This window comes from Lissotriton helveticus, chromosome 10 (genome assembly GCF_964261635.1).
Source record: "Lissotriton helveticus chromosome 10, aLisHel1.1, whole genome shotgun sequence".
In the NCBI taxonomy this organism is placed as follows: domain Eukaryota; kingdom Metazoa; phylum Chordata; class Amphibia; order Caudata; family Salamandridae; genus Lissotriton; species Lissotriton helveticus.
Window position 1 is genome coordinate 588,586,947 of NC_136071.1, and position 144,179 is coordinate 588,731,125.

A 144,179-nucleotide genomic window follows, 5' to 3' on the forward strand; every position below is an offset into this window, starting at 1 on the left:
TGCAGTCTACTGTAATTACAAACATTCTTTTGTGCGAGAACTTTCAGTTGGAATGCAGCAAACCAAGAGTCCAGTGAAATAATATCGTGAAGTTCAGTTCCTTCATCTAACTATTGACTGGCAGACCATCGTAGTAGTGTCTAGGGTTATAATGTATGCGCATATAGTTTATATCCTTATTCATGATTGGTGGTTTGTGAATTGAATTTCTGCAGACCTACATCTTCTTCTGGATTTGTGTTTCAACTAATTCCATAAATAGCATATTACCTACTATACTGAGAGAGGCAAAATCCACACCCATTGCAGGTATTCATAGAGTGATTAAAACTTAGTGAAGAAACGCCAGTTCTTGTGAGAATGTATTAATGTTGTGCTACTTCTTACAGGTCTCCAAAGCAGCAACCAATCGTGAAGGTACCTGGGTGTGGCAGTCTCTCTTGTTTGTTATCCACTTCCCCTTTTCCTTTCATTCCTGAGCTCAGAGTCCTCTGGGAGCAGGGGTGACGGGGAGTTGGGAAATTATCTTCTGAAGACCCTCTCCAGATCGTCCCCACAGAATACTAGAGTTCAGGTACGGTCCTCTTGACAACAATTTAAAAAGGAACGAAGAGTCCAAGTACATCAACGACTACAACCCAGTGATTTTGTCCATGTGGAATGCTAACATGGATATACAGTTTGTGGCTGATAACTGTATGGCTGTGGCTCGGTATGTGACATCTTACATCACCAAAAAAGAAAAGACAGAATTGAAGGATATGTGGGAGGACATTTCCCATGAAAAGAGCCTCAGTAAGAAGTTGTACAGTTTCAGTCTGAAGATGTTGTCGCATCGAGAAATCGGAGCTTACGAATGTTCTGACCGGTTGTCTTCAGCAAGTCTCTATGCCAAATCCAGGAGTATCATTTGGGCGAGTCTTGGTCTTGCTGCAACGCGTAATCGAGTTCTGAAACCTGTACGAGAAATTGAGTATTTGGCGGAAAAGGAGCCAAACAGTACAGATATTTTGAAGACCAACATGTTGGATACATATTATCCAAATAGAAGCAGTCACCTCGACAATGTTTGTCTGTATGAGGTTCTACAAAATTACATATTCAAGAGGAACATCAAAGAAGATATTGATAAAGGAGTGTATGCTGTAATTGGAAGTGAGGGATGTCTGGTCAAGCAAAGAAAATGCCACTTGGTAAACCATCGAAAATTGAGTGGCGAATCTCCTGAAAGAAAAGGGTTTTTCTATTTAGCACTTTTGCAACTTTTCAAGCCTTGGCGTGCAGAAGAGGAACTGCTTGGAGATTTCCTCTGTTACGAAGACTCTTTCAATGCCGCCAAAGAGACCATAGAATGTCCTGTTTTTCCCAAATATCTAGAAATGTTGAATGCGGAAATCGAGCAGGAAGCAACGATTGCAGCCGAGATTGCTAGAGACAGTTCTCAGGACAGTCAGAGTTCTGTTTCATTGAGTCAGGATCCACTAGGAGGACCAGTTATCGAAAATGAAGCTGCCACTGCCATGATTGAAGTGGAAAGAGCCATGGCACATGCTCAGGAGGATGCGGTTAACTTAGAAGACTTGGAAAGACAACTCAACGTTGAGCAGAGGAAAATATATGCCAAAGTTACCAACCAAATAGATCATGGATTAAGTCATGAGAAGAAAGAGTGCTCATGTACGTCGTTGAAGCCTGTCCGACTGTACGTGAGTGGAGAAGCGGGAACTGGAAAAAGTTTCCTCATTAAAGCAATTTCATGTTATTTGCAGAAAAGGACTGAGTCATCGCTGTCTTGTGTTGTCACCGCTCCAACTGGACTGGCAGCACATAACATTAAAGGTATTACTTTGCATCGTCTACTGATGCTGCCAGTGGAGCATGATAACAAATTACAATACCACAAGCTATCTGGAGATGCTTGTTGTGAAGTTTCAAGAGTCTTGAGGAAAATGAAACTTCTTATCATTGACGAAGTAAGCATGGTTTCCAATGTCATGCTTGCCTTTGTGCATTTGAGAATGCAAGAAGTTCTCAAAACAGAGTATGATGTGTTATTCGGTGGCAAACACATCATTGTTTTCGGTGATCTTCTGCAGCTGACACCAGTGAAAGGACAACCTGTGTTCAAAATGCTCACGCATGAAGATACCAGGAAGTGCCTAGGGAGTATTGGCAACGTCAATATATGGTTAAACTTCAATTATGCTGAACTGCGTGAAAATATGCGTCAAGCTAAGGATGAAGATTATAAGAATATTCTACAAGATGTTAGAATCGGAAAAGTGACCGAGCATGGGAAAGAAGCTTTACATGCACGATTACTGTCAAATTTGTATCCAGAAGAAGACGTTGTGCCTGAGAATATTTTTCAGAAAATTACTGAGAAGAAATCTGGAATATGTTTGATGCCAACTCTTGCAGAATGTGCCATCTTCAACAACAAAATGTTGCATTTAGAAAACCAAGAGATTGTGAAACTGGAAGCTATTGACAGAGTAGAGCATATGGGAGCAACAATTATTTTGTCTGAGAATTTGAAATCAAAATTGGATTCATTAGAGAAGACTATATCTAAAACTGCTGGTTTTGAAAAGACTCTGAATGTGTGCTTAAATTGACGTATAATTTTAAGAAGGAATTTACATGTTGAAAGAGGTCTGGTAAATGGATCAATGGGTAATGTTGTTGATTTTGAGAAATACAGAAATAGAGATGGAATTGAATTTTTAAAAATAAAATTTGATGGCATTGAGGAAGTACAGCTAATTGGTCGTTGCTCTGCTAGGTTTTTGCTTGTAAAAGACTTATATGTTCGCCGTAAGCAGTTTCCTGTTTGCTTGGCATATGCGGTGACAATCCATAAATCGCAAGGTTTAAGTGTAGACAGTGCATTGGTGAATATTGGCAGTTCTGTGTTCAAGGAGGGTATGGCATATGTGGCATTGTCACGAGTCAGAACTTTATCGGGATTGTACTTGATTGAGTGTGATGTCACAAACATTTGTGCGGATCTAGATTGTGTTAAGGAATACAATAGGTTAAGAAGAGAGTATGCGCCACATTTGCCTCAATATCCTTTGTTTGAGAAACGTGTGGTAGGCCGGAAACGAAGAAATGTGACCAATAGTAGAGAGGTTGTAGCAAAAAGACGAAAAGTCGATGAACCAGAAATTATAAGCAGAAAGAAAAAGGATTTTGTTGAAGATGTTGTTGGTTTTCAATTTGAAAACAGTTCTGGTGTCAACTGCTATGCTAATGTAGTGGTTAATGTTTTGTTTTCTCTAGAAAATTTAAAAGAAGAGATTGTGGTCAATTCGGATCAAAGATTTTGCAGTTTGTTGAATTCTGTGTTAGAGAAATGTAGCACTGATAGAACAAAAATAGAAAGTGTGTCTGAAATTCGAAATCTGTTAGACAAATGTTCAGGTCAAACGCAATTCTCTCAAAATATTCAGCAAGATTGTCAGGAGTTTTTAATGTATATGCTTGATGTATTGCAAGATGAAGGTGTAGATGTAGATAACCTGTTTGGCCTTTCTTATCAATGGCAACATGACTGCGAGAACTGTAGGGTATCAAGTACTACTAGTGTAGACTCAGAAAAATGTATATATTTAACTTTGCCAGACACTAAATCAGTGTCCTTTAATAAGCTAGTAAAAGCAGCTGATCACAACATGGAGTGTAGCCAATGTAAGTCTGAAATGTTGTCCACATTATTTATACGAACATATGGCCAGTATGTCATTTTAATGTTCCAACGATGTAGGCCTGATGGAACAAAATTGACAACTTTAATTAAAAATGTTGTGGCTTCGCAGTTGTCAATATCAGGAAGGACTTTTGTAACTGCAGCAATTATATATCATGACGGTCCTTCAACAACATCAGGACATTACACAGCTTATTTGAAGTCTAGAAACGGCTGGTCATTCTGCAATGATTCTGTTTTAACTTTTTAAAAAAAATTGCCTTTTGACCGTAAAAATTCTTACCTGGTGTTTTTACAACCAAAATATTAGGGAAAGAATCTCGGGATTTGCTCTGAGGAATTTCAAGAGGTTCTAATGGCTCCTACACTATTTGGCCTTGAGGATAAGTGTAGTACAGAGTCAAAAGTTATTTTTCAGTTTTAACTATTTCCTGAAAAAAAGAAGGTTTTTTTACAGAAAGTGGTGGGCACAGATTAGTTAAAGGAGAACAGAGTATTTCCCAAAGCAAACGGTGTTCTTACCATAATACTTGACGTCATGGAAAAATAACTGCACTTTGAATGAGTTCAGAAAAACTGTTTCTTTTAATAAGCTAATTCAAGCAGCCAATCAAAACATGGAGTAGAGGTAATGTAAGTCTGCAATGCTGTCGATATATTTTGAACAAACTTTTGGTTATAATGTCATTTAAAAATTCCAACTATATAAACCTGATGAAAATAAGTTTTCAACTTTAATTACAAATGTTATGGCTACACAGTCGTTGATTTTAGGAAGAACATTTCTAACTGCAGCTATTATATGACATGATGGTCCTTTGACAACATTCACTTATTACACATCTTATTAAAAATATTCTTACTTTCTGTTTTCAGAAGAAAGAATATAGGGTAGGTAACTGGCCTATAATGATTCTAGAGGTTGATATAATTTTATGTACTGTTTTAAATTGCTTTGTGATTAAAAGTGATGTAGAGAATTAAATAATTGTAGTAGTCATAGAGGTAGTATAAGTCTGCTTCATAGTAAGCAGTATCAGTGTCATAGGAAATGTGGAACATGAGTGAGCAAGAAGGGTGAGATATTACTAGTACAGGATTGTGAAAGTGATCTTGAACGTTTTCTTTGTGAAAGTTGCGGAAAAAGAAAATGACGGGATTTGCTTAGAAGCATTCCAAGAGTTATAAATGGCTCTTACACGATTTGGCCTTGTGGAAAAGTGTGGTAGAGAGCGAGAAGTCTTTTATTGTATGTAACATATTTGTCAAAACGATGGAGCTTTTCTTTCAGAAAGTGGCGGGCTGAAAATAATAACAGCACAACAGAGTGTAAGCTGTTAATAGGATATCCTTCGACGTCATGGAAAGTAAGTTAATTTTAAGGAGTTCTGATTTTTGATTGGTTATGTTATATGGGTTTTTTAAACACAATCATTTTGATTGTTTTTTTTTCCCCGCTGTTACATGATGAATACCTTCAAGTCACTGTTTTTAGTGAAATTTGATAAATTCTGAGAACAGCAAAAATAAACCATTTAACATGTATAATTAATTCTGTACTTTTTGTATTTATGATATACATTTAGAACTGCGTAGGAGGCATGGAGAAGCTGAGGCTTCTGTAAGTGTCAAAGTTGTTGCATACAGTGCTCACATTCTGCGTAGTCTTTCATATGATAGACTACATCTGCACAATGAGATACCTAAGCAAAGGAAACACAGGTGATGTGATTGTGGAATTAGCAAAAAGAATTGCACGTTTTTCAATTACATCACCTGTGTTTTCTAACATTACGAATCACATTGTGCAGATGAGGTTTAGGCCTGTCCAGGGACACAGAAGAGGGGTGGCCTTTGTTCAAGAGTGAAGTGGACATGACTCACTTCATTGGTAGGCCTGCACATGTATTATCTCCTCTGTAGTCTTCAACAAGCCTAAATTTAATCTGCAACCCTGAGTAGGCCTCACCTCAAACAAATCTCTGGATAGGCCTCAGCTTATCGTCATCCTGAATCAATCATTTAAAATATATGGGGCAGATTTATGATGGCCGTGTGCCTCTTTTGCGCCGCTGTTGCGTCACTTTTGTGATGCAGCAGTGATGCAAAAGATGCACCATGTTGCAAGATAGGCCTCACTTCATCTCCAACAAGATACCGTCAGTTTAAACTGTAAACATTTAGGACTGTGTAGGGGGCATGGAGAAGCTGAATCTTCTGTAAATGTCAAAATTTTTGTATACAGTGCTCAGCTTCTGTGTACTCTTTGATATGCTAGACTCCATCTGCACTATGAGATACCTAAGCAAAGGAAACACAGGTGAAGTGATTGTGAAATGAGGAAAAGAAATTACACATTTTTCAATTACATCACCTGTGTTTCCTAACTTTACGAATCACATTGTGCAGATGAGGTTTAGGCCTGTCCACGGACACAGAAGAGGTCTGGCCTTTGTTCAAGAGTGAAGTGGACATGACTCACTTCATTGGTAGGCCTGCACATGTATTATCTCCTCTGTACTCTTCAACAAGCCTAAATTTCATCTGCAACCCTGAGTAGGCCTCACCTCAAACAAACCTCTGGATAGGCCACACCTTATCGTCATCCTGAATCAATCATTTAAAATGTTAGGGACAGATTTATGATAGCCGTGTGCCTCTTTTGCGCCTCTGTGCATCACTTTTGTGACGCAGTGGTGGTGCAAAAGATTTGCTATGTTGCGACATATTTACAACTTGATGCATCTAGGCAGATGTGTCATGCTGTAAAGTCCTGTGCCACATGAAACCAATGCAGCAGTGATGCAAAAGATGCACCATGTTGCAAGACAGGCCTCACTTCATCTCCAACAAGATACCGTCAGTTTAAAATGTAAACATTTAGGACTGTGTAGGGGGCATGGAGAAGCTGAATCTTCTGTAAATGTCAAAATTGTTGTATACAGTGCTCAACTTCTGTGTACTCTTTGATATGCTAGACTCCATCTGCACTATGAGATACCTAAGCAAAGGAAACACAGGTGATGTGATTGTGAAATGAGGGAAAGAAATTCCACATTTTTCAATTACATCACCTGTGTTTCCTAACTTTACGAATGACATTGTGGAGATGAGGTTTAGGCCTGTCCACAGACACAAAAGAGGTCTGGCCTTTGTTCAAAAGTGAAGTGGACATGACTCACTTCATTGGTAGGCCTGCACATGTATTATCTCCTCTGTACTCTTCAACAAGCCTAAATTTAATCTGCAACCCTGAGTAGGCCTCACCTCAAACAAACCTCTGGATAGGCCACACCTTATCGTAATCCTGAATCAATCATTTAAAATGTTAGGGACAGATTTATGATAGCCGTGTGCCTCTTTTGCGCCAATGTGCATCACTTTTGTGACGCAGCGGCGGTGCAAAAGATTTGCTATGTTGCGACATATTTACAACTTGATGCATCTAGGCAGATGTGTCATCCTGTAAAGTCCTGTGCCACATGAAACCTGCGTCAGATTTCATGTGAGCGTTTTGTTGTAGGGTGGCCAGTCATTTGCATGAATCCCTGTAAAACTAACACAGTAAAATTAAGAAGATTTCACTGAGTCACATTTATGGCATTGCTGAATCAAATCCTTACGCCTGTTTGAAACAGCATCGCTGGACATGGTTAAATAATATCTGCAAAATGTTACTCTTGTTAAACAATTTTACAATTATAGTCTCTGAGATTTGTCTCTTACTCTGCAACATCTCATTGTTGTTCTCTTTCTTTAAAGATAACGACAACATCAAGCATGAGTGATAATGAGCAATCTGTTGATCTCGATATTATCATTGAAATTGTGATTGAAACATCAGTGGAAGTAGATCCCTTGGATGATTTAAATCCTGAGGATGATGAAGAACATGATGAGGATGCCGATTTGTCAGAATTGTATGACATAGGGTGGGAAGCTGACCTGCTTGAGCCTATGGAACTATAAACATTTATTTTTAAAAGTTACTGGAAATGAAAAGTAAACATGTAAACCGTTTCATTTAAAATTAAACACAACTTCAAAAACAGCTTGTGTGTAGTGTCTTTAATAAAATAGTCAAATATGCTCATGAAATTAGTTCAGATTCACATATAAAACAGCACAGGTCAAATGTAGAAGCATTCCATTTCTTTGCTACTATTTGTGACTACTAAATTTGCCAAGGCACTAAAAATTATTGTATGTAAAAATGACAAGTAGTGTGTTAAATTTTTGACGACTGTTATTGATTTACTGTTTGCTAATAGTGGTTAATAAAATTTTTAATTATATTTGACCACAGATTCAACTGCAGATCATTTCGAAAGTACATAATGCCATCTAAACAACGAAACCGAAAGGCTACAAAACGTCAAAGACAGCAGCTTACTACATGCTTGCAGCAGTCCTCTACAATAAAAACTCGTCAAGTCACCAAGAAAGCTCCGGGTAAGACAACGAAATCATTCATAAGAAACATTTGTAGAAAAAAAAGTAGTACTACAGAAAATGTTTTAGTCCAGAAAAAGAGAACCAATTTAAACGGAAAGGAAAGGCCAATCAAAAATGTTACTGCTAGAGCAGGAGATAACTCTGTGCATGGTAGTAGAAGGAAAAATCAGTTTAGGGACATTCGTAGACGAATGTTCCGCAACAGGATAATTGGCAATTTGTTAAAAAATATTAAGAAAGGTCAACAGAAAGTGGTTTTTTATAAGAGAAAAAAAATTTAGAAAATTATTGATCAGGCATTTGAAATTAAGCGAAAGTTATTTATTTTGATAATCAATAGAATTAGGAAACTAAACAAGGTAATTTATGATTTAAAAACAAATAGTAGATGGAAGAGAACGGTTAATCGTAGTAATTTTTGTGAAGTTTTTTCAGGAGAATGGATGCATAGTTCAAGTTGTGAGGCATTTTTTAATGAGGAGAGTTATTTCCAGGATAATGAATTGGTGCATGCAGTTGACACCAGTGGTCGAGCTTATGAGGTGAAAGATGGTTGTCCAGTTGAAAAAGAAAAACTTGTGGCAACAGAGGCAGAAGAGGTGTTAGGTAATGAGGTTTTAGGAAGACGTCCTAAGGGACCAGTGTATATCTGGAAGTGTAGTAGTATTTGCAGTGTGGGACAGGATTCCATCAATTTGCTTTGTGATTTTGTACGGACATTTAATAAGAAAACTTTAAAACAGAAAATGAAGTTGTTGCAAGAATTATATCCTTGCAGAGTGAGAGAAGTGACAGGTTTGCATGGTCATTCACTGGCTTGTCTTTCCAGGAGAGTATGCCAGAGTGTTTTTCATCATTTCAGGATGCTAGCAGTGCATCATAATAAAGTGAGGAAATTAGTTAGAATGTTGTATTATGCTAAGAGTCCAGCAATTATGCTTAAACAATTATGCACTGCTCTTTTGCATGGTTCTGAAGTAGATGTGAAGAATATTTGTGAAGAAATTGAGTTTTGTTACTTTGCAAGTAAAGAGGAGAATGTTGAAATTGACCCAGAAGAAGAAGGTAATGTGGAAGATAGTGTACAGGTTTCCAGTACAGATAATTTTCAGAAAGAAATTGCCACGTTTCAGGTGAAATAAAGTGAGAGGCCTAATTTTACTTGTGTGTGTTGTCGACGCACTTATTATAAGAATCAGACTAAGTTAGTGGATTTATATGCGAAAAGTGAAAGTGAAAATATTAGTGAATGGAAGGATTTTGCAACATACTTGATGGTAGAAAATTGTTTTGATTTGGGATTGGATCAACGTGTGTGTACTTATTGTTGTAACAAATTAAATCAAAACCGGATGCCTGCTAGAGCGGTTCATAATAATCTGGAATTGGTTGAGATTCCTTCTGAATTGAAGGATTTAAATACTTATGAATCTATTTTGATTCAAAGTATCCATCCCTTTCAGGCTATTGTACGAATGGAGCCAAAGACAGGGAAATTGCCTCCATCAGATTTACAGAGAGGATTAAAGGGAAGAGTTGTTTATTTGCCTCTAGATTTGAAGAAAAACATTAATACAATTGGAGTAGAGAAAGTGGAAGAGGAACCACTGGTTATCTTAGTTAATGGGGTTCCGACAAAGAGTAAGAAAATCTGGCAAGATTTAGTGGATGTTAGGAAAGTCAAAAAGGCAACATTGTATTTGAAGAAAAACTACTACAAGAATGTATATGTTGCAGAAGAGCAAGTAAGTGAAGAAGAGGATAGCGATTTGTGTGCTGGTCAAATTGAGAAAGTAGAAGCCTCTAAAAATGAAGAAATATATGAACATTATAGTGTTCATCCTTTGCATTCCAAGGAAGTCATGGGGAATGCTATTGAGTTGTTTCAAATGAAACAAGCCAAAGGAAGTCCCATTAGTGTTTGGGAGGAAATTTTGGAAGCTCGGTGTTTCCCACAGCTATTTCCAACAGGTCAAGGAGGAAGATATGATGAGCGACCTGATCAAATTCCTGCTTCTGAATACCAGACTTTACGATTGTATGCAGAAGATCCTAGGTTTCGTCAATGCATTCCCTATTTGTTTCATCTACTGTTTGAAAGCGATCTGTCTGGACTGTCATATGCAGTGAACCACATCTTGAAAAGTGGTGTACACATGCAAAATATCTCGGCAAGTGACTTTATGGATAAAGTCAATGTGCAAGACAGTATTTTGGATTCTCACTTGATTAATCTCATGGCGTGTCAGCGTGGTACTAATGAGTACTGGTACCGTCGTCATGGTGATTTAAAATATATGCTGAGGAACTTAGGAACTCCCACATGGTTCCTCACTCTCAGCTGTGCCGAGTATGGCTGGGAAGACTTACTTGAATTTCTAGGAGAAGCAAATGGAAACATTGAAAATATCGAATTCAAGACACCCGGAGAACTGTGCTCCTTGGATCCAGTGAATGTATGCAGGTACTTCAATCATAGATTTGAAGCTATGATGTCTTTCATCATGAACAAGAAAAATCCACCTCTTGGAGAGGTGTTGGATTTCTTCTGGAGAAAGGAGTACCAAGCAAGAGGTGCTCCTCATATACATATGCTGCTGTGAATCAAAGATGCACCCAATTTTGGAACAGATCCGGATGACTTAGTGATGAGTTTCATAGAACAGTATTCTACATGTGCTGTTCCAAAGGCAAAGGAAGACAAAAGCCTAAGAGAACAAGTTTTACGCTTCCAAAGCCATCGTTGTGGAAAGTACTGTCGTCGTAAATTCAGAAACAAGGACAAGTTCTACACAAAATGTCGTTTCGCCTTTCCACGACCGGTGATTTCTAAAGGAAGAGTGAACAGTTTGATGTCTTCGCTGCGACATAATGTGATGAAGAAATCACCCAAAAATACGTACAATTGTCAAGTCCACCCTGGTGCCATCACCTTTTGCCTCTCTACCAGGTATCAGACTGAAGAAGTTTCCCTGGTTCCATCGTTCTCATCTTTTGAGAAAGAAGTTGTTGGCATAAACCATGTAGGGACAAAGACCTTCTGTCATTGTGCCACGCTCTAGTCTTTTGAATTTGCAGCGGCCATTTCGTGCGCGCGCTTCCTAACGCTGCGCACTTCAACTGCCTATTTCGAGGATAACGGTTGTTTCCTGAGAGTCTCCGCTGAGGCGTCTCAATTCCTGTCAGCCGTCATCATTTTGGTTCTTGTTTTCGAATGAAGAAGAGTGCAGAACCTGTCTCATCGTACTGGTAGCTGTGAGAGGTATTTCGGCGTTGTTGTGAATCTCCTCCGGCTTAAGTTATCTCTCCGGAGTCGAGGTAAGACGTTCCAGAGCTCGAATTCACATTCGAGCATTTCAGCAGCAGCAGCAGAGGTTTCCTGTTTGTATCCTTTATTTTTGCGCTAGAACTGAATTTGCTGCGCTAAGGATATCATATCGAAAAAAGACATTTCTGGTTGGGAACATGTTGCAGAAGTCCACTATGGTTCCCAAGTCAGTACAGCATCTGTAGGTTCTACTCTCTGCGGTGTTTGAAAGGCTTGTCTGCTAATTTGAAGTTATTCCAGCGGGACTGCAAGGGTCCTTTTTGAGTTAAAGACATTGTTCCATTAAATTTTGAACTCTATGCACACGAGTCAATTCAAGGAAAAATTTGAGAGAAGGCGAGCAGTGCAGTCTACTGTAATTACAAACATTCTTTTGTGCGAGAACTTTCAGTTGGAATGCAGCAAACCAAGAGTCCAGTGAAATAATATCGTGAAGTTCAGTTCCTTCATCTAACTATTGACTGGCAGACCATCGTAGTAGTGTCTAGGGTTATAATGTATGCGCATATAGTTTATATCCTTATTCATGATTGGTGGTTTGTGAATTGAATTTCTGCAGACCTACATCTTCTTCTGGATTTGTGTTTCAACTAATTCCATAAATAGCATATTACCTACTATACTGAGAGAGGCAAAATCCACACCCATTGCAGGTATTCATAGAGTGATTAAAGCTTAGTGAAGAAACGCCAGTTCTTGTGAGAATGTATTAATGCTGTGCTACTTCTTACAGGTCTCCAAAGCAGCAACCAATCGTGAAGGCACCTGGGTGTGGCAGTCTCTCTTGTTTGTTATCCACTTCCCCTTTCCCTTTCATTCCTGAGCTCAGAGTCCTCTGGGAGCAGGGGTGACGGGGAGTTGGGAAATTATCTTCTGAAGACCCTCTCCAGATCGTCCCCACAGAATACTAGAGTTTAGGTACGGTCCTCTTGACAGATTGAAGTGCCAACTAAGTGCCTTCTGTCTGGGCGAGATGGCTGAGGGTTGGGATGTCAAGGCCTTGACCTCCATTCTTGAAGGCATGCAAAAACAGCTGAGTGAGACTCAGGAAGAGATTAAGAAATCCAATCGGGAGACTAGTTATCTACGTCAGAGATTAGATGAGTTAGCCATTAGTCCTAATCCAAGTTTTGAAAGATCCAAGTTTCAGGGTTTTGCACCATCCTCGTCCTCATCAGAGTTAACAACTCAAGTGGTGCATGCTATGTCGCCCACTATTCCTTTGGCCCCACCTGAAAGATTTCAGGGAGATCCACATAAGGCTCAAATTTTCCTGACACAATGCTCTTTGCACTTTTTGTGCAAACCAATTTTGTTTAAGGAGGATCAGTCCAAAGTGGCATTTGTTCTGTCTTACCTGAGTGGGGATGCTGCGGCGTGGTCTTTACCCTTGGTATCAGTTGATGATCCGGTGCTCTACAAATTTGAAGACTTTAAAGCAGAATTTTTACGAATATTTGACAGAAGAACAATTTCGCAAACCACAGACAATGAGTTGTTGGATTTAAAGCAGGGAAATAGAGAGCTGGTGGCATACATTGCTCAGTTTAACAAACTCATTGTGGAAACCAATTGGCCCACGGCAAAGAGAGCAGAGATTTTCTATAGGGGATTGAAGGACGAGCTTAAGGATGGGCTGGCTCAAATTCCTAAGAGACCTACTGATGTTTCTGAATTAATTGACTTAGTGTTGCACATTGATCAACGGCAGTCTGAAAGGCGGAGTGAACGTCGTAAGGATTATCGGGTGATACCACCCAGATTGGATCGTGCTCGGCCAGAAGCGAGTAAGAGTAATGAGGGAAGTTTTGTCGAGGAAGCCATGCAAATAGGGTCAGTACGGGGCCCACTTAGCAAGGAGGAGAGAGAAAAAAGGCGTGCTGGCAAGCTTTGTATGTATTGTGGTCAATCGGGCCATTTTGTTCGAGAATGTCCAAAGAAGCCAAAGCAGTCTGCGTGGGTAAAAGATCGGGTCCACCAGTAGATGGAGTTGCACTGGTGGGAGCAGCACAAGAGTCAGCTCCAAAGTCACAGTCTTTAGCAAATACTTTGCAATCTTCAGCTCCTCATCTCATTTTGTCCAGTAAAATTCAGTTTGGTGAGGCGACTCATGAAAACATTTCCATTATGATTGATTCCGGAGCCACAGGCAATTTTTGTGACATCCAATTTGCTAAGTCATTGGGAATTCATTTTGTAAGGAAGCCTAGACCGGAGCCAGTTCGGGCAGTGAATGGTACAAATCTGTCTTCTGGACCAATCGTGGCTGACACGGAAGTAATTACAGTATACGGCCCAGGAGATCATCAGAGTTTTGTTCGATTCAATTTAATAGATGCTCCCCAGTTGCAGTTAATTTTAGGATTGCCTTGGCTGACGGAGCATAATCCGAAGATTGACTGGGCCAAGCGTACCTTGAACATGACGTCCAAGTTTTGTCAAGATCATTGTTTTCATCCTCTTGCGGAAAATCCTCATCAGACCATGTCGTCTAGTTTAGCGGATCAAGTTCAAATTATCTGCCCACTGGAAGTTCCTGAGATCCCTGAAGAATATCACGACTTGGCAGAGGTATTTAACGAACAGGAGGCTCGAAAATTGCCTCCTCATCGAGCTTACGACTGTCGCATTGAATTGGAACCTGGAGCCTCACTTCCATGCAGTCGCATTTATGCATTATCTGAGCCGGAGAATCTGCACTTAAAAGAGTAGATTGAACAAAACTTAGCCAATGGTTTTATACGCCCATCGAAGTCTCCAGTTTCATCTCCTCTCTTTTTTATCCCTAAGAAGGATGGTACTTTAAGAACTTGTATTGATTATAGAGCGCTTAATCTGGTCACCAAGAAGAATCGCTATCCTTTGCCACTCATCTCAGAACTTTTGGACCAGGTTAAGGAGGCTCATATCTATACAAAATTAGACCTCAGAGGAGCTTATCATTTGGTTCGTATGGCTGAGGGAGAAGAATGGAAGACAGCTTTTCGCACCAGACTGGGATTATTTGAATATCAGGTGATGCCCTTTGGGCTCTGTAATGCCCCTGCTGTGTTCCAGCACTTTGTGAATGATATTCTTCGTGAGTTTTTGGATCGATTTGCAGTCGTGTATATCGACGATATTTTGATTTTTTCCAACAGTCGGGAAGACCTTTTGTCCCATGTGCGAATCATTCTAGAAAGACTTCTTGAACATCAGCTATATGTGAAACTGGAAAAATGCGTATTTCATTCCTCCAAAGTAGAGTTTTTGGGTTTCATTCTATCTCCAGATGGGGTGTCAATGGATGACACCAAACTTCAAGCAATTAAGAATTGGCCAGCCCCCCGATCAGTAAAAGAGATACAAAGTTTTTTGGAATTTGCCAATTTCTACCGACGGTTCATTCATAATTTTTCAAGCAAAGTGAGTCCCATAACCAGGTTGCTGCGGAAGAATGAAAAATTTGTTTGGGAACCAGTTACGGAGGAAGCTTTTCAATCATTGAAAGAGGCGTTCACCACTGCACCTGTCCTGCAGCATCCAGATTTGCATGAACCCTTTTATGTGGAGGCTGACGCTTCGAATTTAGCTATTGGAGGAATTTTGTCTCAGAGACAAAAGGACACTGGCCAGTTGCATCCGGTAGCCTATCATTCTCGAAAGTTAACTCCAGCAGAGATAAATTATTCAATTGCCGATAAAGAATTATTGGCAGTAAAGGATACCTTTCAGGTCTGGCGACATTATTTATTAGGTGCCAGGCATACAATTACGGTCTTCACAGATCATCGAAATCTGCAATTTCTGAAGTCTGCTCGAACATTATCTCCTCGTCAACTAAGGTGGTCCCTCTTCTTTGCAGACTATGACTTTGTTCTCACTTATAAGCCAGGCGCAGCAAATGCAAAGGCGGATGCCTTATCTCGGTTGGAGTTAGGTAGTGAAGCTGAGCACCAGGTGGAGCGCTATGTCATCCCAGAAGAGAAGATTGTAGCTATTTCTGTGGAGGATGATTTGGGCAACAGAATTTGTACTGAGTTTGCTCAACAGAAATTTGAAAATTGGGAAAAAGAAGGTCCTGATCGGGTGATAAAGGAAGGAAAACCTTATCAATCTGGAAAAATATTTGTTCCCAGTGAAGAGCTCCGAGGCCAAGTTATACAGCAGTTTCATGATCATTTGTTGGCTGGTCACAAGGGAGTTGCAAAGACCTTGGAGTTGGTAAAGAGAGAATTTATTTGGCCAGGCATGGAAGCTCAGGTTAAGCAGTACATAGCCACTTGTGAGCAATGTGTCAAAGGAAAAACCATTAGACAGCTCCCACAGGGGTTACTTCAGCCGTTGCCAGTTGCCCCGTCTCCCTGGCATACCATTTCAATGGATTTCATTGTCGACTTACCCTCCAGTCAGGGGAGCACCGTGATTTGGGTGGTGGTGGATCAGTTTACAAAGATGAGCCACTTTATTCCTTTAAAGTCCCTTCCTACTGCCCCTCAACTGGCCAATTTGTTTGTTCAGCATGTGGTTAAGCTTCATGGTATTCCCAAGATGTGATCTCTGATCGCGGTCCACAATTTGTGTCTCGCTTCTGGAGATCCTTTTTGAAGGGGATGGGAGTAGATTCTCGTCTGTCCACCAGTTTTCATCCGGAAACGGATGGACAGACTGAGCGAGTGAATCAGGACCTGGAGCAGTATCTCCGTCTGTATCTTATGGATCAGGAGGGCGAGTGGCCATCCTTACTTAGTACAGCGGAGTTTGCTTACAATAATTCCATTCATTCAGCCACTGGTTTCTCCCCCTTCTTTTTAAATTCTGGAAGGCACCCGAATATGATGGTGGGTAAGATTGAGGTAGAGGTTCCAGCTGCTCAAGAGGTTCTTTTCAGTTTACAACAATCCTATCAGTTGGCTTTTTCCAACCTTTCTAAGGCCAAGGCATGTTATAAGAGGTCAGCTGATCGAAAGAGAAAAGAAAGTCCTCAGTTTAAATCTGGAGAGTTGGTTTGGATTTCCACTAAACACATGAGATTGCATGGGAATAGAAAGTTCCAACCCAGGTTTGTGGGCCCTTTCCCCGTAGAAAAGATGGTGAATCCCGTTAGTGTGAGAGTCACTCTTCCAAGTTCCATGAAGATCCATCCTACTTTTCATGTTTCCTTGGTGAGAAAGAGTCCGCCTCAGCTAAGGCAGGAAGCCCCTCCCGCCCCTGTTATAGTTCAGTCCTCGGAAGAGTTTGAGGTCAAAAGAATTTTAGATTCCAAGTTTAAAAGAGGAAGTTTGTTCTATTTGGTGGACTGGAAGGGGTACGGTCCTGAGGAGAGATCTTGGGAGCCTAGTTGTAATGTTCATGCCCCCAGGCTAGTGGCAGCTTTTCACAAATCTTTCCCGCAGAAACCTGGAGAGGGGGCTTTGGTGGGGGTACTGTCAAGTCCACCCTGGTGCCATCACCTTTTGCCTCTCTACCAGGTATCAGACTGAAGAAGTTTCCCTGGTTCCATCGTTCTCATCTTTTGAGAAAGAAGTTGTTGGCATAAACCATGTAGGGACAAAGACCTTCTGTTATTGTGCCACGCTAGTAGGGAGGTTGGCGTTCTAGTCTTTTGAATTTGCAGCGGCCATTTCGTGCGCGCGCTTCCTGAGCACTGCGCACTTCAACTGCCTATTTCGAGGATAACGGTTGTTTCCTGAGAGTCTCCGCTGAGGCGTCTCAATTCCTGTCAGCCGTCATCATTTTGGTTCTTGTTTTCGAATGAAGAAGAGTGCAGAACCTGTCTCATCGTACTGGTAGCTGTGAGAGGTATTTCGGCGTTGTTGTGAATCTCCTCCGGCTTAAGTTATCTCTCCGGAGTCGAGGTAAGACGTTCCAGAGCTCGAATTCACATTCGAGCATTTCAGCAGCAGCAGCAGAAGTTTCCTGTTTGTATCCTTTATTTTTGCGCTAGAACTGAATTTGCTGCGCTAAGGATATCATATCGAAAAAATACATTTCTGGTTGGGAACATGTTGCAGAAGTCCACTATGGTTCCCAAGTCAGTACAGCATCTGTCGGTTCTACTCTCTGCGGTGTTTGAAAGGCTTGTCTGCTAATTTGAAGTTATTCCAGCGGGACTGCAAGGGTCCTTTTTGAGTTAAAGACATTGTTCCATTAAATTTTGAACTCTATGCACACAAGTCAATTCAAGGAACAATTTGAGAGAAGGCGAGCAGTGCAGTCTACTGTAATTACAAACATTCTTTTGTGCGAGAACTTTCAGTTGGAATGCAGCAAACCAAGAGTCCAGTGAAATAATATCGTGAAGTTCAGTTCCTTCATCTAACTATTGACTGGCAGACCATCGTAGTAGTGTCTAGGGTTATAATGTATGCGCATATAGTTTATATCCTTATTCATGATTGGTGGTTTGTGAATTGAATTTCTGCAGACCTACATCTTCTTCTGGATTTGTGTTTCAACTAATTCCATAAATAGCATATTACCTACTATACTGAGAGAGGCAAAATCCACACCCATTGCAGGTATTCATAGAGTGATTAAAACTTAGTGAAGAAACGCCAGTTCTTGTGAGAATGTATTAATGTTGTGCTACTTCTTACAGGTCTCCAAAGCAGCAACCAATCGTGAAGGTACCTGGGTGTGGCAGTCTCTCTTGTTTGTTATCCACTTCCCCTTTTCCTTTCATTCCTGAGCTCAGAGTCCTCTGGGAGCAGGGGTGACGGGGAGTTGGGAAATTATCTTCTGAAGACCCTCTCCAGATCGTCCCCACAGAATACTAGAGTTCAGGTACGGTCCTCTTGACAACAATTTAAAAAGGAACGAAGAGTCCAAGTACATCAACGACTACAACCCAGTGATTTTGTCCATGTGGAATGCTAACATGGATATACAGTTTGTGGCTGATAACTGTATGGCTGTGGCTCGGTATGTGACATCTTACATCACCAAAAAAGAAAAGACAGAATTGAAGGATATGTGGGAGGACATTTCCCATGAAAAGAGCCTCAGTAAGAAGTTGTACAGTTTCAGTCTGAAGATGTTGTCGCATCGAGAAATCGGAGCTTACGAATGTTCTGACCGGTTGTCTTCAGCAAGTCTCTATGCCAAATCCAGGAGTATCATTTGGGCGAGTCTTGGTCTTGCTGCAACGCGTAATCGAGTTCTGAAACCTGTACGAGAAATTGAGTATTTGGCGGAAAAGGAGCCAAACAGTACAGATATTTTGAAGACCAACATGTTGGATACATATTATCCAAATAGAAGCAGTCACCTCGACAATGTTTGTCTGTATGAGGTTCTACAAAATTACATATTCAAGAGGAACATCAAAGAAGATATTGATAAAGGAGTGTATGCTGTAATTGGAAGTGAGGGATGTCTGGTCAAGCAAAGAAAATGCCACTTGGTAAACCATCGAAAATTGAGTGGCGAATCTCCTGAAAGAAAAGGGTTTTTCTATTTAGCACTTTTGCAACTTTTCAAGCCTTGGCGTGCAGAAGAGGAACTGCTTGGAGATTTCCTCTGTTACGAAGACTCTTTCAATGCCGCCAAAGAGACCATAGAATGTCCTGTTTTTCCCAAATATCTAGAAATGTTGAATGCGGAAATCGAGCAGGAAGCAACGATTGCAGCCGAGATTGCTAGAGACAGTTCTCAGGACAGTCAGAGTTCTGTTTCATTGAGTCAGGATCCACTAGGAGGACCAGTTATCGAAAATGAAGCTGCCACTGCCATGATTGAAGTGGAAAGAGCCATGGCACATGCTCAGGAGGATGCGGTTAACTTAGAAGACTTGGAAAGACAACTCAACGTTGAGCAGAGGAAAATATATGCCAAAGTTACCAACCAAATAGATCATGGATTAAGTCATGAGAAGAAAGAGTGCTCATGTACGTCGTTAAAGCCTGTCCGACTGTACGTGAGTGGAGAAGCGGGAACTGGAAAAAGTTTCCTCATTAAAGCAATTTCATGTTATTTGCAGAAAAGGACTGAGTCATCGCTGTCTTGTGTTGTCACCGCTCCAACTGGACTGGCAGCACATAACATTAAAGGTATTACTTTGCATCGTCTACTGATGCTGCCAGTGGAGCATGATAACAAATTACAATACCACAAGTTATCTGGAGATGCTTGTTGTGAAGTTTCAAGAGTCTTGAGGAAAATGAAACTTCTTATCATTGACGAAGTAAGCATGGTTTCCAATGTCATGCTTGCCTTTGTGCATTTGAGAATGCAAGAAGTTCTCAAAACAGAGTATGATGTGTTATTTGGTGGCAAACACATCATTGTTTTCGGTGATCTTCTGCAGCTGACACCAGTGAAAGGACAACCTGTGTTCAAAATGCTCACGCATGAAGATACCAGGAAGTGCCTAGGGAGTATTGGCAACGTCAATATATGGTTAAACTTCAATTATGCTGAACTGCGTGAAAATATGCGTCAAGCTAAGGATGAAGATTATAAGAATATTCTACAAGATGTTAGAATCGGAAAAGTGACCGAGCATGGGAAAGAAGCTTTACATGCACGATTACTGTCAAATTTGTATCCAGAAGAAGACGTTGTGCCTGAGAATATTTTTCAGAAAATTACTGAGAAGAAATCTGGAATATGTTTGATGCCAACTCTTGCAGAATGTGCCATCTTCAACAACAAAATGTTGCATTTAGAAAACCAAGAGATTGTGAAACTGGAAGCTATTGACAGAGTAGAGCATATGGGAGCAACAATTATTTTGTCTGAGAATTTGAAATCAAAATTGGATTCATTAGAGAAGACTATATCTAAAACTGCTGGTTTTGAAAAGACTCTGAATGTGTGCTTAAATTGACGTATAATTTTAAGAAGGAATTTACATGTTGAAAGAGGTCTGGTAAATGGATCAATGGGTAATGTTGTTGATTTTGAGAAATACAGAAATAGAGATGGAATTGAATTTTTAAAAATAAAATTTGATGGCATTGAGGAAGTACAGCTAATTGGTCGTTGCTCTGCTAGGTTTTTGCTTGTAAAAGACTTATATGTTCGCCGTAAGCAGTTTCCTGTTTGCTTGGCATATGCGGTGACAATCCATAAATCGCAAGGTTTAAGTGTAGACAGTGCATTGGTGAATATTGGCAGTTCTGTGTTCAAGGAGGGTATGGCATATGTGGCATTGTCACGAGTCAGAACTTTATCGGGATTGTACTTGATTGAGTGTGATGTCACAAACATTTGTGCGGATCTAGATTGTGTTAAGGAATACAATAGGTTAAGAAGAGAGTATGCGCCACATTTGCCTCAATATCCTTTGTTTGAGAAACGTGTGGTAGGCCGGAAACGAAGAAATGTGACCAATAGTAGAGAGGTTGTAGCAAAAAGACGAAAAGTCGATGAACCAGAAATTATAAGCAGAAAGAAAAAGGATTTTGTTGAAGATGTTGTTGGTTTTCAATTTGAAAACAGTTCTGGTGTCAACTGCTATGCTAATGTAGTGGTTAATGTTTTGTTTTCTCTAGAAAATTTAAAAGAAGAGATTGTGGTCAATTCGGATCAAAGATTTTGCAGTTTGTTGAATTCTGTGTTAGAGAAATGTAGCACTGATAGAACAAAAATAGAAAGTGTGTCTGAAATTCGAAATCTGTTAGACAAATGTTCAGGTCAAACGCAATTCTCTCAAAATATTCAGCAAGATTGTCAGGAGTTTTTAATGTATATGCTTGATGTATTGCAAGATGAAGGTGTAGATGTAGATAACCTGTTTGGCCTTTCTTATCAATGGCAACATGACTGCGAGAACTGTAGGGTATCAAGTACTACTAGTGTAGACTCAGAAAAATTTATATATTTAACTTTGCCAGACACTAAATCAGTGTCCTTTAATAAGCTAGTAAAAGCAGCTGATCACAACATGGAGTGTAGCCAATGTAAGTCTGAAATGTTGTCCACATTATTTATACGAACATATGGCCAGTATGTCATTTTAATGTTCCAACGATGTAGGCCTGATGGAACAAAATTGACAACTTTAATTAAAAATGTTGTGGCTTCGCAGTTGTCAATATCAGGAAGGACTTTTGTAACTGCAGCAATTATATATCATGACGGTCCTTCAACAACATCAGGACATTACACAGCTTATTTGAAGTCTAGAAACGGCTGGTCATTCTGCAATGATTCTGTTTTAACTTTTTAAAAAAAATTGCCTTTTGACCGTAAAAATTCTTACCTGGTGTTTTTACAACCAAAATATTAGGGAAAGAATCTCGGGATTTGCTCTGAGGAATTTCAAGAGGTTCTAATGGCTCCTACACTATTTGGCCTTGAGGATAAGTGTAGTACAGAGTCAAAAGTTATTTTTCAGTTTTAACTATTTCCTGAAAAAAAGAAGGTTTTTTTACAGAAAGTGGTGGGCACAGATTAGTTAAAGGAGAACAGAGTATTTCCCAAAGCAAACGGTGTTCTTACCATAATACTTGACGTCATGGAAAAATAACTGCACTTTGAATGAGTTCAGAAAAACTGTTTCTTTTAATAAGCTAATTCAAGCAGCCAATCAAAACATGGAGTAGAGGTAATGTAAGTCTGCAATGCTGTCGATATATTTTGAACAAACTTTTGGTTATAATGTCATTTAAAAATTCCAACTATATAAACCTGATGAAAATAAGTTTTCAACTTTAATTACAAATGTTATGGCTACACAGTCGTTGATTTTAGGAAGAACATTTCTAACTGCAGCTATTATATGACATGATGGTCCTTTGACAACATTCACTTATTACACATCTTATTAAAAATATTCTTACTTTCTGTTTTCAGAAGAAAGAATATAGGGTAGGTAACTGGCCTATAATGATTCTAGAGGTTGATATAATTTTATGTACTGTTTTAAATTGCTTTGTGATTAAAAGTGATGTAGAGAATTAAATAATTGTAGTAGTCATAGAGGTAGTATAAGTCTGCTTCATAGTAAGCAGTATCAGTGGCATAGGAAATGTGGAACATGAGTGAGCAAGAAGGGTGAGATATTACTAGTACAGGATTGTGAAAGTGATCTTGAACGTTTTCTTTGTGAAAGTTGCGGAAAAAGAAAATGACGGGATTTGCTTAGAAGCATTCCAAGAGTTATAAATGGCTCTTACACGATTTGGCCTTGTGGAAAAGTGTGGTAGAGAGCGAGAAGTCTTTTATTGTATGTAACATATTTGTCAAAACGATGGAGCTTTTCTTTCAGAAAGTGGCGGGCTGAAAATAATAACAGCACAACAGAGTGTAAGCTGTTAATAGGATATCCTTCGACGTCATGGAAAGTAAGTTAATTTTAAGGAGTTCTGATTTTTGATTGGTTATGTTATATGGGTTTTTTAAACACAATCATTTTGATTGTTTTTTTTTCCCCGCTGTTACATGATGAATACCTTCAAGTCACTGTTTTTAGTGAAATTTGATAAATTCTGAGAACAGCAAAAATAAACCATTTAACATGTATAATTAATTCTGTACTTTTTGTATTTATGATATACATTTAGAACTGCGTAGGAGGCATGGAGAAGCTGAGGCTTCTGTAAGTGTCAAAGTTGTTGCATACAGTGCTCACATTCTGCGTAGTCTTTCATATGATAGACTACATCTGCACAATGAGATACCTAAGCAAAGGAAACACAGGTGATGTGATTGTGGAATTAGCAAAAAGAATTGCACGTTTTTCAATTACATTACCTGTGTTTCCTAACATTACGAATCACATTGTGCAGATGAGGTTTAGGCCTGTCCAGGGACACAGAAGAGGTCTGGCCTTTGTTCAAGAGTGAAGTGGACATGACTCACTTCATTTGTAGGCATGCACATGTATTATCTCCTCTGTACTCTTCAATAAGCCTAAATTTCATCTGCAACCCTGAGTAGGCCTCACCTCAAACAAATCTCTGGATAGGCCTCAGCTTATCGTCATCCTGAATCAATCATTTAAAATGTTAGGGGCAGATTTATGATGGCCGTGCGCCTCTTTTGCGCCGCTGTTGCGTCACTTTTGTGATGCAGCAGTGATGCAAAAGATGCACCATGTTGCAAGATAGGCCTCACTTCATCTCCAACAAGATACCGTCAGTTTAAACTGTAAACATTTAGGACTGTGTAGGGGCATGCAGGAGCTGAGGCTTCAGTAAGTGTCAAAGTTGTTGCATGCAGTGCTGCACTTCTGCGTACTCTTTTTATATGCTGGACTACATCTGCACAATGAGATACCTAAGCAAAGGAAACACAAGTGATGTGATTGTGAAATGAGCAAAAGAAATTGCACGTTTTTCAATTACATCACCTGTGTTTCCTAACATTACGAATCACATTGTGCAGATCAGGTTTAGGCTTGTCCAGGGAGACAGAGGAGGTCTGGCCTTTGTTAACGAGTGCAGTGGACATGACTCACTTCATTGATAGGCATGGACATGTATTATCTCCTCTGTACTCTTCAACAAGTCTAAATTTCATCTGTAACCCTGAGTAGGCCTCACCTCAAACAAACCCCTGGATAGGCCACACCTTATCGGCATCCTGAATCAATCATTTAAAATGTTAGGGGCAGATTTATGATGGCCATGCGCCTCATTTGTGCCGCTGTTGCATCACTTATGTGATGCAGCAGTGATGCAAAAGATGCACCATGTTGCAAGATAGGCCTCACTTCATCTGCAACAAGATACTGTTAGTTTAAAATGTATATATTTAGGACTGTGTAGGGGGCATGGAGAAGCAGAGGCTTCTGTAAGTGTCAAAGTTGTTGAAAAACTGTTTGTCCTTCAATCTTTTCACTTGTCTTTTCTAATTTTTAAATACATGTTTTAATATTTTTCAAATTTTTGTTCTTTCTTTTACAGATTGAAAGTATAAAAATAACAAGTGACTAAGTTAACGACAATTATAAGGTAAATGTTTAGTACTCTTTTCATTACATTTCTATCACATTTAACTTCTATTAGTCCCACTGCTTCATTTCTTTAACTCTCAGTTTCCTGCCTTTGCTACTTCTCTCATTCCTTTCTCTATTACTTACTTACTCTACTCCTTCCACTCCTTTTCTCAGTCTCTCTGTTCTCATAGTTCCTCACTCCTGTTCACTCACTCCGTCTCTATTACTCTCACTGTCTCTGACTGATCACTCTTTCACTAATAGTTCATTATGCTTTCTCCCTGTAGTTCAAGCACACTAAGGGGCATATTATCAACACAGGCAATAAAATGATTGCTGCTTTCATTGGCAGAAAACTGCCGCAAAAGCGGCTTTAGCGGCAGTTTTCTGCCGCAAAAGCGCCTTTAGCGGCAGATTTCTGCCGATAAAAGCAGTCATTATCATCAGAAAACTGCCGCAAAAGCAGCTTTAGCGGCAGTTTTCTGCCGCAAAAGCGGCTTTAGCCGCAGATTTCTGCCCATAAAAGCAGCGATAATTTTATCACCTATGTTGATAATATGCCCCTATGTTATTTACATTTCTTTGCTGTTTCAATCATTCCTTTTCTGTTACTTCTTCTTTTCTGCTTTCTGTTTTTTCTCTCTGTTATTCCACATGTTTTAATCTTATTTTGAACATTCACTCACATTCTCTAAGAAACTCTTGTTTATTATTCTTCTACTCTCCTTTTTTTCTTTCACTTCCTTATCTATTTTGTTTTTCACTATTATACCCTCTTCCATCTTTTCTTCGGTAAATAGATCTATTAAACAGTATCTCTGTGTTACTCCCTATAGCTGTCTTTCTTTTAACATTACTCTCTGTTTCCTTCCCTTATACTTACTCTTCTTTTTTTTTTTATTTTTTTTTTTATTTCGCTTCCGGTTCGCGTATTGGCGAGCGAACCGGGAAGCGAACCAAAAGAAATAGAGGTTGCCAGAGTGCTAAACATTTCAGCAATTTTTTTATAAAGGGGAGGTAGTTCTGAAAAGAACTTTTTTAAAATTATTTTTGTTGTTTTATATTTTTTTATTACTTTTCTGAACATTTTTTTACTTTTTTTGTATTTTTTGAACGGTTTTATATTGTTTTGTTTTTTTGGGGGGGAAACGAAAACGATTCATTGTAAAGGGCTCAACAGGAGCAACAAAAAAAAAGAATTTATTCTCTGGGGCATTTCGGACAATCATGATTATCAATTGCTAAGTTGATTAAATTGATGCTACTTTCTCTGTAGCAAATCAACTGACCGCAACGCACGCACACATGTTTGATTGTCCCGAACCTCATCTGTATATTTGGGACCATTTCCCTCGCCTCTGGTCCCGTCACTTCCTCCACATTTGATCTTCGGGCCACAGGACGGGGGTTGTCCTGCATGTCACGTAGCTGCGCAGCACTGTAGTTGATAGGGTGCCACCTCTCCATATGGCGATGCATCGTATAATTGCCATAACTGTATTTTTTATTTGTCCCTCTGGACAGATCTTTCTTGCATATAAGGCAAGTTACATACCGGGCATTCACTTTTTTTTGGCCCCGGGGATATTTAAAAAATTGCCAAATGAAACTCTCTTTGACACGGGACGTCCTAGGCACTTCTTCCAAAAACTGCCTCTCCACTTGCTCCTCTTCCTCTTCTTCCTCTTCTTCCGCCTCTTGATTGAGGATTACCTGAGGAGGCGGTCCTCTCTTCCTAGGAGGTGGTGGTGGTGGTGGTGGGGGTGCACTAGCTGAAGCTACAACACTTGCCATTGCTAAGTGATGAAAAAAGGTCTTCCTCTCACAAAGATGAAAGTCAGAGTGAGGAAACAAGGAGGGGTTTTCATCATTTGGGAAAAAAAATAGTTCTGAACCAATGAAAAGTGTTATTTTTAGGTCACATGACCTAGCCTTATATCATTAGGAAACCAAAAGTGAAATGAACCAATGAAAAGTGTTATTAACAAGTCACATGACCTGTTATGCTTACGTTACGCGCTCCGCGCCGCGTCCCCGATCGCTTCCGGGAAGCTGCGCTTCGCGCCTCGCTTCGCGTACCGGAGCACTTCCGGGTGCGCTAACGCGACGCGTCATATGACGCATTACGCGACAACGCGATACGTCGCGGTTACGCGACGCGTCACCATGTTGTTTCCTAAAGCGGCAGTTGCGCAAACGGAACGTTTACCGGTTCGCGGACCGGGTCGCAGCAAGAAATTGAGCTAACGGGAAGCTACTCGGTTCGCGGACCGGGAGCGAAACAAAAAAAAATATTAAAAAAAATGCATTAAAAAATTATATTAAAAACATATAAAATATATTTTTCGATTCAAAGAAGAACACATTTTACAGCTTTTGATATTTGCTATTAAAAAACCATTGAAATTCACTGAAAAAACCATAGGTTATAGACCATATATAGTGAGGAATTAGCATTTACAAAACCTTGAAAATTCACTGAAAAAACCATAGGTTATAGACCATATATAGTTAGGAATTAGCATTTAAAAAACCTTCTTTTACTCACACAAAACCATTGAAATTCCATATATAGTTAGTTGCACTAACTATATATCGCGCACCCGCAATCCACTGCTGATGATGTCACATATTACATCATTCATGACATGGTCAGTGACATCACTGATGACATCACTGATGACATCTCAAATGACATCACTGATGACATCACTGATGACATCTCAAATGACATCACTGATGACATCACTGATGACATCTCATTTAACATCAATGACCACATCACTGATGATATCATTCATGTGACAATACAATGCATCTCCTCACATTTTAATATAACCTCTGTTACACCCAGTGTTAAATACAAAGTATAATTTTTGAAACCATTGACACACCAATACTAGTTACTACATACGCACTCACTGATTCCTACGTCTACACACACATTCACTCATTCACCCATACAATCATTCATACATACAATCACTCATCTTTACAACACTATCATATGCACTCATACACCTATACAGACACTCACACTCTGCCACTCATCCATGGAGTTACTCACACACCTAGTCAGTCCTGTAAAGAATCAATCACACTTCCATTTTCTAATCTATACAGTTAAACATAGAGCACCTTACATTTTCAAACATATACTAACACACACTTACTCTCTTATACAATCATTGATACAAGTACACATTGATCTGCACAGAGTCACATACCTCCCAGCCAGCCACACACACACTCCCATACAAATACTTGGACAATCAATCAATAACCTATATAGTTACTCATATAGCTACTGATCAACACATGCAGCAGTTTACAGAACAACATACATAATGATGCACAAATTAAGACAGTTTAGTCACTAACCCATGCACTCAGTGAGACACATTTAATCACTCACTCATACATTCAGTCATGCACCTACTAAATCCTTCGTCCAGACACTTATACTTCCACTCATTCTTCAATATGTAAGACATATTTTAACTTTACAGAAACATACAGTCACTGGATGTTGTCATCAGTGATGTCATCAGTGATGTCATTTGAGATGTCATCAGTGATGTCATCAGTGATGTCACTGACCATGTCATGAATGATGTAATATGTGACATCATCAGCAGTGGATTGCGGGTGCGCGATATATAGTTAGTGCAACTAACTATATATGGAATTTCAATGGTTTTGTGTGAGTAAAATAAGGTTTTTTAAATGCTAATTCCTAACTATATATGGTCTATAACCTATGGTTTTTTCAGTGAATATATATATATATATATATTTATATATATATATATATATATATATATATGGATATTTCCGTGCAGGAAAGGCCATTTTTAGAGTGGGTATGGCTTTGTTTGATGAATCCTTGCAAACTTTTCAAAACTAGTATGACGCTCATTCAAGCTGCAGTTTTTAAAAGAGAAAAAGGAGAATCTCAAAACACATTTTCCCCATAAGAACTGTAGAGATGGCTACAGCCCGAATTGCAGAATGGAATAACACCAAATTTGGTAGGAAGGTAGATGGTGGTTGAGGAAAGTGCCTTTTTGTGATTTGGCATACATTGGTTTGTAGTTGTGGAGTAATTAAAAGAGATTTTAATTTGTGTATAGAGGGATACAGATACTCTGAGGATCTGAGAGTCCCTATGTCCAAATACATCTTATTGGCTGCCAACAATTCAAACCAGAAAGTGTTTGCTGCCATCTTGAGACTTGGCTTGAGCCAAGTACCACAAAAAAACATTTTTAAAAAGTGATGATGCTTCCCTAATATTTACCCTTGGGTTAGCCAGGGCCCTGGGGCTTTTGCTTGCAGACCCCATGCCTCTGGGACCACCACCTCCACATGGCTAATTTATTTGTTAGGGGGGCCCTCACAGATGGCCCAGGGACCACCACCTCCTGGAGGCCAAATGCATTTTTAAAATGGGAGGAGGGCTACATGGCCCCCTTCCCGGGGCCGTACTCAGTCCCAGGGACCACAATCTCCCTGTGGCAGGCCCTAGTGAGGAGAGACATTACAGTTAGACTTAGATTTAACTCATACAAAATTCAGCAGGTAAAGCTGCATGAGCTAACTATGACGTAGGCTCATGCAATGTTCTGTTTATGACTTTGCAAAGTACATCACTCATGACCTGGTCAGTGACATCACTGATGTTATCACTGATGGCATCATCCAATAAGTGTGAGTGCTTTCTAAAGGTTTATAAGTGTTTCATAACATATATACCAAGGTTCTACAAAAGCGAAAATTGTATACTTTTGGATCTGTGTCTAGCATATATTAGTTTAGTGGCTGTGTGACTGTGTGCATTTGTGTGTGAGTGGATGTCAGAGTGCCTGTATGGGTTAGTGAGGTGCTGTAGTTGGTATACACTTAGGTATGTGTGTAGCTGGGTGATTGAATGGCTGTGTGAATGACTATACTGGTTAGTGAGTGGCTGTGTCAGGGGCTGAATGGGTGTATGAGTGGCTATATGGGTAGGTGAAGGGTATGTAAGTGACTATATGGGTGAGTGAGTGGGTTTCTGAATGGCTGTATAAGTGAGTGGCTCACTGCATAAATGGCTGTATATGAAAGAGAGTGAGTGTTTGAGTGGCTGTTGGATTAAGTGAATTGGTGTGTGAGTGACTACTGTAGAGTAAGTGACTTTGCGAATGGATGTATGGTTGAGTGTGCAGATGTGTGAGTACTTGTATGGATGAGTGAATGGGTATGTAAGTAGATGTATTGGTATGTGAGTGCTTGTATTGGTAGCAGAGTGACTCTGTTGAAAGTCTATATGGGTGAGTGAGTGGGTGTATGAGTAGCTGTTTAGGTAAATAAGAGGGTGTGTGAGCAGCTGTATTAATAAGAGTGTGGCTGTATAAGCATGTCATGGTTGAATGAGTAGCTGCATGTGTGAGTGCCTGTATGAGTGTGTGAATGGGTGAGTAAGTGGCTCTGGGGATGATGTCATCAGTGATGTCATGAGTGATATCACTGAGCATGTCATGAGTGATGTAATATGTGAGGTCATATGCAGTGTACTGCAGTGTTGTAAGTTATAATTAGCTCAGGTAACTATAACTGCTGAATTTCTCTGGTTTGGGTTTTCTACGAGTGAAATGTGACCCTAAATATAACATCTGCGTAACCTTTTTTCTGTGAATTTCTTAGGTTTTTAAAATTCTATTTCCAAACTATAATGTCCCTGCAATCTTTAGTTTTTTCAGTGAATTACTAAGGTGTTTTAATTTCTTTTTCCTGACTGTAATGTCCCTGTAACCTTTGTTTTTTTTCAGTGAGTTTCTAAGGTTTTAACATTTTATTTTCCTAACTATAACACCCCTGCATCCTTTGTTGTTTTCAGTGAATTTCAATGTGTGTTTCTATTCCAATTTCCTAACTGAAACCTGTTGTGATTTAATTTCTGTGAAATGTGCATCATTCCAGAATGCATCTTGCCCTGCTTAAGTCTCCAAGAAGAGTCTACCGTTTTGTGCAACACGTCTCCCCAACTGGAGTACTTTCTTCTGGCTAATAAGTAAGTTGTTGAGTAACTGTATAGTGCACCTCCCACACTACAACTGCATAAATGATGCCGATAAAATGTCTCCAGTCACTTTGTGTGTCTGTATGTTTGCCAATGTGATTGTTCCTTGAGCATCTGCACTAGATATCTTTACAATTGTGTAATTGCAGAGAAAACACACTGATTAGTACTTTGAAGAAGCAAGTGCTTCTTTGTTTGGTGGAGATGCAATCGTATTCCTAGTCATCAAGTCCCTTTCTCCAAAATCGGTGGGAAATGCACACGGGGCCTTTTGGTAAGTAGTGCATCATCCTGGGCAAAGGGCAGGAAGACTTGCATAATGATAATGTACATGAGGTTGGGCCAATAGAGCGGGCTTATGGGCAAGTTTACAAACTTCAGCTTTATCCCAGAAGAGGCCCGCATTCCATACAACACCTCTACCCAATTGGAGTATTATCTGTTGACTAATTAGTAAGTGCTACCTCATTGTGTAAATGTATAGTGCATCTCCTACACTACAACTATGTAAAGTACGCCAACAAAACGTCTCCAGTAACCTTGTGTGTCTGTAACTTTGCCAATGTGATTGTTACTCGAGCATCTTTACCAGATAACTTTAAAAAGTGGAACTGCAGAGAAAACATACTTGGATGATTTGTACTTTGCAGACGTAAGTGCTTCTTTGTTTGGAAGAGATGTGATAATGTTCCTAGGCATGAGGAACACGTTTCCAAAATAGGGGGCAAATGAGCTGGGGGGTTCTTTGAGTAAGCTGTGCATCAATCTGGGTAAGGGGTGGAAAGACGTTGCATACCGCTAATGTGTATGGTATGGGGCTTGTAGGCAAGTTTACATACTTCTAGTTTCTAAAAGTTTAGAACACAATTTCTGGTCTCAGCTGCAGATGTCCATAAAGAACCCCCTCATAACAGACACTATAAGAGTTTTTGTGCTTAAGAAACGCAAGGATGCAAAGACCTCCATCTCGGATAAGTTTTCATGGTGGGAATGCAAAGAAAACATACTTAGATGATTTGCACTTTGCAGAAGAAAGTGCTTCTTTGTTTTTATATAGGGAGTGTGTCAATGGTGTATTTCAGCCCCGGAGGCCTCATCCCCTGGGGACTGGCCATATTCCAGAAGGACCAATTAAGGCCCTGGGGACCCAATACCCTGGGGCCTAGCTATTTAGAAAAAGGGGAGGGAGGCCACGTTGGTCCCCTCCACTGGTCAAAATCAGCCCTGGGGACCCCATCCCCTGGGACCTGGCCATTTTTCCTGGTTGCCCTGGGGGCACCCAGTCTGAACTGGGACCAAAGGGAGAGCCTGAAGACCCCTGCAGTCCTTGCTGACTCCCCATCTCCTGTGGTAGCTAGCAGTGCTTTCAAATGCAGGGAGATGGTAAAAATGCAGCTTTCTGTGTCTGAAAACAATTTATCTGTTTCCCTGCTCACTTGGCAGCAGCCAGAGAAACAGACAAATGCTCCGCTTTCAGCAAACATCTCTCATCGAATACTAGTGCATTTGTTACAAGAGATAGGTGTCAGCGGAATGGAATTAAAATGGTTTGAAAGCTTCCTTGCTGACAGAAAACAGCGAGTCCAACTAGATTTGTTCACTTCTCAGACTACGGCTTAAGACAAAGGGGTTCCAAAGGGTTCCATTTTAAGCCCCACTTTATTAAACATCTATGTATCTTTTCTGGCCACCATTATTAGATCTTGTGGATTTGAGACCATCTCTTAAGCGGACGATACACAATTAATAGTTAGTATTGACACAGATCCTGTGACAACCAGAGAAAAATTCAAAAATTGCATGTTAAAGATGGCGGCTTGGATGACTGCGAATCTTTTACAGCTGAACACTAGTAAAACCGAGATTCTGTTGTTCTGAAAGGCGGAGGAGCTTTGGACTATGGATTGGTGGCCTTCCAAGCTGGGTGAACTCCCTGTCCCCCAAAAATGGGCGAAAACCTAGGTGGTCTTGTGGATAACAAACTCTCCATGGAAGAACATGTGAAAAGCCTCTCAGGCACCTGTTTCGGTCTGATGTGAATGCTCAGAAATATTTTTCCTTGGAATCCTCTTTCATCAAGAAAATCTTTCATACAGGTACTGGTAGTAAGTAGACTAGACTTCTGTAACTCCCTACTGGTAGGGATTATGGTAGATTTGATCTCTAGGCTGAAGGTTGTGCAGAACACAGCCGCACGTCTGGCCCTTAATCAGCCCTCTTGAACACCTACTGAACCTCTCCTGCGACTACTACACTGGCTGCCCATTAGCAAACGAGCAGTGTTTAGGCTTCTGTGTCTGGTATTTAAAACACTACAGGGGAATGGTCTGGCTTACGTCAGAAAGAAGCTAAAACCATATATTCCTTCCTGGGTATTGCGGTCGAGCAATCAGCAGCTTGCGCGCCCTATGAGGAATAAAATCAGAATGGGTGGCCGCTCATTATCGTATCTTGCTCCCTTCCACTGGAACAAACTGCCAGACGACATTTGCGCTTGGCCCAACATCGGGCAGTTTAAAAAACTTAAAACCTGGTTGTTCAGTCACTAATCAGTTGTCTCCTCTCTGCTCTGTCTGATATTGTGGCGCCAAGAGAACCCCTTGGGTATGATTCATTTTGCACCTAATAAATACTACTAATAATAATAATTTTCACTGCTCTCGCTTGCTGAAAGCAGAGTGTTTGCTGTGGCTTGGCGGAAGAAGTTAAAACACCCGCCAAGCCACAGCAAGCAACAATGACCCAGGACATAGCTAAAGACGGCGCTGGGGAGTGGATGAACCATTGAAGCAAGTTTGTGTAATTTCTAAGTATGGGCGAAATTTGCGAATTCGCGGTCCGCAAATTCGTGCGAAATTGCAAAAAAAGTCAGCGAGTTCACGAATTTTCCCGCGAACTCGCGGATTTTTTTGCCATTTGCAAAAATATGTGACCACGTGTGCCTGTAACTTTGCCAGCGCGCCAAAAGGCGCCGCGGTCCCTTGAGTGAGCTGGCCATTATAGTGGGGACGGGCGGGAAGACGTTTCATACCGCTAGTGTGTGGTGGATGAGGCCAAACAGGCGGGGCCTCTATGCGAGTTCACATGCATCTTGTTTATAAAGGGTCAGAGACCGAGCAGAGCAGCAGATGAGGAGAAAGCAGCCTCCTGGTCACAGGAGTTACATGGGGATGGCGCTCGGGAAACTCATAGATGCAAAAACACGTTTGGCACAGGACGCCAGAATCCTTCAGATGTCCAAGATAGCTCTGCTGCGTGTGTTGGTACAAAGCCATTCTGATCCTGCTCAGTGGGTTCAGGCGCATGCAGCTACTGCTGCTGGTGGACAATGTCCCATCTCATACTAAACTGCCCCGTACAGGCATATGCTGGCGCTGGGCAGTAGGGTGCAGTGGCATGCGGGTGCTCCACGCCTGGTACATGCGCATACCAGTGCCAGGGGGGACACGTGTTTATTGGTGCTGTGTAGCAAGTTATGACTTTACATTTTGACTGCACCAGACGGTGGTACCACCTACACGGATCAGGAGCATCCCGGCACCAGACTTCATGGTGCAGGAGCATAATGGTGCTGTGCGGTACGTGTATATATGTACTGGGGGCAGGGGGACACTAACCACAATGTGTGCTCATACCCAGAGGGCTCCCAGGCCATTGAGCACGTCACACTGAGAGGGCTCCGGGGCACTTCAGCAGCACGGGGGCTCACACCCACTGGGCCCTGGGGCAGTTCAGTAGCGTTGGGGCTCACAACCCCTGGGCAGCTCAGCAGCGCAGGGGGTCCCACCCACAGGGCTCCCGGGCAATTTAGCAGCGCCACCCTCTGGTTCATAACTGCCACCCTCTGGTTCATCACTGCCACCCTCTGGTTCACCACTGCCACCCTCTGGTTCATCACTGTCACCCTCTGGTTCATCACTGCAACCCTCTGGTTCATCACAGCACCCTCTGGTTCACCACTGCCACTCTCTGGTTCACCACTGTCTCCCTCTTGTTCACCACTGCCACCCTCTGGTTCATCACTGCCACCCTCTGGTTCACCACTGCCACCCTCTGGTTCATCACTGTCACCCTCTGGTTCACCACTACCACCCTCTGGTTCATCACTGCCACCCTCTGGTTCACCACTGCCACCCTCTGGTTCATCACTGTCACCCTCTGGTTCATCACTGCCACCCTCTGGTTCATCACTGCCACCCTCTGGTTCATCACTGCCACCCTCTGGTTCACCACTGCCACCCTCTGGTTCACCACTGCCACCCTCTGGTTGATCACAGCACCCTCTGGTTCACCACTGTAGATTATGGGGAGAAAGCACACCTGCCCAGCCTCAACTGGGGGCTGGTTAATGTGTTACTGAATTTGAGCCTTAAGTCTGGCACCTGCTTCCTTATCTGTAAGTGCTTCCTGTTGTGGTTTAATTTTTGTGACAGCCTGGAGCATTGTGCCAGACTTGTAACTATTCTCTGACCCTGCTTCGAGGGTCAGAGCAGGGTCAGAGAATAGTTGCAAGCAGGCAACAATTCTGGAGGCGCTGCTCAGGAAGCACTTACAGGGTTACAGCAGGTGCCCAAGTCGAAGTTAATTTCTTTGTAACCATTTTGTAAATGGTTACCAAGAAATTAGCTTCAACTTGGGTACCTGCTATAACCCTGTAAGTGCTTCATGTACTTAAGTTTTTGAAAATCCGTCCCAAACGCGATTTCGCGGATTTTTCTGCAATTTCGCGAGATTCACGGACCGCGAAATTGCAGAAAACCCGCAAATTCCGCAAACGGAACGGATTTTACGCCCATGCTTAGTAATATCTGTAATGCAGAGTACACATTAGGGGCGTTATCAGGAATGTACACACAGCAACTGCTGCTGATGACGCGTCAGACTCAACCCCTACCAGGAAGAATGACTTTTAAAACCATCCAATTTTCAAGAGCGAAACGGCCTCTTTGCCCGAAGCTCGACTGTAATATTAGTCAGTATACCTGCTGTAGTATTAGTAAGTACCTCAACTACTCTAGACAGGCGACAAATATTGCGACTATTGAACATGGGACTACAGAACGGCAGAGTGGCCTTCATTATGTCAGTAAATTGCTGTAGGGAGGTATCAGTCTGATCAATATTATCTGGATTGACAACTCTCTTAACTTGATGCAGATGGAGATCCCTGCGCTGTAGCCTATGATCCTTGTGATAATTGGACGGTGCAATGTAAACGGGAGGTAAGAGGAAGGAAACATAACACCGGCCAGACCATCCCCGGGGAAACCATGTATAAGCCTGTTCCCCACAGATGTATTATACATTCAGAGGTGTAAGCAAAGGTGGGCTACTAGTAGTGTTCAATCGGTATGTATTGTTACAACTGCTCTGTCCTACTGGAATGTTCCCTGAACCCTCCACACAGAAACTCGCTGTCGTATTGATCACAGAGACGGGCATGGCTTTGTCTTCAGTGATATTGCATTCCTGGAAAAATTTTAAGTATTCAGTGGAATTGAATCCTTGGAAATCTAGCATTTCATTTTGTAACCAAGTGACATTTTCATTAGCCTCAAACAAATTCATGCAAGCATCTGGTTGTAGGGTACCCTCCGTGCCATCTACCCCAGGAGTATATCCTTGGTGTACCACTATATACTCAAACACTGCTTCGTAATCAGCCTGTACCATTTTCTTAGCGTCAGCATGATAGTGTATGTATACCCATGATAGCAACTGAAATCAGGCTTCACAGCAACCCAAATATGACAGGGGCAATGGCACCAGCAAATCGTTCTTGTGCATAACCGAGGGAAATAGCCCACACACCCAACAATTTATGGCATTGATGGTACTGTGTAGCTGATGAAGCATCTGAAGGAAAGCATTGTCGACATAGGTCTGCCTGTGTCTCTCTTTATGCAGGGCCAGTGTAACAAATAGGTGCTCAGATGGAGCCGGGGTAGTCCCTATCAAGGTGTGCACAGGATGTTGGTCTTCTAAATTCCAGATCACCCCAAATAAAGTTATTGTTACTATGAGATGGAACACTACCACCACTACCCTAAACCCAGTAGACCAACTAGACCACCCAGTACCATTCTGCTGTAATGGAGGGGCCACTAAGGGCTGCTCTTCCCTCATGACTGCAAGACCAAATGGGTCCTTTGAAAGAACCTTATGAATTGGAGCCACAAAAATACAACCGACCAGAGGGACACAAATTACCCAGCGTTTTAGAGCCTCGCTGGTAGGCTCCTTTTTGTTCATCAACTACGGTGCTATGAAGCACTCGCACGGAGGAGCTGTGCAAATGCAGCCCTTGCTGAAAAACAAATCCTCTTCTTTCAGGATAGGGCACCCTCCCTCCTGGGCAAGTACCCTCAACAATACTGTCCAGTGTCCAGGGCAGTGCACCAGTGTAGCTCACTCTACTCTAATTCAGGCACCTTAGGCACGACAATGTGAGAGATAACAAGGATCCCCTGATACCTTTAAGTTTCCTGGGTCAGGGCAGAATATCAAGAGTGAGTAAATTACCCAGGCAAATTGAACAAAACCAACTAACACATAAGAAAAAGTAATCAACTACAGTTTGTACATATTTAGAATACAAATTTAATACTTATTCCAGTTGCATACTAATTGATAAAATTGACATAATTATACACATAATATATAAAAAATATTTTGCATTATAACATATGCATGATTACAAAATATAAAACAATATACAAGCATAATAAAACTCCTGGATGGTTTTACTGTATCCTGTCTACGCGTTTCAACACTTTAACGTGCCTTCTTCAGGACTGTACCATCAATCTATATTTAGACTCGAATCAGGATAAGCTTCTACAGCCTAAGCAAGACAGTGCTTAATGCTGCATGGAGTTGGGTATCAAAGATGATAATATTCGTGTTGAGATAAAAAATCTTCAATATTTGTTGTCCATAGGTGCCATATTTAGGTTAGTCAGACCGCATTGGTGATACATCATCTGTGATTATATTATTTACACATCACGATGGTTTGAGCTGCTAGCGTTTGGTACTCGTTATTCACGTTAGCTTGTTTCGCGTTTCATTAAGATGTCAGCGCAGCTTTTAGAATGTTGTTAAGCAGACGAAGAAAAACTCTGCACGTTCGATATTTCTCTGCTAACTCGTTTCACGCTCTCGTCGGCACTTATATGAGCACAACTTATTCTTGTGTTATCGAGTGGACCCTCTGGGCGGCGTCTCGACGGTTCTAACGGTGTGGCATAAGAAGCCATACCGTTAGTTTTTCTTCGTCTGCTTAACAACATTCTAAAAGCTGCGCTGACATCTTAATGAAACGCGAAACAAGCTAACGTGAATAACGAGTACCAAACGCTAGCAGCTCAAACCATCGTGATGTGTAAATAATATAATCACAGATGATGTCCAATAGTCATGCGGTCCAATAGTCATGTAATTACCGTCTGCGGAACAAAAAATTATTGCATGCAACCTTTTTAACAAATCCAATCCCAACAAATTCTCCCCACAATTTTACATTTATAAAAATGGTGAATCAACATTAAAGGGACCAATAGTAAAGGCAAGAGGTTTGGAAATGGGGCTAACAACTGGCATGTCTGAGAAACCCACCAAAATATTATTTTGGCCAGACAGGGCTGCCCTCGGGACCAGTGAATGGGAAACAGAGCTATTCATACCCCCTTTATCAACTAGAAATTTCTTGGTCATACCTTGTAAATCCACGCTAATCTACAGGAAACGGAATTGGTCCCTTGCCCTGTCCCTGGCTTTCCTAGCTGTGAGACAACCCCATCACCTCATCCTTGTCATAGTCATCGTGATAGTACTGTCGGCCTCTGGGTCGTCAAAATAGTTCCCGCGCTGTTGATTATGTGATATATTCTCTGACTGCATCTCCCCCGGCCTCGTACTCCTCGTCTACGTCCCCTAAAACCTCGACCTTTCGGGGCTTCACCTTTCTGCAACAACTCTGGACACTCGTTCCGCCAATGTCCCTCATGCTTACAGTAAGCACATTGGTTACGCCCAATTGACGCACTCGAAGCACCACCCCTCTTAGACTGGGTTAGCCGTTGGGTGGAACCCGAACCTCTTCCTCTTCCATTCCTTCTCACAACTTGCTACATCAACACCCTTGTCTTCAAATCCTTTGACTTTTTCTCTACCTTTCCCTTGTCCTCATTCTCTCTGTGTTCATAGTATTGTGCCATACTTAATATTACTGACGGGGAGGAGGTCGTCCAAGTACTTTCCAAAGCTTGCAACCTAGTTGAAATACAGTTAGCAAATTAGTGACAAACCTGTAAACAAATAAACAAACTCCACCCTCCTGTGACAAGTCCTGACCACTAAAGTCTAAAAAGACCCCTTCAAATCTGGTAAATAAATCCAACACGTCTTCATCCGTTTTCTGACGACACGCAGTCAACTTATCCCAATCCACTCGCCTTGGCGGGATAGCTAGGAGCTCTGCTTTCAGCTTGTCGTCAGGCTTACGCTCCTTATCCCATGCCTTGATCTCATCCCATGTGCCACCCAACTCCAGTGCATGATCCTGCGCATGAACCTGCCTCTATATATCTACTGGTTCCAGCAGACCATTAAGTAAGTCTATATCAGCTAATGTCATCACTGTGGAGGAGGCAGCCTCCGTCAATTCTTTATAATGTGCAGTTAGGTTTTTCTGAGGGTCCGGAAACTGGCTCTTTAGGGATAGGACCTCACTCCTCTTCCAAGGAGTGTAGATCCACTGTTCCTGAAAACGAGCGTCAACGTGTGGTCTGATTACAGTGTCCGTGGAGTCGACACAGTTCTGGTATTTCACGATGGTAAATGGGATGGACCTCCATCAAGGGATGTTGTGTCCCTATTGTCGGAACCTTCTGGAGCAATGTAGAAAGAGTGTGATAGGGGTGAAAGGGGGCATAGCAGTCAAAATGAAACCAGTGGACTGGACAGGAGAGCTAACAGCACCCACCCCTGCGATTTGCGGAAGTGGAGGAGAAGCAAGTGGGGCCGGGGCTGAGGCAGTAGCACTAGAAACAGAAACACTAGAGAGGGCAGCACTAGGGGCTGAAGATTGGGATGTCGGGACTGTCGGGTATATACGATCAGAGGCATAAGGTGGAGGAGGGAGAGAATCCAATAGGTCTTCAACAAAATCATCACCTTCCTCTCTAGTACCATAACATTTATCGGTCTATAACCGAAACTTTCTTTTTGTGCATTCTATGCCTTTCTCTATCTTTTCTCTTTCATATGCTACTGCTTTCTGCGTTATAGTTTACATCTGTCTCTTCCAGGCCTCTTTCTCTGCTCTCATACGCTATTGCTTTGCTTCATTTTGCCATACTCTTAAAGAATCAAACATCAACTGCCTGCTCTTTTTAGCAAACAATTTTTCCTGCAAGAAATTCAATATTTGTTCATGAAATGAGCCAGTAAGTGGCCATTGCAACTCAGGATTGTCCCTCGTATATTTATTCGACAATGTGCTAAACATAATAGGACCAATACCATGCTTGACATCTACATCCAAATTTGGGGAACCCTTCACAGGGGCAAGCTGACTCTCTTCCAGCCAAGCATCAATGGCACAACATTAACATCCAAAAAAAAACTAACTTCCTAAGACAGGACTTCTTAATATAAGGCACATGTGTTGTCCCCAACGGACAAGTAGAACACCAAGAACAGTAATAAAAGAAAAGATAAATTATAAAATTGTTCAAAGCAAAATGGTTCGGACACCACTCCCTACAGTCAGGAAATTATACCAAGTACAAGAAGACATGCTCTAGCCCCAGAACTTTTCAAGCGTCGGCCAAATTACCAGTTGGCATGGCAGATTGTTCACAAGCAGCCCCAGACCTATTTAAGCGTGGGCCAAGTTTCCAGTTGGTCTGGTAGACTGTTCACAAACAATCTGTGTCTTTTGAAGGGTCCACACACCCACCAAGTTCAAACCAAGACGGCCCAGAGACCAAAAACCAAGACACAGCCTGTCGGCTAGTGCCGTTCAAGCAAGGCAGTCCGAAAACGGCACCAAGACAGTCCGGAGACTGCACTAAGACACATCCCGTAGGCCCGTGCCATTCAAGAATAGTCGAATTTTCAAATCACTCACTTGGTGCACACAAGTCGAGTCAACTTATTCTCCACTGCAGACTCTTCGGACCAAATGGTCAACTCAAAGGTTTTGCCTTCTCATGATGACCCCAGCCTATGACCACTAGAAGAGGAGAGCCCCGATCAGCCGGGATGGAGCAGCTTCAAGAACCAAGCATGATTGTGTGGTACCTCGATCCGGCCGACTGACCAAACGCACCCAATTATGGGTGAGTCGGATCACCTTGTGGGGTCCCTATTCAGCCACCAACTGAAGGAAGTGGCCCTTAGGGCCACCCGGGTTACGTACAACCACCTGCTTTGCCTTCCCAAGAATAAAGAGTTGGTCAGACAGTAGAGAATACAAACACTGTTTATAAGAAATACTCTGCAGAGGAGTCCAATCTGACCTGCACCCTAGGATATCTGCTGAGGGACTGACTCCCCAACAGTCTGCAACACGTAATGATTCTTCCCAAGACTCTCCAACCATGCCCATAATGGAAAGTTACCGGCCTGGGCCGAATGATAAACAAAGTAGACACAGAAGGATGAGTTACCACTTCCAAGATCGGTACATGCAATCTACAATTCAAGGCTACAGTGATGAGTCTCAGAATCTCCTAATGTGGGAGCAGAACTACACACTCGATAGGTATGCGAAGACAGAATGGGCTATTTATTAGATAGGGGTCTATTACGATGTCCGCCCGACACCGCAATGGCAAAGGGTACAGCCCGTCATAGGTGCGGCAGTCCCACCATTCAAATTAGGATGCGCCCGCCACACTGGCGGGGGCATCCCGCACTTTTTACCTTGCGGCGGGCGGTGCAGTAAGCAGCTCCCACAGCAATGTAAAAAATGCATGCTGTGCATTTGCATGCACAAAATGACAGGCACCGCGCGGTGCCTGCCCTCTTGTGCATGCCAATGCAGGGTATGGTACCCCCTTGTGTAAAACACCCTGGGGGCCGACAACGAGCCCCCAAGTGCAGAAACCACATGCCTTTCCATGATGGCAACGCAGCCATGGAAAGGCTGCTCTCCGCCATGATTATAATATGGATGGCGGTATCTGCACGTTTTCCTCCCAGTCGACGAGTCGACCCGCGGAAAAGTGGCGGATGGTCTTTCGGTCCGCCGCGGACCACCCAGCCATACTAATATGGCGGAGGTCAATCAGGCATTGATAGCAGGCAGATTTCCCTCGCCGGGCCATCCGTGGCTACCTACGGCCCTGTGGGGGCGATCTGCCCACCATCATAATAGACCCCATAGTCGGGAATCAGCTTAGAAGTAGAGAGGAAATAATAATGAAGTATAGTTCTCTGCTGGGGCAAGCAATACTGAATAATGAGGCCTAGTATGGGCACAGCCTAAGCAGCCTAATAGGGCTTACGAAATACAAAATGGAGTCACACTTGCTAACTGAAGCCTGCACATTTCCCGGATAACTGGGTTGCATAACGTTAATACAAATGGCGTTTAGCCATACACTGCTAACTAACCCTGGGCGCAGTATTTCGCTACGCCCACAGAGTGGGCGTAGTGTTGCCTACTTCGCCATTTGCAAAGTAGGCGTAGCAGGCAAAACTACACCCACTCCGTGGGCGTAGCGAAGTTGCCCGCCACCCGCCTCCCTCCCGCCCTCCCTAAATACTTAAATAACGTTTTTAAAAAGAATAAAAACCACTTACCTTGTCGGCTGCGTCCCCGGGGCTCCCTCTCGTAATCGCGCCGCCGTCTTGGACACTAATGCGCATGCGCGGCCGCCCGCGGATGCGCATTTCTCATGAGAAATGTGCATGCGCTGGCAGCCACGCATGCGCATTGGTATCCAAGATGGCGGCGCGATTACGATAGGGAGCCCGGGAGACGCAGCGGACAGGGTAAGTGGTTTTTATTCTTTTTGAAAACGTTATTTAAGTATTTAGGGAGGGCGGGAGTGAGGCGGGTAGTATTTAGGGAGGGCGGGAGGGAGGCGGGTGGCGCGTAGTGGGGCTACGCGAAGTGCGTAGGTGGACGCAGTTTCTTGCCCACTTCGCGTAGCTTCGCGTAGCCCCACTACGCCTACTACGCCCAGTGCTAACTTAATATAGCATGAAACAGTGCATTGTAGGAATGGGATTTTCAAACCTAACAGACCCTCCTTTTAGCATGGGTGGCTAAATGCTTTATTGAGGCTATCCAGTTGGGTCTTTACAATTCTAAGTGGGGAGAAAGAAAATGCTTAGTCACTCAAGTTACAAGGGAAACTAAAGCAACACATGAGCATCAAAATCACTTAGTATTCAAAGATGCCCTCATCAATGAGCATCATGTCCTGGGTATTTATTTATTTATGGAACTTGTAAAGCGCGCAAATGCCCAGAGCCGTCTCGGCGCTGCGGACGTGATAGTGGAAGGAAAGGAGTTATTGATTAAATAGCCATGCTTTTATTTTTCTTCTGAACACCAACACTGTTAGGCAAGATCTAATCTCCAGAGGAAGGGAATTCCATAGTTTTGCTGTTGAGACAACAAAACGTCGGTCGCCCCATGAGGCGGTTTTGGTCCTTGGGACTGATAGCAGGTAGGCGTTGGAAGAGCGAAGTGGCCTGGTGGGGGTATGGATGACTAGAGAGCTAAGGAGAAAGCGTGGTGCTAGTTTTCGAGAAGCTTTGTAGGCAATGCACAGTGCCTTAAACTTTATTCATTTCCTCACCGCAAGCCAGTGGTAGTTTTTAATTACATGCGCAATGGGTTTGAATTTCATAGTACCTGACAACATTCTGGCTGTGGCATACTGTACTGATTGCAGTTTTTGAATGGCTTTTTGTTGAGTGTTGACAAGGAGTGCATTGCAGTAGTCCAAGGTGGACATCACAAAGGCAGTAACCAACGTCCTTCCTGAATTGAGCTCGAGGTACGGAAGGATCTTTTTAATGGTTTTAAGTTTATAGAAGGAGGCAGAGACAATTGCATTCGCATGGGATGCAAAAGTCAGTTTATCGTCAAAGATGACTCCCAGATTTCTGACTTTGGGAACAGGATTAGGAGGAGGACCGAGATCTGAGGGCCACCAGGAACTTGACCGGATAGGAGAGAGCTTCACCAAAGATCATTACCTCTGTCTTGTCGGAGTTAATTTTAAGGCAGTTGCTGGCCATCCAGTTGCTGATGGCCAGCATGCCTTGCTGGAAGTTGGCTGCTATCCTTTATCCTGCATCATCATAGTACAGACCTTGTTATTGCATCCTGACAAGGTAGGGGTAGGGTTGAGCTTGCTCACGCAATAGTTGCAACATGCTGGAAGGCAATTAATATATAGGCAACATGTAATGATGACACCTGCAATAGCAATTAGGACAAGTAGTATCTTCCAACCCCATTATGTCAGCAGACCCCAGAGCCACCCTGCGAGGCACCATGAATCATTATCTTGATGGATATCTGAAACAAGTCTGTTAATTTCTGTATTGCGGAGTACATATTAGGGGCATTATCAGGAATGTACACACAGCAGCTGCTGCCGATGACGCGGCAGGCTTCACTTTCTATCAGCAAGAATGATGTCGAAAACCATCCAATTTTGAAGAGCAACGAGCCTCGTAGCCTGAAGCTCGACTGTAATATTAGTCACTATACCTGCAGTAGTATTAATAACTCCCTCAAATGCTCTAGCAAGGCAACGAATATTGTGACTATTGAACATGGTTCCCCAGAATGGCAGAATGCCCTTCATTATGTCAGTAAATTGCAGGCGGGATGTATCTGTCTGATCCACATCATTTAAATTGACAACTCTCTTAACTCGATGCACATGGAGATCCCTCTGCTGTAGCCTATGATCCTTGTGATAATTCGACACTGCAATGTAAACGGAAGGTAAGAGGAAGGAAACATAACACCGGCCAGACCATCCCCGGGAAAGCCATGTATAAGCCTGTTCCCCACAGATGAAGTTTACATTGGGAGGTGTAAGCAAAGGTGGGCTACGAGTAGTGTTCAACCTGTATGTATAGTTACAACTGCTCTGTCCTACTGGAATGTTCCCTGAACCTTCCACACAGCAACTTGATGTTGCATTGATCACAGAGGCGGGCATGGCTTTGTCTTCAGTGATATTGCAATCCTGGAAACATTTAAAGTATTCAGTGACATTGAATACTTGGAAATCTAGCATTTTATTTTGTAACTAAGTAACATTTTCATTAGCCTCAAAAACGTTCATTCGAGCATCTGGGTGTAGGGTAGTCTCCTTGCCATTTGTCCCAGGTGTATATCCTTGGTATACCACTATATACTCCAACACTGCCTCGCATTCAGCCTGTACCATTTTCATAGCGTCAGCATGATAGTGCATGTATACCATAGAAAGCAACTGAAAACAGGATTCACTGCTACCCAAATATGAGAGGAAATGACACCAGCAAATAGTTCTTGTGCATAACTGAGGAAAGTAGCTCAGACACCCAACAGTTTGTGGCATTGGTGGTACTATGTACCTGATGAAGCATCTGCAGGAAAGCATTGTCGACATAGGTCTGCCTATGTCTCTCTTTATGCGGGCCAGTGTAACAAATAGGTGCTCAGGTGGAGCTGGGGTAGTCTCTATCAAGGTGTGCACAGGATGTTTTCTTCTAAATACCAGACCACCCCAAATAGTGTTATCATTACTATGAGAAGGAACACCACCACCACTACCCTACTCCCAGTAGACCAACTAGACCCCACAGGACCATTCTCCTGTAATGCCATGGCCACTAAGAGCTGCTCCTCCCTCATGACTGTATGATCAAATGGGTACATAGAAAGAACCTTAGGAATCAGAGCCACAAAAATACAACTGACCAGAGAGGCACAAATCACCCAGCGTCCGTTTAGAACCTCGCTGGTAGGCTCTTATTGTTCATCAATAACGGTGCTATGAAGCACTCCCACGGAGGAGCTGCGCAATCGCAGTCCTTGCTGGAAAACAAATCCTCTTCTTTCAGGATAGGGCACCCTCCCTCCTGGACAAGTACCCTCAATGATCCTGTCCAGTGTCCAGGGCAGTGCACCAGTGTTGATCACTCTAATCTAATACAGGAACCTCAGGCACAGCACCTATGCCCTAAGCTCAAGTCCTTCCCTAACTCTTTGACTGTTCTACTAATGCACTTCTTTCGGGACGCAGGTTATACCTGGTTGCGCCAGGCCCTGTCTCGTCAACAAAAAGGTGTTGAAACTCGGAGTCAGATGGGCATTGAGACTCAGATTATGGTGCATTCGAAACAAGGTTATCCGGGGCGGCATTTATCTCTGGTGGGACAGCCTCCGAAACGGTTGCGTCACTTTCTTCGTCCATCTGCGCCCACCTCAAGCGGGCATCAGAGAAGGGACCTAAGCGGGGCACCCGCTCTCCTTACTGGTCAGCAATGCTGTTGAGAACCCACCTATCATACGGAAGTGGGAGAGGTACCTTTTTGACGTGAGTCCCATGGCCCCAATGCTTTGGGCCCTCAAGCTTCACAGAGATGTGGGTGATGAGCAGGACAAGCAGAGGCCCTTTCCACCTCGGCTCCAGGCAGTATTTCCATTGAAAGTTCTTCACAAGGATGACATCCCCAGGCTGTAGCTGATGCCCGGGCCCCTCTGGTACTCGTTGCAGCGTAGCGTGTATCAGTTGGTGGATAGAATGAATATATTTAGACAATCCATACATATAATCTATCAGCAAGGGATATTCTATCTCGGAAAAGTGCTTGGCTCTTGGGATGCCCCAGACATTGGAAGGGTACCCAAAGACCACCTCATACGTGGACAACCCTGTCCTAGAATGCGCTGTCGCCCTGTTAGATAATAAAGCCAAAGGTAACTCATCTGACGATTGCAATCCTGTGCTTTCATGAATCTTTGCTAGTTTCAGTTAGAGAGTACCATTGTGCTTCTCAACCAGGCCTGCTGACTGGGATTGGTTTGCTGCATGAAACTGATATGCATGCCCTTGTCCACCAATTCAATGACTTTTGAGTTGAAGTGACTTCTGTTGTCACTCCAGATCACACATTGCAATCCATAGTGCGGGAAGAAATCCTTTAAGAGTGCCTTTGGCGTCGCTATATCTGTATTCTCCTTATTGGCATAAGCCTTAATCTATTTACTGAAAGCTCAAACCACTACTAACACATACTTCAAATTGTTAACTCGTTTAATTTCGATTAAATCCATCTGGAGAACCTCGAAAGGGAAGGAAGGCATTGCAAAGTTATCTGCGGGTGTAGGAGTGCCTTTCCCAGGGTTATGTTTCATACAGACAATGCAGTGCTTCACCAGGTGTGTGGCTACCTTAGAGACATTATCGTTCTGCCATACTGGGTCCAGTAGCTTACATATTCCTTTGGCACTAATATCTGCGGGACCATGGGCCATGGTCACAACAGGGAGCATATACTCATTGGGCACCAACCTCCTCTGTTTCCGAGACAGGTCAGTCAAGCACCTATCCTCATCCAAACACCCAATACTCTCTTCCCATGTTGCCAATTCACCTACAGTTGCCTCACTCTGGATTTCCCTGACATTTTCTAATGTGTCCTCGAACATTCCATTATCTGGAACCCACCTAGCAGGACCTGCCACGAACATCTTTTTCATCTTCAATCTAGCTGACTCCTTATCTGTCTGATATGCTTTTGTATTTCCCCTTCCAACATCGTCTTTGATGGCTTTGTGAACGCTATAGTTTATTATCACCAACTTATCAGGAAGTGTCAATGTTGACAACAGTCTATGTATCAGTGGACCATTTTGTATTCGCAACCCATGCGAGGTCAAGAACCCTCTCTCCACCCAGAGGCACCTGAAATTACGGGCCACCCCCAAGGCATAATGGCTGTCGGTTTAGAAATTGACAGTCAGCCCCTCACTCAACTTACAAGCGCTAAGGAGGGCAACCAGCTCTGCAACTTGGGCCGATTGGTATGAGATACAGGATGTCTCAACTACAGTCAGTAACAGTGTGATTACATAAGCTGCAGTGTTAGTGCCATCTGGTAGTTTGAAACAAGAGCCATCAACACATAGTTCCACTTGGGTGTCAGGTAAGGGAACATCTGTCAGGTCTACCCATCCTTTTGTTTCTTCTTCAGTCCGAAATAAACCATCATGGACATCATTGTCCTTTTCTTCTGAAGGGAGGGGTCGTAACGTGGCTGGGTTCAGAGTAGCAAATCGTTTGATGGTGATGTTTAGATCAAACATGTTAAACTCAAATCCGGTCAGACGCGCACTAGTCAGGTACTGAGTCTTTATCTTATTTAATAGCGTATCAATAGCATGCGGTACCATCACTGTGAGATCAGTATCAAAGACGAGTCCTGCCGATTGTCTGATAGAAACTGACACCGCTGGAGCAGCTCTCAGGCAGCTCGGGAGAGCTCTGGCAACGTTATCGAGATTAGCAGAGAAATAAGCTTACCACCGAAACCCTGTGTTAGGACAGACAGTGCTCAACCATCCGCATTGTGTACATAGAGCACAAAAGGCTTCTGGTAATCAGGAGCACCAAGCACAGGAGCAGAGCAAAGCGCAACCTTTAATTGCTCAAAAGCTTGGTGGCATGCATATGTCCAAGGCAAGGGTTCATGCACATCTTTGGTGGTCAGGTAGAGGAGAGGTTTTGTTAGTAAGGAGTAATTAGGGATCCAGTGTCGAATATATGATGTTATACCAATAAACACATGTACCTCACGTTGGATCTTAGGAACAGGCATGTTAGTAATAGCAGCTATGCATTCAGGTACAACTCTCCTTCGACAGTAGGTGACCTAAATAGGTGACCTCCTGTCGACAATATTGAAATTTTGAAAGGGATACCTTGTGTCCTTGACATGCCAAATGCAACAGCAATTTAACTGTGGCCTCTTTACAACCCTCTTCTTTGTCCGAGGCCACAGTAGGTTGCCAACGTACTGCAACAGCACATTACCAGGGGGAAATTCCAAAGAATCCAATTGAGTTTTTACATCTTTGCTATAGATACTAAGACTTTCTTAATAGCTTTGTGGAGCACCGCAGAATCTAATGCTCCGTCCGGCTATTGCAAATCCAAACAGATATCTACTATCTGTATGGATTGCCATGCTGAAAAAAGCATTCTTCAAATCAATCACAGAAAAGAATTTTGCTGACGAGGGAATCATTGTCAAGATTGTGGTAGTGTCTGGAAGCACAGAGTCCTTGGGAACCACTATTTTGTTTACCTCTCTAAGGTCGATTACAAAGCGGTCTTAGCCTGTTCATCCTAGCACAATATTCTTGTCAGTGGACCCAAAGTTCCTAACATCTTGCATGGCATGTTACGCAGGTTTTGTCCACACCCTTCTGAGATCCTTATCCTCATGAAACCAACTTCATCAACAATAATTGATGTAGGGCACCCTGCCCTCATCTTAGTCCTAGTGGCTCTATCAATAGGATTTCTGATCCCTAATTTTATATGTCTTCCACCAATGGTGGATGAAACCACTCATAGAAATTCAGTTGCTACAACAAACCTGAACTAAACATAAGATTGCCTTCCCCATCCAAAACCACTGTCTGTGGCTTTTGAATTGATTTGACATTTTTTGAAGTAGTAGAGGCATCCCCATTGGCATAAAATCAATCAATATCATACATCACTAGAATATATATCATTCAAATCATCGAATGTTCTTTCATTTGGACCACCAAATGCACCCGTAATTGGATCCCTTCATAGGAACTTTGGAGCCTTTTAAGATTGCGGGCAGATCGCCACTGCCCGTGTCAGCAGTGGCCATACGCCCGCCAAATGTCCCTGGTACACCCCCCACCATATTCATATGGCGGGGGCACCACGGCGGATGGAAAGACTGTCTGCCGCTTTGCCACCAGTCGACTTGCCAACCGGGCAGAAAAGGGATCTTGCAGACACCACCATTCATATTATGATGCATGAGGTGATTGTCCTTTCCATGGCGGCAATGCCGCCATGGAAAGTCATGCAGTCCTTCATATTGCTGGCCAGTTACGGGCCCTCAGGGTGTTTTAGGGGTGTACCTATGGTACCCCCCTCATTGTAATGCACTACATGGCAGGCACCACGTGGTGCCTGCCATGTTGTACATGTCAATGCTGTGCACAATCCTTTTACATTGCAAGCAGGGCTGCAGCCAGCAGATCCACCCGCAATGTAAAAGGGCCAGGACGCGCCTGCCAGTGTGGCGGGTGCATCCTAATCTGCATGGCGGGACTGCCCCAACATCGGCGGTCGGTCTGGTGCTCCGTTGCGGTGGCGGGTGAACCAAGTCCGCCCGCCATCGTAATAGGCCCCTTTGTAATTTTTGCATTGCAGAACAGAATTGAACAGCGACATTCCACACAATGCATTTATTTAAATTTTGCATCTTTTAGTTCCTTAGCGGGTTGTGGGTTTATAAGGGAGTAGGGTATGAAGTTATTTATTTATAATAATTGACTGATTATTTTGTATTTGATTATATTTATTTAATTGATATTTAATAATGTTAATTGTGCTTTTAAGTTTTTTGTGGTACATTTTATGTGTGGGTTGTGGGGCTTTTAGGGGTAAAACGTGGGAAGTAATTTATTTGTAATTAACGAATAATTAGTTGTTAATTAATATTAATTTAGGTTGCAATTTATATAATTATGTGTTTGAGTTACTAAAATAATAATGTTATTAAAAGTTGGTATACATTTTGTTTGTCACTTATTTTTAATTAAATTGTAATATATGTGCTGTTTAATTGTCATTTTAAATTAGATTGATTACCTTGTTTAATATTTTATGTTTTTGGTATATTCAAATATATTTACATATATTCTTCATAATATTATGCTATTTAAGATTTATTAAATTATATTATTTAATAAAATATTAGCTTTTATTTTTTATATATGTATACATATATATGTGTGTTTTTTAAAATAAGTTTATTTGTTGTATTTGTTCAAATATACATTTAATTATGTTTTTTTATAAACTGAAGTTAATACTCACTTTATGTTTATTTTAATATTTTAAACTATATACATTTTAAATTCGATATTTAACACAACTATATTATTGTAAACTATATATTTTGTTCAATATTTTTGTACTTACCTGTTCAAGTTTAGGGAGTTGATATTTTTGCATTCTATATTTTTGCCTCAATATTTTTTACATCTATATTTTTTGGGTGTATATTCTGTCATTGAACCTTTGGATAGTATGTATATACCCAAAAGAAGGACATCTCTGCAGAATCTGTACATATGTATTTGTTGCACATTGGAACCCAGTAGTAATTATATCAGACTTTATAGCAGACACATGCTCACTGAGAGTCCAGGTCTCGAATACTTAATTCTCAGTGTGAAGGTCTGCAAAGACAAATACTACAACTTTACCTGACTTAAGAGGAAGCTGGAGCCTGAATTACCAGAAACCTTCAAATGGGGGGGGGGGGGGCGCTCATAACAGAATCCCTCAACGAAACAATGTTTCAGCTTATAAATCATTTGCTGTCGAACGCGTGTCCATTTTTCAAGTTCCAGTTACCATATTTTATTATTGGGGGCCATTGTGGCTTTCCATTACATTGTGATGATACATTTTGGTAGTAGTAGAGCAAGGTATGGAAAGCAGGAGGTGGCCCTCCTAGTGGCAGACTAGGGGGGGCAGTTGCAGTAGGCAGCTCGGGCCATCGTAAGCCAAGACATATATTAGGTGCTCCCGGAATAGTAACTCTATTAATTTCTTACCCATTCCCAGCTCGTTTAAGCTCTCATAATTCCACTGAAGAATATGTTGAACATTCAGAAGCGGTAAAAGAATAAAGAATAATGGTATGCATTGTCATTGTATGTCATTATAGAACTCTCAAGCTAACTGACCTCTGCTTGCATTCATATCAATTAGCCATATATAGAATTGGGTGGAAAAGAGAAATTCTCATTTGGAAGATTTTCTGCCAATAGGATATTCTACAGCAAAATCACTTCCACCATCAATCTCCTGTAGCAGGGGTTATTATGTAGCTGGATTTACCAATGTCAGAGAAAGGACATATCTTTAGGGAGTGTGCCTGGGGTGGGAGCACCCTCTGGAAAAAATAACAGTAGTCAAGTCTGGACCTTGGAATCAGGTGTGACAGTGTCTCTTTCAGGTCCCAGAAGATCAGCTTTGCTAGCCAGGGGCTTAACTCAGGCATCTATAGAGCAGGAGCCACCCTACCTTTCAGGGGCCCGCAGCCCTTCTGGAGGACCCATTCTGCCCAAGGCCAGTGAATATATGTAAGATATGAGAGACTCAGAGGTCCCCCTTGAACACTGTAGCTAGTAGCAATCACATGTTACCCATAACCTTTTAGATGAAATGTTCCTTAACCACAACACATGGGCTGGACAAATAGAACTAACAATAATGACACATTGGGACTACATAACACGTTAACTAGCCAACTCTTTTAAAGCTATGTTTCTTGTGCCATCTACACAGCAATAAATTGTTTTTCTCATATGTGTTTTTGGATCTGCTACTTAAAGGTAGGCTCCCTGACACAAAAGGTTTGAATAAGTTTTATGGATGTGTAAGGTGGGAGAATGATAAATACCAGTGGTTCTCTTTGCTCGTCAGCTGGTTTTGTGAATGGGAATAGAAGTGGAAAGACCAGAACAGAATACAGCTATCTACCACTCCCACATCACATTCTTTTGCCTTCAAATCTGGCTTCAACTGGACCACACAGACGCATGATACTTTTCAGACTGCAGGACCTCTGATCTGAATGTTTTCTCTAAAGCATTCGGTTGCTTTTTGCAGTTAGCAGAATGCTTTGTCAAATACTTAACATGAAGTCAGAATGTTCACTTTAAAGTGCAAACAGATAAGCACAGGCAGGCACAAGTTATGTCTGCATACACTTTGGGGCTCATTACGATAGCAGGAGGAATGCCATCGTCAGCTTGTCGGTGGTGGTCCCCGCTATTCGTAAGGGCCGATCAGGCTGCCACATTAGGATGACGTTTGGATCGTTGGTGGTCGGAAATTCTGACCACCACGGTTCCGACAGTCAGATTGCATCTGTCCGCCAGTCGGACCGCCTACATAGCCCAGAAAGGTGGCAGTGCTTGTTAGGCACTGCCGGTCAGATTAGGATGTCAATCAATGCCAGTCTTTCCATGGCGTTTCAACCGCCATGAGAAGGCTGGTGAGGATGGACATTGGGTGCCTGTCGCTTGCCCCCCTTCACCCGGACCATTCCTTTGGGTTTTGGGGAGCACCTTTGGTGCCCCCTACATATCCATGTACCAAGTGAAAGGCACCGCATGGTATCTGTCATGTAGTACAGGGATGTGTACAACATCTCTTTTTAACATTGCGGCAGGTGCTGCAGCCAGCAGCACCCGCCTCAATGTTAAAGGTGGGTGATGTGACTGCCACGGTGGCGGTCCCATCCTAATTTCTATTGTCGGACTGTCACACATTTGGTGGGCGGTCCCAGATGGGAGACGATGGCAGACAGACCGAAGTCCGTCCGTCAACGTAATGAGGCCCTAAATGTACAAATGCATGCATGCTAAAGCCAGCCCTGTTGACTTTACCAATGATTGGACAAACAGTAGCAAAAAAAGTCTGTGTTCTATTGAGAATACATTAAAGAGATGCCAAATTCAATAGGACAAACACTCTGATAAGAAAGTAACTTTTCAAATGTAAAATGGTCCTTGGTGGCAGAATTATACCACGTGAGAGAAATACTCCTCTAGGGTGAGCCAAAGCCTGCTTCATGCCTATTTAAAATGAAAATCATAATAGGTATGTAGACAGTTGCTCTGTCAAACAATGCCTAAAAATGACATTGAAAGCAGACATTTTTGAGCAGCAGGTGCAACAGGCACAGTATCCCAGTAAGCTATCATACTGGACTAGTAACCTGTGATAGGCAGGTCATACATACATCACTGCATCACTCAACCTTCCGAGGTATCCCACTGGGACTGAAGCTTTCACACTGGTAGAGATATCATCTGAAATGTAATTTACTCCATCTATAGTTATTACTTACTCACTTGCGGTACCTGTAGTTGGGTACACTACAGTGAGTGTGATGAGATTCAGATTCAGACCCACACCCCCAAATCGCTAGGCATAAACCGATCCTATGGAGTATTTACCACGTTATTGCAAGTTTGATCAACTCTGCTAGAAGAATTTACAATAAAACATACAGGTACATATTTACAAGGAGAGAATGCCACCAGAGCAGCACTGTTTCTGATGTTTTGGTGGTGTTAACTTCTTTGCCTTATATGCAAGGCAGCATTAAGCCACTTAACGTGGCTTAATGCTGCCTTGTAAATAATGCCCCCATTCATGCAGCACTTAGTGTGCAGGGTGTTGCAGTGGGCGTCCTGCCGAAACACTAATTGCTTTTTGATGGTGTCCCATGTTTACAAGGTATGGGGCAGCTCCAAAAATACTGTCAGAGAATACCTGGTCTTAAGCTTGCGATTTTAGGACATTTTTTTATTTCTCCACCTATTTTGCTCTTTCCATGTGTGCTTCATTCTTCAGCACACATAGATAGAGCAAGTCTCTTATAAACATTGTTTTTGTGCAGAAAGGCATGCCCCTGCAGCACAGGCACCCTAACAAAATGGATCCAAGCTGCCTTCACTGCTGCTGGGCAGCTTTTTGAGCACCAGCGCTAGGGGTAAGGCATGGGTGTGCTGCATTCTTGCAAATATGGCGCATCCCTGAATTTTGATGCTGTCAGAGCATGGCATTACCAATTTTGGGCTAACACCGTGCTTTGCTAGTTTCTTGTAAAAATGCCCCACAATTTTCTGAGACAGCAGTGCTGTAAGAAAATGCATGTTGAAACATAGTGTGCGGTGTGCTTATGATTTTGGATAACTATAAAAAGGTATTGCCCTGACAGAAGAGAATCACAGAGAAATAACAAATAGCATCATACATTTTATTTATTTATTGATTTAGTGTTTTATAGAGCACAAACCAGACCTGTGAGGGTATCAGAGTGCTTTACAGTAGTATCAGGTGGGATACAGGACAAAGGGGGGAGGAGAGCCGAAGGGATAGGGAACAGCATATGGTAAGACAAAAAATCATAATATCCGACTACCTTTTGGGATAGGAACAAAACGATACAATAAGCTAGAGAAGCAGTCTCAAGACCCTGGAGGTTTGTTCAGAAGTGCCGGGTGGGTAACATAAGGAGAGGAGGCCAAGAGATAATGCCGTAACGATAGGTAAAGTCAGGTTACGGGGGAGATTGTAACGTGAGCGTTAGGAGAGGAATTTGGTCTGCTTTTTGAAGTGAGTTTGTGACGGTATTCTTCTGATGGCGGGTGGGAGTGAGTTCCAAATTCTTGGGGCAGCCCCAGAGAAAGCCCGATTGTACGTTATTTTTTTCTTAAAGCGTGCAGGTTGGAGTAAAAGGACTCTGGCGGACTGGGAGTTTCTGGCTCCTCCGGATAACACAAGTTTCTGTGCGAGAAAAGCAGGGGACTTGGAAAAGAGAGCCTTGTGGGTGATGCAAGCCAGTTTAAATTGGATTCTGGCCTCAAGAGGAAGCCAGTTCAGAGCTTAAAGGTGGGGTGAGATATGGTTGACCTTCTTAGAGCCAGTTAGAAGTCTGACGGCGGCGTTGAGGCAGGCCTTCAAGGGTGCCAGAGGGATCTTGGGTAGGCCTGCGAGGGTGGAGCAACCATATTCTAGCCTAGAGATGACTGGAGCCTGAATTGCCGATTTTAGATCTGGGGGGTCGAGGAAAAGGTTTCAGGTTTCTTAAGTAGTTCAAATTAAATGTGACAGGTTTGGCCATCACATTGATATGGCCCTGAATGTTCTGGTTGCTGTCCACAATGGTAGGAGAGCAGTTTAGCGCTGTAATAGCCTTGATCCAAACGTTAATGTCTGTATTGGCGTTAGGTGGTGAGCTTAAGAAGAGTTTAAGTTGGTTAGAGGTGAGCCAGTGAACAGTCAACTTCAGGGCCTCATTCAGGGAGCAGATGTCCTCTGGAGAAGAGATTTTGATGTAGAGCTGTGTGTCGTCGGCATACACGTGGTAGGAGATATTGGCAGTGCGCAGCACCTCTGAGAGCGGTTCGAGGTAAATATTAAAGAGGGTAGGGGACTAGGTTGATCCTTGAGGGACTCCAACTGTGATCAGAGAGGAAGCAGATAGGTTGCAGTTGATCAGGACTCTCTGTGCGCGGTTCTGGAGGAAGGACCTAAACCAAGCAAGAACGGTGCCTTCCAGGCCAATCCTAAGTTTGAGGCGATTCAGGAGAACTTCGTGGTTAACCGTGTCAAAAGCCGAGGATAGGTCCAGGAGGATCAAGAGACAGGTTTTGCCTTGGTCAAGGGCTTGAAGGGCATCATCCACAATGTGGAGGAGTGTGGTTTCCGTACTGTGCCCAGGTCTGAAACCACATTGCACGTTGCCTAGAAGGTGGAAGTTGGTGATGTGTTGGCTCAGCTGTGGTTGTACACATTTTCCCAGCACTTTACATAGGAAAAGAATGTGTTACATAGGTTAGTAGTTGTCGGGAGAAGCAGGATCTAGCGTAGGTTTTTTTAAAATGGGGACAACCTGGCCATCTTAGAGAGAGTCAGGTATCGATCCCCATAGTAGGGAGGAGTTGATTATTGTAGTCCAAGAAGAGATGATAGCCTGAGAGGCAGTGGCAAGGCAGTTTGACAGGAGAAGGTAATTGAAGTGATTGTTGGGGCATTAAGAGGAAAGGATTTTTGAGACCGATAGTTCATCATAGACTTTGAAGTTGGACCATAACGCTTGGGTTTTGAGGGAGGGCTGGGAGAGCAGCGCGAAGTAGGGAGGTAGAACCGGAGGAGTTTGGGAATAGGTAGCAGACATGAGTTCCTTTTCTAGGCAGAGATTTTATCGCAGAACAAGGAGGAGAATTGCTGGCATGGGATTGGAGCTATGGGGGTTTCTTTGCATGATTTAGCTAGTCTTTTGGATTGGTGTTTGGCCAACTCAGATGCTGACGACACCCAGCTGCTGTTTAACATTGGCCCAAACCCAGAATCTGAGAAGCACCGTTTTTCCAAAGGTATATTGGCAATATCCAACTGGATGACTAACAACTGCCTCCAGTTGAACCCTGGAAAAACGGCAGTCATGTTACCTTGGAATGCTTTGGCAGTTTGGTCCAATGAGTGGTGGCCTTCACAGCTGAGTGTCCCCCCTGTCCCCAAGCAGAGAGTCAAAAACCTCGGCGTAAAACTAGATCGATCACTATCAATGCAGGACCACGTAGCCGCTACCACAAGCTCTTGCTATTATAGTCTTCGATTACTTCGCAAAATCCTTCCGTATATAACGACCGACCATCGGAGAACGTTGGTCCAAGCAATGGTGATCAGCCGTTTGGACTACGGAAATGCCTTATTGGCCGAGGTGGGTGTGCCACTACTAAACAAACTACAGGTCATCAAAAATACCGCTGCCAGAATGATCCTAAATATGCCTGCAGGCTCCCCATCTCTGCCTTTGTTAAAAGACTTACACTGGTTACCGATAAAAAAAGATCCATCTTTAAAATTTGCTGTCTGTCCTTTAACACTGTAAATGGCCGAGGCCCGCTTTATTTACAAAAGAAACTGAAAAAATACATTCCTGGCCGTTATTTGAGATCAGGCTCCCTGCAATTGCTCCATATCCCTCGCATCCATCTTAAACGTTCAGGAGGCATGGCCTTTTCCTATCTAGCGCCCAAGTACTGGAACAAAGTGGTACAAAAGGGGGTGGTGATGGACGGAGCATCTGAACCAATAAAACACTCACACCCAGTCAAAAGATCTGGGTTTAATCCATCACCGTTCTTTAGCCCACTCTGCCACCCCAGTTCAGGCATGGCCATATGCATATCAGTGTGACCCTGTGCCTCATGGGAACAGTCCAGCCCGAACTAACAAGCCATGCCTCCCCTGGACCGGAAACAAGCTTCCGAGGACCGGTTTTGGGCATTTCAGCCGTCTTCAGCCCGGCTTGGTTGAATCCAGTGGCAAAGTGAGCAAGGGACTCACATCTGAGCATACCCTGCCAACTTATGGCGAACAAAGTGGTACCAAAGGGGGTGGTGATGGACGGAGCATCTGAACCAATCAAACACTCACACTCAGTCAACAGATCTGGGTTTAATCCGTCACCGTTCTTTAGCCCACTCTACCACCCCAGTTCAGACATGGCCATATGCAAATCAGTCAGACCCTGTGCCTCATGGGAACAGTCCAGCCCGAACTGCCAAGCCATGCCTTCCCTGGACCGAAAACAAGCTTCCGAGGACCGGTTTCTGGCATTTCAGCCGTCTTCAGCCCGGCTTGCTTGAATCCAGTGGCAAAGTGAGCAAGGGACTCACGTCTGAGCATACCCTGCCAACTTATGGGGAACAAAGTGTTACAAAAGGGGGTGGTGATGGACGGAGCATCTGAACCAATCAAACACTCACACCCAGTCAACAGATCTTAGCCCACTCTGCCACCCCAGTTCAGACATGGCCATATGCAAATCAGTCTGACCCTGTGCCTCATCGGATGATGGGGTGGTGTGGAGTGCAAAGAAACGATGGATTTAGGCCCAGATCTCTGTACTGGGGTGAATGTATGACATTGTTCTGCATTCTGTCCATCAACTGTTGTTATGCATTTGTCACCCCGAGTGGGATGGGTATGCTCAGACGTGAGGCCCATGCTCTCCACACCACTGGAGACAAGCTATCCTGGCTGAAGACGACTGATAGCCAGAAATCGGTCCTAGGATGCTTGATTCTTATCCAGGAAAGACATGGCTTGGCAGTTCGGGCTGGACTGTTCCCATGAGGCACAGGGTCAAGGCTGATTTGCATATGGCCATGTCTGAACTGGGGTGGTGAGGAGTGCAAAAAAACGATGGATTTAGGTCAGACCAGTCGCAAGGATCTATGGAGGTGAGTATGACCGCAGATTCCTTAGAGATGATCCAGTATAGAAAGGCACCTTCTGAGTGAGTAGGGAGGGAGCAGGCTTGGGTAAGGTATTGGTCGGCCAAGAAGTCTCTTACGGCGTTGACCTTCCGGTTCTTGTGGTCATTCCAGTGCTAGTTAATGTCGCCAAGGAAAATGTCATGGGAGTTATAGGAGGCCTTGGCTGTGATGATTTCCATGAGGTAGTCTGTGAAAGTGTCAATCTTGCCTGGGGGATTGTAAAAGATGTGCTGTCTGCACTGAGAGGAGGTGTTGCAGATGGAGAGGACAAGATATTCGCAGGAATAAGTAGATTTGGCCAGAAGTTCAGTGATAAGGAGGTTGGAGCGGTAGATGCAGGCAATGCCACCCCCCTTTTTTTGTGATTGCCTGTCCAGCTTTGCGATGTGATAGTTGGGCGGGACTAGAAGGTCGAGGCAGGGTGAAGAGGATTCATTTAGCCAGGATTCCGTCAAGATCGTCTGTGTTTAGGTACAGGATGAGAGTTTTGAAGAGAGCCGCACAGGGTTCTTTGCTTTTATTATATGTCAGCTCACCTCAGTCTCACTCTGTAGCAATGGCTTTGACCACATACCTACTTAAATTTGACCAAAAATGGTTGCACAGGTGCAACCCCCACTCATCGTTCCTGCGTTAGCCAGTTTGACAGAGGCGCAGTCAGAGAAATTCATAAAGATCACAAGGGAGCATCATGTCATGAGTGAGGACTGGTGCACCTGCACTGGGCCATGGGAAATTTAAAGAGATATAGTGGTAGCATAACAGTCAGCTGGTCTTGTCCTGGTGGAAGACTGCCTGGGTGTGCTGAGCTAAGCAGAAAGCAGTGGACTAACCTAAAAGAATGAAACCCCTTCAGAAAGTTTAACCACTGTAAACCGACCTGTTTTTTCCCAGGGCCTGAGGTATTTTATACGTTAGTAACCTATTGTCTTTTGGAGGCCTCTAAGGGGTAATGGATGTTCATATAGAGGGGTTTATTTACTCGTTTTTGGCATACAGCAGAGCCGCAAATCTTCTTGCTGTGCTACTGTGCATCAAAATGAAAGGCCTGCAATGGGGCTTATTTAAGGCACTATGGCAATTTCTGTCATGTTCCTTGTGCTGGTGCACAATTTGGTGCCTAGCGCCAATACATGAAACCATGCACCATGGTGCAACTGTGTCTGCGTTATTGGCAGGATTATTTTTGTGCAGGAAGGGGCACCTACATCCACAAAAACAATCCAGGAAGGCTTTTTCCTCTTTCTATGTGTGCTTCAGAATGCAGCACACGTAGAAAGAGGAGAAAATGTGGAGAAATTAAGATATTTCACCTCATTACGCCTCCCCAGGGGAGACGTATAATTTTGACACATTCCCATGTTTGCAGATACTTGTAAATCTCAGAATGAGTCAAAACACATTGGTGCTGCGTGGGGAAACCCACCGCAACACCCATAGAAGGCCTTCCTGTGTGTGGCAACGCAGCGACTTGTGCTGCGTTGCCTTACACCATATCTAGGAGGCTATGAAAAGCTATGCAAAGTGGATTTGTGTGGCCTCGTAGATGTGGGTCTGCACCCTGTACTGCAACAGAGTCAAAAAAGTGACTCACCGGCAGAGCAAGGGGCTTGTAAATAATTCCTTGGGTGTCTATCTGTTTTTTCTGATTTGCCAACATTTGCCGAACTCTAAATCAGACCCCATCAATATCTACTTGAATTACCTCAAAATAGACACTAATGTCTAAACAATATTATGACACCTCTTGCTTTGGCAGAGTAAGTTGTTAACAACTTTTAACCCCTCTATTTCTTGCACATCCCTTCTCCTTTTATCTTTGTGATGTGGGTTTCCTACAGGATGGCAATCTTTATTCCCTTTGTTGTGGTATGAATGGGTGTATATTGCCCTTTTGCTAGCAGTTTTCATGTCCTTTATATTCCATGTCAGTACAGTGTATTTTCCATTTCTGTCCATATATTTCATGTTGTGTACAGGTAACGTCTAAATGGGTCAGCATCAAACAGTCCCATTCTGCATGTTCAGAGGTTCTTTCTGCTCCCTATTTGTTCATATTGAGTATCAGCAACAGCCATTTAAAAAAACTCACTACAACCTTGAAACAACTTCTCTCCCTGGAATGAAGTGTAGAAACAAACACATCGTCCCTTTGTCCACGTTATACTTATAGGGCCTCATTTACAATTTGTTAGTGCAGGGCAGTGCTGCAAGTGTTCTTACTGTGCTACCTGACGTGAAAAGGAAAGGGCAGAAATGTGCTGTATTAACGGTCCCAGGATGCTTGTTTCCAGTCCAGGAAAGACATGGCTTGGCAGTTCGGGCTGGACTATTCCCATGAGGCACAGGGTCAGACTGATTTGCATATGGCCATGTCTGAACTGGGGTGATGGAGTGTTCTAAAGAATGATGATGAATTAAACCCAGATCGGTTGACTGGGGGTGAGTGTTTGATTTGCTCAAGCGCTCTGTCCATCATCCCCTTTGGTATCGTATTAATGAAATAAAGCACATTCCTGTCCTTTCTGCCTGTGTAGGAACAGAATTTGGTGCCTAGCGCCAATGCAGGTACCCTTGCACCATGGTGCAAAGGTGTCTGCGTTGTTAATACAATTGTTTTTGTGCAAGAAGGGACACCTTCAACTGAGGTGATTTCCTCTTTCTATGTGAGCTGCAAAAATGTGAAGCACACATAGAAAGAGGAAAAACAAGGAGAAATAACGTTATTTCTCTTCGATACGCCTCCTCTGAGGAGATGCACAGTTTTGATGCATTGCCAGGTTTACAGATCTTTGTAAATCTGGGAATGTGTCAAAACCCTATGGTGTTGCTTGGGAAAAGCCAACGCAACACCCATAGAATGCCTGCTTGACGTAAAGTAAGGAAAGGCAGCACTTTGTGCTGCCTTGCCTTACTCCATATCTATGAGGCCATGGAAAGCCATGCAGGGTATGATTGAGAGGCTGCACCACCGGACCATCATAAAAAGTGATGGTCCAACAGCGCAAGCTTCTTGTAAATGAGGCCAATAGTCGATTGTCTCAGAATGGTCAGTATTGGTGTTAAGGGAGTGGATGGCAATCAAATGCAGTGGATTCATTACCCACCTGCCACCCACCACCCTCCTTAATACTGCCATTACTTAGCTGCAATAGTTTTACTCTGAGTCCTTCTCTCATCATGATGACTCACTCAGTGAGGCCCCTGTGCCTCCAATCACACACATTCCCAACTCATAAAATGACCTCCCCCTCTATACCTCCTGTTCCATATCAAAGCCCAAAGCTCCACACAATTGGACTGCCCCAGAAAGGGTAGGAGGGAAGGCCTGAGTCTTTACGGTGAGAGAATGACTCTGAAGAATGTTATTACCAGTAAGTATTCGTACCATTACACCATCGTCCCTGTTGCTGTGATGATTCACACAGTGAGATGTACAAAAGGCAATAAGTGGCCAGGACAACCATACAGAAAAATGGAACACAAGGTCAAGCCACAGGCAAAACCAAGGACAAGACAGAAGCCAGCACCATGGAACCCCACAAACCGTACCATCCGGACATGGAACCCCCAGGAAGGATAGCCAAAAAGAGAAACAAGTGTCTATAAAAGGCAAACCAACACAGCGACACTCAGAAGAAAAATAAAATAAAAAAGAGGGCGGCCTTCCAGCACAAAGCCTGGACCCCACCAAAGAAGAAACAGGCCTCCAACACCAGTAGCAAGCAGAGAGAAAAGGCGCCGAGGAAATAACAGCCAACCAGAGAGTAGACAGCAACCCAAAAGAGCATTAGTAGGGTACCAAGAAAGCACCCACAGAGGCCAAAGGCACAACCGGGGAACCTGAGAGGAAGCAAACCCAGAGACAAAGTCCAACGTGGACAGCACAAGAGGGACAGAACAGGGAACTGAAAAACACCAAAAAAGGGCCAGAAAAACACACCAGACCTCCACAAGGGGAGCGGAAGACAGGAAAACCCTGCCCGGAGAAAACAAGAAGCACCAGCTCAGGTCGCACAAGACATAGGGCAAGAGAGAAGAAACATCCAGTGACCAACAGCAGGTAAAAAATGGCAGAGGGAACCCACCACAAAAGAACAACCAGCAGAGAAGCCAACACCCAGGCACAAACCCGGAGTCCGGTACGAGGCTGTACGGGCAGAGTAGGAACCTGCAAAGCACAACACCACAGTGAACACACAGGAACGCCTTAGACAACCATCTACCAGGTAAACAACACAGCTGAAGGCTAACATCCCCCAGGACACAACGAGGCCAGCCATGCAGAGGAGGCAAAAGAAAACACCCCAATGGAAGGGGGACACAGCACAACCCCAACACCACCTGCCAAAGCAGATGAGAGCCGTAGAAAACGGGGACCCAGCAGGCCTTCGAACAGAGTGCCCCCCCAAAGGCAACCGGAGATAGAAAGCTAGAGTCAGCCAACAGGCCACAACCAGAGAAAGTGACAGGCCAAAACCTCAGAGGAGGATGATGCAGACACCCCCACCAAATGCAGGTACAACATCCAGGAAGAGCACATGTTGAGACAACTGACACACACGCCCCACTGGTGCAACCACAGCCAGAGGAAGAAAAACCCCACCACAAGAAGGATGCCAACAACACCCCATACACTGCCGACCAGTTACAAAACCAGAGGCCAGGAAAAAGACTGACAGACCACCACCCACATGAGAACCACCAGATCTGAAGACAAAAAGCTCCAGGAATGACAAGGAGCAGCCAACAGGTGTGACCATGAAGCAACTACAAAATTGGAAATTGGCAAAAACAGCACCCCACCAACTAGTGCACATGGGAAGGTGAAGACACAGACCACCATCATATTAAGGGTAGAAACCACACAATGTAAAAACCACCAGAGCAATGTGCAACAGCTCAAATTGACACCGAAACACAAAACAGGGACCCCGGCAGGAGTGCAACAGCCCCCAGATATACCCACCACCACAGCCCCCGGCAAGCCGAAAACAGAGGAAATGCAGGAAAACGGCACACACAAGATATAGCCCAGCATCCACCATAGGAGCTTTGCATCCTGGGCACACCGAAAGCCAGCCACCAACAACCCACCATACAATGAGCAGGAAAAAAGATGCTGCACAGCACCAGGCCAGAAAAAACAGCGACTTTGCAAAGGCACAGGCAACGCAGAGAAAGAAGCACAAACTGCACAAAGAGACAGCCAGCACCAGGAGACACAGCCCAAGAGCATGCACAAACAGCACATTGACCAGCAGGGCGACACAAGGCAGGAGATGAAATCAAGCCTTGCAGCACAGTGGGACAACGGATCAACCCCCCCAGAAAATGAGGAGCCAGGAACCAAATAAGGGTGGGCAGACAGCACCGAAGGCAGGAACCCCAACCAATACCACAGTGGTCACCAGAGGACAGAGCCGCAAGGCCAGCAACCGAAGCAGGGAAGCCACGAAACAGCCAAGGAGACAACACGGAATGATCATGACACAAGGCAAAACCAAAACCCAGAAGGCCAAAACACGCCAGCCAGGCAGGAAAAGACCCAGCAGAAGAGAACCCCAGGACCAGACCCAACCAGAAGAAGGGACACAGAGAACCATCAGAGCCTGAAGGCTCCAACCTGCAACAGCACAGTCCACACACAGAGTGCTCATATCTAAAAGCGCCAGGCCCCAAAAAACAGAACACGCAAATCCCCAAACAGGTAAAAAGGGTGGCAGCAGTCCAAAGTCGCACAGGCAGAATACACACAGCACAACAGCACACCAGAGGCATCAGGAGATGCACAAACACCCAACAACAAGCCAATCACCAAAAAGGCAGATGATGCTGTAACCAAGACATGCACCAGGCCCAAGACATTACAACATGCCGGTCACATAGATAAGCCTAAGACCCAAGGGGAATCAGGAGCAAAAAGCAACAGCAAGGCAGACACCAAACCAACACCCAAGCAACCAGACACCTCCCCAGCCAGCCGACGGAAGGCCCTGCACCCCAAGACCAGGAAGAGGCAACACAAGGAGAAAAGCGCAGCCCACTGTACAGCCAAATGGAAGTCGCACATGAAACTAGATGCTTAGCCAGAGAGCCAGAAACAGCGAGCAAGGATGACATAGGGAATAAACCCCCACAGCAGAGGTAGCGGCACGTAGGCCAAACCTGCCCAAAGCAGAGCCCGACAGTCAATTGCCATGACATGAGAGGAAATGCAGGAAGCTTAAACTGCAGTAACTACACAGAACGTCAGCCAAAGCCTTTAAGAACCAGTAAGGCATCTAGATAGGAAGGCAACCTGCTGGAAACACAGCATACCACGGCCGGAGAGAAGGTACTGCAGACTTATGGCAGGGCAACCCATGGCACAGAGCCACACTAACCTCAGCTGGATACAAGCAGATCAGGAAGCTGGCCAGGCACACCATCTCCGAAAAGCACAATATCAACCTCTGCCAGAGGAAAGCGCCGCAGACTACCGGCAGAACAGCCCAGCAGAAAACAGCCACAGGTCAGCCTACTGCACCACAAGCAGGCACCAACAAACGCGGGCCCCTGGGAAAACAAAGAAAACAATTACAGCAAAGCAGAGTGAACAGACCTCCACTTGGAGGAAGACAGGCAGAACAACCGACATGCAAGAGAAGAAAGACACTGGTAGCCGTCAGTGAGAACATGCAAAGAACCCGTAATAACACCACTCGACAACCTGTAAGTCTGCGGGGACACTCAACAGGGAAAATGACACCACGCAAAAGCAGCATTGCCACTCACAGCAGAATGCAGAGGAACCCTAGACATATAACAGCACCATGTACGCCAGTACACACGCCTGCCAGCCAGAGACACACAGGCGCTTAGCATTAGGAATGTCCAACAGGACCGACAGCACACAAGTCCTGCCAATGGCACGCAGCCAGGCAACAGAGAAACAAGGGGAATGCAGAGACATCAGAAACTACAAATGTGGCAACCCCAGGTGCATAGCAATCCGGGTAAAGACACACATGCCCCCAGACACTGTCGTACAGCCAGCAGGTGAGGCCCCGAAACACACCCGGCAGGTGGCCGGGGGCAAGCAAAGCAGACCTGCAGCATAGGCATGCAATAGGAGGGAAATGATGAGGACCAGCAGCTGTCACTCACTAGGAGAACAGGCCAAAGCCTCACACCGGAAGCCCATAAGCCAAGCCAGAAAGCCGGTGGGCCGCCTCGCCAGAAGCGTTTAGTATGGGCCCAGCCATAAAACAGCAAGTCCAAGAGACACCGTCTCCATGGAAACAAGCACCCGCCCCAAGCCAGCCGGAGGAAAGCACCGCAGACCTCCGGCCTGGCTGCTGGACGAGAAGCTGGCAAGAGCACCAGCTGCCACACTGCAGGCAGCCCGGAACCCCGCGCTCACCTGAATCACATCATGACTCCTCACTGCACAGTGCCACCGGAGACCAAACACTCCAGCATGTTGTGAACCAGACTTTGCAAGCTCCCCATCCCTTCTGCCACCGCACAGCCAGAAACGAGCTGCAGCAAAAAGCTGGAGCACGCCACCGCACATGCCCATAGATGTGTAATGGACACAAAAAAAGACCCGGAGGTATGGAAGGGGGGATGGAATTTTATGAGTTGAGAAGGTGTGTGACTGGAGGCACAAGGGCCTCTCTGTGTGAGTCATCACAGGGAGAGGGATGAAGGGGTAATGCTGAATGGGGGTGAGTTTACAAGTTGTCTTTTCAACATGTGGGTCATCTTTGCACAATAGTGCCAATGTTTTACATCCTCAGCATCCATGGTTTATATCAAGTTATGTTGAGCTGTTGTCTTTCTACTGAAAGTGGAAGGTACCCCATTTGATGCCCAGTCACAAATAATGGTTACCCTAGACGTCACATCACTTTATACTCAAATTCCCCAAGAGGAAGCACTAGAGGTCATGCAGGTATACCTTGATAAAAGAGAAAGACCCCATAGGGTTCCTACCGCGTTTATTTTACAACTAGCTGAAATAGCACTGAAAAAAAACTATTTCACCTTCAATGGTGAGTATTTCATGCAATTGAAAGGGACTGCCATGGGTTGTCCTTATGCCCCAGAGATGGCAGCCCTCTTCATGGCACAGTATGAGGAGAAATTTGTAAAGGTGAATAACCCCTTCAAACATCACATCACACAGTGGTATCGATACATTGATGACGTCTGGCTCCTGTGGCAGGGGGAGTCAGACCGAATTAATGGGATTCCATAGTTGGCTCAATGCAAGACATAGAGATATCCAATTTTCCATCGAGCATAGTACTAATCGCATGACATTCCTTGACGTGGAGCTCATATGTGACCAAGGTCAATTAAAAACATCTTTGTTCAAAAAGCCCACCGACAGGAACACAATTTTACACCACAAAAGCGCTCACCCGAGAAATCTCAAATCAAATTTGCCTTATGGCCAACTACTTAGGATCAGAAGAAATTGCTCTGACATCCATGACTATGACAAACATGCCCACAATTTTTGCTCTGCCATGCAAGAAAGAGGCTACCCAAAAAAGCTCCTCAAACATTCTTTGAAAAGAGCTAGATATACACCTCGGGAATGCCTACTTCAGGTTAAGAAACGTACACCGTTAGACAAACTTGTATGTGTTACCACGTTCTGCCCTGATACACACAAGTACGACAGGCTGTGCTTAAGAACTGGCACCTTTTGGAAGGGCTGGATTGCCCTTTTCCTAACCGGATTTTTGCTTACAAGAAAAATCATAGCATTGGGCAACAACTGATCAGAGCTGATATCTCATTACCTAAGCCAAAAAGGACTTGCTGTCACAATGGAACTTGAAGCCCATTGAGGGCCACCACAAGTGTGGCAACTGTGTAGCCTGCCCCAACACCATCGAAGGCAAGGAATTCACACACCAAGGAGTCAGATGGTCACACACAGATTTTTCTAATTGTAGGACCAAAAATGTGGTCTACATGATACTGTGTCCTTGTACGAAAATGTACATTGGCAAGACTAGCCAACAGATCAACCACAGGATCAGTCAGCACCGGTCCAGAATCAAGAAAAAAGTGATGTCAGCTCCCATGGTAGAGCACTTTTGGATAAGGGTCACGATGAGCATGACTTCAAGTGGTCCGTCTTACACGGATGTATGACATTACAACGCATGCTTTTACCACGCATGCTTTTACATCGCAAGTTTTACAATGCATGCCTTTACAACGCATAGTGCTTTGGGGCGCTGGATAGTGAATTATTTAATTTACTATTCCAACTCCAGTCCCCGTGAATAGTAGGGAAGGTGTTGGATAGTAAATTAAATCTATTCCCTATCCTAGAGCGCCCCCCCAGCGCAATGCGTTGTAATGGTTTGCGTTGTAACAGTTGCGATGTAAAAGCATTGCGTGGTAAAAGTTGCGTTGTAAGTGATGTTTCCCGTCTTACACATAGTAAAATCTACAAATCAATGCCTTGATGTCGAACGAATTCTGCTTCAAAAGGAAGCATACTTGATTTTGAAATTTAACAGTGCACAAACCAGGCTTAACAATCTCTTGGAGATAGCGCGGCTGTGAGAATTAAAAGTTTTTTCATGAGTGACTTTTATGCCAGGCTTGACTTGCCAGGCTTGGCCAGTGGGCCCGATTCTTCTATTTTCGGTACAAACATAACTTCCATGGAGTCTATGGGGACCATGATACTCCACCAGCATTGATTTATTCACACAGTTTGTCAACAGGTTGTTCTTAAAGGGAACTGCATTTGAATGCATATTCCTTGTAATCCATTAAGCATATGCTCTCACCTTGAAATTAACCTTTTAAATAATGTAGCGCCCACATCATAATTTAGCAAAACGCGGCCTTCCACACACAGTCTATTTGTTGAATTTCGATTTTTTTTTATTTGGATTTGTTGAAACTACTAGACCCATAATGCACTTGGGCCCCATTCATATAAATCCAGCCCACAAACAAGCCGGCCATTTTGAATCATACCTCGAGGAACCCGGTTGCTGCAGAAGCACTTTTGGAGAAGGTAACTTTTTAATCCCAGGGTCATTCCTCCGAGCCAAGAACTTATTTATATTTGAATCATTTACAAGTGTTCCTTTTACTTGACAGGAACACAAGTGTTTGGACCATTTTCAATTTAAGAATAACGAAGCCTGCACAAGGTAGGCTCTTGCTGTTACATCACAGCGTCCTTTAAATATGTAGAGAACGGCATAGCCCTGTCCTTTCTGTTTTTTTCCAAATCGATTTATACGCGCTCACTTTATTTTTGGCAGCAAAACACACGGATGGTCATATTTTACAAGCCATCTCGCCGTTTGGCGGCACATACAATGTTAGTGCTTGGTGAGAGCTTTGCAGTCGACGTAGTCGACTTATATATTGATATGGCACTATTTTGTTTCAGTTCAACGGCTTTATTTCGATTGTTACATCATAAAAGCAACATATGAAAAATACAACATGGATCCATTTAGAAGAGATTTACATTCATTAAAAGTTTTTATCCCCAAAAAAATTAAAAGCATGGTAACAAATACAAATTTAAAATGGCCAGATTCCATAGCATAAAACAGGATCCCAACAATCTTTAAAAGAAATAACCATTTATCAATCGGTCGTAGAATTAAAAGTTGATCTTTTAAACAGTAATTAATAGCCATTTTGTCCTGATGGACCATGCCCATGACAAAAATTTTGCAAGGCCAAAGACATACATGGGCTGAGTATCTGATATTAAAATTCGGAATGCCACGGAACAGTGCCTAGTACCCATGGCCCTACATACAGGTTTGAGCCACAGTTGCCTTGGGTGTACATAAGCCGGGCAGACAAACAAAAAGTGTTCTACTGACTCCGTAACGGTGCCACAGAAGGGACCGAATGCAATTGACTGATACGGTGGCTTCCAATGGGCTGTTAGGGCACGTACAGGAAGAGACCCCGCTCTGAATCTGAAATACCGGGCCCTGTCATAAGGTTTCCAGACCACATCAAGACAGAGCTCCCGAAAAGGTGCGTTCTTGTGAATTAGAAATTCCTCTGTGAGCCTGCCAAGAGATGGGTCCGTAGAGGTTCTGCTACTGACCCAATTCCAATACAAAGTTTTTAGGACAGCTTTCGGGGGAGGACCGACTTTCCCAGGCTTCGCTGAGTCCCAATTTACCAAGCAAAGCCTTAACATCGGTTAGCCATCTTATCCTGTGCCACCCCACCAGTGACATCACCTCCGCTAAACCTTTAGCGTATTTGGCAAGTTCAGGGACACGCCACAGCCCAGCCTATAGAAGTAATGGTCGTAGTCTTGCCACATCGCTAATTTGTTGACATCCAAGGTCCAGCAGGAGGGGTAGCGTAGGTGTGCTCTGTGGGAGGGACATAATACTTTTTAAGAACTTATTCTCAGACCTAGTTAGAAGATCGGTGTTAAAAGTACCCCAAAGTTCTGCGCCATACAAGGCGGAACTAACACCCTTCGCCTTGTAAATATCCATAAGAGGGGCGATGGGCTTAGTTGAAGAAGATCGCTGTTCTTTAGCGAGTGCCCCTGTGACCCTTTTGTGATTGAGCAACATTTTCAGCAGATTGTGGTCCACTGCATAGTATCCGTGATTCGGATGCCTAAGTAATCAAAAACGGTGACCCTTTCCAGAGGGGTTTTATTTAGTACAGGGGGACGCCTAATTTTTTTGGGGGATTTAAAACCAAATACTTTCTTTTTGTCTGTGTTTATTACTAGGCCCCGTTGGTCACAAAAGGTCTGAAAATTAACTAAGGGGCCCTGGAGACCCGCCGGAGTTTTTGAAATTAATAGCGTGTCATCGGCAAAAAGAAGAGTGGGAATTTTCTCCCCTGCCAAGGATGGTGCATCTGAAGGATGTTTAAGTAAGTGCTCCATAACCCCGTTCACATAAAGTGAAAAAAGGGTGGTGGCAAGAACGCATACCTGGCGTACCCCTTTCCCCACCGGTATCCTGCTAGTTTTCTGCCCATCAGTGCCCCATCGCACCTGTGCGAAATTACCATCATGCAATCGCACCAAGATTGACAGAATATTTGGGGGAATCCCCATATCCCCCAACACGCCCCATAATTGGTCTCTGGGCACAAGTTCAAAGGCAGTCTTCAGGTCAATGAATGCCAAATAAAGGCTGCCTCTGCCTATAACCACCACCTTCCAATATAGTAATAGGAGCCTGAAGGCCTGCTCTATCATGCCAGTGCCAGCCCTAAAGCCAGCCTGATAATCCGAAAGGATCTCTTTATCATTTACCCATTGGAGGATTCTTTCCAGCACCACCTTACCCACGACCTTCTGGGTTGAGTCCAGTAAACTTATTGGTCGATAGTTGGCAGGGTCTTCCCTCCGGCCTTTTTTAAAAATAGGGACAACCTCTGCCCCCTTCCAAGAGTCGGGGATGGCGGCACCTTTGTCAATCGCAGTGAGTAAGATGTGGATAAACTTCCCCCATTTCTGCAAGTTGGAACGGAGCAGATCCCCCGGAATTCCGTCGGGACCAGCTGCCTTCTGGTACACAATGCAACTGATAGCATATTCTACCTCCTTGATTGTAAATGGGGCCAACGTTTCATCTCCCGTGGGTACTGGAGATCTATAGGGCGCAGGGGAGGCAGGAGCCCTTTGTTGGCATGAGTATAGATTAGAAAAATGCTCGAACCAAGCCTGCCCAGTTATGTTACAGGTTATGAGTTCACTGTCAGGCCTGTTCCTTGCCCTTATGGTGCTCCAAAAGCGGGCTGCATCCCGCCCAGCGCTTGTCTCTCTTAGGGTTTGCAATAGGCATCCTCCCACTCCTTTTTAGCACTTTCAATCACTCGTTTATATTCTGCTCTGGCTTGCAGAACAAGGGGCTGTGACTGCCTTAACAGCTTTAATGAGGCACGCTTTCTTCTCTCTACATTTAGGTGTATACCACCCCCGCTTTGCTTTTGGCTTCTGATGACCAGCTGGCCTACCTCCATGCATTTGTGCCTTAAACAAATTACCTATCGAGTTTATAGTCTCCTGGAACAATGGCTTAGTTCTGGATATACCAGAATGTTTTAAGGAGAATGTTGCCATCTCGCTTAATGAGGCTTCCAGGAGTTGATCTATGGCCTGAAGTTTTGATTCATCTAGGGCCACTTTCCGCCATTTAAGGCGCCTACCACAGTTAGACAGGGTAGTAGTCGATGTTGTCCTATTAACAGATGATAAAGTTGGGGTGCTTAGCCATAGGTGCTTTAGGGTTAGCGAGAGGAAGTTATGATCACTATCTGTGGTGGGTGTTACAACCATGTCCATGACATGCTGCCAGAGATTTAGATCGAGGAGGATATAATCAATCCTGGAGGTGTGATTTACCCTGTTACATTTATGGGTGCCCAAGGGGTCAGAGATGGTTCTTCCATTTACGGCTCGCAGGCCATATTCCAAGGTCATGGCATTTAATTGGATCACCCTCTGGGACCATCTCTTTATTGGCTCAACAGCCAGAATTGGTATACCCCTCCTCAGATCATCCTCAGAAACACCCAAAATATCCTCTGCCGCTAGGGGTTCAAACGTGCACTTAAAATCCCCTGCAATCATAACTTGTACACCCTCGCCACAATCATCTAAGACTCTCTCAAGCAGGGCTACAGTGGGGGAAAGGGAGCTACCTCTAGTGCCTCTAGCATACACATTTAGAATCTCAAGGGGCCGCCCGCTACCTGGGCCTTTCAATGAGATTCTGAGGATATCCAGCGAATCACTATGCTTCTGGGTAATGCGACACCCCAGGGAAATGTCCACCCATATAAGGAGTCCCCCCGAGGGCCGGCCCCTCCCCGAGGGTGACAACAAAGCGGGCAAGAAATATGTAGAATAACCAGCTTTATTAACCGGGTTCAAGGCTCCAAGTTTCCTGGAAGATGCAAATGGAATGCTGTTCTACTTGCGAGTGCCATTCAGGAAGATCTAAATTCCTAGCAATACCCGCTATATTCCAGCTCATAACCCCCAGGATAGGCCCATTGACCCCAGCTGTGTCCCGGGGTTAGATAGGATAGTTTATGCAATGTGATGGATAGAGTTCCTCCCTCGTGTCTGTTAAAGATGTTATCATTGGGACATGTGTGGAAGAGAGCATACGAGTCTGGGCTGGTGAAGTCAACGGGAAAGTGGCAGCCCCAGGTGAAATAATTGCCATATTATTGCAGGAGAGGGATCCTCTTCCAAACTGGCAGATCGTGCCACAATCTTCCAAATTACTCGAATGCTTAATGATCTTCTCCATCTGTGGTGATGGCGCAGCCAACCTCCCTTCATAAGCTCCCTCTGCTGGTTCTACAATTTGGGTTTGGGTTGGGATATAGGGAGGGGAAATTGGAGGCCTACTTCCATGAAGCTGTCTATAAGCCTCAGAAACCAAAAATGAAGTTGAGAAAAGATGGTTGCTGCGTCAATACCCGTAGTTGTTTCGGTAGAAGTTGTCCCCTCTGCCGGGCTGATAGTCAGGGTAATAGCTAGAATGATCGTTGAGGCCTTCACCATATCTATCGCCTCTGCCAGACACATAGTTTGTATAAGGGTTGTGGCGGAATACTCCCCCTCCCCGGTAAGAGTTGCCCATAGAATGCGTATAGCCTGGGTAAAAGTTTCGGTTATCGTTTTGGCCCCCATACAAGTTATCAGTTCTGTCAATTGCAGGTGTATAATAGGGATTAAAATTACCAGCTTGCCATCCCCGGGAAGGAATGCCTTGGGCCTGCCTCTGACACCAGCTAGAATGCTGTGGATAAAAATACCCCAGGTCAAGAGATCTGATGCCATCATCGGCACGCACATCCTGCTGACTGCAAATGAACCCTGCCACTCTGGTATCCTTAAAGTTAACTATAACACAATCTCCTTGGATATCCTTCGGTCTTTTGCCCAACCAACCGACTCGTCTTACTCGAATGATATGGGCGTCTAGGTCGCTTGGGAGGGGTCTATTGCTTGTTAGCCAGAATGATGTTTTATTTCTGAGTTCGACGTAAGACTCTGCCTTCCCATGCTTAAGGCAGGGGACTCCTGCCAGAACAACAACGTAAGGCATGGAAGCTGGGGGCAGATTGATACAAGAGGAGTTTTCTTCCTTCTTGTGAGCTAAGTCGGGATTAAGTAGAAGTTTTTTGTTATTTCCCTCTAAGATGCCGGGGTTAAGCCTGCCTTTCTGGGCCTGTGTTGGTGTGGAGTCGGAGCCCCTCTTTAACAGATGGAGAGTGAACTAATGGCTTACTTGCCTTTTTATTTAGAGCGGCTACCACTGGAGTTTTAGACATTGGTGCCGTTCTTAACGCGGTATTTGCAGCGCTGGAGGTCCCTTGGTTATCTCGCTTATTCGAGGGTGCAGGTTTGGTCGGTTTGGCTGGAGGTACAGGTGGTTTCTCTTTCTGGGAAACTATTACAGGGCTAATCTTAGATTGTGTCTTTATAAGAGTCTTCACAGAAAAAAAGTTGTCCAAAGTTCCCTGCTCGAAACGATCCAGCCTTGCTGATAGCTCTTTGAGCCTCTCTTCTACTGGTAGGATAAGAGACCTTAGGATATGCTCGATACTTTTAGTTTGGGGCATATCACACTCAACACTGGGGGGGATCGCTGTTCTTAGATCAGTATTATGAGCTAGATTTACATCTTCGCTACCAGGATCATTGTTGTCTTGGATAGCAGGAGCTTCAGCTGATAAGATCTGTTGCCTATCTAGGGAGCGTAGATCAAGGGGTAGGGCCAAATCCTCATTAATAGCAGGAGCATTCCCAGCTATATTGATCTGAGTGCTCTTCCCTTTGGGTGCACAATGTCTGGCAGGCACTTTTCTTTGCTTTGAACCGTCAGCTAATCTAGTCCCACTTCTAGGTGTTAGGTGATCCTTATTAGGATTTTTCAACTGACGCCTAGCCAGCTGGCCTCTAGTTTTTACACTAGGGCTAGGAGTCACGCTCTTCGTGCTTGACTCAAGATCAGCGTCAGAGTCAGAAGGTGAGTTATTGGCACTGAGAAAGTTGGTTAACAAAATGTCATCATTACCTACGTCATGTGGAATCTGGCAGACAGAGATCTGAGAGCTAAAAATGGGAGGGGTCATTGACAGCCTAGGAGTGATACTTGGGGAGGGGTTGTTGGGCGAGGGTACTCTGTTTAGCGGGGGCACTAGAGGACTACCACGGGGGAGGGCAACAAATGATGGTGCGAGTATCGAATCTTGTGAATTAATAGACAGGATAGACATGTTAGAAGATGGTAAGGGGGGGATGGAGCCCGCAGGGAGCGAGAGGCGTCGCTCGGTGTTTTATATGGCATTGGCCACAACTCCAATTGTCTTTTGGAGCATGCGGTCAATAGCCGTTAGTGTAGGGAACTGGGCTTTCATGGCCTCGGCTGCTGGAGCAGGTGTCCCGGTGTTACGCTTCACCATAGTTGGCTCCTACAATCCCCAAGCGAAACAAATACAGGGATTACAATAAATTAAGTACAATGCAATGAAATAAAATAAGACCCCTAATATAAGACCCCAACAAGACAGGCCCCACACACAAGTGACGGGGGGGCCAAGAGGGGTGGCCCAGCCCGGCCTCTACCGGCCACGAACGGCCAACAACCGTCCCGCCCTTGTCCCAGGCTTCTCACGGGCTACTCCCGCGTGCTCCCGCGCCGCGGGAGACTAAGTTCCTTAGATTACGCCTCAAGCTGGGGGCGTGCCAATGGTCCAGGCCAGGTGTGGGAGATCAGAGGGAGTCTTGGGACTCGTAGTCCCCTGGAAACAACAGCAACGGTGTAGGTAGCGCCTCTCTCGCTCAGGGCACTAGGCAGCAGAAGATAACACTCCCGTCGGAGCTCAGGAACAGTTTTCCTTTTGTCCCAGGAAAATTCACCAGCTACTACAACACACACCGCAGAACCAAGCCACAGCCAGCAACAGCGCTGCGGGACCCGCGATAGCGGGTTCCGTGAGGTCTTTTCAATGCGCTTCAAGCTGGGGCGTGCTGATGGTCCGGGCCAGGTGTGGGAGATCAGAGGGAGTCTTGGGACTCGTAGTCCCCTGGAAACAACAGAAACGGTGTAGGTAGCACCTCTCTCACTCAGGGCACTAGGCAGCAGAAGATAACACTCCCGTCGGAGCTCAGGAACAGTTTTCCCTTTGTCCCAGGAAAATTTACCAGCTACTACAGCACACACCGCAGAACCAAGCCACAGCCAGCAACAGCGCTGCGGCACTAATACAAATGCTCAGTTTATTTTAATAAATCATGCCCTGATTTTTCAGATTGAATTGTCTGTCCATTGAAAACGATTGATTTCCTTGGTCCCCCCTTTCCCCTGACTACAAGTCCCACAAGCCTTCTCCTTCCTAGAAAAAGAGCCTGGTATGTAGACTCTCCTTATGTACATACTACTAGTGAATGCATTTTTAAAGTTGAGGCTTTCATTTCAACAAAATGGTGAAACGCTTTTTTCTTTGCATCTCTCAGACACAAAGAATAAAAGCCCTGATGAGAGCCCAGGGACACTTGTCCTGGTCTCGAAACGCGTCGACAGCTTTGATGGAATAGAGCATTATCAATAAACAATATTAGGCTTGGCCAGTTCAGATATTATCAGTTTTGAGTCATTCAGTTGTTCTCTATTCCTCATTCTTTTGATTTTTTCATTCATTGATTCTATATGTATGTGATATTTGTTTTCTGTTATGTATTAATTTTTTTGTAGGATGTGGAATGTTTAAATATCATTTTGACACTGTTTTGTTTCTATGTGTATCAAACCATTGTATATAAATTGAATGTATAGTCCTTATTTCTGTCTATTGATGTTAAAATATATTTCTAAAATTTAAAAATAATTGGCATTGAATAAGCATGCCTGGTTGGGATGTAATAAATATTTTTCTAACCTGAAAACGTTTTTTCTTTCAAGTAAGAGTGGTTGAGGCAATTTTCATGTTGTATGCTTAATAAGGGTCTAGCCTTAACCACGTTTTCATAGACCTATCTCCTTTGGGTTCCAACTTTTAGGAGTTGGCATTTCTGTGTGCTGTGTGTCTGCCTGCCTGATGTGAATTGCATGTCTGGCTTGTGATTGACAGGAGCTGAGAGGTGTGGGTGGCTCCTGGAGGGGCGGGATGAGTCAGTGCTAGGCTGAATGGAACTCCTGAGCTGAGAGTGGTGGGAAGAGAGATACCCTGACTCTGAAGAGGATGGTGCTTGCCTATTACAATGTTGGCTCCGCCCCCTGTGGTGAGTCTAATCCCTGAGACCCCACCTGACTGAGGAGAGAGGAGCTGAGCAAAACAAAGTGATGCAAAGCTCCGCTAAACCAGTTCTGACAGGTATCCTCCAAGCCCTGTGCTGTGACACAAAGGGAAAGGGCATATAAATAGAGTGGCTGTGACCCCATGTTCCTGTTCTGTTCCTGATCCTGACGGAGGGGGGGCTTGCTGCTGCTGGGGCCCAGAAGGGACCGCCATGGGGGCTGCCTCCCTGCTGGAGGGCCCTGTGTGCTGGCCCCTGGGCCCAGCCCTGCCCCTGGAGTCTCTCCTAGATCTTTGCCTGCAGCTGGAGCTGTGGCTCCTTGGCATCTTGTGAGCACTTTGCTTTTACTTGGGAGAGTGCTTGGCTCTCTGTTGCTGAGGAGTGCTCTGTTTTGGGCCTGCAGCGCTATGCTGCGATTGACAGAGGGGATCCCAACGTAGTGATTCCCCTGCCTTTGGGTGTCCCTGGGAGCGGGTGCCCACCCCGCGTTATGACCGCACTCTGTATTTGATGGAAAGCGGGTGCCCACCCCCCATTGCAGCCTTGGTTTGTTCCTTTGCGGGTGCCCACCCTGCATTGTATGCCGCAAGTTTACTTTGTTCTAATGCGGGAGCCCACTCCATGTTTCACTGCTGCGGACCGTGCAGTGAAGGGATAGCCAGAAACCGGTCCTTGGATGCTTGATTCCAGTCCGGGAAAGACATGGCTTGGCAGTTCGGGCTGGACTGTTCCCATGAGGCACAGGGTCAAGGCTGATTTACATGTGACCATGTCTGACCTGAGGTGGTGTGGAGTATAAAAAAACTATGGATTTAGGCCCAGATCTCTGTACTGGGGTGAATGTATGACAATGTTCTGTATTCTGTCCATCACCCGTTGTTTTTGCCTTTGTCGCCTCGAGTGGGATGGGTATCCTTAAACGTGAGTCCCATGCTCTCCACACCACTGGAGTCAAGCTATCCAGGCTGATGAAGGCAGATAGCCAGAAACCGGTCCTTGGATGCTTGATTCCGGTCCAGGAAAGACATGGCTTGGCAGTTTGGGCTGGACTGTTCCCATGAGGCACAGGGTCAAGGCTGATTTGCATATGGCCATGTCTGACCTGGGGTGGTGTGGAGTGCAAAAAAAACAATGGATTTAGGCCCAGATCTCTGTACTGGGGTGATTGTATGACAATGTTCTGCATTCTGTCCATCACCGGTTGTTTTTGCCTGTGAAGGGAAGTCAGGCATGCCGCGTAATGGGGGCAGGAGCCCACAGGCAACACTTCTGCTGGGGGAAGGCGACCTGCAAGACCGGACATTTTTCTCTATGGGGCTCTCGTGGTGAGGAGGGAAACCCACGTGCAGCACCAGGATACCGGATTCCAGGCAGGGCTCTCCTAAGCGGAGAAAGAGCCCTGCGTATGCAGCCTGGTAAAGTCCCGGGCCCAGGAGAGGGACCGGGTGAAGAGGAGACAAATCCTCCCCGACGAGAGAGGAGCCTGCAGGCAACACCCGGGTGAGTGAAGCTACCACATGACCCATTGCCAGTGCCTCTTTTTTGTGCGGCCTCGCCTGCCAGAGGCCCATTCCAGCGTTGGGCCTGTTTTCTTTTAGAGCCCATGTGGCTCCGACAAGGGGCACAGTAGTTTTGGGGCCAAAGTAGCCCGTGCCTCAATATTGCTGAACTAAGGTCACAGCTGTGCCGCTGTAGTGAGCAGCTGCAATGTGTTGGCAGGATTAGAGGATCTCAGGAGGCACGCTGGTGCCAGGGCTCCTTTGCACAGCTGCCCAGCAATTAGTGGGCAGCTGGTACGTTTAGGCCAGCCATACTTTGGGGCATTGTTGGAGGCGGGGGTGAATTACACTCCCCCAAGTCCAAGCGCAATTGTACGCTTGTGGATTCTGGTGTATATACAGCTGGGCCCTGACTTTGGGACAGAGGTCATTTGAGCCCTTTGAGAAGGCCAGTTGGCAAGGGGGACTGTTAGGAATGTAGGGTGTCAGGCCCTAATGTGATTATGTGGCGCTAGGAAATGTAATGTATGTACTATGTTTTATGCACCCTGTGTTATACCTCTAAATGTGTTTTTTATTTATGAGGTTGGTTTGCATACTATGGTTTATGCTAGTGAGATTTATTTCCTCCTGTGAGTTATGCTTAGGAGGTTAGGGTCTAATGGGTTTAGACTAATGAGAAGATTGCATAATGTGTTTATGCTGGTGAGGTTGGCGCAGAATGTAATTTGCGCCTAATGCAATACTGTGCATCATGTAGTTTATGTTACAGGCTAATGCTAAGTACATTGATTACCAGTGATTACTGGTTGTACATTTATGATATGTTTTACTTTTACTAAGTTCACTTTTTGATGGTTCTGACAGTGGTCCAGACTGTCAGGTGTATATAATCCCTTGTAAATATGACCCAGTGCCAGGTGGCACCTTGTATATTATGTGTTTACTATTCTTTTTTTAATGTTTTTAATGTTTTTATTTTTACTATTTGCAGAGTAAACAGAGTTTAACATCGTAGTGTGTCCTCCTCCCCCCACCCCTTCTTATACAAAAGTTTACAAAACATTTCTCAGGGACATCAAGTTGTACACAAAGGAACAGCTAAGCGAATGTGAGAATGAGTAGAGAAAGAGACAATAGAATGATAGGCAGGCGAGAGATAGAGACAGAGGAAGAGAAAAAGAAAGTGAAATACGAGAGAGAGAAGAGTTAAAGAGAAGAATTATTGATGACGCTCTAGCCAGGTAGTAATAGGTCCCCAAATGTCCAAACCCTTTTTCTTTCCTTTGCTGCCCTTCTTGGCATATAGAGCTTTCTCGAAATGATACGTAGCCATTAGCCTGGCTAACCACTGGGAGAATGGTGGTGGGTCAGCCTCTTTCCATCCTGAAGCTACACAAATCCTTCATATTGTCATAGCTACAAACACCAGTGCGCCACCTTTGGCCCGGCTAAGTGTTTCGAATGTCCCTAGCATGATTGTTGTGGGGGTTAGTAAATAGTCCTGAGAAACAACTCTTCCCAGGAATTCCTGTATTCTACGAAGAATAGGTGCTAATTTTTGACAGGTGGCAAACATGTGGATAGAGTCTGCACCGAACTCGGAGCACCGTGGACAAGTAGTCCCCTCGCCTGAACCCCACTTGGAAATTCTACTGGGAGTTAAGTACAAAAAGAAGATGGTTTTGAAGTGTTGCATCTGTAATTTAGCTGACAGTAGATCTCTCTGAGAGAGTTCTAGTGATTTAAAAAGACAAACTGTGTGGCGCCTCCAGCTTTGATTGCCACTTGTCAGCTATTCTAGGGAAATCGTCTGGTGTGTGGATATATGTCATTACCAGGCATACTTTTACAACGCATGCCTTTACCACGCAACTTTTACAACCCAAGTCGTTACAACGACTTGCGTTGGGGGGTGCTGGATAGTGAATAGTTTAATTTACTATTCCAACTCCAGTCCCCGTAGATAGTAGGGAAGGTTTTGGATAGTAAATTAACTATTCCCTATCCTAGAGCGCCCCCCAGCGCAAGTCGTTGTAATGACTTGCGTTGTAAAAGTTGCGTGGTAAAGGTACTGCATTGTAAAAGTTGCGTTGTAAATGCTGTTCCCCCTGGTGTGTTGATTTTTAAAGCTGCATATATAGCTCCTGTTCGTGGCGCTACTGGGGTTCGCATCATGTTAATAAACCCAGACAGTGCCCCAACCTTCCGTGAAAGGAAGTTTTAAATCGCTAGGTGTTTAAAGGCGTCATGTTCTTTTAAGCCATATTTGCTTTGTAAATCTGCAAAGGAGTTTACTCTCTCGTTTGAGATTAAGTCCCCTAGTTTTGAAATACCAGCTTTGTACCATTCTGCTAAGTAACTTCGGTCAAAGACACCCGGCAGGTTGCAGTTTAGGCTAATAGGGGTGTAGTGGTTAAACCTTCCAAGCCCATATATTCTACGTATATTACAAAACACCTTAAAGGAGTTCATCAGTGTGTGAAACTGGACCCGCTTGTAATATCCGTAAGATACCTGTCTGAAGAGACAGCCGCGAGCCTCTTCTCCCAGTAGTAACAGAAAAGGGGATGGCAAACCAGTTGCAGTAGTATGAGTAGTATAAGGGTGTACAGTTATCAAGTTGGTACTATACTGTAAAACTGATGCCCAGTAGTAAAGTACTATATTTGGCGGAGCCCATCCCCCCCCCCACTCTTTGGGGAGTGACAGTTGTCTTAGAGCCCGTCTAGGCTGAGCATAACCCCAAATGAATTGTGTAAAAATTTGCTGCAATTTTAATAATTGTGCCTTATTAAATTCTAGTGCGATAGAGCGAAAATAATAAAGCAGTTTTGGGAAATACGTCATCTTAATCACATTACACCTTCCCACAAGTGTCAAATATAAATTGTCAATTGCTTTAAGGGATTTTGTTTGCTTCAGAGGCCAAAGACACTAAGTTTTCAGTTACTATGTTGTCCAAATTTGCAGGTATAGTCACCCCTAGGTATTTAGCTTTTGTGACTACCCGGCTGTTATTCCAATGGACTTCCCTGTTGGTTATTATTTGTGTTTTGGAGCTATTTAGTGCGTATCTTGAAATTTTTTCGAACACCTGTGCTTCTAGTTCTAAAGCTAGCATAGCGTTTTCAGGATCGGGGTAGTAATTGACAGGTCATCTGCGTACGCCAAGATCTTGGTGTTCAGTACCTGTATTCTCATAGCTAGAATTGCAGGGTTCCTTTCAATTTTCTTAATTAAGGGGTCTATGTAAAGAGAAAAAAGTAAAGGGGAACAGGGGCAACTTTGCCTGGTACCTCGAGATATACTAAAGTTCTTGAAGAGTCTCCCGTTTATTACTACACAGGCCTTCGGGTGGTGATACAGAGCTTGAACTGCCTGCGTGAATCTCAAACCAAAGCCCATCCTCTTCATGATGCTCCACAGAAACCACCAGGAGACCCGGTCAAAAGCCTTTTCGGCCTCTAACAAAATCAGGAACATCGGGTCTCCCGACACCTGTGCAGCATCGAATAGAGTGATAGCCCTCTGTATATGCTCAGCAGTGCCCTTCTTTGGAATAAATCCGTGTTGTCATTCTGAGACCAGGGATTCTATTACCGTAGACAATCCAATTGCTAGCATTTTAGAGTAAACCTTAGAGTCGCAGTTTATTAGGGTGATAGGCTTGTATGAACCCATTTCTAAGGGTGATTTGTCTTTTTTAGGTAATATGGAAATTTTTGAGTTGGACCAGGACTCGGGGGGTGGATCTCCATTAAATGTAGCGGTGACCATTTCCAGAAAGATGTCTTTTATTTAGGGAGAAAAACCTTATAGAATTCAACAGGTATACCAGCTATACCTGCTGCTTTACCGTCAGGCAGACTGGCTAAAGCCACTAAAATATGATCCCAAGTCGGAGTAATCTCCAGCTGTGCACAGTCGCCTGGGTTGAGCTGTCTGTGTTCTATATCTTGTAAGTAGCTAGAGATTTCTAGTTCAACCAGGTCAGCTAATTGATTATTCCCTTCTGAATATAGTGTTGGGTAAAAGTCTTGAAAGCCCTCTTGTATCTTATTGGAGTCGCTAGTTTCTATCCCTGTGGGTAGACGGATTGTACATATTTCGCTGTTCACTATTTTTTGCCTAGTTTGACAGCAAGATGGTGGCCAATACTGTCACTACATTCATATAATGTTTCACGAGCAGCCGCCAATTTTGCTGCTGTTTTTTCTGCGCATACTGCTCCTATTTCAGCCTTGATAAGTGCAACTTCAGCCTGAATGTTCTCTACTTCCGCTCCGCTTTGGACCCTTTGTATCGTGGCTGGCGATCTCAACTTTCGGTTGGATGATCCATCCGATCCGGCTGCCACCAAACTCTCTGAGGCGCTAACCCCTTTGGGACTTATCCCTTACCTTCGGGAGCCTACGCATGAGAAGGGGCACACCCTTGACCAAGTTTTCTCGTCTGTCCCTCTTGAGGGTATAGAGGTTACTCCTGTCCTTTGGTCAGACCACTTCCTTGCCAAATTTGTGATCAAGGGCATAGGTAAGTCAGTGCCTACCCCGGCACATCAACAGGGTCGTGTCCACAGGGCATTCCATCGAGTAACCCCAGAGATGCTGGCGCAAGCAGTTGTGGCCCATCCCTGCCTCTTTTCAGGCGATTTAGACAGGGATTTGCAGACCATGCAGGACTGGTTTTTGGACAGGCTAAACGATCTTGCCCCGGAAGTAACATCTCGCCCGACACCGAAACGGGTCTCCGCGCCTTGGTTTACCGCTGCACTGTCGGCTACGCGGCAGCAGTGCAAGGTAGCCGAAAGAGCTTGGCGGGCACAATATGACACTGTTGCCAAGCTGACCTATAAAACGGTGGTCAAGGCTTATCACTGGGACATTCGCCTGGAAAAAAAAGCGTATCTAGCCAGGAGAATTGATGCTGCTTCCAACTCTTGCAAGGAGATATTCTCCATCGTGAGAGAATTTACCTCACCTTGGTCGAACACCTCGGACCAAAAACCATCTGGTACCTGGGCTGCGGATCTTGCTGATTTCTTTACGAGCAAGATCCAACGCATCCAGGAGTCATTCCTAGTACCAATGTCTGTGGGCCAAACTGAACGTGACATCAACACACTGCCACAGGCTGGGCCTAGGGTGACGTTGAGTGTGTTTCCTCCAATCTCTGCTCCGGACTCCCTGGCTTTAATGGGCAATTTAAAATCGGGTTCTCCCCTTGACCCATGCCCGGCTAAATTTCTAGCGAAAGTCGCGGAGGTGATCAACCCGTTGGCTAATCCGCTTTTGAATCTTTCGCTGAGGCTAGGTGTGGTCCCGCAAACCTGGAAGCAGGCGATGGTGATACCCTTGCTTAAAAAATCTGGCCTAGACCCGAAGGCCCCAGTCAATTATAGGCCCATCTCCCTGCTGCCGGCCCTCACGAAGATTCTGGAAAAGCACGTTCAAGGCGTGCTTTCCAATTTTCTTGAATCTAATGAGATCTTGCACGCCACCCAATCGGGCTTTCGTCCCCATCTTAGCACGGAGACTGCGCTCCTGGAGGTTTCGGAAACCATTAAAGGGGTTCTGGACTCTGGTGGCAAAGTCATGCTGGTGATGTTAGACCTGTCGGCGGCTTTCGACACCGTTCCCCATGATGGTCTTCTCGCAAGACTTCGCGAGATAGGCATACGGGGGACGGTGTTCGACTGGTTTTCTTCCTTTCTTGCCGGCCGCCGGCAGACGATCTGGGCCCCGCCTGATTCCGCCGTGATGCCGCCTCTGGGAGTTGGGGTCCCTCAGGGCTCTATTTTGAGCCCGACCCTCTTTAACATCATTATGACCCCGTTGGCGGCACTGGTGGAGTCGCATGGTGCCCAGATCGTATCCTATGCGGATGACACCCAGCTCCTCTTCTCGTGTACGAGAGGAGGCGACTTTGATGGGGAGAGTATTCGGGATTGCCTTGGGGCTGTTTTTCATTGGTTCCATCTAAACAGCCTTAAGTGCAATTCCGACAAGTCCGAAGTACTGTTCTTTGGGTGTGACACCGAACCCGTCTGGCAGACTTGGTGGCCACGGGATATGTTCCCTCCATCCTGTTCCTCTCAGGTTGCAAAGAATCTAGGGGTGAAGCTGGATAACAGGTTAACCTTGAAATCTCAGATCCTAGGGGTGTCGGGCATGTGCTTTGGCATCCTTAGGATGCTGCGGAGGTTTCTTCCTCTGTTATCCGTGGAACATAGGACGCTGACAGTTCAGGCTCTGATTGGGTCCAGGTTGGATTATTCCAACATTCTTTACCTGGGCCTTCCAGAGTACTTGCTGCAGCGCCTTCAAGTGGTGCAGAACGCCGCGGCTAGGGCAATCTTTGGCCTTAGTAGGCGCTCTAGTGCCTCGGGCTTGCTGGTAACATTGGTTGCCCATCCGCAAGAGGATCGCCTTTAAGGCTCTGACCTTGGTCTATAAAGCTCTTCACAAGGGGGGAGCTAAGTACCTTCAAAAGAGACTGGTCTTTTATCATCCGACCAGATCTCTGAGGTCGGAATCCCTGCACCTTGCTGTTGTCCCTCGGGTAAAGAAAGCGCGCCTTGGCGGGCGCTCTTTTGGATTGCTGGCATCTCAGCTATGGAACTCTTTGCCGCTGGCCCTGCGGGGAGCCACTAGCTTGCTGGTTTTTAGGAAAGGCCTTAAAACGTGGCTTTTTACTCAGTAGCCGTTCTCTCTTGAATTCCTGGCTCACTGCTCTTTTAGTCTTTCTTTTGGTGTTATGTTATTATGTTGCAGCTTCTTTGCCTTCTCCAATAAAAGCGCCGGGACACTCTTTTTGAGTAGCCGTGCGCTATAAAAATGAACTAATAACATAACATAACATAACATATTAAAGCGGTTTCTGCATTTGTTAATTTCGCTTGTAAATCAATTATTAGTTGTTTTTCCTTTTTGTTCTTCCTAATTGAAAATCTTAGGGATTCCCCCCAAATACCAGCTTTTATTGTATCCCAAACTACTGTTTTAGAAGCTGATCCCAGGTTTATTTTGAGAAATTCCTGGATCCATGCTTGCATATGGGTCCGGTAGCTTGCGTCCTGTAGAAGTGCCTTCTCGAAGCTCCACCTAGGGATATATTTCCAGTTCTCAAGTCCCCCCAAAAGTCAGTATGAGTGGATTATGGTCTGACATGAAACGTGGAGCTAAGACTATTGCGCATTTATCTAATAGGGAAGACAAGACCAAGAAGTAATCTAGCCTAGCAAATGTTTGGTGTGGGAATGAAAAGTAAGTGTATCCAGGTTGTGAGGAGTTAAGTTTAGACCAGACATCATAAAGCCCATGTGTCTGTACTAAGTTGGTTAGTGCATTATAAACCAGGGGTTTTCTGCCTTTGTAACTTCAGTTGCTCCCTATTTCTTGATCATGCGGCAAGTTAATGTTGAGATCCCCACACAAGTTTATTGGGGTGGGCAATGGATTAACTCCCCGGAGGTCTGATTAATAGAGCTTGGGTCATCAGCGTTGCTACCGTAGATTGAGCATATAGTAAAAGGTGAGCCTGTAGGCATATGACATTCCGCGATCACCCATCTACCGAGAGTATCGGATTTAACGTTTGAATTTTTAATGGCCAATCTTCTTTCGGCCAGGATTCCTACCCCTTTGTTTTTGCACCCTGTGTGGTGGCTCCTATAATTTTGTACCCTAATGTATTCAAGAGTTGTTTCTGTGTTCCCTCTAAATGGGTTTCTTGGTGACCTACGATGTCCCCCCCTAGAGACCGTAATCCTTGCGCGACTTTTTGTCTTTTCCCATCGTCGTTCAGCCCACAAACATTGGCCGAGATAAACCTGCGGACTCCTTTTTTAGCCATTAAGGTATTTTAAAAGAAGACATGATGGATAGTTTCTAGGGCCAGCATGCTCCCTTCTCCTTCTCTTTCCCTTCAAAACAGATCTCAACATTGCCCTTTGTATATGTGTGTGAGTACGTGCATAAATGTGCCAAAAAAAGATGTCCCTGATACCTGCTGTTTCCTTTCGAGCGCCCCCCACCCCCCACCCTTGATCTCAGAGCAATCAGGTATTACCTGAGTGACGGTTGTCATACGTGAAGTTCAGCCACCAACCACATCTTTGTAAGCTTAAAATCTAGAATGGCTAAGTTCGCCCCTGCGTCACTAAGGTTTGAACCTTACAGTGGACAAAGTTAGCCTAAAGGGAAGTCCCCGGAGAGAGTTACAAGTGTTGCAAGTGTGGAATAAGTGCAAAAACAACAAAAGAAAAAATAAACAACACATAAACAGCACATTGATTCCAAAATATTACAGTTTAGCAGAGCAGAATCAGATTGTGACATTTTTCATACTCAAATGCCCCTTTGGGACTCTTTGACTAAGCTCCTTATCTAGGCCCCTTTTTGGATTTGATCTCCTCTAGGTACTCCCCAGCTTTGATTTCAGACAGAAATATCTTGGAGCCCCCGTTAAAAATAACTTTAAACCTAGCAGGGTTCATAAGGCAGGCTTCTGCTCCCAGCTGCTGAAATGGCGAGATCAACTGCCTTAGGCCCATCTTTGCTTGACTGTCTGGTGGCAAAAGTCTGGTTTTGCAAAGAAACTGACACCATTAGCCCCTTTTTTAGAGTTAGGATGGGTTTGATCGTAGATGAGTTGTCTCAGAAGGAAGTTCCCAAAGTAGACTAGGAACACCCTTGGGTGTCTGCTTTCCATGCTCCTGTTGCCATCACGTTGTCTCCTGATGTTGAAGGGAAAACGGTGAGCCCTTTGCACCTCTCAGTCCCAGTCCCAACTCGAATGTTCCAGGAACGAATCTTGTAAGAGCTTCATGATGGATCTTCTGGGGTCCTCCCCCTCTTTGCCCTCCGGAATGCCAAGCAGGCAAAGGTTGTTCATGGGCTGGCGATTTTCTTGCTCCTCCATTTTCGCCATGATGTCTACCAGACACGCGGTGTTGGCTTCACTCTGTTTTTTGACCGCAGTGGCTTCAGTTTCTAGACATTCCGTGCATCCTTCAATCATGGAGACACGGTCACTTATGTCCGTGTATGTTTTGTTTAGTCGTCTGAGGCCTCCTTGCACTTTTTTTGCAGCACCCTTTGCTGCACGGTTATCCGCCCGTACCTCCTCTTGAAACTCTTTGATTGAGGCTAGTATTGATGCCAATGAGGGCTCGGTAGGATCTGGCAAGCCCTTCATCTTGTCCCAGTCAGCTAACTGTGTATCCTCTTCTTCATCCAGGGGGTAGGACATCTGTGAGTCTGAATATTCCCACTTGAATTGACTCCGTCTTTTCCCCTGGCCTATCATACGCAACTGGCGTGAGGTGTGAGGCTGATTGACCGTTCTTCACTCTGACACCGCCATTGCTCCGATCCTATGTGTTTATTATTCTAATGTGTTATGAGAATACAAAGGCTATTTTTGATATAACCTTGTGTGGAGTTCCCTTTGTAGTGTGCCTGGGATGTTGTTGCTGTATGCGTGCGCAAATGCTTTACACATGGCCTCCGGAATTAGTCCGACTGCTTGTGCCAAGCTACCAAGGGGTGAGCAGGGGTTATCTTTGGTGTGTAACTCCCTTGCCCTGACTAGAGTGGTGGTCTCTGCCTGCCTTTGACGCAAGCCTTAGCCCATTTCTAACATTGGTTGTCAGCGGTGAGGATAGGACTGCGTTTGCGCAGTACCACAGTGACAACTGGCTGCATTACAAAATGCTGCATTTTAGATAGTCACATGGAAAGAGATTATAGTGTCTAAGTTTGTTTGAAGTGTCATTTCTTTGGAATTGTGTTTCTTGTGCACTATGCGTAGTGTGTCCTGCCAAGGACACAAACCAGAGAATCTGGAGGAGAAACTGCCCTTGAGCCATTGCGCTGGTTCTTGGGTTGGCCTACATTGGGGACTTAATTGGTATGGAGTAACTAGCTCGGGACGGTAGATTATCAACTAAGTGCAGTGTGAGTTGTCTGGGTTCACAAGTAAGGGTGGGATCCAGTGGTGGCAGCAGAAGTGTGTCCAGTGCTTGAAGTCCCAGTCCCGTTCCCAGAGTATGGTACATGGTGCTCAGTAAGAGGGGTGCAGGTTGAGATTCAGGGGCAGTAGATACTGTCTCACCGGTCTGGCGGGGCGTGTGTGGATGAGTGGTGTGTTGCACTGAATGATTGAGTGTGAGTTCTCTTAAATAAGGAGCTTGCACAGAAGGTGGTCCTCTGGCTGTCTGCTAGAGGCACTGCAGAGGCATTGGGGAGTGATTCCAAAAGGATTGGCTGAGGTGTCTTCCAGTCTAGAGTGGTGGAAGAGGTTCACAGTAACCCAGCTGGGTCCCGGTGTAGTGGGAGAGGTGTAGGGGCTCACATCCTGTCTCAAGAAGAGAAGGAGTGAGTGGGACTGCGTGTCTCCAGGTGCCCAAAACCCCATCTCAGGCCTGGATAGTGTTTTGAGGGACCACCAGGTTGGGAGTCTAGGCTGTACTGATAGGCCATTTGAGGAGGATCTCCTAGTGTCTGTAGAACGTGTTGCATCTGTAAGCAGAGCTCCAGCAGTTCTGGTGTCTGGCAGTGCCACTCCAGTTGGGAGGGTGCAGAAGTACAGAGTGAGGGGTGAGAGGAGGAAAGAGTCCCCAGTGGGAACCAGTGGGTCAGGTGCCAGCCATAAGGGCTGACACACCAATGATTGGCCATGGTAACGCCACTTCTGTCCTGGGGGATCTGCATGCACTGTCAGTTGGACAGGAGGTTGTGAGATCTGCGCCGGGCAGACTGTCACAGGACACATTAGTCATGTGTCACCCTTGTAAAGTCCTGGTTCGCCGGGCATCTGACCAAAGGGTAGCGTCCCTGGGTTGGGGAGCCAGGAGCAGGTGTTTCCTAACCTGGATGGCAAGGCGGCTGTAATCAGTGTCCTGGCCGGTTTGCCTTTTAGGGGTACCCCTGTGAACACAGGTGGGGCCCATCTTAAGTGAAGGGACCCGTTGTTTCCCAGAAGGGGTGTGTAGAAGGGGTGTGTAAGACCTGGCACCATTGGCGTGGGGCTCCCTTCCATTTTTGCTGTTGCCTCATGTATTTTTGCTGGTATTAGATGCTTTGGGCACCGTGCTACTGCTATCCAGTGCCCCAATACAAGTGCTCCCTATTGTAAATTGATGTATTAATCAGTGGTTCCATGTTTGGCTATTTGGTTTACTTGTCATACCCTAGTCTAGTGCACTGAGTGTGCCAAGGGCGTGTAAATCCAAATGCTGCTAGTGGGCTTGCAGCAATGGTTGTGCCACCCACAGAATCAGCATTGTAAAGTGTGTTTAAGGTCTGCCATTGCAGAGCCTGCGTGCGTCCCAGTCCCAAAACCTTCCCTTTTCTTCATATCGGTCACCCCTATGGTAGGCCCAAGTGCAGGGTGCATTATAAGTATAAGGAAGGACAAGCCCTGGTGTGTGTGGCATGTCCTAATAGTGAATTACAGCCATTTTTGTATTTCACTATTGCAAGGCTGCCTGTTCTCCATAGGACAGAATGGGCTGTTATAGTTATTACATTTTATAATCCTAACTGTCTCAGAGAACATGGTAGAAATTCGAGTTAAGTATGCCTGAACTCAGAATAATAAAATACATCTTTTAGTGAAATTTATTTTAATATTCTGTTTGTATTTGCTTCTCTAACCATTCAAACCTGCCTCAGCTAGTTTGTCTATTCCTATCTCTGGTTTTGTGAGTGACAGGGCTGGGGAATTCCAGGAGACAGGCTGAGTCACCCAGTGGTGAATAGAGAGATCTGCATCTAGATGGGAGGGAGGAGCTGCACCTAAACCTTGAATAGGGCTGTGCTTGCCTTCCACAATGTTGGCTCCACCCCCTGGGGAACGGCTGATGTCTCTGCCCTGCACACTGAAAGAAGAGAAGGAGTCCTGTAAACACAGTGCTCCAGGACTGTACTTGCCTTCCACAATGTTGGCTCCATCTACTGTGGGCCGTCTGATGTGCATTCCCTGCACTGTGAAAGGAAAGGAGAAGTCTGGTAAACAGAGTGCTTCAGAACCGCTTTGGACTGGGCAAAGGCCCCTCTCCCCTCATAGAACAAAGGATTTTGGGGTATAAATATTGGGACCCTCACCCCAAGAAATTAGATCACTTTGGACTACAATAAGAAACCTTTACTGAGGAGAGGAACCTGAAGAAACTGAGGAGAGACTATTCCCAAGCTGAAGTGCTGCTTGGGGGATTGGCCTGCAGTGGCTGACTTACTGCCAAAAGAATATTATCAAGGGGGTTTATCTCCGCTTTTTTGGCTTTAAAAGCCAAGAAAGCGGAGATAAAATTATCTCCCTATTACCAAGCTGTCGCTAACACCAGTTAGTGACAGCTAATAGGAGATAGCGACCATCTTGGGCCCCGCTTTGCATGTCAGTGATATTTATCACTAATGACATGCAAAGTGGGCGTGCCAAGATGTTAGCGACTGGAAACAGTCGCTAACATCGCTATCTCCTATTACCAACTTTTGGAGATATTCGCGCTAAGCGCGAATATCTCCAAAAGCTAACACCTGCCCTGAGCAGTTCTTCACCATGTTATCCAATGGGAGGTGGATAACATGGCTAAGAGCATTTGCTCGATAATGCATGAATATCGCTGACTTTTCAGCGATATTCATGCATTGCGGCCATTTTTTATCGCATTTGCGATAAACCTTGCTAATAGCAAGGTTTATCTGCGATAAAAATCGCCGATGTGCGGCGATAATTTTTGTCTCTAAACAAGTTAGAGACAAAAATTATCGCTAGTTGTTGGTAATATGCCCCTTTGTGTACTTTGCTTTCAATGTGTGAAGGATCTCCAAGGGCTTGGAAAAGAGCTTGCCTCCTGCTGAAGTCTCAGGGACAACAGACTTCACCCCTCAGCACGCCAGAGTGCTTTTGGAAGTGCCTGCTGCTGCTTTGGGCCTTCGGAGGAACTGCGTGTCGGTAGGAGCTGGAAGCGCGACTCAACGAGAAGAAGTGTGTTGCCGTCGCTGTGCCTGTCGTCGCAACTCCGAAGGAGGGTGTCGCCGCTGGTACTGTTGCACTGCACTGCATCGGAGAGAAGCGTGCCGCAATGAAGAGGAAGTGTGTCGCTGCTGCTGCTGCTGCCATCGGAACTCTGAAGAAGGAGGGTGTCACAGCTGGAGCTGTCGCACTGCACCGCATCAGGAGAAGAATCTCGCAACAAGGTCGGAGCGTGTCGCTGTCACAGTGCCTGCCGTCGCAACTCCGAAGCAGGAGGGTGTCGCCGCTGGAACTATCGCACTGCACTGCATCGACCAAGAGCACCTCGCATCCCCTAGAAGCGCACCACCGTCGGAGGTGCTGCGGTCACATCTTGGATGTCGCTGCTGTAGTTGTCGCATTGAGCGGAAGCTTCACGCATCGAGGGAGAAGAGCGTCGCCGCTGGAGCTGTTGCCGTCACATCGTAAGGGTGTCGCCGCTGCACTCCACGCATCGAACCTAGGACTTCTCGCATCCCCGAGAAGCGTGCCGCAACTGGAAGTTCTTCACGTCTTTATTTCTTTGTATATGAACTTTGCCTTATTTCCCATCGCTGCGACATTACTTGTCGTGGAAGCGCAAAACAACTTAAGGTACATTGACGCAGAGTGTTGCATCTAAGAACTGAACTGAACTAAGCTTAAATCTACCATCTTAAAGTAATCATAGTGTGTATTTTTGTTGTTTATGGTCTTGTGGTAACTCTATATAAAGTCTGCTTATTTTTTATATAAAACCTGTGTGGTGTCCATTTGTAGTGTTGTCACTGGGTTACTGTATGTCATCACAACTGCTTAACTTACATCGCCTCTGAAATAAGCCTTGACTGCTCGTGCCACGCAACCTAGAGGGAGAGCGGGGGTTATTTTAGGACAGTAATCCCCCTTGTCCTGACTAGAGGAGAGGGTCCCTACTTATCACAAGTACCTACCTGTGCCAACTAGAGACCCCCAAATCTAACAGGGTGGTGCAGGCCTAGCCACACAGGCTTGGCTGAGTGTGGTAGTACTACCCTGAGAGCAGGTGGGGCCTATCTTAAGTGAAGGGACCCTGTTCTACAGTGGGAGGGTGCAGAACTCTGGAAGGGGGTGCAGAGGGAGGGAGTCCTCGCCTCTGCCCCCAGTGCATCCAGTGAATGTGGATCCCATGTGGAAGACCAGTTGATGGAAAGAGGTCCTGAATTGGTGGGAGAGTTGTCTTCTGGAAGTTGCTTCTCCTGGGAGAGTGCGCAACCCCAGAAGTAGAGTTAGGGTGAGGAGTTGCTTTGCCCATGACCTCTGGTCAGCCAGGGGGTGTGGGCCCTAGGTTGAAGGATCAGTGGTAATTTGTAACTACACTGAGCAGGAGAGTGGAGAATGGCTATTGGATGCCAGGGGTTACTGCCCCAGCTCTGTGGATTGGCAAGGACCAGTGGTATTTTGGTGGCCTAGGGCCTGGTCCTAGACGTGGACAACTAGGGAGTACCAGTAGGGTAGCCTAGTTGGGCCTGAGAGTTCTTTTTCAGCGAGAACCATGTGGGTTCCGAGTGGCGTAGAACTGGAGGGTGTCCCTGCAGTGCGGGCCCGCGTCCGTGTTCTATCGCCCGAAGCAGGGAAGCCCAACAAGGTGGTGATTGGTCTGCCCTGCATTTTGGCTTGAAGGGGGTTGTGTTGGACTTAGCCCTTTTGGCAGGTTCACCCCTGAACTTTTTGCCTTAAGCTCTGACATGGGGGTACTAGTGATTTTAGGCCTCTGGTCACTTTGGCACTGTGGCCCAGTGTAAAGTGTGTGGTGAGATTGGCCTGCCCTCCCATAGGAATGCTTGGGGGATATGTGTATCCATGGTAATTCCTGGTATGAGAGGAGTGCAGGGGTGAGTTTAGTATGTATGAACTCCTGAGGATAAATGCTGCGCAATGGTTTGCGCAGATTTATGGTGACTGGTGGAGAAATGCCAATTTTAGAAGTTGGCATTTCTGTGTGCTGTGTGTCTGCCTGCCTGATGTGAATTGCATGTCTGGCTTGTGATTGACAGGAGCTGAGAGGTGTGGGTAGCTCCAGGAGGGGTGGGATGAGTCAGTGCTAGGCTGAATGGGACATCTGAGCTGAGAGTGGTGGGAGGAGAGATCCCCTGACTCTGAATAGGATGGTGCTTCCCTAGTACAATGCTGGCTCCGCCCCCTGTGGTGAGTCTAATCCCTGAGCTCCCACCTGACTAAGGAGAGAGGAGCTGAGCATAACAAAGTGATGCAAAGCTCCGCTAAACCAGTTCTGACTGGTATCCCCCAAGCCCTGTGCTGTGACACAAAGGAAAATGGCATATAAATATAGGGGTGTGACCCCATGTTCCTGTTCTGTTCCTGATCCTGACGGAGGTGGAGGCTCTCTGCCCAGCTCTGCCACTGGAGCCTCTCCTGGATCTTTGCCTGCTGCTGGAGCTGTGGCTCCTTGGCATCCTGTGAGCACTTTGCTTTTACTTGGGAGAGCGCTTGGCTCTCTATTGCTGAGGAGCGCTCTGTTTTTGGGCCTGCAGCGCTATGCTGTGATCTATTGAGGGGATCCAAACGTAGGGATTCCCCCACCTTTGGGTGCCTCTTGGAGCGGGTGCCAACCCCGCATTAAGGCCCATTCTGTATTTGATGGAGAACGGGTGCCCACCCCACATTGCGGCCTTGGTTTGTTCCTTTGCGGGTGCCCAGCTAACTGTGTATGCTACAAGTTGACTTTGTTCTAATGCGGGAGCCCACCATGTGTTTCACTGCCACGGCCTGTGCAGTGAAGGGAAGTCAAATATTGAATTGGTGATCTGAGCACTCCTTTTTCTAAAATTAGAACCTACATTTTTATCCTAATAGTTAGATCTGTAAGCTGTTCCACACAGAGTGTACATCAACACCCCTAATAAACACTGAAAAATGGCTAGCTTGCTTGACTGCTTGCTAGACTCAGGTACGCACTACCATTATTGATTTACAATGTTCACCAAGTTCAACCCAGTTTTTAACACAGATTACGTTCTGTTCAATTTATTTTTCACTGATATATTAATTCATATATTCATTTACAGAAAAATATCTTTCATTGATGTGATATAATCAATCAATCAATCATATAACTTGTAAAGTGCACTACATACCCGTGAGTGTTCCAAGGCACTGGGGGGGGGGTGGTGCTGCTGCTATTGGTCGAAGAGCCAGGTCTTGAGTTGTCTCCTGAAGGTCAGCAGGTCTTCGGTTTGTTGCAGATTGGGGGGGAGGGTGTTCCAGGTCCTGGCAGCGCGATGGGAGGAGGATCTGCCTCCGGAAGTAGTTCTCCGGATGTGTGGGACCGTGGCTAGGGCATGCTCAGCGGAGCGGAGTTTCCTGTTGGGTACGTAGAAGGAGAGTCGACTGTTGAGATAGGCTGGGCCTGTATGGTGGAGTGCCTTGTGTGCGTCGATCAGGAGCTTGAAGTCTTTTGTCGACGGAGAGCCAGTGCAGGTTCCTCAGGTGGGGGGTGATGTGGTCATGGCGCGGGATGTTGAGGATCAGGCGTGCAGAGGCATTCTGGATTCTCTGCAGTCTGCTGATGAGCTTGGATGAAGCTCCGGCGTAGAGGGGGTTTCCGTAGTCGAGTCTGCTGCTGACTAGGGCCTGGGTGACTGTTTCCTCGTGTTTGTCGGGATCCATCTGTAGATCTTGCAGAGCATGCGGAGGGTGTTGAAACAGGTGGAGGAGACCGCGTTGACTTGTTTGGTCAGGGAGAGTTTCACGTTGAGGATGACTCCCAGGTTGCGTGCGTGGTCAGTGGGGGCTGGGGGGGACCCCGTGACGTGGGCCATCAGGAGTCATCCCATGCGGAGGGGTTGGACCTGAGGATGAGGATTTCCGTCTTGTCTGTTTTCAGTTTGAGGCGGCTGTCCTCCATCCAGTGTGCGACGGCCTTCATTCCCTGGTGGAGGTTGGATTTGGCAGTGCGGGGGTCTTTGGTGAGAAAGAGGATCAGCTGAGTGTCGTCGGCGTAGGAGATTATGTTGAGGTCTTGCTGTCAGGCGATGCGTGCTAGTGGAGCCATGTAAACGTTGAACAGCATCGGGCTGGGGGAAGATCCTTGAGGGATGCCGCAGATGATCTCAGAGGCATTGGATTGGAACGGGGGGAGGCGAACTCTCTGAGTTCTGCCGGAGAGGAAGGAGGTGGTCCAGTCCAGGGCCTTATCTTAGATCCCTGCGTCGTGGGGCCATGTGCGTAGTGTGTGATGGCAGATGGTGTAGAAGGCGGCAGAGAGGTCCAGGAGGATGAGGGCCGCTGTCTCGCCATTGTCTAGTAAGATCCTAAGGTCGTTTGTGGCGGCTATGAGGGCGATCTCGGTGCTGCGGTTGCTGCGGAAACCTGATTGGGACCGGGCCAGGATGTTGTAGTCTTCCAGGTGATGGGTGAGCTGGGTGTTTACTATCTTCTCGATGACCTTTGCTGGGAACGGAAGCAGGGAGAAGAGACGGAAGTTCTTGAGGTCGCTTGAATCCACCTTGGGTTTCTTCAGTAGGGCGTTGATTTCTGCGTGCTTCCAGTTCTCAGGGAAGGTGCTATCTCGAAGGAGAGGTTGATGATTTTGTGCAGATGGGGTACGATGGAATTGCTGGCTTTGTTGAAGATGTGGTGCGGTAGAGGGTCGGATGGGGAACCGGAGTGGATTTTTCCCCTGGTCTTGCATAAAAAATATTAAATACAGTACATAATTGAAAGAAAACACATAATTCAAAAATAATTTCAATCAGTGTGGATGAAGATGGCCCAATGCATTTCGGGACGAAGACATAGTCCCTTTGTCAGGGGCAACACTGCAAAATCAAAATATGACAAGCAGAAAGATCAGCACATATAGAAGAGGATCCATAAACATGATCTAAATTATTATTTATCTATCATCAGATTGCTTAATGAACAATGACTTAATGGAAGTCAAATGCATTTGGCAAACAACAAACATCTTTCAATTAGTCAATCAACATGAAAATTACATGAAATTCCAGATATCATAGGTCTACTTGAATTTGTCATGTAAGACGGTATAGAAAATCGCCACCACCAGTATAGATGCTCAAATGTGCGTCATTAAAATGTTCTACTTACTCCAACAAATAGTCAATTTCACCCAACTGGGTGAATAACTCAGTTGGTGACTCTCCAAAGTCCTAAAAAAAGTTTTCCAAAGCAACAGAACAAAAAAATTAACCACCATCGCTATAGTGTGTGATATTCCGTATTTAAAACCACTACACAAGACTTACAATTTCAAGAGAAACCAAAGTTGCACAACCTGTAGATTTAATTCAAGAAACAAGAGTTCACTATCCACTAAGTTGACCTTAGTCATGATCGTCTAAATGACAAACAATCTAATAACATACCATGAAAGAAAAAGAATGAATTTCTCTTCGAGATATCCCAGTTTTGTGGTCGAAATACCATATATAATGTACACTGCAAATTAAATACCAACAATCAGTCATTATCCAGCTGCTTTCTCCTGCTTAAATACTGAGCTTTCCTTTAAAAAGACCTGCGCTTACCATAAAAAGAAACTCAACGTTTCTATCGTTCTCCCCGTTTGCGCTCTCACGTGTCATGTGACGAAAAGGCTAGCGTGCGTTTAAACGTAAGCGCATCATTCCATACATCATCCGGATTGGAACCCGCTAACATGGCTACATCGTAGCCACAGCAACCAGTATTCCGGAACAAAGCGTCCACAAAACTTTATTAGTATCTTGAATTACATCGTATTACCTCACCGCATGGTTGTAACCCCAACCGAACTAACAAGATGTTGAATAATGCTACCAAAATCACTTTACAAATGTTCAAATACAAAGGGCTTCTGTGTCGTCATGTTTCACTTATAAACCAGATACCTCACAACCATTGGCAATGCCCTTTACAAACCAGCAACCCTAAAGCTGTCACCAATATGTGGTATACAAATCGGTATTGTAGTATTTCCTGGAAAGAACTCTTAGACAAAAATTAGCCAAAATATGCGCCCTTGAGTTATCAAATGAATTATGCCCGCCAGTTGAATGTCCCAAAACTGTAAGTAAAATGCTGTTGGAACAAAACAACACAGAATGATAAATTGAGATAAAATAGTAGAAAAGTAGAAAGGAAAAAGATATTGATATGTGAAAGAGTGTCAAAGATGCTGTTAATCACGTCATACATGTAAAAACAATTACAGTAATCAACTAAGTTAGATTCAGTCATTAAGACCCCCTGGGGTCATTGTGCCTAACTGTTTTATCCAAAAGGTTTCCCTTTGGAGCAATTTTTAATTCATGTCCAAGCCCACCTTTTCTGGCACCAGCTCAATGATTTGAAACCTCATTTGTGCAATTGTATGATGTTTTTCTGTCTCATTTGCACAGCTGCCCAGCAATTAGTGGGCAGCTGCCACGTTTAGGCCAGCCATCCTTTGGGGCATTGTTGGAGGCGGGGGTGAATTACACTCTCCCAATTCCCAGCGCAATTGCAGGCTTGTGGATTCTGCTGTATTTACCGCTAGGCCCTGACTTTGGGACACTTTGAGAAGGCCAGTTGGCAAGGGGGACTGTTAGGATTGTAGGGCGCAAGGCCCTAATGTGATTATGTGGTGCTAGGAAATGTAGTGTATGTACTATGTTTTATGCACCCTGTGTTATACCCCTAAATATGGTTTTTATGTACGAGGTTGGTTTGCATATTATAGTTTATGCTAGTGAGATTAATTTCCTCCTGTGAGTTATGCTTAGGAGGTTAGGGTCTAATACGTTTAGACTTATGAGAAGATTGCATAGTGTGTTTATGCTGGTGAGGTTGGCGCAGAATGTAATTTGTGCCTAATGTGATACTGTGCATAATGTAGTTTATGTTACAGGCTGATGCTAAGTACAGTGATTACCAGTGATTACTGATTGTATGTTTATGATATGTTTACTTTTACTAAGTTCGCTTTGTTTCGGTTCTGACAGTGGTCCAGTGGGCTCTGTCAGGTGTATATAATCACTTGTAAATATGACCCAGTGCCTGGTGGCACCATGTATATTATGTGTTTACTATTCTAATGTGTTATGAGAATACAAAGGCTATTTTTGATATAACTTTGTGTGGAGTTCCTTTTGTAGTGTGTCTGGGATGTTGTTGCTGTGTGCATGCGCCAATTCTTTACACATGGCCTCCGGGATAAGTCTGACTGCTCATGTCAAGCCACCAAGGGGGTGAGCAGGGGTTATCTTTGGCGTGTAACTCGCTTGCCCTGACTAGAGTGATGGTCTCTACCTGGCTTTGGCGCACGCTTTAGCCAACCAGAGATCCCATTTCTAACATTCATCATGGGGTTGCTTCAGTTTTCCACCACGCAACTTGGTGCATAAACTACGCAAGCCATAATATGCAAATTATCAAGCAATATAAGGCCCCCTTGCATGGCCCTGAGTGACTTTAGGAGTAGCTGGTATAAGTTAAGGTGGTGGAGTGGGTGGGGTCGCATGGAAGACGTTGTGCGGGGAGGACACTAAATATAAAAATAAATAATATTTATCTTTGCCGCTGACCGCTCCAGCATCGCATCTCCTTGCACCGCCTCTCCTCTGCCTGTCTGCTGGTCCCAGCAGCCCCTGGGACAGAATCTCTGTCTAATCCCCGCACAGAGCAGCATGGGTATTGGTCTGAGCGGGCAGGAAAGACGTCCTGCTCAGACCAGGGAGTATGTTGGGTTTCTCCAGCCTCGCTGCTCAATGCATCTGGGCTGGAGAAAACCTAAATGCGCATGTGTGTTTTGGTCGGCCTGAGACAGCCGGCCAAAACCCATTAATGCTCTTAGGGCGTGGAGTGCACTAGCACTCCTCCTCCCCATCCGATCCCTCAGCCCGCCCCTCCCAACAGCACTGGCTAGAAGCCGGCAAACGTAAATAAACACGATGCAAGAACATCATTTTAATTTACATTTACTGGCTCTGAGCAAGGCAGTGGGGCGACTCTCCTCCGCCGTTTGTGGAGGAGCCACTACTGAGTGGCTTGATAACTGTGGAGTAACACAAAGCAGCGCAAATCGGTGCGTTGCGTTACTCTACCCTGGAGAGGCATCCCGTGGATGGTGTGTGGGTGTTCCCATGCAACACCCATGGATTTTGGTACATTCACAGATTTATCATTTCTGGTACGCCTGGGAATGAGTCAAAATGTTACCTCTATACAGGGGAGTTGTAACAAGGAGAAATATCTTCTCTCTTCATTTCTTTCTCTTTCTATGTGTACACATAGAAAGAGGAAAACGCCTCAGGGGCATTGTGCAGCAGTGCTGGGAAAAGGCAGGAATGTTCTTTATTATGATAAACACAACACATTCCAGTCCTTTCCCTGTAACACAACTCTGTGTTACATTCTGCTAAATATGGCCCAAAGCATCCTTCTGGTAAAAATTGATATTTAAAACATTTTCTATGCCAAGCCTCCAAGGTTTATTATTTCACTACCGAAATCTAAATGCACTTAACCCCACGAAGGAGCAAATTAACACCTTAACTGTATTTAATTTAAGCATTGCTTATTTTTACCACTATAGCCACCCCAACTGCTGGGTGATAAACAAGTGCAAAAAGAACAATTGATGGACAGAATGCAGAACAATGTCGTACATTCACCCTAGTACAGAGATCTGGGCCTAAATCCATTGATTGTTTACTCACCATGCCATTTCAGTTTGGACCCAACCATATGCAAATCAGTCTTGAACTGCCAGGTCCTGCCCTCCCTGGACTGGAAACAAGCATCCTAGGACCGGTTTCAGAATTCCAGCCCCCATCAGCCAAGATAACTTGACTCCAGTGGCATGGAGAGCGCAGGACCCACATCTGGGCATACCCTTCCTACTCGGGGTGACAAATGCAAAAAGAACAATTTATGGACAGAAAGCAGAACCGTGTATTACATTCACCCCAGTACAGAGATCTGGGCCTAAATCCATTGTTGTTTTGCTCACCATGCCATTCCAGTTTGGACCCAGCCATATGCAGATCAGTCTTGACCCTGCGCCCAATTGGAACAGTCCAGCCAGAACTGCCAGGCCAGGTCCTCCCTGGACTGGAAACAAGCAACCTAGGATCGGTTTCAGGCTTTGAGCCCACATCAGCTAGGCTAGCTTGACTCCAGTGGCATGGAGAGCACGGGACCCACATCTGGGCATACCCGTCTGATACGGGATGACAAATGAAACAAGAACAATTGATGAACAGAATGCAGAGCAATGTCATACATTCACCCCAGAACAAAAATTACCAATGTTCCCCCATGGTCAGTACATAATTCTTTTTCTGGCTTGGCTCTCAGCATGTATCCATTGACATTTACATTTAGTACAGGAACAACAACATTTTGTTTTTCGTTTAAATATCTTGTATTTCTTTTTTATGTAAATATGAATTTTATCAAAATTATTTAAAACAATTTTTTTCTCATTTTGAATCTTTTTTCATACTGATCATCAGTTCATTAACATTTATATTAATTCAACTCATTCTAGAAAGTGCATAGGTGAATACCATAATTTATCTAATCCAAAGTATGCTATTTATTCTACAAAATAGGTGAGCAAAGAAACAATAACCCTGTTACACACACTGACTAACATACATATCATTCATACCATTACACACTCATGCATATCCAAAAAACAATTTCTAAGTTTGGGATAACACAGATCTTAAAGGTTTTCTAACGCCAGGTCTACGCGCGTTTCGGTGGGTTGCGACCACCTTCCTCAGGACCAGCTTAGAAATGGCTTTCTCCTTGATGTATGTTAGTCAGTGTGTGTATTAATATTCATCTAGATGACCCTAACAATTCAATGGTTAGGGCGCTCCTGGACAGTCTGGCGGCTCTCCAGATGATACAGAAGGGCTTTGATCCCACACATGAAAAGGGCCATCTCTTAGATGGGGTATTTAGTAACGACCATAGACTGGAAGTAGGGACCCCCTTGCCCCTTACATGGACGGACCACTATTTAATACCTATACAGTGGACGCCAGCTACGCCATTCCAGGCTCCCCCTCGCATCATCCTACAAGGGAGAGACTGGTCAAAAATTTCCCCAGATCAATGGGCCAACTCTCTCTCCCCGGTTCCGCCCCAAAATGAGATAGACCCGGCATCGCAGTATGAGAATTACACTAACTGGATGCGCACAGCCCTGGACTCCATCGCACCCATTAAAGCCCTCAAAGAAAAAACCAAATCGAAGGACTCGCCCTGGTACACTCCCCAACTTAAAGAACTAAAAAGGGTGTGTAGGAAACTCGAAAGGAACTGGAGGGTCTCCCGCAGTAACGTAGACAAAACCATCCATCTTGAAGCTATCAAAAAATATAAAACAGAAATTAGATGCACTAAAACCTCGTACTTCGAGGAAAAAATTACTACGGCCTCCAACTCATCCAGAGAAATTTTTCAGATAGCCAAATTTCTGATCGATACCCCTCCGACCCCCATTGACCCTAGCAAAGCCCAAACTCGCTGTGACACTCAAGCCGAATACTTTCACAATAAAATACAGAAAATTGCCTCTGTTTTTAACCCACCCAATCTGATTCAGGATGTAGGAACCACCTTACCAAGCACCGCGACTCCCAAATTAGATGAGTTTCCGTTGCTGGATGAGGACTCGCTTGGGGCCCTCATGCTGAAAATCAAATCTGGGTCTCCCACGGATCCTGCCCCCCCCTGTCAGCTAGTAAAAATCAAGGACACCATCAAACCTGTTATTCTTAATATTCTGAACGCCTCTATTACCACAGGCTCAGTGCCCACTGCCTGGAAACGTGCCCAAGTTAGGGCACTACTGAAAAAGCCTACCTTGGACCCGGAGAACATGGCCAATTACCAACCTATTTCTCTCCTTCCATGGGTCAGTAAACTTCTAGAAAAACACATTAACGCGTCCATAACCCAATTCTTAGAAAATTATCATCTACTTCATGATTCCCAAGCTGGTTTCCGCCCCAAGCTGGGAACTGAGGCGGCTCTTTTGGCGGTAACTGAGCTGGCCAGGAAACAAATGGATCAAGGCGGCACCACAGCAATTATCTTGCTCGACCTTAGTGCCGCCTTCGACACTGTCAACACCAGCATTCTCCTTTACCGCCTTTGCCAAATGGGAATTTCTGGGAAGGCCATGCACTGGCTTCAGTCTTTTTTGGAGAATCGCTCCTTCGAGGTTGTTGAGGGCAATACCCACTCAAAAATCTGGCCCTTGGGCCAAGGCGTGCCCCAGGGCTCTGCCTTGAGCCCTACCCTTTTTAATATTTATATGCAGCCTCTTGCTGATATAGTGCACTCGTTCGGCCTTGACATAGTGACTTACCCCGATGATACTCAATTAGTTGTATCTATGAATCAATCTGACTCTTCCCTTTCGAATTTAAGCAACTGTTTGGTAGCGGTCGCCCAGTGGATGGCTGCATCGCATTTGAAATTAAACGGCGAGAAAACGGAGCTCATGATGTTAGGCAATTCAACCATCTCCAGTCCTATGATGGACTGGCCCTCGTGTATGGGCCCCTCGCCCCAACCAAAGCCCCATGTAAAAAGTCTGGGCATCTGGCTGGACGCTAACCTTAGCTTTTTGCAACAAGCTACCAATCTATCTGCCACCTGTTTTGGGATCATGCGCATGCTGAGGAAGGTGCTACCTTTACTCCCCTTCGAAGCCCGTAGAATAATGGTGCAAGCCATTATCTTGTCCCCTTTGGACTATGGGAACTCCCTATATTTAGGGGCTCCCACCTCCACAATAAGGAAGATGCAGGTGACCCAAAACGCTGCAGCCCGCCTTTTACTAGGCCTTAATCAACGGGAATCAGGCACAGCGGCCCTGAGGAAATTGCACTGGCTCCCCATTAAGGCCAGAGTGCTGTTCAAATCCATGTGTATTATGCACAAAGCCATGTGGAAGACAGCTCCAACTATGATTGGCTCCCTAGCAAACCCCTACCTTCCCCATAGAGCGCTGCGATCTAGCACAGCTTTCCTGGCTACGGTCAATAAGATCAGACGCACCAGATGGGGTGGGCGTTCCTTCTCTTGGAATGCCGCCAGGGCATGGAATTCCTTGCCCATCTCCCTTCGTAGTGAACCCAGCCTTCTAAAATTTCGAAGGAATTGAAAACCCACCTGTTCATCTAATTCTCTTCACCTTATATTAGTCTGACTATACATAGTGCTACGAGGCCTCCGGGTTGTTTGCGCTCTACAAAACTCAATTAATAATAATAATAATAATAATAATATTCCTCTCTTTTCCCCGGTCATAAAAGTATTTAGAGAGGGGGTCCCATACTCTTTATAAATACATTCACCCCAGTACAGAGATCTGGGCCTAAATCACAAGACAAGAGCAACGCTATCTGCAATAGCCTTTCTCCTACAGCCAACGCAAGCAAAACTGGCAATGTTCCTTTCACTTCTCCTTCAGTTAACACACCGACCTGGCTGCCAATAGTTACACCTACTTCCATGTATAATGACTATGCAGGCAGTGGGTGGCAGAAAGCATTGACATGGATACCACACACATGCACTCATACTGCACTTGTTGGTAGATGTAACTTTTCTGGGGTCTCGTGATAAGGGGAGTGATGGGTTGTAAGTTGCATCCACATTTGTGAAGTGCATCAAGACGATTGTACTTGGAAGGGTGCACAAGTTCATAAATAAAATAGTGCCTGTACAACACATGACCACATAATTATGATTTATACATACTGCTTATGCTCACATTACTGAGCAGCAAATTGGGACCACAAAGAGGCAAACATCCTCTGTACTACACAAGGGCACAATACAGGAGATTCCAAAGACTGCTAAAAGTCACATATCCAATCAGCCAGATTAGACCAATGCAAACCATAATTAAACAAGCATTAGAAACGCAATGCGTCTCACATTTTTTTGGGAGTTAGAACTATTGGCGTTGTACATGGCTATGTCTTTTGCCATTGTGTTTTGGAGTTAATGTGCGTAGTTTGAGTGGAATTATGTGTGTTGTGTTGCAATTGTTAGCTGTGTAATTGTGTGGCGTGGAATTGTGTGGTGTGAAGTGCATTTATGTATTGTAAATATGTGGCGCAGTGTGCAGTGGAAATATGTGTACGGTAATTATGCGATGTAGAGTGCAGTGGTTTAGAGTACAGCTGCGCATAGTGGCACAGAGTGGCACTGGCTATATTGCAGTGGAATAAAGTGCAGTGAGGTGGAGTGGCACAGACTGTAAAAGAGTCGCTTAGAGTGATGTAGCCTAGAGTGTAGTGGCATAGAGCAGATTGTATTAGAGCAGAGTTAAGCGGTTAGAGTGGAGCAGTAAAGAGTAGAACGGATTGGCGTAGAGTGCAGTACCACAGCAGCAGTCTTTAAAAAAAAATGAACTCAATCACTAGTTACAACCCTAAAATAAACAATGGCAATGCAAAACTAGTTGCTCTAAAGTTTTGCAGCTTCTCTTTGATGATGCTTGTTCGCTGGCTTCACCTACACCCAGCCCTCGCTTTACCTATTGTGACCCACAGTTAACCTGCTGAATGCTGCGCTGTTGGAAATGTCTCAGAGAAAGTTTCTGCTTTTTATGTTTAATTTGAGTGGTGAGTGAAGCAGGTTCGCGGGTGGAAAAAGGATGTGGCGCAGTGGTCATTGGGCAGAACAGCCTACTTTGGGACTGAGGAACAAAGGGTTTGTGTCTCGGCTGTTGCCTCAACAACATCCTGTGATTCTGAGCAATTCACTTAATTAAGTCTTATTAGTAAGGTCATTGCAAAAGCGGGTTTTTGTCAAAAGTGCTTTCCGTTAGTTGTGCGTCCTACCGAAAACAAAGATGGCTTGTAGGAAAAGCTGGCTGCTACTCGTTTTCACTTGCAGAAGCCCGGGTGTTTCATTCAGTCCGCACCCCTGGTCAAGTCTGGGGTTTGCGGACGGGCATTTCACTAGTGTGAGAGGAGCTAGGAGATGCCAAGAGCTGCAACATTGAAGGGTTTCAAGTGCATGCAGAGGATGGTCGGAGTCTGCTGTTCGTTTGGTGAAAGAGAAACCAAGATTCCAATAAGACCAATCCTAAAAAGAACCTGTGTGCACTGAAGTAATAATACATGGGCAAATGTTGGGGTCACTACTGTAAAATCTGGAGGCAGCAAATGCTTTTACAAAGTCACATGCTGCTCAAATGTGTCTCCTAGTACCCCCGGCCATCCCAAAAATGTTGTAAACTTCAGCACTTTTTTAATGCTTGCATTGCTTTACTGTGATGGGGTTATCCCTTGGTGTGCGAGCAGGGAGGAGCCACTGTCTGTGAAGAAGGCGCTGTTTAATAGAAGGCGCTGTTTAATACAGCTCTGATTTCCTCCCCAGATGGTTTAGGATGTTTTAAAGCAGTAAACCGTCAGTCCTGTCCAGCAATTAAATTCAGCAACCCTTTGTCCCAAAGTCACTACTTTCAACTATTCCAAAAGGCCTCCAGAGACAATCATTATTACAGGACATGCTTCTATGAGTAGATACATGAAACCCAGGCTGCCAGGCGGATGAAGGACCGTTCACCAACAATATGAAGGGGCTTGGAGCTTTATTGACATTTAAATCAGAAATAGTTAGCAATGAACGCAGCTGTTGTGGAGAGCTTTCCGCGCAACGTGCTTGGAATATGCTGTGAATTGAAATACAGAAATCCTGACACGCAATTTACCTTCTGTCATTCTCCATGTCCTTGCAGCATTACCGGGCACCTGCTGTGACGCCCACTTAAAGCGCCACGTGTGTACCGTTTGGATGAAAGATTAACTGCAGTTCGAGGCAGGAAGTAACAGGTTGTGGAGTGTCATTCATAATAGTCAACATTGTCACCTGCAGGATGCCACTTCAGCAGAAAGGTGGCTCTGTTGTGGTTGGCTCATGGAATCAGACGCCATTCATTCTCAATGAAGAGGTGAAGGTGGCTCTAATGAACAGAGCGCGAGACAGTGCGGGATTAGGTACATATTTATCGGACTTTCGTATTAACAATACATAGATGCCTACAATTTCTCTTTGAGAAATGAGTTTGCAGGTATTTGAGATGGGGCAGTCTGATGAATTGCCCTGACATCTAATGACAAAAAATGAATGCCGAGAAATAATGTCCGTGTTTCCATTGCGCTTCACAAAGATGGTTACACTCCTCTTACAAAATGTTGTTCTCGATTTACATATTTAATGTTTTACTATTTATTTGATCGTTTCTGAGAAGCAGACATTTCAGGAACATAGCTCAACAGCTACCGCACAGAAAGTGCCACCTGCAAGTAATCCTGGGCATAGTTTGCGCAGCAAAACGAAGTGCATTTCGCACTACGCACACTAGGAGTAGCTACGCAAACTGCATCCTGCGGTAGGGAAAATGCTATTCGCACTGATTGCACAGTGCCGGATGCTTGTTTGCACTGTGCAATCATTGCAAATGGCATCTTGCACAGTGCAAGTGGTTGTTTTATGCTGCTCGAGTAGATTTGTACTCGAGCAGCAGCTTTCTCAACGCAGAGTGGTAGTTTCTCATCGCGAGCGGTTGCGAACATACGCGATCACTCGCAATGAGAAACCTGACCTCCCCACAATGAGACTCTCCCCGGGAGGTTTATTTTCCACGCTCGCGATCGGCAACTTGATGTTGCTGATCGCGAATGAGGAAAAAGTCTCACCCGAATGTTGATTTTGCTCGCTCGCGGTCACCAACTGGACAAGCAAAAAATGCCTGCTATGCTACGCTACGCGTTTTTGCACTGTGCTACGTGCAATTTCTGTAGTGCTTAGTAGCGCAAACTACGAACGCTCCACCAGCATAGCGTAGCATTATGCCCAGGGTTACCTGCAAGGTGGTTAATACATTGTATCAGAGAAATATGCCGAGCAGAGCATTGCTCCGTGAAATGGCCTAAAATCCTAAAAGGATGTTAGTAGCTCAAACAATAAAATGGCATATCGCGGGCAGGGAGACTGTAGTCAGGATCTTGCTATATAAGTTATATCCAGCAAAGCTGTGTGGCCAATAAGTGGGTGGTGGTATGGTGGGCAAGCAAGTGTTGTGGGAGGGGTGAGGGGGGTGGTATGGAAGAGCAAGTGACCTGCAAAATTATGAGACATCTGGCTTCCATGTGTTGCGATGGCCGACCAGGAGTAACCGCGGATGTGTTGGAAAGGACAACCAGAACCAAACAATGAGGGAAATCACCTGCCCGTGAACCAAGGATAAAAAAGGAAAGGGGAATGAGAACGAATGCACCAATAAAAACCCTGCATTTCTAAATGATACAACATCGAACAAATGGCAATTCATGGGCATGCCAACAGTCAACAGAGGAAATAACAGCAGATCTTGCAAACAGCTCATGCCCAGGCTCGACCTACAAATATGGATATGTGCCTCGTTCTCTCACATGCAATGCTGGTCATATTTATGAAATTGTGCCTAGAGCAATCCACTTCTTTCAATGACTGAAAACTTTAGGCTTTCACTATCATGAATGTTTCAATTAATCCACAAGAAGCTGAAGCCCTGGTTCTTCGACTATACCCTGCCCTTGGCTAGGCTTGGCACTCACACCTGCTCACCACCAGGATACCCTTGCAGGTGACACTGCGGTTTACAATACACATGAGATTGCTACGGATAAAATACTTCACCAATTTAGTGATCAGTCTGGCACATCTGACTGGAACTCTAGTGTTCCATGATCTTAGCTTAAAATTATGTGCGGTCATGCCCACATATTCTACATAATAAGGCAATACAAATGTATAACTTGATCAATATTACAAGGTGTAAACATCCTTTGTACTCATGTTATATGCAATCCTACACACAGTCCTTCACTGCATGTCTAATTAGAATACTCATTGTAATACATCAAGAAGTGTGACCACAGTGGCAAAGTTCCACATTAATATTTGTTTTTGTATGGGTTTTGTAACTGTTTTGTACACGACTGTCACTGAGATTTTTGCTTCTGTTTAATGCAAACAAGGGTTCAGGTGTATTATTCACCCTTACATTTAATCTTCTTTGTGCTTTTTTCAACTAATTGCATGATTTACAAGGTGCTTTGGCAATGTTTCCAACACAACGCACTGATTGTTATCACATATTCTCCTGTGTGCGCTTTTGAAAATGTTGACTGTACAGCATCAACCCCCTTGTTTGGTGGTCTGTGCTTTTGAGGCTTTATCACACTGCTGTACATGTGTACAATTCATATGGATGGACCATATATTGTTTAGAGTATACATTTTCCTTTAAAGCCTTCTGGAAATAGAGAGAGACATTCTTGTCAGTGGACTTGGGATGTAATCTTTTTTTTCCTTTCTCTGAATAAGTCATCTAATTTAAGAAAGATAGCTCCTGATAATCAGATATTCAAATAAATATGAGGAGTAAAATAATTAATCATTGTCGGTCGTAGTGCACTTTGATTTTTCAGGAAGATTAGGCCGGGACTAGTAAATATAATGCCCTGGACCAACCCCACACGTAATACGAAGTGGTGCTGTTCAGAAAAGTAATTGGCATGGCATAGGAGGAGTTAGCTGAACCGCAAAAAAGAATTTGAGAAAGTAAGGATAGGACTGAGGAGAGGATACAATTGCCCCCCAACGGTACATAAAGAAAATACTGTAATTCACCTAATGGTTCTGTGACCTTATGAAGGCTTCCTGGCGATGGCCTTTTTTCACCATATGGTCAAATAGCTCCTCATTTCTTGCACCATCTTTATAACGTACAGCTGGGGAGAAGTCAGGAACATTGGCAAAAAAGGGGACTTTTAGACTTTGCCCAGCTTTCCATGACCCTTACTTTCTGCCACTTAGCTTTCCGTAGGTGACCATTTCCTGCAACCTTCTGTGCCTCCCAGAAAGGAACACAGTCTGCATTTAGGGTCACAGCTGCGACCTCTAGCTTGCCCCTTGACACCACTGGCACTGTTATTGTGATCCTGGCCTCAGGGATGGCAAAATCAGTTCCAAGAAAGCATGGACAGCTCCATCATTCTCATTTTTGGACCATTTATTACTATAATGAATGTAGTAATAGTACATAATATTCCATTGAAGCATTATATTAGAACATTCTATTATTCACAAAGGAAGTAATAAAAATGGAGCATACGTTGCTGGAAAGGAGCCTTTATTTGCAGATTTGGTAAATAAAATGGTTTTATATGTATATTTCTGTGCATGCTTGCGGATGAGAGTATGCGAGAAAGAGCATGTATATGTATCTATATGTATAAGCATGTGCGTATGAGTAAAAGTGAATGGGATTGTGTGAGATTAAGTGTCTGTAAATATGAGTGGGTGAGAACGAGTGAGTGAGATTAAGAGTGAATGCAAGTGAGTGGTTGAGAATGATTAACAATGAGCATAACAAGTGAAAATGAGCGAGTTTGACTGAAAAAAAGTATGTGATCCTAGCATAATATAATTATAGCACTCTTGTGGAGCCCATGGATACCCAGACATGGGCTTCCCAGTGCTGCCTGGAATCACAAGAATGTCTATGCGCTAATTATTTAAAAAAGTGAGTCTTTAATTGCTTTCTAAAGCTGAGCAGGTTATCATTGGCCCTAAGATGATTGGGCAGCGAGTTCCAAAGCTTGGACATTTGGAAGACAAATGATCACCCTCCACTTCTAGTCCTTTTAAGTCTAGGGATTGTCAAAAGAAAACAGTTATTTGATCTAAGATCTCGTGTATTGCTATAATGAACAATTAGATGGTTCAGGATATGGGGCCCCGGAGCATGCTTTATGCTGTGTGTAATACAGAGGGCTTTAAAGTCAATTTTTTTTACTGGCAGCCAGTGAGGGCTGGCCAAGGCCAGGCGTGCAGACTGACATTTTGGAAGGCACAATAAAACACAAGCTGCTGCATTTTGAATAGTCTGCAGTCTCTTTAGGACACAGGCGGGGCTGCCTATGTAAAGCGAATTACCATAGTCCAACCGTGAGAGTATGAGACCTTGTACAACTGTTCTTTAGGTTTCACCTGGTAACCATTTAAGCATCTTCCTCATAGCTCCTAACAGGCCAAAAGAAGTCCCGGCAACTTTCTCTATCTTGTAGACCATGGTGAGATCTTTATCCAAAAGAACTCCCAAGTTCATGACTTTTGGTGAAGGAGTTAACAGTCCCCTAGAAATGAAGGCCAAATAAAATGGTCCCTGAGGGATTTGGTGTTCCTGACCACCATGACCTCTGTTTTCTCATCGTTTAATTTCAGGCAACTAGAAGTCATACATTTGTTGGATTGCGCATGGCAGCTGGATAGGTTCACTGTGGTTTGACTCTTATTGAAGGTACTTACTGAAGGCAATTATTATTTTCTGGAGACACCCAGGGCAAAATACTGGTGCTGGCCTAATTGAGACAATTCTTAGCATGACAAACACTTGTAACACAATGATGGGTTGATGAATAATATATTGGGGCACCCATAGTATAATTTGAAAAAAATGACTTACTAGCTGCACTCTGTCACTACAAATCAGGGCAAGTACTATGCAACTTTAAAAGATCAAGTCAGCACCATAATATAGGTCTTAGCTAAAGTAAACATATTTCTGTGTTGTGTTATTACATGCAGTTATTATGGAACTTCAGTTATGCCAATTGTGAAGTAGAGGTCGTGTGACATGCCTTCCTGGAAACAATTCGGCTCAAACTTCATATGATGTCACTTCCTGTAATGTCTTTGAGGTCAAAAAAGATATGATATTACTTCCTCTACCACTGACATTCTGAAGAATCGATGTCACTGGAAAGGAAAATACATTCATCTGCAGGATATTGTTGAGCCTACCCCCATTTTGTTTTTTTGAAAAGCTTTGTAATATTGTCACTTTGGAATGCATACAAAGTTACAATTTCAATTTGGTAAGCTTTATTTGACAAATTAGTCATAAAAGCACATAAAAGGTAAAACAAAATACAAATACTTGGAGTTACAGTAATTCAATTCAATTCAAAATTTCTTTATTCGACTGTAGATAAGAACAGTCATAAAAGTACAAAGAAAAGCACATATATATACAGTTCATTAGTTAAAAAGAGAAAAGCACATATATATACTGTTCATTAGTTGAAAAGAATTCAATTTAAAACAATAAATCAAGTAATAGCCTGTCACAGCTCATACAAATGTGAATATTCAGTTTATCAGAGATTTATATACATAAATAAAACGGGGCAGTTAGAGATTATCCTTCCATGCTTTTTCTAAATTTCAGGGCTGTTTTTAGAAAATTACATACGTATAAAGTGCTTTCACAGTGCAGAATTTAAAGGTAAATTAGTGCAGGCCTTAATTGCACAAAATTCAATTTTTTAAAAAGAGGTTTTAAAAACATTTTCCGTGGTAACGTATAGTAGGAGCATAAAAATAAAAAGTGTGCCAGATCTTGCGGAGACTTATTGTCGCAGCCGCAAGCTGGCAACACTTGTCCCCTATGGGCTCCACTGGGCACGGCTAGCAACAGGTGAAATAAATCAAAACGAAATCTGGTCAATAAAAAGCGCTCGTATCTAGAAAGGGCCCAGGATAGGTATGGTTCTATTTGAATACATGATTTGGTTAAAACATGACTCATCACACTACCCTTCTTCAATTCGGCCTCTTCCCTAGCCAGCTGTCGGATCATTAAAAAAGTGTTCTTTACAGAGGTTACATCGCGCTTTGATACTAACTGTGGTGTTAAGAAAAGATCCATCCTGCCCAAATCATGAAGACAATTACGAATATATTTTATCCAGGGTATCCTAAATTTCCCATCCCATTCCAGTGCTTCAGATAAAATGTCTTGGGTAAAAGGTATTTCATTGTTCATCCAACAGTTTAACCAGCACAAGAGGGGGTTTACCGCAATTTTGTCCTCTAAGTAGGGCACACCCAGTTTCTCATGAGTGGAAAAGTTAGCCGTGCTCTTCGGTAAACATAAAATTTGTTTTAAAAAGTTATTTTCAATAATTGCAAGATCGGACACTGACAAAAAAAACCCAGAGGTCACTCCCATAGCAGGCTACTGATATACTTTTTGCTTGGTATAGTTTCATTAGTGCTACCACTGGGGTATTACCCATTTTACGAGCAAAATCAGTTATTGCAACATTGGTCCTTATTAGATCTCCTCTCTTTTTCTTTAATGCGGGTCCCCATGTGAGTTTACTGTCAAACAATACACCAAGATACGAAAACGATGATGTAGTAGGTATTTTTTCCCCATTAACAGTAAATGGGTAGGGCTTTTTGGATCCAGATCCTACCTTCATGACATATGACTTGGCATTGTTAATAGACAGTCCGTGTGAGTTCATAAATTGAAAGAATGAGTCTAATAAAATTTGGAGGCCAAGTGCAGTTCTGGAGATAAGGACGGCGTCGTCAGCATAGAGCAGGACAGGAACGCCCTTTTTCCTTATATATGGGTAGTCCGTCTTTGTTTTTAAAAGATGCTCCTCTAAATCGTTAATATAAAGATTAAAAAGAAAAGGCGCTAAAATACAGCCCTGTCTAACCCCCCGGTTTATTTTGAAGTCTCTGGTTACTTTTAAGTCTTTAGTATACCGCACATTTGCTTGTGTGTCGCTGTGGAGGTCGGCCAGGAAGTTGATAAGGTTTTTTTCAATCCCCAGTTTCAGCAAGACGTCCCAAAGTTTACATCTGTCAACGCAGTCAAAGGCCGAAGAAAGGTCCATAAAGGCCATATTTAATGTGCCGTTTCTGGCCAAAGTATATTTACCGCTAATTAAGTACAGGTTTAGGCATTGGGATATTGTGGAATGTCCTGGCCTGAAGCCATATTGTACCGGTGACATTACTTTGTTGTTTTTGGCCCATGTGGTCAACCTGTTTAGAATAATCCCACCAACAACCTTGGCGACTGAATTGATCAGAGAAATTGGCCTGTAACAGGTAGCGTTGTTTCTGTCTCCTTTCTTGTACACTGGTACAATAGTTGAGGCACCCCAAGACTTTGGTGCCCCAGTAGCGGCTCCAGCGTTAATGACCGCCGTAAGAATTGGGGCCCAGAAGGAGACATCGGATTTGAATAGATCTGGGGGAAGGCCATCTGGGCCCGGAGCCTTATTACTAGATAGACTGCGGATCCCTCGTTCTACTTCCTTGTCTGAAAACACCAGCAAAGCTTCATCAGGAAATTTGGGAACTTGTGTTGGGCGGATGTCATAGCTCTGAAAAATTAGGCTAAAATGGGAGATCCACTCGTTTTCAGGAATACCAGTTTCGATGCTAGCGACATTATGGTCGTCGAACATTGGTTTGTTGATTATGCTCCAGAACTTGGAGCTGTTGCCCAGAATTGATGGATCAAGTAAGGATTCCCATATATTCACCTTTATGGCCTTTTTACGAGATGCCAAAGCAGATTTATAATCAGAGCGCAGGATTTTGATTAATGTGGGGTCCCTTGGTTTATTCTTAAGAGCCGTTTTCAGTTGCCGACAAGCTCTTGAGCAGGTATGATCAAACCATCTTGGCTGTTGGTTATTTAGTCCCTTTGATGGTACGGAGAGTAAATGATCAACTCTTTGAGTCAGCACAGCAAAAGCAGATAGTATAAGATCCGGAGGCGTGGTAATGGAGGTGCAGAGGGGGAGTTCTTGGGTACAGCTCATTTTGACGGAATCAAGTAAGGTGTCGCTGTTTACCGATGACCACTTTAACCGACGATTACCATTGATTGGTTTTAGAACACCCGGATCTTTATGATTTTTACGAAGTTCAAAGAGTCCATTTTTAACTTCCACTGAGATCGGATTATGGTCACTATAGATACTTTCGTGAATGGTGAAGTTTATAGCTGAGTTTGCCATATCAATAGAGAGGAGTATATGGTCTATAAAGGAACCTTGTTCTGAGCCTTTGTATGTTGGGACTTCAAAGATAAAGGAGTCCTCTTTCATAGACATTGCAATTCTCAAATCCAGACCGTCTATTAAGTTATTCATATTAGAGCCTCGGGGACAATGCGAAAAATGGAGACCTGACCTGTTACCACATCCCAAAGAACCCAAAGTTGACGATGTCGACTGTCCACAGATATGCGCGTTAAAATCACCTGCAATTATTTTGTTCCTAGGTAGTCTTGCCAGGTTATCATGGATGTACTCATGAAGTTTGGTAATGTTACATACGCCTAGTGGCATGATAGAGTTATAAAAGTTAACCAGAGTTAATGTTTTAATGCCCTTTCTAAGCTCCAGGATCTGAATATTCCTATTATCCAATTGCTTATCTTTTACCTGTGACACCAGGGAGAGACTAATAATAATAGCTAGGCCCCCCTTTGCCCTTCCACTGGGTGACGGAGATGCAGGAACAAAGAAACTTTGGAACCCCTCGATAAAAATGTTATTATCCGAGAGCCAAGTTTCCTGAAAACACAGTATGGTATAGTGTTTAACAAAAGCTATCCACTTATGGTCATTGGCTTTTGCAGCCAAACCTGCGACATTCCACGATAAAATTTTAATGGAATTAGGGTGATTATGGACCTTCCCTGACTCTACAATTGTGACTAAAGGTAGATGCTGGATTAAGTGAGGGTTACTTTCAGTATCTCTCTGGGGATTTCTGTCGCTATCAGAATGGTTGGGGCATATGCTATTGGGGGGAAAGCATAAGTCAGCGGTAGGAAAAACATGTGCACCTTGTAAAGGAGAACTAACAGGGATTGACGTTGTCAATTCTGTTTTAGGGGTGTCTATTTCTGCGCTAAGGGTGACATAGGTGCTTACAGGGTTATCAGAGTTTACTAAATTAAGAGGTACAACAGGGATTGACTGGACAAATGAGGATCTCGGAGACAAGGCGGATGGCAGTCAATCCACCTCGTCCAGATAATCGTGGGGATACAAGGCATCATATCTGTTTGAGGTTGGAATCTCGTATAGATTATGAGCCGGATACAAATTTGATATATCTTGTTTGTATGAGTAATGAACAGGTTGTGAGTTTTCATACAATGAATGTGATGGATAGTTATAAATTCTACCTTCACGGGAAGGGGCATAGCGTTGTGCTTCTAAATTCAGAGTTGTCCCCTGATTGGGAACTAGAGATGGAGCCCATGTTTGAAAATGAGTTTGAAGCGACATGGGCCCCTCATAATCAGAACATTGTTTAGGGTTATGCCTATAACCATCTGGATTACGGGGGTAGAAGTAACTTAATCCCATTGTACGGATCAGACTATTTGTGGAGGGGCTCCTCCAGTTAGTAATACATTTAGCAGCTCCTCTATCTTTGAAGCTGATCACGATACAATCTCCCTCAGTTGATTTATATCTTGTTCCCACCCAATCTACTCTCCTCACGTGTGAGATGGTCCCTATTATGTGGGAGGGAAGTGGTCTGTGGGTGGTTATCCACTGCATAACCTTGTTCTTTAATTCCGCGTAGGTTTCCCTCCTGGTTTCAGATAACTTGGGTACCCCAATCATAACTATTGTGTAGACATTAGACTCAGGTGGAAGATTTATATGTGTGGTTGTTCTTGTCACCCTGGGTCTAGGTGGTTTTATACCTGGAGCATTATTTGAAGTGTTCCTAGTTGCAGTAATGGGATGTCTAGGTGTTTCCTTGTTGACTACAGCTGTGTCCGAGGGAAAACCCTCCGCAGCCCATTCACTATCATCAGCATCCTCAGTAGTTGGAGTAGTCTGCATGTTGTTTATAGGTTTAAGTACAGGCTGAATGAAAATGGGTTCTACTTGTTGGATTGAGGAAGAATTGGTTGTAATTGACGAACCCTGTTTCTGTGTTGTGACCTGTTTTACAATATTAGCCCCTGAGTTATTGATATTGGTATTCATAATTTTCGAAATGCTACCATTGAGAGATGTACTAGCTGGCACAAAGACAGAAGTTGTATTAGAAACGTTGAGCTTTTTAAGGATGTTAGATGAGACTTCGTTCTGTGCTCTTTCAAATTTCCCTAGGGCCTTCTCTAAATTAACTATCCGGTTATTAATAGGATGTAAGAGGGATTTGATCAATGTTTCAATTTCAGACAAGGATGGCATATTCGTTGATGGTATTTGGACTATATGTCCTGTCTGCTCATTGACCCGGACGCTCTCTGAGTTGATGTTATGATGTCGAGGCAAAGCCGAGTCTAGAGAAGAGGTGGGGAAGGGCCCTATTAGAGTGTTATTTATAGGGTTCCCCTTTTTAGGTTTGTGCCACATGTCTTTGATTGAACGTTTTGGTTTGCCCCCAGGATATAAGATTTTTTTCATGAGATATTTGGCCTCGCGTTTTCTCATTGCGCACTTTTTCTGACTTGAACGACCAAGCATAGGCATTGGAGCAATTTGACTGGCAGATGCATGGCTCTCTATTAGCTGAATGTCAGAGCCTGGAGAGGGTATATGCAAACGGTTTGTGTTATTATCACAGTTAATTAAGATTGAAGGGCTGGTCTCAATTGCAGACGTAATAGAGCACGCAATTAGGGATTTTGATGTTGTGTCCTTCATGTGCGAGTTTGGCAAGTCAGTAAAAGATTGCATCAGTAGGGATTCTTGAGAATTTAAACTATCATCCACGTTACATGTGTTATTGGTAGTATGTAAAGATAAATTTGGAAAGCGCATGTCTGGCGTCAAAGAAAGGCGTTTCTCTGTACTCTGAATAGCGTCTGCCACTACACTGATAGTTTTTTGTAGCATTATATCAATGGCAGTTATAGTTGGTAGTGGAGTACTCACGCTTTTCAGTCGCGATGTGGATCTTGTGGCCATTGGGGTTTTCAGTGATTTCGTCATCTTCTGTACAGGGGTATGTGTCCTCTCAGCGTATCTCAAAACGCGTATATTTACTTGTGGCAGAGTGACTTCTGTGCAAATATCAGGGGAGTGGCCCGTCCCGTCTCCTTTAGTCCCCTGAGGGCCACAGAGGGCCCGCCCTTTGCTCCGCGCGCGTCCCGCTAACGCGTTGATGGTTGAGATTATATAGCGGGAGGGGGACGGGAAGAGGACCAGCTGTGGCGAGTTTTCACCGCAGCGCCCGCTGGTCCTCGCAGTCCCTGGTGATGTTATTTGGATCCCTCGGCGATTCCTCTTAGTCAGGCAGGCAGTCGGGAAGCAGGACGGTGATAGCCTCGAGCGGCTCCCGTGCAGCGGGGGCCACGAGGCGTGGGGTTAAAGATCTGCAAAAGGAGCACCCGGTCACAGCACAGTAGAGTCTCCGTTTAGCAGGCACACGGAGTGAGTTCAGCCCTCCTGGCTTTAAGTCCAGCGGGAGGGGGGCGGGAAGAGGACCAGCTGTGGCGAGTTTTCACCGCAGCGCCCGCTGGTCCTCGCAGTCCCTGGTGATGTTATTTGGATCCCTCGGCGATTCCTCTTAGTCAGGCAGGCAGTCGGGAAGCAGGACGGTGATAGCCTCGAGCGGCACCCGCGCAGCGGGGGCGGCGAGGCGTGGGGTTAAAGATCTGCAAAAGGAGCACCCGGTCACAGCACAGTAGAGTCTCCGTTTAGCAGGCACACGGAGTGAGTTCAGCCCTCCTGGCTTTAAGTCCAGCGGGAGGGGGGCGGGAAGAGGACCAGCTGTGGCGAGTTTTCACCGCAGCGCCCGCTGGTCCTCGCAGTCCCTGGTGATGTTATTTGGATCCCTCGGCGATTCCTCTTAGTCAGGCAGGCAGTCGGGAAGCAGGACGGTGATAGCCTCGAGCGGCACCCGCGCAGCGGGGGACGCGAGGCGTGGGGTTAAAGATCTGCAAAAGGAGCACCCGGTCACAGCACAGTAGAGTCTCCGTTTAGCAGGCACACGGAGTGAGTTCAGCCCTCCTGGCTTTAAGTCCAGCGGGAGGGGGGCGGGAAGAGGACCAGCTGTGGTGAGTTTTCACCGCAGCGCCCGCTGGTCCTCGCAGTCCCTGGTGATGTTATTTGGATCCCTCGGCGATTCCTCCTAGTCAGGCAGGCAGTCGGGAAGCAGGACGGTGATAGCCTCGAGCGGCTCCCGCGCAGCGGGGGCCGCGAGGCGTGGGGTTAAAGATCTGCAAAAGGAGCACCCGGTCACAGCACAGTAGAGTCTCCGTTTAGCAGGCACACGGAGTGAGTTCAGCCCTCCTGGCTTTAAGTCCAGCGGGAGGGGGGCGGGAAGAGGACCAGCTGTGGCGAGTTTTCAACGCAGCGCCCGCTGGTCCTCGCAGTCCCTGGTGATGTTATTTGGATCCCTCGGCGATTCCTCTTAGTCAGGCAGGCAGTCGGGAAGCAGGACGGTGATAGCCTCGAGCGGCACCCGCGCAGCGGGGGCCGCGAGGCGTGGGGTTAAAGATCTGCAAAAGGAGCCCCCGGTCACAGCACAGTAGAGTCTCCGTTTAGCAGGCACAGAGTTACAGTAAAATGTTAAAGGGCAAACGAACAACTTGCATGGTATCCTATTCACCACAACAAGTTGACATACGGTTTACATAAATAATAAGATACAATAAATCATGATCAACGGAAAATAGGTGGGAAAGAGCTCAGTAGGGAAAAGGGGAACATTCTAATGGGAGGACACATTGATTTGGGGCAGGTCGACCAAGAATAGGGCTTAATTAAAGCACATTTCATTGCTAATCACAATTTAAAACCAGTATTATGTGATGAAGCAGAAAGCTAAATAAATGTATTCATGCAGATCTTGCTCTAGTCTCCTACATCCACCCCAGAAACATCCCAATTGCACAGGCGTAGGTTATTTTTGGTTCTGATCTCTGTATCTTCAGAAAGACCAGCCGCTGCGGATCCCTAAAAGCCTGAAAGGGGTAGGAGCAATGTCTGGCGAGGTGCTATATATCCTGAGCAACAAAGAACACATGGCCAATGTATTCTTCAAAGTTGTTACAGGCAGGGCACAGTAGGTCGCCATTTGGGGCCTATTTGCTGGTAAACATTTTGAGAAGGATGGTACTGACCCTGAATTGGAAATGTAGCTTTTTGTCAAGGGGAACAGAGTTACAACAATCCATACCTCTGCAAAGCAGAATACATGCAATTGTATGTGGCTGCACTCAGTATCCAATATATCATCGCAGATATGCATTATAATTGAAAAATAATGTCTTGGAAAACTAAAAATGTAAACTCCATCTTTTATCTTTGCAGCCCTATCCCTAACATTTTTGTTTAATATTGAGTGAAGCTGCTAGGTATGAGGTAGTTACCTTACAGTTTATTTTTTTGTTCAGATTTTTATATAGCGCAAACTTGACCCAAAGGTATCAGAGCGCTTTTCTTGATCACCAGTTTGGACACATTCATTTTGTTTTGTTAGGCATGGGGAGATTAAGCGATTTGCCCAGGATCACAGGATGTTCGCGTATGGTAGCGGAGTCCAGTTCCCCAGAGTCGAGGTCGACCACCCTAGCCGTTAGACCACATCCTCTCCCCAGTTTAATACTTAGGTTATGACCCAGTAAGACAGACAGAAACATGAATTGTAATGATTATTGCCCATCATCTTCACAGGTAAGGCCTTCCTCCCATAGCACATACATTATTGGTAATACACCTCCAGGGGCAGAGAGTGGTGTGCCACCCCAATTAGGTTTTGAAATGGCAATTTTAAACAAACATTGGTAAATGCATTAGGGTTTGCCTATGTGATTAATAATAAGCTTCTTTTTTTTTAAGTTGTAGCTTGCTGAGTTGCTGTACAATATAAGTTACTGAAAGTCTGTTAAAGTGTTATGACAAATTTATGTACAAAAAGGCAATATGAAGTGCTGTGACTAGTATTATAGTATGGGTAAGTTATAGCAACATTTTGAAAAATGAAATGAAAGAGAGAAATAATAGAACTAATTGATGAAATTACAATATTATGTGTTTAGAGGAGTTCTGAAAAACCTTTGGGCCCGGCGTCATTTCACCTGCTGCACCATTCAAATCAGTGCCCCTAGAGCCTGCAAGATAACTGCAAGTTTAACTGCCCGTAAAATAGTAAAAAATAGCAATATTAGGTGTTAAGAGGTGTTTGGAGGAATTCTGACAACCTTTGGGTCCGGTGCCACTGCACCTGCTGCACCATTTAAGTCATACTCCTGTTGTCTGCAAAGTGACTGCACTTGTGGCTGCCTGTTTAGTAGTAAAATATGGCAATATTAGGTGTTTTGTGGGGTGCCTAGAGCTTTTGGTCCTGATGCTACTGCATCTGCTGCAGCATTCAAATCATGACCCTATTGCCTGATAAATAAATGTACTTGTGACTTTCTTGTTTAATAGGAACATTTAGCAATAATCTGGGTTTAGTGGGGTCCCTAAAGATTTTGGCCCGATGCCACTGCATCTGCTGCACCATTCAAATACTGACCCTGTTGCCTGCAAGATAATTGCACTTGTGACTGCCAGATGAGTGGTAAAATATAGCAATATTTGGTGTTTAGTGCAGTTATGACAACTTTTGGCCCCTGTGCGCTGCACCTGCTGCACCATTTAAATCAAGCCCCTTTTAACTGCAAGGCAACTGTAATTGTGATTGCCAGTTTATTAGTAAAATATAGCAATATTGTGTGTTTAGAGGAGTTCTCACATTTCTTGGGCCTGGGCTACTGCACCCGCTGCACCATTCAAATCATGGCCCTGTTGTCTGCAAGGTAACCGCACTTGTGGCTGCCTATTTTGCATAAAATATAACAACGCTCTTGTATCTTAATATTAACATGCAATGTTTTTTACAACATTTAGAATTTGATCATAATCAATCCGATAATGCCTACAAAGTGTACAGAAAGGTACGGAGGCTTGACTAGGAAATGCCACAAACGTTCTAAGTCTAAAGCATCTGCTTTACACAACTAGGTAATACAACTCAAGCATTTCAGCATACTATTAGAAGCTGTCTGCCTTTTCCATGGGAAGAGATCTTCTCTTGACAGTGAATGGGGGTAAACAGTGTCAACAGCTTTAGTAGAAGTATCGTAAACATGTGCATACAGGGTAAGTTAACAAAAAAACTTCCACACAAAAGCAAATGAACACAGTAATTCGGTTTTGGGAACTGATAGAAGCTGCCTTTGAAGATATATTAAATACAAGAGAATTTCCAAGCATGTCCAAGCGCTGTGCAGGTGAAACCTATATATGGCAACCAACTGCAGTATTTTAAACCTGCTGATGTACTTTATTGAGTCCAAATAACAGAGCGATCAGTGGATTGTGAAGTTCTCTTATATTCATTTGAATATTTTGATAATTAACAGGGGGGCCTGATTAACCTACCGGGACACCAGTGAGTTGTTGCCACACGTCTTTTGCCGCTGGTCTACAGCCCCCACCGCCACTGGAGTCATTGGGGCAAAGCGCTGGTTCTGCCAGACTAAAACTCCCAGTGCTACTAGCAGCGCACACGCCGTCACACCAGCACTCAGCGCTGGGAGACGCATAAGAATGGCACAGGGCTCCCGCAGCCCAGGAGCCTGATTAACCTACCGAGACACCAGAGAATTGTTGCCACATGTCTTTTGCCGCTGGTCTACAGTTGCCACCGCCACTGGAGTCATTGGGGCAAAGCGCTGGTTCTGCCAGACTACCACTCCCAATGCTACTAGGGGCGCACATGCCGTCACGCCAGCACTCAGTGCTGGGAGGCGCATAAGAACGGCAAAGGGCTCCCGCAGCGCGGGACGCACACAGGCATGCCCAGGGCCAGGCCCAGGCAAATCCCGGTCCAAGGACGGGTCTTTCTGTGTCCATCAGTGACCGGAGGAGGCTGGGCTTGACCACTCTTCTGAGACCTGCCCCAACATCAGTCTGTGTGGTAAGCTTATTCCAAGTGATATGGGACTCTATAATTGCCCGGCTGGGACTTGAAAATTACCAAGTGTCAATCTTAGCTGTCAGCTTATATAATCAAAAATACATAAAAGTATGAGTGTGAGCAGGTGCAAGGGGGCCGCTGGCACTCTAGACGGTTTTATTATTCGTGCTGAGTCCATCCTAACCCCTGAAAAACAGATAGCAGAGAGGCACTTGTCGCTTGACCTCGCAAAATTAGCCACATATAGACAAACATGTTCACCTACTCCTAATGTTGTACCTCAGCCGCTTCGATTAAGCCCAACAGTAATTGGTCACAATGAGCAAAGGTCCCCTGCCCCACCAGTGTTAGCCCATGGTCATATGAGTCATGTGGTAGATGGCCCAAATAAAACAGGCATGGCAACTAGGTTGCGTGCACCCAGGATAACTGAGGAGCCAAAGGAGAAGGGACAACTGACAAAGCAGAAACAAATAACTGGTTTTAGGAAATCAAAAACAAAGAAAACAGGGAGGTCTGGGACTATGATAAATTCAAATGACCCTATTGACAAACAAATCATAATTCAGAAAAAAACAGTTAGCACACTAACAGAAGCAGATTTTGGTATACATTCACTTTTATTAGAAGAGAGTAAGAGGAACTTAGAATGTTCTATAGTACCATATTAGAATTTGCACTTGGGTCAATGTTAATGCAGATTAAAGAGATTATGAATAAGAAATTTAGCGCGATGGATACAAAGATAGAGCAGCTGAATACTGCAATAGGACAACTGAAAAGCAGTAGTGACATCACCTATTCTGAGACCACCACAGGGGTATGCCCATTATTACCACAGCCAGAGGGTTTCCCAAAACACAAATTCATATGGAGTAATGTGAGTAAGGATACAATAGCAGTAAACCACACACCAACACTGATTAATAAGGACAGAAGTACATGGGGTAGAACACAGGATGTATACGGCAACTTAGGAGGGTTACACAATAGTCCCACCTCACATGTAACCTCCCATGCAACTAAAGTTCCTACTGACCCAGACCAAATATATAGTCCCAAAAGTACTGACCTTATACTAACAATGATATTCTAAGTCTGCCACCTGCCTCGTGCCCTTATGCGCTAATTTTAGCTGGGGTTCCTTCCCTTAAAAGAGAACAAAAAGAATCATGGCATAAATTACAAAACAAGACAGTTGACTGGTTAACCAAATACAAAAAGTTTCACCCTCTCAATATGAAGGATATTCTCATTACTCGTAGGGAAGAGTGGGTTGGGGAATCCCCACAAAACATTCCAGGTGACTATGTAGTAATACATTTCCGACGACCGCAGATGGCTAGAAAGATATTAAAAACTTATGAGGGGAATTCACCCCCAAAGTAGTTGCATTACTGCTCTCCCCCTAGGATATTTCTATAGACCACCAATTGAGAATTATGTTAATAATGATGGCATCCCATTTGTGCTATCAAATATGTTTCGAGAATTATCAGTCCCAGACGCCTTAGATTGACAACAAAAAAACACCACTACAGGGGAAGAACACACCTGTGATTATCCAGTCAAACTGTAATATGGTTCAAACATGTCTTACAAATGTAAGAGTTGCAGGACATTGTAAATGTTGCCAAGACACAGGAGTGTAAAAAACAACAAGGGAGGGGGATATAAATATCTCTCAAGGTACTCTCCCAGAGCCCCCTGCAGACTTCATGACTAATATTGTTATGGCAAACGTATTCAATTCTAACATAGAAAAATGGTTATACCCAGATGTCGGACTGAGTAAACTGATGGAAGTACGACTTACTTCATGGAACATAGCGGGACTCAATAGGAACCTTGGAGACATGGATTGGCATGAATATATAGAACAGAGTGATATCTGTCTCCTCTAAGAAACCTGGGCATTAGAAACTCCACATAGAATAGAATAAAAGACATTCAATCTGGATGTCATCCCTTCGGTTAGAGGCAGGCCATCAGGTGGCCTAGTCACATGGGTAAGAATCAGCCTTGAAGTTGCCCTAACCCAATTATGTATACCATCACAGGATATGATTGGGGTGTAAATAACCACAAGAGATGGAAAATAAATATACTTAATTAATATTTATAATAGGCTAATCCCAGTAACCAAGGAATCATCAGTGACAGAACAACTTTATTCCTTTCTAAATACATTAGATCCGAGGGCAAAGGTTATTGTTGGGAGGGAATTCAATTGCAGTTTTGAACCAGTTGCGGGGTTTGACAACCTCTTTGAGGATGAAGATATATCAAATAACATCCCTAGTGTAGAAAGTAATAAGATAGTGATGTGTACTGTGGCAGTTGCACAAATTATGAAATTAACCGCAGGGCATGGCTTAAGAGCCTGTAATGGCTGTTTGCCTTCGTATAGACCTAGCACATACACATTTTCTAGGGACAACTCTAGGAGTAATATAGATTACATAATGGTATCGATGGAGTTCTGGCCAAATGACCTCAATCTAATGATAGAGCCTAGACCGAGAGCGATCACAGACCTCTACAATTGATCTTACTAGCTGAGCTATTCATCCCTACCACCTTGTGTAGCGAGGTTGATAACACTGCTATAGATGATACCCTAGTAAGTAATAATTGTCGAGCCCTTAAATGGCCTCATATTCTAGGGGATATCAAGTCAATGGAATGTATTTATATATCTTTGCGGACACCATTTCGCCCTATACTGACAAATTACCAGAGTTAATTCCAATGTTAGAGTTACATAATGCTCTTGTTAATGCACTAACTCCGAATGTGAATAATATAGCAAAAGAGGGCAATGGAGGAAAGAAAGACGCAAATAAGGGAATTAATCCATGGTATAACAAAGAGTGCCATGAAGCAAAGGCTGAATTAATATTGGCAATAAAAAATAACAATATAATCTCTGTAAGGGAGAATAGGATTAAGTATAAAAGAATTCTAGCCAATACATAAAAAACATGGGATGACGATATTTGGACAGACTTAATCAGAGCCAAAGGGATTGGGACTGGTAGGGATACTAAAGATCTTTTCCTCGATGCTAACACTTGTATTGACCACTTTACTCATCTTTATGTAGCCGCTGAAATTAACCAGTCTCATATTATGAATGATTTGGTTCTTAACCTAAATTCTACCAGTCTACATTTTAGCCTGAAGGAAACAATAATGGCAATTGATGCAGTCAAACCAGGGAAGGTGTAGTGTAGTTCCTATTATCCCAATAGGCTCTGCGCATTGGAATAATATCTTCAATAGTATAGACGTAGGACTGTGGTTAACTAGGTCTTCTACTGACGATATTAGACTTAAAGTTATGTGTGCCAGCTAGCTCAGAGTTCACTAGAAACTTTCTCGAATAGGCCAGGAGGAGTTTAACCTCCCTGGATAGACAAGAAGGGATTTAGTTTCTGACAACCATAGAACATGACAACTTTGCTCTCCCCTAATCAAGAGTATATCTCTAGAGTCGTGTGAAAACAAAAGACAACTATTTTACTCAGTCAGTACGTGCATTCTTAGTTTCACCAGTTTGTAGAGAAATAAGAGATGGGCGTGCTTCAATAAAAAGATGTTATTTATTGATCAGTCTCTTTTCTCATACAAGAGAAATGAATCGCTATTATTGCAATACTTATAGTTAAGTAATGTGCATACAGTAAAAACAGAATTATAAAATAATACTGTAAAAGCATTTATATGGTTTCTTAGCCATATGATACTTAAAATGGATAAAAGATATACATACATATATACATTGACTAATCGTACTCAACTGGTGCTTATAACTACGCCTACCCCGGTGTACCTGACCTAAGCCTAATACTTGGGAGGGAGTAAGTAAGTAGCAGTTTAAGTTAAGTTTGTTTTGCCAAGAATCTGACTCAAGAATTCTCTGTAAGGGGTTTGTCAGGTCAGTACCTGGGATTTAGAAGGCTGGAGGGTTGGTATCTCTGTCGCAGGACTCGATATCCCAGTTACCCGCGAGGGCGGCTGGAAACGCCGGAGGCTGGATTTCTCGGCAGGAGAAAAGGCAGCATCTCTCTCAGCGCGTCAAAAGGGAGGGGCAGCGTCCGTGGGCTTTTCTGCATCAGCTGGGCTCTCCGGCAAGTAGCGCTGCTCCAAGCTCGTCACCACCGTGTCTTAGCTTAGGGCAGCGTCGGTATATTTATACCTGAAAGGTGCCGTGTTTGACGTAAGGATGGACATAAGACGTCAGCAAGAATGTCATAAGGACTGGTCGTTCTTACATTCTTTGCAGGAGTTCTCGAGCGAAATCAAAACAATAGCTGCGGGGGATTTCCCAGGTCTGTTGGAGGTTTGATTTGTTTTGAGAACTCGTGTGCTTTCTAGGGGGCTGAACGGATAGTGCTTGCTTAATGTGACAGCATGCGCTATGACCTAATCTGAAAACGGGTTTCTGTGCCGGTGTATGGACATTAGTGAATTAATAACCAGACAAGGGTCAGAAATAGGAGTATCAATATAGGTACCTAGATAAACACACTACAAAGGCTCCCAGCCCTGATAAAATCCCAGAAGCCTTGCTGAAACATGATATTAGTGTTTGGGGACCATATATAAAGTGCTTATGCAATGCAATAGCCTCGGGTACACCAATACCAGAGTCATGGAAGGGGCCAGAAATTGTGACGATTTTTAATAAGGGCAACTGCTAGGGTCCCGTAAACTATCGCCCAATTAGTTTAGTAGATATTTTACAAAAGACTTTTGGTAGGCATATTTTAAATAGATTAAATGATTGGATAGAGGAGAATTATGTGCTCTCTAAATTCCAGGCAGGATTTAGATTTAAAACCAGCACAATAGATCAGGTCTTCAGATTTCTATGCCTATGCTGGAAATATTTGTAGACCTAAAAGCATGATTTTACTCGATACCCCGAAATCTACTCTGGGATTTGTTGAAATGTCAAGGGGTGCCCGGCGAATTGCTCGTGCAAATAGTAAGATTGCACAAGGATAATTTTGCAAAAGTAAGATGAGGCCCACGGGGCGAACTTACTAAGCAAATCCCTGTAAGAAGGGGTGTACGCCAGGACTGTGTACTGGCACCCACCTTATTTTCTTTATATGTAAACGATATCCCAAAGTTCTTGCATGGATGTTCAAATGATGCTCCTATGTTGGGTGGAGATTTGGTGCCAGCACTATTGTTTGCTGACGATACTATACTAATATCACAAACCGCCAGAGGACTATAATACTTAAAGGATTCTTTTTATACATATTGTATTATGAAGGGCCTTGAAATAAACTCCAGCAAAACCAAGTATATGGCAATAAATCCACATAGATCGTTCAAAAAGAATTTGGAATTAAACAATGAAAAACTAGGGTATGTGCAGAGTTTTAACTACTTGGGTATAACCCTGGACACAAAACTGTCTTGGAAGCCACAGTTGGAAAAAAACAAAGTAAACCTGATTCAAAACTCATTGCGATAACTAAAAAACATGGGAGTAGTATCTCGAAAGCAGTTTCTCCCGCCTTGGAGGTATTTAAACATAAAGCACACTCAGCCTCTGATTTATGGGGCTGAAATCTGGGGACCCCACTGTAAAATGAGCTTTGAATTGGGGGAAAACAAATGTTTTAGGAAGCTATTAAGTCTCCCAACACAAACACCCTTGATTCCGATTATTATGGATTTGAATGTTAAACGCACTGATCATTATGCTCTACTAAGACCTCTTTTATTCTGGGTAAGACTCTGGACAAGTATAAAGTTGAAACATTACAGGGAAGGCCTTGAGGAGATTTTGAAGAATGACCAGAGTAGGAATATTCCATGGCTCAAGCATATTTCTTCTTGGTTTACCAAGCTGGGTCTATCTCATCTTTGGGAAAATCGGACCGATCCGGCATCACCTGCAAGGAAACTGCTAAAATCAACTTTTTGGGCCTATAAACAAAATTGCGTATCACATAGTTCCACTGTAGGGACACTAACAACTAGGTTTCTTCTTTTTAAAGATGTTGCAAATTTTGAGCCTTTCTTGGACGAGGTGCGTCCACAATTAGCTAAATCTCTGTACATGAAATTTAGGTATGGTGTGCTACAAATAAATGCTAATAAAGCCAGATGGAGTAGCAACTGTGGTAGAGAAAATAATGAATGGTGTATATCGAATCAAAGTGGGACCAAAGAAAATGATTTGCAAGTACTATTCTTCTGCCCATTGTATGATAAACCCAGGAAGATATGGATAAAACCCATTTGTAAAAACATGAACACCAGATTCTGCAAAGAGGCAGAAAGAATTTTGAAAATAGATACATCACAACTAATTGTCTTTAGCATTAGTAGATATTTATTTAATGTAAGCCTTATAAGAGCTAAAGCTGGGCTAAAGTTCTGATAGCCAATATCATGGTCGTCAAAGGTTTAATTCCAACAAAACTTGTACACACACTTTTCGACCTTGTACACAGCACCTTATGATTTTGCACATAGCACTTTTAAGGCTCATACATGTACATTATGATTAATTGTCGAACATGGGAATTGTGATCTTAAACCTGTATTGATGAAATCTGTAGTATCTTGGAATCATATATGGAATCCTGCCAAGAAGTATATAAAACTGGAATAAGAGTCTAATTGATTGGATGTGATGGATTTTACAATTACTTATGCCTATATTTTAAGTATTTATTGTATAGTATATGGTTTTATTAGCAAAAGTGGGGGGCACGTTACATTGTTGAGACTCTTTTTTGTCCGTACCATGATGTTTAGCAATTGTAATTATCATCAACTGCATTTGAATAATTAAAATGTGTTTTTATTGTATCTTTTATGGTTCTAATTGAATCGAAATATAAAAATTGTTGAATAATAAACAAATTCCGAAAATCTCAAGGAATTGGTTGTGTCATGATAAAATGCTCAATTGCGGATGAAAATCCAAAGGAATGTTGCTAAGCAAAGAACATTTTAATTTAACTAGACTATCATAGTTTATTTGGTGTTGAACCCTTTTTTGCCTTTTTCTTTTCAAGTACTATGAAGATGTCTTGTTAAAGGCCATGGATGAGAAGACCCTCAGCCCTCAAATGAAACAAAACATTGATAACAATCTGACATTTTCAAGCGATACCCTGATCAAGGCACCAGAATAAATCATCAATGAAAGTCATTTTAAAAGCAAGCACAATCGAAAGTAATGCAATGATGTTGTAGCTATGGATCTATAAATAGTGAATTGTTCTTGCATATGAGATTTGCTTGCAGCAGAAAACATTGCTTCTAATAAAAAACATGATTGTATGCATTGTTTGTGGGACTGGCTGTCATTCATGTTGAAAATTTGAAATACCACAACAAAGGCTTTAGGAATAATAAAGTTTGAATTTAAGAGGCAGAGATGAATGATCTGTTAGCTGGCAAATAATCAGCATATTACTGCACAGGGCAAATATTTGTGATCTTCATTAAAGAGTGCATAGTTCACCAAATGACTTGCAAGATTATGGGGACCATTGGAGGTTATCCAAGGACCATATCATTTCTAAATTGGAAGATCTAACTGGGTTGGTGGGGGCTGGGCCTTTGTTTTGCTTCCTGTAGAAATTTGAATAAACATCTAAAAAGTTCCAGTTGAACGAGTGAAGTTGCATAAGAACTGGTGAGTTAAACCTACAGTAATTTACTACCAAGAGTTATATCCTCTATTCACTGGAAAGGTTGTGACTGGGGGCATCAAAGATTATGACTGGGGACATAAGGCTATAATGTCGGAAAATGAAAACATAAAATCCCACCTAAGGTAAAAATAATATTTGTATTTATTCAGCATCAATAATCATTGTAATTGATGTATAGAATTAACTGAGAGTAATCCAATTATAAATAAATAAATACATAAAATAGTCATAAAAAACAAGATAAACTCATTCAAAAAGCCCCTTAAATGTACCTTAAAATACAGTTAGTTCCATAAATAAAATTATTTAGTACACATTGTTGTCAGAAAGGCATAGTCTATGAAAGGTTTCTGTGCGAATGAATGCTCAGTCCCTTGTCAGATAGTATACTAATAAGGCTAGGTAAATAAATCAATATTCGCAAACTGAACCACACAAGCTATCATTAAGAACAATGCTCATATCTAAAAAAAGCTACTTACCAATAAAAGTATGCTTCTATAAAACAGACTTATTTCAAAGCTTTCATACTGATGTACCATGTTGAGGAAAACAGCGTGACATTGAATAAATGATACAGTCATGTGTATTTGTTTTACATACTCTTAGCGTTGTATGGTGATTAAAAAAGACAAACAATCAATAAAGGAGAATACTTACTGTGAACATTGCCTCACATAGGCTTTACAGAAAAATAAGAAATCTTCATCATTCTTGCTTGCTGGACAGCCCAAGGGACATGTTTTGGACATCATTTCTATTTTATTCCGAAAACAAGTAAAGCAAGCCAATGGTAGGATCCACAGTCTGAATTTTATGTAAAGTTCTCTTACAATAGGGTTAATTATAAAATGTATAAGTTACTCAGATTCAGGTACAAATTTAAATATCATATAGGAATTTACCAGACTGTCTGAATTAAAAGTGGATGACTTTGCTCGTAACACAAAATTCCATTATCTCATTTTCACTTTCTTGTGGGCACCACAAATCAATACAGTGGGATGAGACCAATAATCATGCAAATCCAGCTTTGTAAGCCAAGTTTTTATGTATAGTAGCCATGTGTTACTCACTGATTGGCCCTCGAGTAGTACCCTGACACAATCCCTATAAGGACCCAGCTTCTCATTTGTCCACAGCCTGATCCAATATTATGTGCTCTCTAAATTCCAGGCAGGATTTAGATTTAAAACCAGCACAATAGATCAGGTCTTCAGATTTCTATGCCTATGCTGGAAATATTTGTAGACCTAAAAGCATGATTTTACTCGATACCCCGAAATCTACTCTGGGATTTGTTGAAATGTCAAGGGGTGCCCGGCGAATTGCTCGTGCAAATAGTAAGATTGCACAAGGATAATTTTGCAAAAGTAAGATGAGGCCCACGGGGCGAACTTACTAAGCAAATCCCTGTAAGAAGGGGTGTACGCCAGGACTGTGTACTGGCACCCACCTTATTTTTTTTATATGTAAACGATATCCCAAAGTTCTTGCATGGATGTTCAAATGATGCTCCTATGTTGGGTGGAGATTTGGTGCCAGCACTATTGTTTGCTGACGATACTATACTAATATCACAAACCGCCAAAGGACTATAATACTTAAAGGATTCTTTTTATACATATTGTATTATGAAGGGCCTTGAAATAAACTCCAGCAAAACCAAGTATATGGCAATAAATCCACATAGATCGTTCAAAAAGAATTTGGAATTAAACAATGAAAAACTAGGGTATGTGCAGAGTTTTAACTACTTGGGTATAACCCTGGACACAAAACTGTCTTGGAAGCCACAGTTGGAAAAAAACAAAGTAAACCTGATTCAAAACTCATTGCGATAACTAAAAAACATGGGAGTAGTATCTCGAAAGCAGTTTCTCCCGCCTTGGAGGTATTTAAACATAAAGCACACTCAGCCTCTGATTTATGGGGCTGAAATCTAGGGACCCCACTGTAAAATATGCTTTGAATTGGGGGAAAACAAATGTTTTAGGAAGCTATTAAGTCTTCCAACACAAACACCCTTGATTCCGATTATTATGGATTTGAATGTTAAACACACTGATCATTATGCTCTACTAAGACCTCTTTTATTCTGGGTAAGACTCTGGACAAGTATAAAGTTGAAACATTACAGGGAAGGCCTTGAGGAGATTTTGAAGAATGACCAGAGTAGGAATATTCCATGACTCAAGCATATTTCTTCTTGGTTTACCAAGCTGGGTCTATCTCATCTTTGGGAAAATCGGACCGATCCGGCATCACCTGCAAGGAAACTGCTTAAATCAACTTTTTGGGCCTATAAACAAAATTGCGTATCACATAGTTCCACTGTAGGGACACTAACAACTAGGTTTCTTCATTTTAAAGATGTTGCAAATTTTGAGCCTTTCTAGGACAAGGTACGTCCACAATTAGCTAAATCTCTGTACATGAAATTTAGGTATGGTGTGCTACAAATAAATGCTAATAAAGCCAGATGGAGTAGCAACTGTGGTAGAGAAAATAATGAATGGTGTATATTGTATCAAAGTGGGACCAAAGAAAATGATTTGCAAGTACTATTCTTCTGCCCATTGTATGATAAACCCAGGAAGATATGGATAAAACCCATTTGTAAAAACATGAACACCAGATTCTGCAAAGAGGCAGAAAGAATTTTGAAAATAGATACATCACAATCAATTGTCTTTAGCATTAGTAGATATTTATTTAATGTAAGCCTTATAAGAGCTAAAGCTGGGCTAAAGTTCTGATAGCCAATATCATGGTCGTCAAAGGTTTAATTCCAACAAAACTTGTACACACACTTTTCGACCTTGTACACAGCACCTTATGATTTTGCACATAGCAATTTTAAGGCTCATACATGTACATTATGAGTAATTGTCGAACATGGGAATTGTGATCTTAAACCTGTATTGATGAAATCTGTAGTATCTTCGAATCATATATGGAATCCTGCCAAGAAGTATATACAACTGGAATAAGAGTCTAATTGATTGGATGTGATGGATTTTACAATTACTTATGCCTATATTTTAAGTATTTATTGTATAGTATATGGTTTTATTAGCAAAAGTGGGGGGCACGTTACATTGTTGAGACTCTTTTTTGTCCGTACCATGATGTTTAGCAATTGTAATTATCATCAACTGCATTTGAATAATTAAAATGTGTTTTTATTGTATCTTTTATGGTTCTAATTGAATCGAAATATAAAAATTGTTGAATAATAAACAAATTCCGAAAATCTCAAGGAATTGGTTGTGTCATGATAAAATGCTCAATTGCGGATGAAAATCCAAAGGAATGTTGCTAAGCAAAGAACATTTTAATTTAACTAGACTATCATAGTTTATTTGGTGTTGAACCCTTTTTTGCCTTTTTCTTTTCAAGTACTATGAAGATGTCTTGTTAAAGGCCATGGATGAGAAGACCCTCAGCCCTCAAATGAAACAAAACATTGATAACAATCTGACATTTTCAAGCGATACCCTGATCAAGGCACCAGAATAAATCATCAATGAAAGTCATTTTAAAAGCAAGCACAATCGAAAGTAATGCAATGATGTTGTAGCTATGGATCTATAAATAGTGAATTGTTCTTGCATATGAGATTTGCTTGCAGCAGAAAACATTGCTTCTAATAAAAAAAATGATTGTATGCATTGTTTGTGGGACTGGCTGTCATTCATGTTGAAAATTTGAAATACCACAAAACAGGCTTTAGGAATAATAAAGTTTGAATTTAAGAGGCAGAGATGAATGATCTGTTAGCTGGCAAATAATCAGCATATTACTGCACAGGTCAAATATTTGTGATCTTCATTAAAGAGTGCATAGTTCACCAAATGACTTGCAAGATTATGGGAACCATTGGAGGTTATCCAAGGACCATATCACTTTTAAATTGGAAGATCTAACTGGGTTGGTGGGGGCTGGGCCTTTGTTTTGCTTCCTGTAGAAATTTGAATAAACATCTAAAAAGTTCCAGTTGAACGAGTGAAGTTGCATAAGAACTGGTGAGTTAAACCTACAGTAATTTACTACCAAGAGTTATACCCTCTATTCACTGGAAAGGTTGTGACTGGGGGCATCAAAGATTATGACTGGGGACATAAGGCTATAATGTCGGAAAATGAAAACATAAAATCCCACCTAAGGTAAAAATAATATTTGTATTTATTCAGCATCAATAATCATTGTAATTGATGTATAGAATTAACTGAGAGTAATCCAATTATAAATAAATAAATACATAAAATAGTCATAAAAAACAAGATAAACTCATTCAAAAAGCCCCTTAAATGTACCTTAAAATACAGTTAGTTCCATAAATAAAATCATTTAGTACACATTGTTGTCAGAAAGGCATAGTCTATGAAAGGTTTCTGTGCGAATGAATGCTCAGTCCCTTGTCAGATAGTATACTAATAAGGCTAGGTAAATAAATCAATATTCGCAAACTGACCCACACAAGCTATCATTAAGAACAATGCTCATATCTAAAAAAAGCTACTTACCAATAAAAGTATGCTTCTATAAAACAGACTTATTTCAAAGCTTTCATACTGATGTACCATGTTGAGGAAAACAGCGTGACATTGAATAAATGATACAGTCATGTGTATTTGTTTTACATACTCTTAGCGTTGTATGGTGATTAAAAAAGACAAACAATCAATAAAGGAGAATACTTACTGTGAACATTGCCTCACATAGGCTTTACAGAAAAATAAGAAATCTTCATCATTCTTGCTTGCTGGACAGCCCAAGGGACATGTTTTGGACATCATTTCTATTTTATTCCGAAAACAAGTAAAGCAAGCCAATGGTAGGATCCACAGTCTGAATTTTATGTAAAGTGCTCTTACAATAGGGTTAATTATAAAATGTATAAGTTACTCAGATTCAGGTACAAATTTAAATATCATATAGGAATTTACCAGACTGTCTGACTTAAAAGTGGATGACTTTGCTCGTAACACAAAATTCCATTATCTCATTTTCACTTTCTTGTGGGCACCACAAATCAATACAGTGGGATGAGACCAATAATCATGCAAATCCAGCTTTGTAAGCCAAGTTTTTATGTATAGTAGCCATGTGTTACTCACTGATTGGCCCTCAAGTAGTACCCTGACACAATCCCTATAAGGACCCAGCTTCTCATTTGTCCACAGCCTGATCCAATATTATGTGCTCTCTAAATTCCAGGCAGGATTTAGATTTAAAACCAGCACAATAGATCAGGTCTTCAGATTTCTATGCCTATGCTGGAAATATTTGTAGACCTAAAAGCATGATTTTACTCGATACCCCGAAATCTACTCTGGGATTTGTTGAAATGTCAAGGGGTGCCCGGCGAATTGCTCGTGCAAATAGTAAGATTGCACAAGGATAATTTTGCAAAAGTAAGATGAGGCCCACGGGGCGAACTTACTAAGCAAATCCCTGTAAGAAGGGGTGTACGCCAGGACTGTGTACTGGCACCCACCTTATTTTCTTTATATGTAAACGATATCTCAAAGTTCTTGCATGGATGTTCAAATGATGCTCCTATGTTGGGTGGAGATTTGGTGCCAGCACTATTGTTTGCTGACGATACTATACTAATATCACAAACCGCCAGAGGACTATAATACTTAAAGGATTCTTTTTATACATATTGTATTATGAAGGGCCTTGAAATAAACTCCAGCAAAACCAAGTATATGGCAATAAATCCACATAGATCGTTCAAAAAGAATTTGGAATTAAACAATGAAAAACTAGGGTATGTGCAGAGTTTTAACTACTTGGGTATAACCCTGGACACAAAACTGTCTTCGAAGCCACAGTTGGAAAAAACACAAAGTAAACCTGATTCAAAACTCATTGCGATAACTAAAAAACACGGGAGTAGTATCTCGAAAGCAGTTTCTCCCGCCTTGGAGGTATTTAAACATAAAGCACACTCAGCCTCTGATTTATGGGGCTGAAATCTGGGGACCCCACTGTAAAATGAGCTTTGAATTGGGGGAAAACAAATGTTTTAGGAAGCTATTAAGTCTCCCAACACAAACACCCTTGATTCCGATTATTATGGATTTGAATGTTAAACGCACTGATCATTATGCTCTACTAAGACCTCTTTTATTCTGGGTAAGACTCTGGACAAGTATAAAGTTGAAACATTACAGGGAAGGCCTTGAGGAGATTTTGAAGAATGACCAGAGTAGGAATATTCCATGGCTCAAGCATATTTCTTCTTGGTTTACCAAGCTGGGTCTATCTCATCTTTGGGAAAATCGGACCGATTCGGCATCACCTGCAAGGAAACTGCTTAAATCAACTTTTTGGGCCTATAAACAAAATTGCGTATCACATAGTTCCACTGTAGGGACACTAACAACTAGGTTTCTTCTTTTTAAAGATGTTGCAAATTTTTAGCCTTTCTTGGACAAGGTGCGTCCACAATTAGCTAAATCTCTGTACATGAAATTTAGGTATGGTGTGCTACAAATAAATGCTAATAAAGCCAGATGAAGTAGCAACTGTGGTAGAGAAAATAATGAATGGTGTATATCGTATCAAAGTGGGACCAAAGAAAATGATTTGCAAGTACTATTCTTCTGCCCATTGTATGATAAACCCAGGAAGATATGGATAAAACCCATTTGTAAAAACATGAACACCAGATTCTGCAAAGAGGCAGAAAGAATTTTGAAAATAGATACATCACAATCAATTGTCTTTAGCATTAGTAGATATTTATTTAATGTAAGCCTTATAAGAGCTAAAGCTGGGCTAAAGTTCTGATAGCCAATATCATGGTCGTCAAAGGTTTAATTCCAACAAAACTTGTACACACACTTTTCGACCTTGTACACAGCACCTTATGATTTTGCACATAGCAATTTTAAGGCTCATACATGTACATTATGAGTAATTGTCGAACATGGGAATTGTGATCTTAAACCTGTATTGATGAAATCTGTAGTATCTTCGAATCATATATGGAATCCTGCCAAGAAGTATATAAAACTGGAATAAGAGTCTAATTGATTGGATGTGATGGATTTTACAATTACTTATGCCTATATTTTAAGTATTTATTGTATAGTATATGGTTTTATTAGCAAAAGTGGGGGGCACGTTACATTGTTGAGACTCTTTTTTGTCCGTACCATGATGTATAGCAATTGTAATTATCATCAACTGCATTTGAATAATTAAAATGTGTTTTTATTGTATCTTTTATGGTTCTAATTGAATCGAAATAAAGAATGGTTGAATAATAAACAAATTCCGAAAATCTCAAGGAATTGGTTGTGTCATGATAAAATGCTCAATTGCGGATGGAAATCCAAAGGAATGTTGCTAAGCAAAGAACATTTTAATTTAACTAGACTATCATAGTTTATTTGGTGTTGAACCCTTTTTTGCCTTTTTCTTTTCAAGTACTATGAAGATGTCTTGTTAAAGGCCATGGATGAGAAGACCCTCAGCCCTCAAATGAAACAAAACATTGATAACAATCTGACATTTTCAAGCGATACCCTGATCAAGGCACCAGAATAAATCATCAATGAAAGTCATTTTAAAAGCAAGCACAATCGAAAGTAATGCAATGATGTTGTAGCTATGGATCTATAAATAGTGAATTGTTCTTGCATATGAGATTTGCTTGCAGCAGAAAACATTGCTTCTAATAAAAAAAAATGATTGTATGCATTGTTTGTGGGACTGGCTGTCATTCATGTTGAAAATTTGAAATACCACAACAAAGGCTTTAGGAATAATAAAGTTTGAATTTAAGAGGCAGAGATGAATGATCTGTTAGCTGGCAAATAATCAGCATATTACTGCACAGGGCAAATATTTGTGATCTTCATTAAAGAGTGCATAGTTCACCAAATGACTTGCAAGATTATGGGGACCATTGGAGGTTATCCAAGGACCATATCATTTTTAAATTGGAAGATCTAACTGGGTTGGTGGGGGCTGGGCCTTTGTTTTGCTTCCTGTAGAAATTTGAATAAACATCTAAAAAGTTCCAGTTGAACGAGTGAAGTTGCATAAGAACTGGTGAGTTAAACCTACAGTAATTTACTACCAAGAGTTATACCCTCTATTCACTGGAAAGGTTGTGACTGGGGGCATCAAAGATTATGACTGGGGACATAAGGCTATAATGTCGGAAAATGAAAACATAAAATCCCACCTAAGGTAAAAATAATATTTGTATTTATTCAGCATCAATAATCATTGTAATTGATGTATAGAATTAACTGAGAGTAATCCAATTATAAATAAATAAATACATAAAATAGTCATAAAAAACAAGATAAACTCATTCAAAAAGCCCCCTAAATGTACCTTAAAATACAGTTAGTTCCATAAATAAAATTATTTAGTACACATTGTTGTCAGAAAGGCATAGTCTATGAAAGGTTTCTGTGCGAATGAATGCTCAGTCCCTTGTCAGATAGTATACTAATAAGGCTAGGTAAATAAATCAATATTCGCAAACTGAACCACACAAGCTATCATTAAGAACAATGCTCATATCTAAAAAAAGCTACTTACCAATAAAAGTATGCTTCTATAAAACAGACTTATTTCAAAGCTTTCATACTGATGTACCATGTTGAGGAAAACAGCGTGACATTGAATAAATGATACAGTCATGTGTATTTGTTTTACATACTCTTAGCGTTGTATGGTGATTAAAAAAGACAAACATTCAATAAAGGAGAATACTTACTGTGAACATTGCCTCACATAGGCTTTACAGAAAAATAAGAAATCTTCATCATTCTTGCTTGCTGGACAGCCCAAGGGACATGTTTTGGACATCATTTCTATTTTATTCCGAAAACAAGTAAAGCAAGCCAATGGTAGGATCCACAGTCTGAATTTTATGTAAAGTGCTCTTACAATAGGGTTAATTATAAAATGTATAAGTTACTCAGATTCAGGTACAAATTTAAATATCATATAGGAATTTACCAGACTGTCTGAATTAAAAGTGGATGACTTTGCTCGTAACACAAAATTCCATTATCTCATTTTCACTTTCTTGTGGGCACCACAAATCAATACAGTGGGATGAGACCAATAATCATGCAAATCCAGCTTTGTAAGCCAAGTTTTTATGTATAGTAGCCATGTGTTACTCACTGATTGGCCCTCGAGTAGTACCCTGACACAATCCCTATAAGGACCCAGCTTCTCATTTGTCCACAGCCTGATCCAATATAAAATTGATCTCAAGGCAATGATATCTGAGATAAACAGAAGATTCATATTTCAGATCTTATTGGGAGCAAAGGGGCACTGGTGAGATGTCTCAATCGAGACTTCGCAAAAGCATTATCAGCTTTTTCAAGAGAAATAAGATTACAGTGGTCCTATAGATTCGCCCCATGAAGGGCTGCTCCACAGGCTTTAAGGGCAGTATATTTATTCTATATCTGGGGCTGCCATTCATGAGAATCACCTAATCCTGAACCCAGATAGTCCGATTAATTATCCCTGCTCAATGTCTCACGATCACATCAAGCACTACCTGTTGCTTGGCTTTTCTGAGTTCACTAAACACCATACATTTGTTTTTGTTACTAAAAATTCCTGGACCCTGCTCCTTACAAAAAGGTTACAATTTCCCAGGAGAATAGATGGTCCCTTTTCGCAGTTTTGGAAAGAAGCAAAGTATCATCTGCGAGAAGAAGGCCCAATATTATGTGTCCCCATTTTGGGAGAATCATTTTTGCTGTCAAAAAGATCCATTTAATTATAGAATATACAGGGTCAGGGCCAACATGCATCCTAGTCTGAAACCTCATCGAATGGGAATATTCTCTGCCATTCTCATGCCAGTCCTCAACTAAGTCTTGCCAAGTTCTCTGTGTATAGGGCTTGTGTAAGATACAGTAGACCCAGGGGAACTCTTATGCTTTGCAAGACCTCCAAAAGCTTTGCATTCGAGACATTGTCAAATGCAGCGCAGAGGGCCACAAAGACAACAAATTACGACTTCCGATCAATGTCTACATTCTTACATTTAATGGATAAAAAAAGCATTACATGGTCAATTGTACTAATATTTTGCCAAAATCCTGACTGAAGGAGGGACAACCCTTGACTCAAGGACATCCATTCCCATATGGGAGCCTTATCAAAATCTGCCTACAATAGACTTATGTTCAACCCATCTACCTTTTTGAATATGAGGTTATTATTCCCCTCGTTTCTAAGAGCACGGGACAGGGACCCCTGCCAATAGAGCATTTGACAGGGAGTTCACAAACAATCCCTAAATCTCGAGCTTAGAGCAAAGAAAGTCAGCAAAAACTATGTCCAGGCCAGTCACCTCTCCTAGTTTATGTGCCAGGATCTCAGCATTACGTTCCTCTATTGTAAAAGGCCTTTTCTCATCATCAAATGTATCATTAGGACCAACATAAGGAATGTCTGTTATAGCTTCATCTATATATGTGACTGCATGAAGGGCTGCAAAGCATTAACCCACTGCCCCGGAACTATATGACAGTCGGGGAGAGTGAACTCTCTGCAACCAATATGTGCAACCAGGTGTCAAAATTACCTGTTATGCCTATATTTAGCGGTAACCAACAATTCATCACAGATTTTGGCTTCCCACTATACTTTAATGATTTTGAGATGCTTACCATATTCCCGTCTTTTTTTGTTCTTTGTTTACTCCTCAGAGCAATTACCAAATCATTCTCAGCAATTTTACATGAGTCATCAAATCATTCATTCACTCTCATTCTATGAGAGACCCTGCTATTCATGCAGTCTTTCATGAGTATACAGAAGCTTGTTAAAAATGCTTTTATGGAGAATTATAATCTGTAAGGGATTCAGGGTCCGAGGCTCACAAACATCAATTCACTAGAGACAATGCTATAAACCTCATATATGGCTATCTCAGATTTAGAGACAACCTCTCCTCCACCATTCTACTTGTTATTGGTCGAAACAATGGGGCAAGATAATTAAATTGGGTCTAAGCACTCCATGTCCGTTAACCATGCCCATTCCCAGTGTGGTGTGATCGGGAAATGGTTGCCCTTGTGATGGTCAATAACTTAATTGTCTGTTATTTCATGCCACATCCGCATACCCATGAGAATATAATTGATGTGGCTTTTACAGTTGGTCCTCACGAATGTTGGCCCAACATCTATATCTGATATGAATGAACCATTTCATGGACTCAGGTCATGTGAGACCACAAAACAAACAATCTGAAGAGCAGCTAAATTCATTCTAGGTGATGTTATGTGGTCAGGATAAGAGGGAATCCCCAACGTTTGTCTTCATGCCTAAATACATCCTTAAGTGGGTACAGGGTTCAAAACATACGTTAAGATCACCTGCAATGATCAAATTATGATTACCACTTAGGCCCTCTAGAAAGGTATTCAAGATTCTTAAGGTCTGAAAAGGTTTGTTAAAAGGGGTCAACCTGTTGTAGAGGTTTATTAATGAGCATGGAGAACCTAACTTTGATGATATCTTGAGCACTAAAAGATCTGAGGAAGCAATATTGGTTCCCTTACAGGCACAATCTAAAGATATTTTCAGCCAAATAATGAGACCTCCCAAAGGTCAACCTGCTCCTGTGGAATACCCTTAATGCTACATGCTGTAAGACCCTGCCTATGAATTTTCGTAAGGGCCAATGTCTCTTAGAAATTCATACATGTTCTTAAGATGATGATTTCACTGATTATTAACTTTATTTCGTCCATGCTCCCTGTGAAACTCTCCTCATCCTTTTTTCGGGAGATTGATTCAGTTACGTCAACATTTTTATGGAATGATAAGCACGCCAGAATTGCGTATAAACATCTTCGAAAACCTTCTGTTTTGAGTGAATGTAATCTTCCAGATTGGAATTTGTATCAAACTGCTGTTTTATCATCTCAAGGTGCTCTTTGGTTTTTACTGGACTTCCTTTTTTTTTTAAACATATTTATAAAAAAAAAAAATTTCCCCCCACAACTTTTCCACATATTCCAGCATATGTATTACAGCACATACCAATTTCTCAGGTGGATATATAGTACATAAACATTTCATTGTTTTTATACAAATTTTCATAACATAAACAGATATAATAAACCGAAAGACAGTCCTCCAAAACAAATCAAATCAAACTTCTGTTGCACTAATCTAGATTTACCCTGCTAGATTTCCAAGTCATAATTGGTTGCCATATTTTTTTGCCTAAAGCCTTGGCCCTTCTACCTTTCCTGTCGTATATTGCCTTTTCTAAATTATATATAGTGAGGAGACTAGCAATCCAGTCTGCAAATAGTGGAGGAGCCTTATTCAGCCAATTTCTTGCTATACAGATGCGAAACACTGCTATTGAAACAAAAATAAACTCTACCGGCATAGCTTCCCTCATGCCTACCACCCCTAAAATGATTAATTCATCTAGCAGCTTAATCTTAATCCTAAGCGTTTTGTCAAAAAATTCTTCAATCGCCATTTTCAAAGTAAATAGTTGTGGGCACTGCGCAAACATATGTACAATATCTGCACCGCTCGCATTACAACGTGGGCAAGTTATTCCTGTTGTTCCACCCCACTGGGCAATTCTAGCCGGTGTATGGTAAAGTGAAAATAATGTTTTGTAATGTTGCGATTGAAGGGTTGCCGAGCATAGCACCGTTCTACCCAGATCTAGTGACTCCTGAAAAATTTCTGAGCCTGAGCCCAATTTTTCCATCCATTTTTGTGAAAATTTTGCCCTTTCATCTGACTTAGTTCCTTTCAGTTCTGCATAGAGATATCTTATTGTACATTTGGTGGTTATTTTTATATAATCCATAATCTTGCAGTGCTGCATCCCAAGCGGACCACCGTGTTTTTGTGTTAGAAAACTCCTCACTTGTAAGTATTTATAAAAACTATTGTGCTCTAAACCAAATTTTGCTTTGAGTGCTCCAAACTGCATGATATTGCCCTGCACATCCAATAAGTTCCCTATCTGCATTATACCTTTATTGTACCAATCAGACATAGTGGCATCCTTAAAGATCTCCCTCGGCAATGAGTTATTTGTGTACAAACTTGTATAGATATTAAATCTGCCTAGCCCTAATTTTTTAGCCACTCCTTTCCACACCCTGTATACTGCATTCAACGTCTTAAATCTCGTGTGTTTGAAATACGTAAATTCAGTAGTATTGAAAAAACCATTCTCAGCTTCCTCCCCCATCAATACGGTATACACATTAGGTAAGCCCACCTCACTGTCCGTTGTTTGCTCCAGACCTCCCCCTCCTATTAGCACCTTACTGTATTGTAATACCGCAGCCCAATAATAGAGTCTAAAGTCTGGTGCACCCCAGCCCCCTTTTTCCCTATCTACCGTCAAGTGTCTGTATGCTCTTCTTGTTTTCCCTTTCACCCAGATGAATTTATTCAAAATCAATTCTAATTTGCTAAACCAACCATTTTCAAAATATAGGGGAATGGATCTAAGTAAATACAGCACTTTAGGAAATGTTATCATTTTTATGACATTTATTCGACCCATTAAGGTCAAATGCAGGTTATTCATTCTTTCTGTGTTTGTTTTAATTTTCTCCAACAGTGGTCTCATATTGGTTTCAACTAAACTATCTAACTCGGATGTAATCTTCACCCCTAAATAAGTGACTTCAGGTGCTATTCTTATGTCATGATAGTTTACCCAGTTATTTTTAATTATTTGTGTTTTTCCTTTATTTAATGAGTACCCTGAAAATGTGCCGAAAAGTGTAGCCTCCTGTTCAATTTCAATAATGGCTGACCCTGGATCCGATGTGACCACTGCCACGTCATCCGCGTATGCAAGTGACTTATATGCATAGCCATGTAGACCAATCGGGAGGATGTTCGAATTACCTTCTAACCTTCGCAAAAAAGGGTCTAGATATAGGGTGAATAACATTGGTGAGGCCGGGCAACCCTGTCTTGTACCCCGCTTTATATGAATATCCTCTGTATACCCTCTGTTAATCCTCACTTTCGCTGTTGGTGCCGCATATAATGCCTTTATAGCCTGTATATAACCTGTGCCAATCCCAAACCACTCCAAGGCTTTCCACAAATAGCACCAGGAGACCATGTCAAAGGCCTTCTCTGCATCCAAAAAGATGGCTGAGGCAGGGTCTCCTGCAGCTCCCGTGACATCCAATATGGTGATCATTCTCCTTGTGTGTTCCGTAGTGCCTTTACCTGGTATGAAACCATGCTGTGTTGTGTATACCAGCCCCTCAAT